General features: G+C 42.2%; 3 long non-coding RNA genes across 6 annotated transcripts; 2 read left to right on the top strand and 1 right to left on the bottom strand.

The window, feature by feature from the left end:
• Nucleotides 1-34,408: 34,408 nt before the first annotated feature.
• LOC147106093 (uncharacterized) lies at nt 34,409-111,722 on the top strand. 4 transcript variants are annotated; one of them, XR_015081335.1, is made up of 5 exons: nt 35,655-42,856; nt 43,244-43,306; nt 43,985-44,118; nt 47,416-47,516; nt 98,534-110,580. It is a non-coding gene; the product is annotated as an uncharacterized LOC147106093 (long non-coding RNA). The 4 variants fall into 4 exon arrangements; XR_015081337.1 differs by lacking the exons at nt 35,655-42,856; nt 43,244-43,306; nt 43,985-44,118 and adding exons at nt 34,409-34,699; nt 35,576-35,642; XR_015081336.1 differs by lacking the exons at nt 43,985-44,118; nt 98,534-110,580 and adding an exon at nt 110,589-111,722.
• On the bottom strand, nt 85,205-130,876 carry LOC147106091 (uncharacterized). The gene is made up of 3 exons (XR_015081339.1): nt 130,480-130,876; nt 127,136-127,363; nt 85,205-88,504 (listed from the first exon to the last, which is right to left on the bottom strand). It is a non-coding gene; the product is annotated as an uncharacterized LOC147106091 (long non-coding RNA).
• On the top strand, nt 111,733-130,401 carry LOC147106092 (uncharacterized). The gene is made up of 2 exons (XR_015081338.1): nt 111,733-118,289; nt 130,012-130,401. It is a non-coding gene; the product is annotated as an uncharacterized LOC147106092 (long non-coding RNA).
• Nucleotides 130,877-144,179: the final 13,303 nt, after the last annotated feature.

Below are 144,179 nucleotides of genomic sequence, written 5' to 3'. Positions count from 1 at the left end.
GTTGGGTGGCTTCTGCTTGTGCTGCAATGTGCTATCAGGCACTGCATCAGCACAAGTGTGCTCCTGGAGTTACCCATCACTTCCATGCTGGAAAGGATGGGCTTCAAGCTCTGCGCAAAGCCCTGTGCAAGGTTGGTGCCGGACTCCTCCATGCTCCTTGACATTGCACTCAGGCTTTCTGGCAGGCCTGCCAATGCACCAAGCATTTCATTGTGCATACCCATCAGCCTTCTTCTGTAGGCCACCCCTCTGAGTCCCGTGCAGCAGTACTTGTGTGTGACCTCACCCTCCGGGGAGCTAGCACCTGCGCTATTCATTCCTCCTGCCTTGGTTGCAGGCCACTCATGCCCGGTGTCTCACCACATGCAGATCTCGCGTCTAACGTATCCTCTAAAGTACGCGGAGTGTCAGTATCTGAGCTGGTGGTTGCGACTGTGGAATCGAGTGACGGTGGGTATTCTGCAAGACTTCCTCCTTCCTCTTGCACTTCCTGCTCCTCCACCACTGCCTGGCCAGGTTGCAGTTTTTGACTATCTGAAAGGAGAAGGGCACAAGGGTAGGGTTGCGGTGAGGGGAGCAGTGAGGGTGGGGGAAAAGCAGGAGGTGCACGCTTACACCACCTGTAAATCAGAAGAGATTGTGGGATGAAGGGGAAGTGGGATGTGTGAATGAGGATTAGGTATGAGGATACTGTCATCTTGTATTGTTTCAGTCCTGCCGCTGGCCACGGGCTCAGCGATGGCCACTCCAATTATCTCCAGCATCGTCTCCTCCATGGGGGTCAGTTTATGTAGGTGCGCCTGTCCCCCGCCGGGTAGGACCTGCTGCCTCCAGTTATTAACCACCTTGTCCTGCAAGAGAGAGAGAAGTGTGTCAGTGAGTGATGTGCCTGTCATGGTTGAATAGCTGGCAGTGTGTGCCAGCTGTGAGATGTGGGTGTGAGGCTTGCAGCAGTGGTAAGTGTGTGAGGGTGAGGTGAAGGTATGAGTTGTGATTGATAGAGATTGTTGGTAGGTGAGTGAAGGGGGTGTGGTGGATTGAGCAGTGTCTGAGGCTAGTCGTTCAGTTGTAAGGATACGGTATTTGAAGATGAATTAACTAACCTTGACCATTCGTGTGAGGCCATTAAACTTCTTGCGGCACTGCATCCAGGTCCTTGGGGCTACACTGCTGGCATTGGCCACGATGGCTATCTGCTCCCATTTTCTGAATTTGTCTGGAGGACCTCCTGCCCCACTGTGGAAACAGTACCTCCCTCCAACTGTCCACATCCTGCACCAAGGCCTCCAGTGCTGCATCCGAGAACCTTGGAGCATGCTCTCTCCCCTGTTCTACTATTAATACTTCTTCCTGCTCACACTTTGTTCCCCAACCAGTTGAATCACCTGCTGCAGCCAGAATGCACCTCCCCTTTGAGGCGCAGGCTGGTTTTAAGAAGTGTAGGCTAGCTTTAATTGGTGCTAGCCTCACATGAACTTGGGCCCTCTGCTAAACGTACAGCCACTCAGCTGCGTGTTCAGCGCTGGGCTGCACGCCGCAACCATTCTAATTAGCAGGCAGCACATAGTTGGCGTGCTGCCTGCATTACTTCGAACGGGCGCTGGTAAATCCCGCATCACGATCCCCTCGCCCATTTTGGGGGGGCAATCGCATTTTTAGCCCTACATGCCTCAGTGAGGATTCTTCAATCTGATTGGTTGAAGAGACAAGCTGTTGCCTAATCTGTTCACACAGGTCCCAGATTCCCTGTAGAGGGCATCACGCTGTATCAGTCTCCCAATGACAGTAAGTTGCCGCTCAAAAGGCCACAAAAAGTCTGTGGGCAGCTGTAAGCTAATGAACAGCAAGCTCCGTTCATTCGCCGCTGACCACAAAGTCCAGGCCATTAATGGGTTTCATTAATATCATCAGTTGAAGAAGTTAAATCAGTGATGTAAGTTAATGTAACAGATATTGTTTGCCTTTATTTGTGTTGATTGGTTGGATGATAGGCGGTTTCTTAATGTATCAGATTTTTACCTTTACTATTGGGGATTGTCATTACAGATGGAGGATCTTGCTGTCGTGGTTTTTGTATTGATTTCTTTGTGGGTTCAATGATGAGACATTTATGAAAGAAAATGTCTTTTAATCTAAAGCTTGTTCCACAAGTTAACAGCCTTACAGCAGACACCATTGCTAGAAATCCATCTAAAACGAAACTGAAACTAAACTGCTTGTCTCTGTCACATGCCCTCTGCTGGTCAGGCATAAGTAATCAATCAGGCAACTATGCTGGTAAGGCATCATAATCAAACAGGCAAATACCATCACTATTTGCTGATATCATTACATCTCCCTTTCTTAAAACAAAAGTATTTTACTTTTAACTAACAACATGTTTTCTTTGTATTAATCTGCATTTTAACTGTAACACTTAATGAACTTACATTATCATTATCAAGGTTTTTTAACCTTGTTTTGTGTGTTCACATGAAATATGTAAATACCTAGAACTTGAAGAAAGAATAAGATAACATTACTTCCTTCTATAACAAGAGTCCTTAAATTTGCTCAATGAGTCTCTCAGGAGGCTTCATGTGTCTTGAGGATTTTCTGATTGATTGTCCTTGAATCTGAGTTGTTGCCTCAGATGATGGTTTCTCAGCTGTGTGATCAGGTTGTTCAACAGTATCAGTCTTTTGACCTGTTGTGTGATCAGGTTGTTCAACAGTATCAGTCTTTTGACCTGCTGTGGCTGGTCCCATGAGAAGATCTCGACGATTTCTTCGCAGAACAGCACCCTCATCTGTCTGAATGGTGTATGATCTTGGTTGAACTTCACTCAGGACAGTTCCCTTCTGAGTCCATATGTTTGTTTTGTCTTTGAACCTTACTTGGTCACCAGTGTGGAGTTCAGGTAGGTTTTGTGTTCCTCTGTCATAGTAGTACTTTTGCTTTTCTTTCTGTTGTTCTTTGAACTTCCTCACTTTCTCCCCCTCTTTTGTTTTCAGGAGGTTCTCTGGGATGGGTAGGTTTGACCTTAGCAGACGTCCCATAAGGAGTTGGGCTGGTGACTTACCACACTCGAGCGGCGTTGTGCGGTATACAAGCATGCTCTGGTAGAAGTCAGTTCCACTGTCATTTGCCTTGTACATCAGTCTTTTCACTGTCTGGACCGATTTTTCCACTAGTCCATTGGACTGTGGATAGTGACGACTTGATGTTGTGTGGACAAAGTCCCACTCTTTGGCAAAGTGTCGGAAACTTGCATTGTAAAACTGGGGTCCGTTGTCTGTGAAGACCTCGCTTGCCACGCCATGTCTGGAGAATATGGCTTTCATACATGTTATCACAGCATCTGCAGTGGTGGTGTACAGTCTACACACCTCTGGATACAGGGAGTAATAGTCTGTGACTACAAGATAGTCCTTCCCTTGACATACGAATAGGTCAGCGCCTGCCTTCTGGTAAGGTCTGCCTGGCGCTGGGTGTGGTTTTAGTGGTTCTACCGGATTGCTTGCTCGATATTTCAAGCATATTGTGCAGTTTGACACCTCATTTGTCACATCTTGGTTGATTCGTGGCCAGTACATCACCTCTCGTGCTCTTTTCTTACACTTTTCGATTCCCAGATGTCCTCCATGGATCCTTTTTAGCATCTCTTTTCTCAGACTCTTTGGGATAACTATTTTACTTCCTTTGTAGATGATGTCTTTGACCACTGATAGTTCCGCCCTGCAGTTCCAGTACTCTGCCATGTCAGGTGAGCAGTCTTGCTTCATGTTGGGCCATCTATCCAAGATGCTTTTCCTCAGTCGTCTCATTGTTTCATCTTTGTTTGTCTCAGTCTTTATGAGCTCCATTTTTGCATCTGCTATGGGCAGTGCACTTGTGATCATGTCCACGTAGGCGTTCACTTTTTCATCCATTTTGGTGTTTGCGGGCTCACTTGGGTCAACAGCTCTGGACAACGTGTCTGCTGTATACATCAGCTTACCCGGGGTGTACGCAACATTCAGTGTATAGCGTTGCAGCCTGATCACCATTCTTTGTATTCTAAGCGGACAGCTATTTAGTGGCTTTTGGAACAATGCAATCAAGGGCTTATGGTCAGTCTCTACACTGATTGCTTGTCCTGCCACAAACTGGTGAAATCTTTCACAGGCGTATGTGATGCTGAGCAGCTCCTTTTCTATTTGAGCATATCGCGTCTCCGCGTCTGTCATTGAGCGCGATGCATATGCAATAGGTTGCCAGTAGTCATATTTTTGCAGAAGAACGGCACCGAGCCCACTCTGTGATGCATCTGATGATATTTTAATGGGTCTCGCTGGGTCATAAAACCTCAGAACTGGTTCCTCTGTCAACAGTTTCTTTAGATCGCTCCATGACTTCTCATGCTCATGATTCCATTCCCATTCTATGTTCTTTTCAGTTAGTCGTCTCAGTGGCGCCATCTTTTCTGAGAGGTTGGATATGAATTTACCCATGTCGTTTATCATTCCATTAAACCTCTGCACGTCCTTTTTGCATTGTGGCTTTGGCATATTCTCAATGGCAGACACCTTTCTGGGATCTGGTCTGATGCCCTCACTGCTAAGGATATCTCCCACAAATGTCAGTTCTGTCACCCCGAGCTGGCATTTCTCTCTATTCAACTTCAGGTTTGTTTTCCTTGTTGCTTCCAGCACTTTTTTCAGTCTCTCGTCATGCTCAGTTCTCGTGGTTCCCCATACTATGATGTCATCCATCGATGTATCAACTCCCTCCAGGTGCTCATAGATCATATGGATAGTTTTGTGATACACTTCAGGAGCTGAGGCAATGCCAAATGGTAACCTTAGGAATCTGTATCTGCCAAATGGACTGTTGAACGTGCACAGTCTTGAACTTGCCTCGTCCAATTTCATCTGCCAAAATCCTGATGATGCATCTAACTTGCTGAAATACTTTGCATTTGCAAACTGTGACATGATTTCCTCACGTGTAGGAAGCTTGAAGTGCTCTCTCTTTATTGCTCTGTTTAGATCTCTTGGATCCAGGCAAATTCCGAGCTTTCCATTCTTTTTGTCCACAACGACGAGGGAACTCACCCACTCAGTTGGCTCATCTATCTTCTGAATCACGTTCAGGCTTTCCATCCTGTCCAACTCTGCCTTCAGTTGCTTTTGAAGAGCAAACGGAACTTTTCTGCATGGATGTATGACCGTTGGCATACTTTTATCTACTCTGATCGTGTGTTCTCCTGGAAGGCAGCCTGGACCCTGAAATAGGTTGTTGTACTCTTTCATGAGTTCATCATAGACTGTCTCTCCTTCGCTTTCCACAACGAGGACTCTCTTTACCAGGTTCAGTCTCTCATAGGCTTTTAAACCTAGTATGGCCTGCACATCCTTTGGCACCACGATTAATGCTAGCGTGTGCTCTCTGTCCTTGTGTGTCACTTTGACAATGCATCTTCCTTTCACTGGTATATTAGTACCTGAGTATCCTGTCACTTTCACTTTTATTCCATGTATCTTTGGTCTGGGTCTAATTTTCTTAAAATCAGTCTCTGATATCACATTAACTTGTGCTCCAGTATCCAATTTAAATGGAATGTGTATGTCATTCACTTTTAGTGTCAACATCCAGTCTCTTTTTTTTCGTTTTTGTTTTCAGACACAACATCCACATTGAACTCCTCTATCTCTCTTTCATCTACTGCATGGACCTTGCTTTGTTGCGCTTGGTTCTTGCAGCAACGGGCATAATGGTTGTTTTTGTTGCAACTATTGCATGTTTTACCATATGCTGGACACTTTTTTGGTGGATGCTGTGTACCGCATCGACTACATGACTTTCGATTGCCCCTTTCATTTTTGTTCGCTGGCCACGCCTCTTTTTTCACATTGGCGCTCTTTTTGTTAAACGGTTTGTGTCCGTTCTTTCTCACTGCATCCATGTTGCAGCTACTGTCACTGTACAGCTCCTTTGCCTGCGACTTCACAGTCTCTGTAGCCCTACACAGTGCTATGGCTTTTCCCAGGTCTAGATCTTGCTCTCTTAGCAGTCTTTCCCTTAGACCATTATCTGGAATACCACACACCAGTCTGTCTTTTATCAGCAAGTCTGTCAATCCCCCAAATTCACATGTTTTGCTTTGGTTTCTCAGTTCAGTCACATACTGATCAATAGTCTCTCCCGTTTTCTGTACACATGTGAAAAATCTGTGCCTCTCAAACATCACGTTACGTTTAGGTATGCAGTAGGCCTCAAACTGTTCCATTATTTTATCTAGCTTCATTTTGTCTCCATCAGCAGCAAATGTGAAGTTATTATACACCTCCAGCGCTTCATCACCCACGACATGTAAGAACACTGACGATTTCATTTTATCACTTTTCTCGTCAGCTCCGATTGCTGATAAATACAACTCCAAACGTTGTTTGAACCTTCTCCAATTTTCAGCCACATTATCTGTCAACTGAAGCTTCGCCGGTGGGTGTAAACCTTCCATTTTTCACTTCGTTAGCTATTCTCCAATGGTAAGTAACAATGTTCTCTTTTGGCTTGCTAATATGTGGAGAGCTGATTTAACTTCAGATTTTTCCTCTTCATCTCTTTCAATCCCACTTCTGACACCATGTATTGATTTCGTTGTGGGTTCAATGACGAGACATTTATGAAAGAGAATGTCTTTTAATCTAAAGCTTGTTCCACAAGTTAACAGCCTTACAGGAGACACCATGCTAGAAATCCATCTAAAATGAAACTGAAACTAAACTGCTTGTCTCTGTCACATGCCCTCTGCTGGCCAGGCATAAGTAATCAATCAGGCAACTATGCTGGTAAGGCATCATAATCAAACAGGCAAATACCATCACTATTTGCTGATATCATTACAGTTTTTAGGATAAGTTTCAGTATCAGTAAGTTCCAAACTGTGACTTGAACTTCCATTGCTGGTCTTTTTATCGGTTATCATTTTGGCGATGAAGCTTAGGGAACTAAAGAGATTGAAGGAGAATAGAAAAGTATCACAGAGGGAAGTAGATTGATTTCAAATTTAGAGATTTTTTTAAAACTCCAATCTTTGAAGCAAAGTATTTTGCCTGGCTTTGCATTCCTATGGAAAACAAGCATTTTCGTTCATGGTGGATACTAACTCAGCAGATATCAATGATGAGTTATTTCATTGAACGATTGATCTGAAAGTATAGGGAAGTGAAGGATAATTTCTGACTAGTACTGACTGAGTGTTGGCAAACTGTTATGCAGTGAAGAATCTTCTTTGATTGGAAAAAAAATGGTAGTCCTGACAGCATTAGGGAGAGATCAGATGAACAAAATTTATTGTTATTCAAAAGAACTACTGTAAGTAAAAACAACATTTTAACACCAATAGTCCAGGCATCAAATCCATAAAGATTTAATGATTTTCTTATTTCAGAAAGTGTGTTTTTTTTTCTGCAGAGTCCCTGAAGCTTCATGTACACAGATTTTTGGATACGTCCATATAACTCATCAGCCCTCCCCAATTTACACTGAGCATCAGGAACTCCATGGAAAAAATGTACTTCATGAAAAACAGTCCTAATATGATATATGGTTCCTTTTTTGCATAGTTTTTAAATAACTTAGAAGTATGCAGAACCTCTAAAGCGTTGACCTGCAACGTACACAATGATTTCTCAATCTCAGCCATGCCACAACGAGTGATGCCAACAGAAGCTGGGTGCTTCCTGACAAAGGGAAAGGAAATCATACGGTGAACCTTGTGCACCTCAGCAGGTAAGAAGCGTGGCGTTAAGAGACAATCTGAACTCCCGCATGTGTGAATCACTCTGGAACTGCTGATGGAGAAAAAAAAACTTTAAAAAAACCTAACTGGTTTAAAATTATTGCATCTGAGTTGATCTCCTCCTGCCTTGTTGTTTTATGCTTTTTAATTGGGAAAAAAAGTTTCATACTTAGTTGCTAGTAATTTTAATTTGCTCCCCACATCAGGCATGCTGGCCTTAAAACATGCTTGTATGCTGAAACTAAAAGAGGTGAGAATGTGGGATATATTACAGTACAAAGGGATTTAGTGTAGGGCTTGGGATGAAGCTGCACAATGTGGATTTTAAGTGAGAGATGGGGGGATGGAAGAGTGAGGTGCTGAAAGGAGGCAAAGATGCCAGCTGAGTCAGGGGAGAGGCAGGGATGGGATTTGACGGTAAGAGTTACCCCACCGCCATGGTGGTCTGGGCGGAGGAGGTAATGGAATGTGTGGCCAGACAGGGAGGCTTTGGTGAGGAAATGCTTGTCTGTGTATAGGTAACAGATTAATGCTGTAACAGGTGTGTGTGTGTGTGTGTGTGTTTATTTTGTGTGTAAGTGTGTGTGCAAGTTACAGCACAGAAGCAGGGTTTTTGGACCAAAACTCTGAACTGTTTTTTCCTCCACATAAGCCACCTGGTCTAATCCCATTCCCTACCTCTCTTCCCATATTGCTCCCTTTTAAACAACGACTAAATGAACCTTTAAAAGAATATATGGACTCTCCATCAACAACCGTTTGTAGCAGAGAGTTCCACATTCTAACCACCTGTGTAACCTTCCCATTAATTATTTTTATGAATATTTTAAATTTGTGCCCTCTTGTTACCATATCGCCAATTAGTGGAAACTGTTATGTTTTACCTTATCAGAACCCTTCACAATCTCAATCAGAATACCCCCTAACCTTCTCAGTTCTAGTAAGAAAAGCCCTAACTTCTCAAGTCTTTCTTCATAGCTGCAACTTTTCATCCCTAGTAACATCCCAATGACTCTGTACTATATCTGTTGTTGTGTACTTACAAACTACACCCAATTCTCCAAATGTAGCCTAACTAACGTCTTGTACAAATTCAGCAGTTACTCCTTACATTTGCATTTCATGCCTCTAGATACAGAATCAATAATTCTGCTTGACTTTATTCAGATTTTTTTTTATATTCGTTCATGGGATGTGGGCGTCACTAGCAAGGCCAACATTTATTGCCCATCCCTAGTTGTCCTTGAGAAGGTGATCATAAAGTAAATAAGTGTAGCCCCAAAACAAGCCATTGTGGAACATGACTCATCATGTCTTGCTAATCCCAGAAATTTCACCCCTTTCCTTTGCTTTATGCTTTCCGGCCATCCATCTATCATGTGCCCACATTGCCTTCAATTCCATGTGCTATTATCTTGCCATAGTCTCTTATGTGGTACATTAACAAATGCTTTTTGAAAATCCATATGAACCATGCCCACCGCATTTCCTTTATCTCTGTTATTTCTTCAAGGAATTCTATAAGATTGGTCAAATATGACCTGCCTTTTAGAAATCCTTGCTGATCTGCCCTAAATAATTCCTGTTTTTCCATGTCTTAGTGATTTCATCCCATATTCTATACGCAAGTAGTTTACCATGTGTCACAAAGAATTTTGGAACATTATATTCAGAATCTCAGCTATTTCTTCTCTAGCTTAACTCAGAATCCTCAAATGTAAATGATCAGGCCTCAGTGATCTGTCTACCTTAAAATTGATGAACTCGTTTAGTACCATCTCACCTTGAGCAATAACCTCCAAATGTTCTATGCTCATCTTTGGTGCTTTTACAATATCCGCCATCCCTGTGAAACCTGAGGCAAAGTACTTATTTAGTATTTCTGCTATTCCCTCACTTTCCACCACAAGCTTGCCTCATTCATTTCTTAATGGCCCTACCCCTAAACAGTTTCCCAGGACATCAAAATTCCAAAACTGCTTAGTTTCCTCAATCTTTCCTTCCTCCTACAATCTTAAGATCTTTAAAACCAAATATGGTGTCATTTATTCAATTACTTCCTAAATTACCTCATTCTCTCTTACTTTTTTCAATCTTGGTGTGTCCTGCACTATGAGCCTTGGACCTCCACCTTGCTTTCTCAATAAAGGAATAAATAACCTGAGGAATGACTACTTGTGGAAGGCTCAGAAGGCCTACTGTCATAGAATAATATGAATCACCATCTTCAGTAGAGAAGGGAAGAAAATTAGGAGGAAAAGTTTACTTCAGGATAAATAGGACAGGCCAGAATGACTGCTTTTCTGACCAGAACTGACACAGGAAGAATTTATATACACCAATTGTACAAAATAATACTCCTAGCTCACATCTGACCTTGGGTGTGAAGTAGGGTTTTCCCCTACCTGGAATTAGACCAAACATTGCTGTTTTTAAATGTGGTATCCACAAACCTCCAAAATGTAAATCAGACCCCAAAAATTAGATTTTTAATACCAGGTCTATTTTTGCTATTTACTTTTATGTCATATGTTGGAGGCATTTGATTTTCAGGTTGTGACTGTGTTTTATCTCTCCCCTAACCTCTCTGCAACCTTCAATAGAGTCAGGCACACCATCCTCCTCCAACATCTTTCCTCCATTGTTCAGCTCCCTCGGACTGCCCTAGCTTGCTTCCACTCATGCGTTACTGATAATAGCTAGAGCATCTCTAGCAATAGCTTCTTTTCCCACCATTGCACCATTTCAGAGTTCCTGAAGGATTCATCCTTGTACCCATTCTCTTCCTCATCTACATGCTGCCCTTTGGCAGCATTATCAACAGACATGGGGTCAGCTTCCACATGAGTGCTGATGACACCCAGCTCTCCTTCTCCACCAGCTCTCTCCATGCTGACAGACAGCTTGCTCGACATCCATTCTTGAATGAGCATTAACTTCAGCAACTAAACATTCACCTGGCGGGGGAGCAGAACTCCGAGGGCTTGTGATTTCAGTTGGAGCTGTTGGACTATGGCCTGGTGTTGTGTGGCTTCTCGCATTTGTCCACCCCAGTCCAACCGGTACCGGCATCTCCACATCACGAGTGTGGAGGTACAAAGGGTTTGTGGGGTGGGTATAGAGCTGCAACAGATTGCAAACCTAGAGTGGAGCACGTTGATGGAGGAATTTATAGACGAGGGGTAGGATTTTGAAATGAATGTGTTGGGGTGTGTAGGACCAAGTGATGGGCGAGCTGGGCTTAATGTAGGACTGGATAAGTGCGGAAAGAATTGGACATATGGACTGGACCAATGCAAGAGCAGTCTCCATGGAGCAAAATCCTGGAACTCCCTCCCTAGCAGCACTGTGGGGGTGCCTTCACCGCGCGGACTGCGGCGGTTCGGGGGGGGCGGCTCGCCACCACCTTCTCGGGGGCAGTTGGGGCTGGACAATAAATGCTGGCCTTGCCAGCGACGCCCACATTCCATATACGAATAATAAAAAAAATATTCTCAGGAAAAGGGGCCGGCCTTTTTTGACTGAAATGAGGAGGAATTTCTTCACTCAGAGGGTTGTGAATCTTTGGAATTTTCTGCCCCAAAGTGCCATGGATGCTCAGTCGTTGAGTATATTCAAGGCTGAGATAGGTAGATTTTTGGACTCCAAGAATGAGAGGTGATCTCATTGAAACATATAATATTTTTAGAGGGCTTGACAGGGTAGATGCTGAGAGGCTGTTTCTGCTGGCTGGAGAGTCTAGAACTAGGGGTCAGAGGACAAGGGGTGGGCCATTTAGGACTGAGATGAGGAGAAATTTCTTCACTCAGAGGGTTGTGAATCTTTGGAATTCTCTACCCCAGAGGGGTATGTTCAAGTATATTCAAGACTGAGATTCTTAGATTTTTGGGCATTAAGGGAATTAAGGGCTATGGGGATCGAGCGGGAAAGTGGAGTTGAGGTCGAAGATCAGCCATGATCTTATTGAATGGCAGAGCAGGCACGAAGGGCCGTATGGCCTACTCCTGCTCCTAATTGTTAAACATTAGGAAGATGGAAGCCATTGTCTTTGGCCCCTGCCTTCAACCCCTTCCCAGACCACCTCTCAGGCTGACAGACTGTTTGACTCTGAGCTGAGTTTCCTACCCCATATCCTTTCTATTGCAAGGACCACATACTTCCACTTCTGTAACATTGCCCTCCTCCACCCCTACCTTGGCCCACCTGCCTTTGAAACCCTTATCCATGTCTTTGCCACCTCCAGACTTGATAACTCCAATCCTTTCCTTGCCACCCTTCCATCCTCCACCCTCTATAAATTTCACCTCATCCAAAACTATTCTGCCCATATTTTACCCTGCAGAAAATTCTACTCACACCTTCACCCCTGACTTCGCTGATCTACATTGGCTGTATTCTCCCAATGCATGAAACTTGAAATTGTCATCCTTGTGTTTAAATCCCTCCATAGCCTCACCTCTCCCAATCTCTCTAAAGTGCTGCAATCTCCCCTCAAACTCTCCAGTCCTCTTGTTCATCCCCCTCCCATTGCTCTACCATTGGCAGTCATGCCTTTAGTTGTCTAGTTCCCACATTTTGCAATTCCCTCGCTAAACTTTTCTGTCCCTCCTTAAAACTCAACTCTTCAACCAAGTTTTTGATCACCACTCCAACTTTTCCCTTGTTTGGCTCAGGATTCATTTGTCTCATACATCTTTGAAGTTGCTCGGAGAAGCTTTCTGCATTAAAGGCATGATATAAATGCAAGGTGTTGCTGGGATTTCAATGAAATTGACATCATCAAATTCAAGCTATGATCCCTGCCCTGACCTTGGGAAAAGAAGGCAACCTTTGTGTGAGAAGGAATATTTACATCAGGCTGACATGAGCAGGCCCGATGCATATCTCCTGCATAGGCTTAACATGGAAGCAGAGGAGGGAAAGTGGTAATTTCATTTTTAATTTAGTGAACTAACTTGGATCAGTACTGGCAATAAACTTGAGGAGAGGAGAAGATCACACACAGTTTGGATCATCTGAGCTGGTTGGTGCTATATGAAGAGAGTGTGGGAGTGTGTCACATATACTCTACTTATCCACAATCTGAGTTTTCTTTCTGGTTTTTCACCTTGTTTATGCTGGACCTGTGAATGCGATTCTTTTAGTTCTCTACTGTTCCCATGCACAGTGTGCACAGAAGTCTCTTTCCTTATTGTTTTGAATATTTGCTTGTATTTATATTTAAATATATCAGTGTTTGTAATTTATTAATCCACTGTTAAGCAATCCTCCTACGAGTTGAAACATTTGCAGAAAGTGCTGTTTCACTTCCTGAGTTCTCCAGCATGTGATGCAGGTAACTGAACAACAATTTTGCTCTGTTTTTAACTTCATCTTCCTTGTTCTGGTTTTATGGGCCTAAAATGCTGACTATTTCTTTTGAAAAAGTCTGTGCCGTGTGATGCAGTGAATTAGTGTTAGCAGGCCAGGAGCAGTTGATTTGAATACCCTTCAGTGTTTTGTCTAAGCAAGTCAGCTTTATTTGCATTTGTTCCAGTCACAAAGGTTTATAGGTCAGAGGAGGCTGACTAAAAAAAAGTGCCAATGAACTTTTTATGTGGTTGTTAGGAGCCTAAACATTCAGGTTTTCTCACAGCAATGAATATATGACCGCAGTAGCTTTATTCATGTAGCTGAGTGCCAGCTGTGGCTAAGATGGAGGATGTAGCATCATGCCAGAATGATTTTTCACACTGCCGAGCCTTACAGTAGCAGTGTTATAGAGATTGGCTCAAAATAGCATTTTACTATCTGAGCAAGTGCCGTATCCAAGGACAACAGAGCAGAAAGTTCTTTAAATGGAATCTCTACTCACTGTAGTATTATCACATATGACTATTTAAGTGCAGTTTAATTTTGTGGTGTTTTATTTGTTTTTTTTAATTATTTGATTTGTCAAAATCCTTTGTACAATTTTTTTTTGCTGATTCACAAACTGGGATTGTGACATACGCTCGACTAAGGCTAAAAGATTGTAGTCATTTAAAAGACAGTTAGAGGCTGTGATGGAAGACTGTGGGTTATTTTAGGCGGGTGACCTAGGATGAGCCCTCCTGCCCTGTACTTATGATTTTGTGGATAATTCTATAAATCTCGTGTTGATCCTCAAGTTTGTGGGTTTGATTGTGCTGCTTTTTAATTGTGTTTGAAGGCTTATTTTATTTTCCTGTACTTAAAAGGGGGCATTTTACAAACTTCAGAGTGGCACAGGCTGCTGGCACTCCTACGCATTGCTGTACACACCTTTCCACTCACTATTCCTGTTCAGATTAGTTTCTCGTCTCATTCATGCCTTTGTGAAAAAACACTGGGTAGAGGCCAGAGGGAAGGAAAATCAAATTGAGTCAATGTAGAATGCTCTCATGGATCTCTTGACATTGGGATGTTCACACTGTCCTCATGGCAAGGAAAGATTAAAAGAGTTGTGAAGTTTTTTTGTGGACAGGCACCGTTTCTGGAATGGAAACTCCAAAGTGCTGGCTCTTGTAGGTAACCTCATTAATCTGGCTCTCGCAGCATTGACCTTTTCCTGTTTTTCTTTGGAAAAAAATGTAACTAATTTTTGGGGGGATTATTATACAGTACCTGCACTCAGTGATTCGATGATCTCATTCCATAACAGATGCCCTTGGGTGTAGTGTTGTCAGATCTCTTAAACATTCTCGCAAGGCAGTTTTGTCCAAATTAATGTTGTCATTTTGCAGTGCTAATTGGCTGCATTTTTAAGCTGAATGCTGTCACTAAAATAAATAATGCTTGGCTATTTGGACAGTGGCAGCTCAGACCTCTGTCACCTTATGGTGAAAGTACAACCAATGAACAATCAAACGCTGGCTATTTATAGCTATCTGGATTCACAGACCATTTAAAAAAAAATCCTCCTTCATTTTCAGGGTTGGAAATGTACTTACACTGTCTCTCCAGAACTTAAGTGCAATCTGCCTAAGTTTTAAAGGAAGTTCCAGAAAATCTTGTTTAACAAAAAGAAAGCTACTCCAGCAATCTATTTATTCTTTAACCTGTTTGTGTGGCAGTTGTTGAATTAATCAGTGAATGTCTTAAGTTGCTGCTACTTGGAGAAGGTAAGGGAACAAGCAGCTTTCACAACTGTTCTTAATCATGCGGTGCTTGAGAATTTACGTTTGGAAATGGAAAGCCATCTGCAATTATTAATGAGCCTCTGGGCAGTCCTGTGGCATTTCAGAGGAGCTGCATCAGCCGGCAGAAAGCAGTATGGCATCTTTCTTTGCTGATAAGTGTGAAATTATACACACAAAGGACACTCCATATCTAAATGTGAACAGAATGAGAAAGGGGGAGAGGAAGGAAAGCAAGGTTTGGTTGCAGGCTGCGCTCACATGGCTGTTTTGGCTTCTTACAGCTTTATAGATATCATAATAATGTTTACAATCCAGTTTGGGAGGTTGGAAGATCAAGGGTCCTCCCTGAACTAAGACAACCTTAGTTTGCAGGCCTATTTACTGTAAGACTAGTGCCTGATGATAGCATAAGATAGATATTCATGACCTTGACTGACTCTGGCTTTGCGACAGTGGGTTTGGAGAGCTGCCAGTTTCTCACTCGATAAGAACGAGAAGGAGGCTAGAGAAGGAGCAAACCTCCTAAGTCTTGCAGGTTTTTTTTTAACCAAGTGCCTGCTGCAGTAGGCAGAGGTTATAAAAACAACATGATACTGGCAATTTAGAGTAACCTTGTGGAATTAAGATGGGGATGATGATAAACAGGTTTTTAAATGAATTTTTTTTCAGGAGAAAGAAGGTTGTTCGTTTAGCATGTGGCACGCTGCCAGTTTGGCGCTGTTTTTAATGAGACAGAGATAGTAGGAGGGACCAGACAGGGCGTGGCGAATGACAGTTGGAGAAAGGTCTGTGAATTGCTGTCCTCAGCTGTCTGTTCCACAAGAAAAGAGAGAGGGGGAGGGAAAAAAACACACCACTTCCTCCTGAGAATACTCGAACTATCGCAGAATTCTGAGTGCTTTGGCTTTCATGCCAGCGATGCACTGGCAGCTGTGTCTAGCATGAAATAAAGTGTCACAATCCTCAGTGGCACGCAGCAGATACACTGCACTAATGATTAATGTCTGTATAGTCTTCGCTGTAAGAAGCTTTCATTCCTTTGATAAGCACATTGTACTACTTCTAGCATTATATAAAGTGCATTTAAGCAGGCATATAAATCTCATATCAATTAAAAAATAATCTTTATAAGTTCTCCGCTCCAGACTACATCTATAGGACTCGTTGCTGCATGATGATGTTTAGCATTGTAAAAGGAATTTGCATTCCTTTCTTTTTTAAAAGTGCCAGGAAAAAAGTCCAATAAGGCAGTGAGACATAGTTTGGATGCACAATGTGCCTGAAACACAGCGAACTGTAGTAGCAGTTTGGAGTACAGAGACTGGATGAAAATAGCTGTCAGATACACAATTAGAAATTGTGGCAGATGTGAGGTGAGATTTTCTGCCTGCTAGATGATTGCAGGATTTATTTTTTAAATTGATCTCTGCTTGCAGATGTTATGTTTTGAAATCTTTTAGAACAAACTTTGGACTCGTGTTAACTGCACGCATTGTTAGTTTTCACAGTTCTGGCAACCTGTACATTTCTCAGTTGTGCTGTTTAATGGATTTTTAACTCTTTGCTGTGATCCCTATTACTGGAGAGGGAAAATAAAATGAAAAAAGTGTAGATCCTGTTGTGATTTTGTGATTAATAATTTTGCTGATATGGAGTGCATCCCTCTTAGAACAAGCTCTTTAATACCCATCCTTCCTTCTCAAGTTCACCCCAAACTCTTAAAGAAACAGAAAAAATATAAGGGGTAGTATTACAAATCATTAAAGCTTCCTTACTCCATTGTGATCAGTGGTCTTAAAAAGAAAACCACTTGGTGCTTGGAACTCATTTAAATGTTTGGGTGCACGTTAGCAAACACTTGCTTATAGGCACTTTTACATTTACAAACTGCTGCCGGCAGCAAACGCACAGTTGTCTCACTGTCCACTGCAATTAATAATCATCAGGCGTGGTCCACTTCTGTCCGACGTCTGATGGAGAATAGCGCCAGGTAGAAATGTAAGCTGGGAGGCTGGAGGCAGGAGGCGAGTGAAGTGCTGCTCTCCTGAAACCAGTGCTACAGTGTAAAAACGGCTTAACATTAATCTCTCCGAATCAAACCTCATCCCTTATTTCTGTATGTTTCTCTGATTTGACCTGGACTTGAGCTGGAGCAAATGAAAACTACAGAATCTGACATATTTGAGATGTCACTTGCAGGAAAACGCTTGCGGATTGTAAAGTGAGCCAGCTACTCAAAGGGAAACGGGATCACATGGAGGCAGGTTTGTTTTGTAGCTTTTCCTCTTAAAATCTCTTCAAGGCGAGCAATAGTAAGGTTTCCTGATAAAAGTCCTTAGGAGTATACGATTGAGGTAAGATTTGTGGAATCTAACTGGAGCAAAAAGATCTTTGAGGGACCAACACAGCGTAACTTGACCTGAATTAATTAGATCACAAATAATTTTAACATTAGTAAGATCATGATTCTGAGTATGCATTGTGACATTGTCATTTAAAAAAAAATATGTATTGCACTTATTAGTAGTGAAGAAATTTGTTTTATACACAAATTGTAATTTTTTTCAATTAGTAATTCAAGCACTTTCTGGTGTAAATACTCAAACAGATATTAACAATTTATAAATTTTCACCCCTCATCACATTCCTTCGTCAAATTGTTGATGTTTGTTATGTGGTTATTCAACTTGAAGCTCCTTTTGTGAGTTTTGCAGCATGTGACTGCAGCTCCTTCCATGCAGGGTGCATGTCGAACTTCAGGCCTCTTTAGTTCTTGTCATTTCTGAGAGTGCATTGTAACATATCAGGGATGAACAGATTTTATTTGTACCCTAAGCAAAAACAGCAAATGGAGAAACATGAGATATTTGCGCTGTCTATTCTTAGGGAAAATCCCTCCCTTTACCTTTTGACTACACAGAATAACTGGAAAACAGTTGTTAGTTTGAGTTCTGGAATTATTGTTTCCAGAATGAAAGGGCTCCATTGAAAAGTTAATTAAAATTCATCATTGGTACAAAGAATTCTGCTGCAAAATAGAAATAAAAACATCATTGTAAAGACAATGCAGCAAAATGGGAAGCTTTGTTTGTTTAAAGTGGAAATTTAAAACATTGGGATATTTTACTAAAAAAAATGCATAATTTCCCTCAAAGTGGAACTCTCCATCTTTTACATAAAGACTTCGGAAAGAATTACATTATATTTTCTGAATATTGTTTGTAATATTTATTAATGTTGAGAGATGTATTTTAAATGAATAATCTTGGTTTTCCACATGATTTCCTGAATTAAACATTATTTAAAATGTCAAAAGCTATTATGTTTATAGATTTAAAAACATGACTCATGATAATTTATGCAAGGATAAAAGAAATTCTAATTAAAAATAATTAAAAGAACGCCTTTGCAGCCATTGTTTCACTGTTTACGTTAGTTAGCACTGTAAAATATTAGTATCCTCTCCAAAACTGCTTCAGAATTGGGGGCAAATAGATTCTGTTAAAATATCAATAGTTTTAAGTAACAACTGCCCAAATTTAATATGGAGCCAAAATTTTCATCTACACTAAAAGCAGTTAAATAATTTGTGTTGCTAAAGCAGCTTTAGCTAATATTTTACTAACGTTGCATATTTTTCTTGAACGCATACCTTTAAATTACAAGGAAGTTGCTGATTAAATCTGCAGTGAAATTCATTGAGAATGGGCAGATGACCATTGATAGGGAAGGTTATTTGGGAGGAACTAAAACTGCATGGTATTGTTGAGAGGGGTTGAAGTTTTGTTTATTGCTAGATTTGAGTTCTTTACTGGGCTCTGCTGTTTACACAGATTATTTTGTTTTACTGTGTCACCATGTTCTGCGTTGTTTGAATTGTGGTTTGTGTTGGTATTTAGCTGATAACTCTGTCAAACTATGCAGGGAGATCAAGCTGGATAACCCTTGGAACACCACAGGAGATTTCAGTTCCTAAATCAAAACAGTAGCAAGATTTTATTTTATTTTGTACGCTCGTTTATTTTACATGAAAGCTAAGAATTAAGTCCTTGTTTGCTTCTGTATATTTCCATAAATCTACTTTGAAACAGTTAAAAAGTCCGTTTTTAAATTTCCTGTAAGAGAGTGAATAGCTGTAATCCGACTTGAGTTTAAGACAACTGACTACATGTTACAGCAAAGGAGTAACAACACATGGAAAACTTGCATCCCACTGCAATTTGCTTACAGGGTTATAACTTCTACCCTAATGGATTTGACTCCCTTTGAAAGCTGCAAGAGTTTTTGAATAACACACATTTTAATTAATGACATGCTATTTGCCATACATATTAATCGATTACCAGAAAAAAATATATAAATATACTGCAGCTTTATTCAGGAAAGATTATGCTCAAACAGCTGGAAAGCAGCCTTTGTGAATTTGAAATTCATCTTCACTGTCCACACAGGTTTTTTTAAAATGTGGTCTGTGTCAAAAAATGTGGTATAAGTAATACCTAAGGCCTAATGAAGCTTTTAGGATATTTACCCATAGCACTTTCAATTTATTTTTAAAATAACAACTTAAAAAATGCACAGGTCACCTGAACATACCAATACTTTGCCTGGTTAGCTTAACTGTCTGGAGCCCTGTCAGGTGCACCAGTGTTGGGGACCAATGATATATGTCAATAAAATTGATATAATATTGAAGAGAAATACAGTGAATAATTCAGTGATAGTCTGGTCATGAAATTGCCAAAATTTAAGGAATTTTTAATTGATTTTTTGAGCAGGCCATATAAGTCTTGAAATACAGTTAACTAAATTTATTCTGTGGGAGCCTCTTGTATTAAATTGTGTCAGATACAAAACACAGTGACAATCACCCAAATCTTTACTGAGAAGCCATATCTTTCCGATCTATATACACAAAAATGGCTTGTTCAAAGTCTCTGCCAGATGCATATGCCCAGGCTTACAGAAGGACTACTCCACAGCCTTTGTACACGAATACTCAATTTATTGATTACTTGACATTCCGTTTTGTTCCAGCTAATCAAAGGTATCGTCAGATATACTCAGCAAAATAATATCAATTACTTAGTAAGATCAAAGTGCCATTCTAGTGGGTTGCCCAACCTGAGCAATTCTTGATGACTTGAGGCTGTTGTAGAAGTGCACAGAACTTTTTTGTTTTTACAGTAGTGGGGTGTTTAACCAGTTAATTACAGTAAATCAGAAAATGTTAGCACAAAGATATTTTGTGCAACCTGAGGCTGCCAACACTTTCACACAAAATTTAATTTGCTGAGAAACGTTTGAGGTACATGCATTCATTTAAATTTGTGGTAAATTTAAATGCATGAATAAAGTAAAAAATATTTGGCAGCAAAGGTTTCCTAATTTACAGTGCCTGCCAAGTCTCCAGAAATAAAACAATGTTTGTGTCAGTGACCCTGATGTAGGACGTGTACACTGGAAGAGCCCATCTCAACAGATTCACTTTGAGGATGATATTTAGGTTGAGTGTTAATACGGAGAACTCAAAGTTACTTTTTCTATTACTTTTACTACTTGTTGGTAATGATATCAGACTCTTGTTGTATCCTGGTTAGCTTTGGTTGAATCGCCCATTTAGCTCAATGGAACATGTTGCTGAGTTGCCAACACAAATGGTTGCATTTTTCAGGAGTTCCTGAAATAGGTGCTGTACATTATTCCACCTATCTGAGATAGTTAAAAATTGTTATAGTGGCCAAAGAATCTTGTGGTAATCAACTACAATTAACTTAACATCATAAATCGGTAAATCCTTGATGTGAGCATCATCATGCAACACATTGAGAGCCACTAAAATAGAGATTCCAAACTGAACAAAACTTCCACATATAATCAATTGATTTCATAACTGTGATTTTCTCTCATGGTCTGGTGATGATTATTAACACATTGAACTATACTGTCATTCTTTATGGTGTCATCCAAACCCCTCAATCAGATTACTGTTGGACAAACTTTGTGAATCATTCCATTTGATTGCAGCCTGTAACTCACTCTGAGATATCCATTATTCTATACATAGGCCATCCAAACACTTTTTGGATTAATGCCTTGTAATCATTCCCATATTCATAAATTGCTTAACAGTGTTCACATCTTAGTTTGTTGATATTTGAAATGCAATTAAGGTAGATTCTCAGATGCATCTACAATTATGATAATGATTCAGAAAACAAAGCTTTATCTAGCATTGAACAAGAGTTTTATGATGATCTTAATGGTCGAACATCCAAATGGTATCTCGTATCAAAGATGTGATGATATGTATTAATATTTCAATGTGAATCCCTGTTAAGCTAATGCATCATATTTCAGCTATTCAGATGTTGTAGAGATAGTTCATAACTAAACAGGAATCATCTCTACTGAAAGACAAACAACTTGCCTATGTTATTCTTACAGAGTGCCAGAATATAAAGAAATTATAGGTCAGGTAGTGTTACTTCACTTTTTGGTAAATTATCAGAATCCCTAATATAGGAAGAAATTATTAAGCACTTGGAGAAACATGAGTGAATCAAAGCCATTCAGCAAGGATTACTAAAAGACAGGTTATGCTTGACCAACATTATAGAATTTTTTGAAGAAGTATTAGATGATGGAATTGCATTTTAAACAGCATTTGACAAGATATCACAATACCGTTGTAACATTAGGAACAGGAGTAGGCCATTCAGCCCCTTTTGGGCCTGCACCAATATTCAGTTAGATCATGGCTGATCTAGAAACATAGGAATTCAGAAATTGACCACAGTAGACTGGGTGGAACTATTAATGGATAAAACTACAGACAATTAGTGGGTGGTGTTGGTAGAATACCTGAACATACCCCTAAAGGGCAAGAGCTCTACTGTGCAATTAAACAACCTTGGTCAACAAAGCCAGTAGAAACATGGCAAAGATAAAGGCACATAGAATTAATGGGAATGTGGGCAGATGGATGGAGAAATGGTTGGAGGGTGTTTTTTCGCTAGAGCTGAAAAGGTTAAGAGGTGATTTGATTGAAGATTGTAAAGTGTTATGATCATTACGAAAAAAAGAATTAAAGGTGAGATTAGAAAAAAGAGGGTGGTTAGAATTCTCTGCCACAAACTGTTTTTGTAGCATAATCCATAAATTCTTTGAAAAGGGAATTAGTCATTTGAAAAATAGGAATATTAAATGCTATGAGGAGTGAGCTGAAGTAGGATTAGATTATGTGGCTCAAGTAGAGAAAAATACTAGCAGAGACTTTAAGGGCCAAATGACCTGTTTGTTTGCTGTAACATTCTGATTGTATACTGAAAATGTCTTTTAAAATCCCATTGATACAATGACTCATATAGATTTTGAATTTGATTTTGATTACCAATAATCTCCTTTGCACCTGATTAAAGTCCAATTTTCCAGGAGAAAAAGGGCTCTTCTTTTATCTCTCTCCACCCCTCCCACCAACTCTTTTTGCAGTGCATGTGAATTATTTTGCTGTGTACCAGCTCTTTTCACTTCCAACAGAAGCCTCATAGTTAGGTGTGTACCAATAAGGAGAACTGATCATCAGTGTGGATTTTTCAATAATCTGTGAGTCTAATAACATGCTCAATGTATCAAAATTATCAGAATTTATCCAACTTATCATCAGTATCTATAATAGGTCATTGTAACTGGGATTCAGGAGATTGTAAATGGGATCCTTTCCTTTGTTGAAGAAAGACTCGCATTTATATAGCACCTTATCATGTCTCTCTGAAACAGCCCAAAGCACTTCACATACAATGAGTTGCTTTGAAGAGCAGCTATTGTTGTTATGCTGGTGAATGTGGCAGCCACTTTGCACACAGCAGTGTTCATCAAAAAAACCAGGCAAGCTCCCTGCTGTCCTTCAGATAGTGCCATGGGGTCTTCAACATCCATCTTAAATTGGCATGGACCTGTTGTCAAGTGTATACTTTGGTGTCAGTGAGTGTGTGACTCAATAGAATGGAGACTAAAGGAAGTATAAGTGTGGTGCAAATCCTGATCTGGGGAGTCTTTCATTAGTCTCCATCTAAAGAAAGATTCCCCAGATAAGGATTTGCAACACACTTATACTTCCTTTAGTCTCCATTCTACTGAGTGCACCTACTTGGCCTTCTCCTGCTTCATCTGCTGAGTCTCATCCCTGTATTTGGAAGGTCTGCTCCTCAAAAGTGGAGAGATGATTCAGCTCTGCCAGTTCTCCTCCCGCTCTCATCTTCTCCCTCTTGTTATGCACTCTCCTTAAGATATGCACTCTTCCCCACAAAAGCAAAGGCACGCATTGAATAATTGACATTGGTGGCATCACATAAAGCAAAATCCCATGTGTCAGGATATCATGCAGGTGTTGTACGTGGAAGGGGTTTTGGCAGCACGTTCTACCATTGAGGCTCCCACTGATGGAGGTGGTGCTGGGAAAGGGAGGTGAAAAGTAATGTATAGTGCAATCTAATAGGCCATCATAGGAAGCTGGACAATGCTGTAAAAGTGTACGGGTTGGGGGGAACATTTTATAGCAGTAATAGTAGATGCACAGCACAGCTATGAGCTAACAGTGCAGCCTTTACCTTGCCATGCCTAGTGAGATCATTGAACATTTTCCAACCCTGAATCGAGATACTCTGCGCAGTGTTGGTGGTATTGACATTATCTGACCCACCTTTTGGTTAACCCAATGACCACGAGGGTTTGCTGCAACAAGATAATGAATTGCTCACAGGTATTTCCCAGGGCAGCTAGAAGGATATTAGCACCCAAATTTTCTTTAAGCTGCTGCAGGCCTTGAAGAAGAATTGACACCACTAACGGGTGAGCATCGAATAGGAGATGTCCAACACATCTGGGGCTCACCCATGGCATGCAAATTTGCTGAACTCAAAATGCAGCTAGCTTCAGCAATGAGTAAACTGCCCACTGCCCAAATTAAGTTGGGGCCGATGAACTGAGATGAAAATTGGCCCAATTGTTTAAAAAAGTGAGATTTAATAAGAAGAATGTTGATTTCAAGAAAAAATGCATTTTAGTTTATGATGCAAATTTATCTGATTTAACCACAGCAATTTCTGGTTTTGTTTTATTGAGGTAAATGAGTCTCTATCTTTTAACTTCATTAGAACAGGGAAGGCTCCTCTTCCCCGGGCATAATGAGCAAGCATTTAATAATGTGCCGATGACTTGTGACAGTCTGCAGTCACCAGTCCTGTGATGCATGGGGAGTGGCAACCTGAGACGGATAATGCTTAATCCTCCTTAGTTAATGTATCAGCAAATCTTTACCTAGACAAAGCAAACAGTGCTGCTCCTGACAATGGAAAAGCTGCACTCCCAGTATAACACTATGACCTCTGGGCCATGGCCTTTGTTCCCAGTATAATGGGAAGTGCCCTCACAACGCTACCACAAAATGGAGCATCAATGTAGACACGTGCTGGCAGAGAATGTCCAGACTGTTGCGAGTTCCATTAGGAGACACATTGTAGCCAATAATATTTTCACACATCATTTCATATCTCAGTGAAGTCTTATGGATACTGTAAACTGTATCCATTGCTTTGTGAATGGATAGCATCCTTTAAAATTTATGTCCTAGTTCTGTATTGAATCCCTCCTTAAGCAGATATGCTTATTTTATGCTGTAATTTTAATACATATATAGCCACATTATAAGTGCAGTCTACATTATATTAGGCATAATTGTACATAAAACTTATTTTGAGGGTTGGTACTATAATATGAAATATGCATATAGCTTACAATTATACAGTGTGTGTACTCCTTACAGTGGGATTGCTAAAATACAGGTTGTAGTAGCACGAGTTGTATGTGCCACATAGAATATGTAAACTATGATATGAAATGTGTCTCTTACAGTATATAGACTATAATCTAAAATTTATGTCCCTTAGATTTTATATTTACGTACTTTATATCCCTTAAAGTATATAGATTATAAACCATTTGTGTCCCTTATAGTATGTAGATTATAGAATGTCCCTTGCAGAAGATGGATTATAAACTATGTCCCAGAAGGTATTTGGTTATAATGTGAAATGTGTTCATCCTTACAGTGTATGGATTAATATATAAAATGTCTATGTTCTTTACAATATATTAGATTATAATGTAAAATGTGAGTGTTCCTTGCAGTATATAAATTATGATTATATTATAGAAATATTTCCTGTGCAGAATATAGATTATAATGTAAAATGTGTCCCTCACAGAAGATAAATTAGAATTTTAATATTAAATGTGTTCCTGGCAGTATATAAAATGTATCCCTTACAGAAGAAGGATGACTAAATAGACTATTTCCCATTCAGTACATGGATTACAATGTGTGCATTCCTTACACTATATACATTATAGTATAAAATGTCTGTGTTCTTTGCAGTATATAGAGAATAATGTTCATTACAGTATATAAATTATGATTATATAAAATGCCTGTTTCTTACCATATATAGATTATATTTGTAATATAAAAAGTGTCCCTTGTGATATATAGATTATAATATAAAATGCTTGCGTCACTTACAGTATATAGATTATAATATAAAGTATGTTCTTTACAGAACATAAATTATAATTATAATATAAAATGTGCTCCTGACAGTATATAGGCTATAATAAAAGATATGTCCATTACAGAACATAGATTGTAATAAAAATTGTGGCCCTTACAGGAGATAGATTATCCTATAAAATGTGTATCCCTTACAGAGCGTAGATTATAAAATAAAATGAGTCTCGTGCAGAGCATAGCTTATAATGTAAAATGTGCTGCTTACAAGTATATAGATTATAAACTAAATTGTGAGTGCTGCTTGCAGAAAATAGATTATTACATAAAAATGTGTCTTATGCAGTACAGTATATAGTTATAATATAAAATGCATGCCCCTTACAATATCTGGATTATAATTATAATATAAAATATATCCCTTGCAGATTTTAATATGAAATGCATTCTTTATAGAACATAGATTATAATTATAATATAAATTGTAATCCTTACAGTATATAGATTGAAATATAGAATATTTCTTCCTTGTAGTACATAGATTATATAGAATGTGTCCCTTGCAGTACATAGATTATATAGAATGTGTCCCTTGCAGTATATAGATTGTTATAATATAGAACATCTGTGTCCCTTACCGTGTATTAATTATTATAATATAAACTGTATGTGTTCCTTACAGTATATAGATTATAATATAAAATATGTTCATAAGGCACATGTGATTTTCCCTCAAGTATATAGAATCAGTAATAAGACAGTCACTATTGTAGAGATGAAAGAATACTAAACTGTGGATGATTGTAAGTTGTGAGGCTGTAATTTACTCTAGAGGTTCAGGTAATGTATGATTTTATTATCTTAACTCTGAGATTAACATGCAACCTTCCACTTCACTAGATATATTTTGTAATATTTACTACTATCTCAATAAAATGAAGAGAATATTAATGAGAATGACCGTTAAAAACAACTAAATTGACACTGAAATCTGCAACAGGTTACTGTAATGTATTCACTACTGAATAATAGTCTTGTGATTCACACAAGTGTATTAAGGAAATTATTTACTAGTTCTAAAGCAGAATTGTGTTGTAATTAAGAGACCAGTATATATCATAATACAGTGACAATGTTGCCACCAGATGTACTTAGATCTTGATATTAATGTGCTCTCTATAAAATCTTACCCAAGCCACTCTGGTCTAATACTGTGTCAATATACTTTTTATGTGATACTCTGAATTTATTACCTGAATTTACTCTTTCCCTCCCAACACCAATACTTTTCCCAATGTTGTGTAACTCAAAATTCTCTCTCCAGACACAACCCAAATCTGAAAGGACAAATTCAATAACCGTACTGCTGGTTGCTTTTCACAGTTCAAGTGGACATTTTATGAAACTTTCACACGCCCACCATGAAGCTTTACTGAAATCTTAGCGACAGCACGGCTGTGCAAAAATGAACCGATCTGACATTTAATCCTTTCAGAGGTTTATATTGAAATCTGTAACAAAACAAAAAGTGCTTTGTCCCACTTTTTAAAATATCTGTAATTGTGTTATTCACTGCCCCCGCACCCACATATCTCCTCCTCCTAACAGATTCTTTTCTTGGATCTTTATTTACATGTTTCATCTGTTTCATGCCATTCTTTCTTCTTAATCTGCTCACTGGAACATTTGAAATCGACCTGAAATAGCCAGTAGGAAAGGGATACACTGACTTTGAATCATCCAGTCTTAACAGTAGTAATGGTGTCAGGAATTAATTTTACTGCACATTATAGGTGAATATCACAGCTTGTTCAGATTAGATTTCAGCAGTACACATGTTCTGAGGTATGGTCCTAATTTTGATCTGTTGCAGTTGTGGGGATAATGAGTTGGTTTAGATGCAGGTGAAATGTTTGCTGTCCACCTGCTCACTATATTATGTAGTGATACATTTTTACTTCAGAGAGTTTGTTGTTGATAGCATAATAAAAAAAACATAAATATGTTGTTAAAAGGGCAATGTCTTAATGAAAAGATGTCTTGTTTGAGAAAAGTCAAAGATGTAGAGCCAGATTGTTGTGTGTAATTTTTGTCACAATGCCACAATGTAATGAAGTGATAGTGTGTTTCAATATGATTTATTTCACCATATTCACCATAACTGAAAAAAGCTTTCCCCCCCAAAAAAAGCACTTGTTCTATATCAATTTAGTAAAATTGGGAAGATTCGTAACATTCTCCAAAGTATAAATGAAAGGGAGGAAAACGGAAGGCCAAGATTTCAATCATTTGCAGTAATGGTCCCTTCCCTAATGAAATTTGTACACTTCTGTATTTCCTAACATCAGACCATATACTATTTCTGTTTACCTCAACCAACATCACCAAAAACAGATTTAACTGATTGTTCACCTCATTGCTGTTTATGCGATTTTGCAATGCACAAAATGCCTGCCCCATTTGCTTACAAAACAGTCACTGCAGTTCAAAGTAATTCATTAAATGTAAAGCATTTTGCTGAAAAATGTAACAAGGCACTGTATTATATATACTTTTTCTTCTGACATCTCACCACGCATCAATTGTTTTGCATTACACCTCAGCTGCTCATTTGGTAGCTCACTCAGTATGATCCAGAGCTGGATTTATTTTTATTTAATTATTTCCTCCTATAAATTTGCAGTAGGAATTCTGGACCAAAATTTTACTTGTAACGATCACATTTGCTTTGTTTTTGATTCAGCAATATTCTGAAATAAAGGGGGTATCATCTTCATTTTAATTTTAAAAGTAAGTTTTGGCCTGTCTTTTGTTTTTTCTATTTACTTATACCATCATAATCTTGTTGGAAAAGGTCATTGCTTGTGACAATATTGTGGGCAAAATGGCCTTTGACTTTTCTCAAACAAAACAAAAAACAAGGTTTGTTATGAAGGCAGTGTCCCCTATATTTCTTACAGTTTATTGTTCATGATTGAAAATGTATGACAAGGGAAACAAATGAACTAAAAACACAGTTTTGTAGATTTGTAGGAAAGATGAGGGAAAATATGTTTTGAAATCTGAAATGGTCTTTCAGTATGCAAAGGGTTAACAAACAACCATAAATATATATATATATACTTAAAATCTGAATAAGAGACTATTTACAAAGAAATGTATTGGCTTTGAGATTGTATCTGCATTTGTGACTTTGCCACTCGAGCATTAACTAGCCCAAAACTAACCGAGAACTAAAGGCATCTTTTGTAATGCCACATCTTCCAGGCCAGAAATAATGAAGGTTAGAAAGAAAGAGAAAAATGTTGAACCTAAATTTTGAAGAAATGGAACAGGTGTTTATTAATATATGACTTAAGAGTTGTACAACTAGATTTCATTTACAAAAATGCTAAATATCTGAAGCTGGTTGTAACATTTTGATATAATAAATAATGTAATGTTTTAAAAATTCAGGAAAAAAATGAAAGAAGTTTTGTGTTTAGTTCTATTTCAGCCTGACTAAATGTATTTTGGTGGTAAATTTTCTGTAGACTTGCTGTTTGCAGTAGCCTTTAGCATCTTGCTATAAAAAGAACCTTCTTCTTGGTGTGTGGCAGTGGGCAAATGTTTCAAAGGGGCATTTTCATACATAAATGTTACCACAAACGGACTAGACATGAGTAACATGAGTTACATTTTACAGCCACAAATGTTACTTCTTAGAATATTCAGAAGTAAAAATCTGCTGACAAATCCCACTCCAATTCAAAAATTAATTTCTGATCTTATTTAAATAATAGATACAGGAATAAACACTCCATATTTAAACTGTACCTGGCTGTTTAAAATACAGTTCTCTCTCTTGAAATGTTGGTCCTTTCTTTTGAAAAACTCTTCAGTGGAAAGTCAGCAGGATGTAAGCCCTGATCTGTACAGTCCATTTATGGCTCAGTGATTACCCTGCTCCACAAAAAGGTTTACTCACTTCTAAGCAAGAAAAAGAAGCTGGAATTCCAGTTTGGATATTAGTTGAGCTGAGAGCGTCGTTATCATGGACCTAGGGAAGAAGACCTCATTGACAATTCATCTTATTGAGGCTTGAGCAACTTTACTTCAGCACCAGACCTTCCATCAGAACCTAAAGGTAATTTGTTGGAGTGTGAACTGCAAATACTTGTGTGTGTGCACTTTGGCAAGTTTCTTCATAGATGAGAGTCTGGGATATAATTGCTGCCCTGAAACGATCTGGCAGCCAGAAAGCGTTGGTGCACCTAACTTCAGTTGGTTATGTTGCGCTGATCCATCAATCAGTGCTAACTACAGCAGTCATTTACTCACAGTACAAAGGTGATGGCTTGAAATACAGGATTTGAACAGACTTTACCATTTCTGACAAAATAAAATTAAGAAAAATTATATTAATTGAAGGATTTACAACTGAATACATTTTTAAAATAAAAGTTAATATAAAGACTAAGGAGAACTAAAAAAAATACTTGTTCTTACTGTTGTTGGAAACATCCGGGATTCACTCTGCGGTTACACTGTTTACTGGGGTAGCATGTACTTATGAGTAATTATTTTGTGTGAATCTAGTGACCTCCTTAAGATTCTATTCAAATCATATTTTCACAAAAGATAAAACGGAAGTGTGTGTAATTTTCTCTGTAGCAATATTGGTCCCAAGAAAGCAGGGGTACATGAGCACCTCTTACAGGTCACAACTTAGAGAAAAATCATGAGATTGGTTAACCCTGAGAACACTGAAATTGTCCTGGTAAACTTCAAGATCTATTTGTACTTTCTAATATCCGAGAAAAGGAGATACTTTTGTGCTTGTTGCATATTGTGAATTGATTTTAAACGATCCATAAAAAACAGAGCTTTTATGAAGTGTTTGCAGCAACTCTCTACCAAACCAAAAATGTGGCATTATTTACTTAAAGGGTTAAGTTACTTCCAGTTATTGTTTTTAAAGTGCCCCGTGTGGTTCTGTGCATTATACAAAATCACATTTTATCAACCGCCAAGTATAGGGGCTCCTATCAGTTTATGCTTTGGGTATAAAAGTGGTGTAGAGAAGTCCTAAAGAGATGGCGAAAATGTGTAATTTTCTCAAATTGTTCGTATTTGCTAATTGGTGCTGTGTTGGTTGTCATGACCAAATGGTTTCTTAATGTCAATACTTGGAGAGCGAAACTTGTATATACTTGCAGGATTTGATCTGATCCCAAAAACTTTTTATTAAAGAAATACTTTTGAGGATCTCACTAGCCCCCTCTGAAAGAAAAGGAAATACTATACATGCTCTAATATATATTTTAAAAGATTCTCTGCTGTCAGTTAAATGAAAGGGTGAAGAGATTTTTTTAATCGATTGGTAATTTTCCATGTGGCTGCTTTCTGCAATCTAGCATTGAGCTTTTTAGAATTAATTTAAATTTTTTTCAGAATTATTTTTGTTCATTTTGAGAAAGTGTTTATAAGGGGTTTCATTTGAAGTACTGTTATCAGTCAGATGTGTCTATCATCCTTCTTTTCCTGTAATAATCTCGGTGGTTAGTCTGACAGTGTCCGAAGTAGCAAATTTCATGTTAAAGAATGAGAATTAAAACAGTTTCCCAAAAGACGAACACTCAAAACATATTACAGTAAAATAGTTTTAAAAATGACTCTCTTTCTAAAGGAACTGGGAAAGAATGTGTGCTTCAAAAAATAGAATATATATATGTACAGTAAATATTAAAATGTTCTTCAAATGTCAGGCATTTTAATCAGAGTTAAGGAAAATCTATACATTGAAGATATGCCCCTATTTACAATAAACAGCAAACAGATCAAGCTAAACTGATGATAGGGAAACAAAGCAGGTGAATGCTTCAGATTGTAATTATTATAAAATTGATTCATTTGCAATCACCCAAAATAAACAGGAACAAAGAAAGGAGGAATTCTCAAATTGGATACCTAAAGTGGTATTTATTGCAGAACATCTGTACAATTTTAGCAAAACCACAGCCTGTTATTTACACCATTAAATAGATTTTGAGTAGAATTCAGAAAAATAAGTGAATGTCCTACTTCTTGACATTGATATCCTGTTCCTAGGAATGAGGATATAAAGCTGAAGGCAGTTATAGGGTAGTACTAGCATAAAAACACTGTGGTTTCAGCAGAATAATAAATATGCAGTTTCTGGATATATGATATTTATTTTTAAACACAAAAATGGGCACATTTCTTTCAAGTCTGATTATTGTCAGTTTTCAAAACAGGAAATAGTTGCATAATTTTCTGTAAATTTTTAAGACATTTTCCAGTCAGTTCCAATGCACTTTTCAATATGAATTTATGTGTATCTCATTTTTTAAAATTATGATTTATATGTCAGTAGCCCTATATATTTTAATATATGCACTTGAAATGATTGATTAGGTATATTTAAAAAAAATTTTTGCAAATTTACAAATGTAGAAATATTGCGTTATCTCAAGGATTAAAAAAAAATCAGCAGTAATTATATGAAAAGAAACCAAAAGCAATTTTTAAAAATTGCAACATATTTGGACTAATCCAGATTTATGCACAAGAAGTACTCTGACCTAGGATGGTTACTACAAATGGCAAATAAAGTGCTATTTAAAAAAAAGAAAATTTATAGATAAACGGTCATTTAAAATCAGGAGAAAAGTATGACTTTATATCATATGAAATTAAATATGCAACGTCTTTTTTTTGCTAAAAGCAGGGCAGCTACATTGTTATAAAAATGTGGTTTTTAAATTTAGTAATATTTTTTGGAAGTTGTTATTATCATGTAGCATATAATAGCAAAGCTGAGACACTGCTCTCTTCAATCTGTGGAAGAATAAACCATTTGAAGTTTGAATTTCCAAGCACTTTGAGATTTGACGTGAATAATTCCAATCTTTGCATTTTTGGCATAGTCTGTTCGAAGGCTTTCAGACTATTTTGAAGCTCTGATCTGTGATTTCATTACTGTAAGCTAGCAGGCTAGAGCAGGAGAAGAATGTGTCCCTTTCAATACAGAGTTTGAACAAACATGCGCCCGTCTTCAGGTACTGCTCTCAGAGCCAGTAAGCTGCTGAGTCTTTTTGCTGTTCACCCAGAAATTCCTTCAGTGAAACTAATTAAAAATTATGTTTTTGTGCAAAAGTTTCTTTTTGGTTAAAGTTCATAGAATTATTTTACTAATCACTATCAATTAGAGCGGGAGGGGCAAATTTTTTTTTTAAATTTACATCAGGAAGTTTTCTATTGGTCAGAAGAAATGGCGAGATGTGACGCAAAGGATACTTGGCCAAGTAGAAACGCTGATCTGTGCCAAAGCAGACGTATCAAGAAATGTTGTTGCTAAGAGAGCTTGTGGAGGCCTTTTTTTTGTGTTTTGTTTTGTTATTGGCATAGACTAGTGAGAACACAGGCAATTTCCATTTTAGCAGTGGGGCTTTGATGGCCCATCTTCAATGGAACACGCAATGGTCAGAATAAAAAGACAGGTTAGTCATAAAAAGAAATTCAGCAAGAAGTGGCTGAGGTTCTTTTTTCTTTCTTTAGGAGGCCGAGAGTGAGTGCCACAGTCTCCTGTGCAGATATGCAGGAGAGAAAGCCAGCAAACGTAACTGCGCTATCAGAGGTAGTGTTCAGAAATAAACCCCACCTTTTTTTAGATTCACAAGTCGACGAGCTGAACTTTTGACTTCCTTTGGTTGCAACATGCTCAACAATAGAGCTGTCTATGTAAACTGTTTTTCTTTTTCTAAATTCGTCAAAGCAGGGAGAGAGGAACATTTTTAAAAAGTTCGCCTTGGTCTTTCAGCAGCAGCAGGGGAAGGGTGGTGGGGTGAGGAATATGTACTGTGAACTTATGCTAGCAGCTTCTGGAACTTGAGCCAAAAGGGGCAGGAAGTTGTTTTACAATAGAGTTACAGTAATCTGCCATATGTTGATCATAAAATTATTATTTAAAAAGAAAAAAAATACCACTTTCAGTTTATGGTGTCCAGCTAAAGAACTGATTTGAATTTGCTTGTGAAGCTCAGCTCAGTCCCTTGAACGCTCCCAACAAATGCACTTAAAGCTGCAACGTGACTTTTGGCACGATTCCTCAAGTTTGCTTGAGGTTACTGTTGGGGGGGGGGAGGGGATGGGCGGGGAGGGAAGCACGCTGCACAAGCAAAGTTTAAAAGCATACAGCAAAGAAAGAGAAACTTTTGCTGAAATCTTTCAGAAAATGGGTTTCAAAGTGCGCCGTTCAGTTGAGTCTAGGGGCATTTTGTGTGCAGTATTTAGAGCCAGGTTTGCTTTCTGTACGTTTTAAATCTAACAGCAATCATGGCAGCTGTTTTTCTTCCAGCACAGCAGTTGCTGTCTCGCCCAAATGCTTATCAGCCTTTGACTCCATGCCAAGATAGTTGTAAGGGTCGAACAGTTTTAACTTGGTTGAGCAGCTGGTTAAGAGCAGGGACATGAGAACAAAATTATTCAATTACTTGTGGATTTACTTTTCTATATTGATTCTCAAAGCTAAGTAACAATTTGATTTCCTTTGATATATAATCTTAGAAGACTTTCTTTTTCCAAATTGTGCTTTTTTTAAATAATACATTATCTCTTACCAGTGCTGAGGATAAAGCTGTAGAAGGTAAAAGGTTAATTAACAAGGCTGTACTATGAACGGTGTGTGTTTTAAACAGTGGGGAAATCAGTCTCATGCTGCATGTCTTAATTCATTACCTGGCTCAAAAGAGTATGTGTGTTTGGGGGAGGGGGGCTGCAAGGAAACAGAGAGTGCGCTGGCGCAGTGCGGTCCAGCTCAGCCAGAGGATCGGTGGTGTCAGTCGCTGCACAATTCATGGCCGTGTGATGAAAGTAGCTAGCTCTCACACACGGGGCGGGCGGGAGGGGGGAGGCGGGGGGGGGGTGGTGGAAGAGCATGCCTCTATTTCATCATCAGCTCAGGCCTCTCGGTACTGCTCTGTCCTCCTTGATAGACAGTTGCAGTCACTCGTGAGAGGGCGACTGAGCTATGCTTATGCTGCTTCTGTTCCTGTTGCAAGGGCCTCCCCCTCAGACAGCCTTTGCCAGACCAGAAGATTTCTCCACACGACAAACTGGATTTTTGTTTTTTGTTTCTCTATTGTGACTGGTTGGCAGAAGATGAGGCTCACATTTTTTGTTTGAATGATTTTTTTTTTCCTTTTTGGCTTTCTCTGAAGTAATGTGATGGTTAGTGCAGCTGTGGTGTTTTTTTTAAATGAATAAATTTTTCCTGATTTGAGCACTGAATTTTTCTCGGTGTGCCTACCTAATCCTGCACGGGTTAGGGTGGTGCTTGCTTCAAAATATGAATGTACTCTGATCTGCCACTCAAAAAAAAACAGCTCGGTCTTGTGATTGTACTGCGCATCTGCGTGTGAAAGGACGGCGTTAGATGTGGATGTGCCGAGGGCTGTGTGGAAGTAGCTGCACTTCTGGGTCCTCATTTTTTTCATATACTGATTGGGAGGGAACAGGGTGTGCAGCGGAGCGCTGTCTGGGACAGGTGCCAACTCCAGACAAAAGACATAAAATAGGCTGTGAAAGAAAATGTTCAGATCAGTACGAAAAGGATTATTGATGATATTGTGGAATGAAAGTAATAAATAATTTGAGTTAAGCCACGTTAGTTTCACTTTCAATTTAGAACTAAGAAGAAAAAAACAAGGGAGAGCTGATTTAAAAAAATACTTTCTCCTCACTGCAGGCATTTGGGCTGCGAAGGGGGGTCGTTTCTTCCCGTTGAATAATTCATAGGCTTGGTTGTGAGGCTGGACCAGCAATGTTATTAGCATGCATCAGACATGCTGTTTGTCTGTTTGCTAACATTCTTCATTCAAAGACTTGTTAACTACCAGACGAGTTTAACACACTGATTTTCAGCTACCCTTCGGCCTCCCATTGTCACCAGCGTTGGCAACTGAAGGGGGGGGGGGGGGCACGGATGGCAGGGAAAGCCTGCAGATGAAAACTGGAAGTGGTTGCTAGGTAGGGACCGCCTTCCATTACTCAGGCCTGTGAGTACTTGTAAAAATGGAGCTGACTGTTTTCTTGTCTGCTTTACAGGACGACAAGATACAAGGTGAATGCTTTCCCGTGTCTACCCCTGCCGACTTCTCACACTTTTTTGGGGGTAAGCCTCTCTCTCTCTCTCTCTCTCTCTCTCTTTCTGCGTCTCTCGTCCATTGCTCTTTGAATGACGTACTGTAATGATGGACTGTATTTTCAGCTTCTCGGACTAATATGCTTATAGCCAACGAAGTTTTAATTTGCAAACCGTGTCTATGAAAATCGCTGCTGTCTCACTTTCTGAAGATGGCAGCGACTGCCGTAATTTCCATCTTTCTCTGTGTTTGGTTTCCTGCTTATTACCAACATTTTCCAAACACAGTTGACTTTCTATTTTTTTCCTCTATTTTGCTTTTTAAAAAATATTGTTTAGTACTGTGAAGTTTCAGTTGATGAGCGAGGGTTTACTTCCTGACTCTTTTATTTCAGAGTGCACATGTTCTAGGACTGGTGCCAGTCCTTCTTCCTGGGTTATAATGCAGTGTCTCTGTTGGTTACCACCCTTTACTGGCGCAGGGATATGGGGCAGCTTAAAAGAGCTGAGAAAATAAGAGATTCAGTTTGTTTTTTGCGTTTGCTTTGGAGATTGTTTTCAACTTCCGATAAATAATATGGACTACAACGTTTTCCTTTGGTACTGAGTGAGTTTTAAATATCTGGGGTTAAAAGAGGGAGGGGGAATCAGGGTTCTTTCTTTATTTCCCTAAAAGTATTTTTCAGTAAGTCCCCTCATGTGCTGTGATGTTTCCACAAATTTATCATCGCCATATGCCAGTAACCCGTATTAGATTGCTGCCTATCACTCTCTATTTGACCTTTTCTTGCAGTTATTTTTTTGGTTTTGTTTAGGTGGTAAAGTTGGTCTATTTCTGTGCTTTGTTTGAATGGATTGTATTGAATGAGCTTTTAGAGAATGCCTGGTGTTGTGTCGTCCGGTTTTGGCGCGTACACTGTATAAAGGAATTCTGCCGTTTGCATTTTTTTTAGGGAATTGGGGAAATCTGCAAGCAACTTATTAACTTTTTTATTTCGTCATTTTCTTTCTGCTTTTCTGCTGTTGAACGTATTTGGAAAACACCAACTTTTAGAAATAGTTATCTTGGAGAAAAGCATAAAATTACTGAAATATGACGGAGTAGTAAAACAACCTTGTGTTTGTTTGAATCGTTTAGGTTTTTTCCTCCTCTTTTTATTAACCCTGTACTAGTCGAATCTCCTGATGGTAAAGCTTGCGGTACGGCTCCTGGATCTGCTGTTCCAAGGTGCTGTTTACATTTAACTTTTTTTCCTGTAGCTATTGGATAATGTTTTTTGAAAAAAAATTGAAAAATATATTTAAATACTGTAAAATTTCCTCAGTTACATATGTTGGTTTCAGAACACTTCATACTGAATTTTTTTTTTAATGATCTCGATACACAAAAGGATGATTGAGATCATCTGAGACACGTTGTCAGTCTAACCCATCTCATAGTGTGTGCCAGTTAGCTGATTACATAATATTTAATTTAAATCTTTAATGTCTTAAAATCTGTTGGTGGTGATTCTTTCTTACAAAGCAAAAATAATGATCTAAACCTTCCGAGTTGGAGCTGCATTGAGTTGGTCAGATCAGCCATGCCTTGCGGTTGGTTTCGCTCCCTCGTATTGACTTCCCCGTAGTCATCCATTGTTTCCATGCGTCGGGGCATTTCTTAGAATGGTGCATGGCCCTGTTTATGGTTATTTCCAATTGACTTTATATGATGCAAGGATTGTTTCTGTGCTTTATTCCAATTGAAGATCTGAATGCTTCCAGTCGGAATAAAAACTATTCTCAGTTAAGTGATTATTGCCGCATGGGGTTTGATCCTTAATATTCAGCATTTAAGAAAGAGAGAACACAGTTTGGGTGTTGGTGCTTATTTAACCATTGCCATCGTCTGTTCTCTAAACAGATGTTGTCTTTCTCAGATGTCAGTATTTTGTAGAGTGCAGCAGTAAACATGGCAGCTCCCACATTATAAATGTACCTTTTACACCAAGATCTCTCCTGCTGAATGAAAGATAGCACAAGACGAGTAAAATCAATAAAAAAAATTGCTGTTGATATTTTAAGTGTCTGTATAAAAGATTAGTGTTTGCATGTTTCTTTTAAAGTTGAATGTAATTGCATCCATGTCAGCTAGGCTCAAAGAACGTCCTTTCTACGTGTGCATGTGTCTACCCGTCTGTCTCTCTGTGTCTATCGTACTTGTTTTGTTTTACATTCATTTATTTAATTACACTACATTAAACCATTGTATATTTTCATTAAAAAATTACTTTGCATGCTGATGTCAGGTTTACTAAGAGCACATATTCATTACTGCTAATAGAAAACTCCTGATGGTCAGCAAATTAAACTAATCCACTCAAAATAGACTCATATATGTGACAGAAAGCCATGTTATCCTGGCTCAGGAAACTCAAATACTCTGATGTTAAAGTATTTTGTTTCCCAAATATATTTTGTCCTATTTTATCATTTTTAGCAAATAATTATTTAGTTAAGTAAATAGTCATGGACATTATCTCATTTGAATATAAAATGTAGATTTCTTTAGCAGCCTACTTCCCTATCCGTTTAAATGCTGCATTTATCTCACCGTATTCTGCTTGTTCTCAAAACTCAAGTTTCCAATTTCGCCTGATCCAATTTACTACTTTTTAATTATCTTTTTCTGCCACTTATTTTCTGTGGCTATGTACTCATTCAAAATGCAAGTTGGTATTAAAACTGCACGCAGGGCACGAGCTGTTTACACTATATTTTAGAAATGAAGAGACTGACCCGACAAACCAGAATGTGGAGAAGTCTCACAGTGAAACCTATGCCGCACGTTTCAGATAATTTGTTTCAAACAGCAATGGTCTGCTGTCACAGGGCGTCAGTGACCGTACCCCACCAAACCATTGACTCGGAAAAGAAAAGAAGCAACAACATGATTTGTATTTCTAGGAACAATTGTTACAGGATTAACATCAGGTGATTAATTTTTTTCATAAAACATGTTGTTCGAGCTTAGTGCGCGCAGTTAAGACACTTCATTCTTAACAGGAGGAATAAAAATGCCATGGTTCTTGTTGCTAAGCTATTCCAGTACAGTCAGATCTCCCATTTTGGTCCATTGTCTTAAATTGGAATAGGAGGCAGAGAAAATATGTCGCAGTAGCACGTAAGGTGTCTTGCCGTGGCAACATAACTTAAGAGATTTTTTCCTCATCCCATAACGGGATAGCACCATCCTATTAATGTAAGAGAAATGTAAAATTCTAAAAGAAGAGAATGACGGATTGAAAGTCGGAGCTGAGAAGATTTGAGTAGAAATATCAGTTCCATTTAAATAAATGTAACTAAAACACTACATTTTCCCATTTTATAGCGTGTTAATAACTGTTGTGTTGCAATGCAGACCTCACCTTGTTCAACTGGTGGAGATCAATAGTGATGGTGCGCTATGTGTTATGGATTAATATTCAAAGAAAGAAGCAGACTATCAGCAGGAGAATCTGTTTGGCGGAGGGGTTGTAGTTGGGAAGTTTGGTTTTAAGACTTTAATTTTAATTACTACAGTGATGGTGAGGGGGAGGGTTGAATAATTTTCAATTGATGCCAGCATTCATTTTGTAAAATTAAGAAATGCAACATTTCAGTGAAGTGCAGGAGATAAACCAGCCATTGCCAGATTGATGTTGCATTCAACAAATGAAACAAAATGGAAATTAGATGATTATAACTAATTCAATAACCCTTTAAAGGTTGATATTAAATGGAACTTAAAGTAAAACAATTATCTAAATATTTTCTCGCATTTTTTTCAATTAAAATATTTAAAATCAGTCATGATTCTGATCCTTGGCCAAGGATCAACGATTGACAATTTGACAGCCTGTAGTGATATGAACAGGCTGGACCATCCCGTTGTACTGACCAAGAAGGATTGTGTAATGCACACGGTCAGAGACAGGATAGGGAAAGAGGACACAAACTGTGCAATCTGTCAGACAAACACGTGATATACAAGCTAGTCAAAGAGCCGCATTATTACCGGAATTTGGGATTGAATGCGCTACAAAGATGTCATTTGTTTTTGTGAGGAGGCGGGGGTGAGTAGCTGATTTGTTTTTGTTAAAGATGCAATTCATAGTTAGTTAGATGCCCAAACTCTCAAACAGGGCTGAAATGTAACGGACAAATGCTTGCGTTTTCCTTGCCAGTGCCTGCTGTATAATTCTGCTGTACTTGTGCAACAGTATCTAATTTTAGTATGTTCATTTGTAAATCTATATGAAGGAAATTAAATCAGACATTCTGAAAGTCTATTTTTCTCAGTTTTATTAATCCAGAAATAGACAGAATGCCTTAAATTGTAAGCCAACATTTGAATCTCAAATCAGGATACACAGTAAGAATGTGAGGGAAAAAGTAGATTTTGTTTCTGGGACACTTGGAAACCTTTGTTAATGTGAGCGGGCAACAGAATTTTTTTATATGGATAAATTTTTTGTGTATATAATTCCTCGATACACCGATTATTGTAACTTATTTTTTCAAAATGTGCTATTTCAAATAAAGAAAGTCAGCCATTAACGTAGAGGCTGAAATTTACAACTAATTATAATTTTCTGGATTTGCCTATTTAGAGCAGTGGACGTAAAAGAGACAAGTCATGTGTGTGTACATGGATATATATATAGAAAAAAAGAATTTGCATTTACATAGTACGTCATCACATCCTCAAAGTGTTGCACATCCAATTAATTTCATTTCAGGTGCAGTCACTTTTGTAATTTTGGTAAATGCAGCAGCCAATTTGCACACAATAAGGTCTCACAAACAGCAAACTGGATAAATTACTACTTAATATGTTTTTAGCGATGTTGGTTGAGGGAAAAATGTTGTCGAGGACAGCAGCTGAACACCCTGCTGTTCTTTGAATTGTGGCATGGATCTTATAACGTCCACCTGAACAGACAGACAGGGCCTCAGTTTAACCTCTCATCTGAAAGATGGAACTTTTGACAGCACTCCCTGATGACTACATTGAGCTGTTAGTCTAGATTATGTCCTCAAGTCTTGGAGTGGGGCTTGAACCCACAAAATGCTGACTCAGAATTGATGTGCGACCAACAGAGCCATGCTGAGAAATAAATATAAAGAAAAAGAAAGAGCATTTCTGAATATAACATTTTTTCTATATAGCTACATTATTTATCTCTTCACATCTTGTTAATTCAAAGTTGCTGTGTTCAATTTGTCAAATTCAAATCATGCTAACAAAAAGGTAGATTTTAACTTTCATCACTGGGCGGAAAACAGGCAGTAGTAGATTGGCCGTCTGTTATGGACTCTGCTAGAAAGGCAAATTGGGCAGGGTACATTACAGGCGGCCAATCCACTACCATCCGCCGATGAAAGTAAAAATTTATCTCTCTTTGTCTGAAGTGTTTAAGAGGCACTGTCTTTACCTTGGAGAGGCCAAATCAGCCACATGCTTTATTTTTCAAGACATCATATTGAAGAAGTGTGATAATATCTTTGCAAAATGGTGGCAGGGTTTTGGTGCATATTGCCGAAAGATGTCACAGTTTATTTGTCAGCCATTTTCCAATAAAGATAGTGCACCTTCCATTACTTGAGGCAAATAAGGAGGGCAAGGGTCTAAAAATATATTTTTTAGGGGGGAAGTTGGAATTGATTGGTGGTTAAAATCAATTTTTATTTTTCAGACCAAAATTTAGTTATTTTGGTTCCCTGAAAATATATATTTTTAAATATCAACAAAAAGTTATAGATTCAAAGTACCCAAAGGGAAGTTTCAAGGGCTTTCCTTTGGAAGCTGTTAATTGTATTTACAGCTTTTGAAAATCTACACGGTAGCTATTAGTTAGTTTGAGCACTCATTTTGCAACGTGTCTCTCAGCTAACGTTGAGGTATGTACTGAAACCTTGCTGAGTGGATGCTACCTCAGTTAAAGGAGCAACTTAATCTCAATGTATAAACATTATGGGGTAGAAATTCTGCAGATCTTCCACCATAACTTCAGTGGAAACCCCAGAAAAATGGCTCTTTCTCTGAAAGTTAAAATTATGGCAGGAGATCGGAAGAAGCCCCGTAGAAATTCCAAGTTTATAATTTTGTCATTTTAAAACCACATATGACAATAAGTCTGCATTTTCAGTCAATTTCTTCTCAGTAATTTGTTTGTTTCTGTGAGACAATAGTAATTTACATTTTCCTAAGTTTGGCATTTCTTAATGCAGACTCCTCTGTGTTGTGATTCAGGTTCTAATAAAGTTTTAACTTTTTGGTTAGTTCAATGTATAATTGAAATCATAATGTGGGGGTAATTTTAATACACCCTGTCTGGTAGGAAACTAACAGGATCGGATCAGTTGTCTCTTTACAGTCAATAGAAAGCAATGTCGGACGGGGTGTAAAACGTGCAGCCGATTTGATCCCATCAGTCTCCCGCCGGTTGATTTAGGTTAAAATTACCCGCTGTGTGTCTGCTGGTATTCCTCTTAACCCATCACTTTGACCTGGCTTCAGTCTCCCTTCCTGGCTTGGCATACATTTTCCTTGTGCCTATTTGTGAAGTGCCTTCAGATGTTTCTTTACACTAAAGACACTGAATAAATGCAAGTTATTGTTGATGCTCAATCAATAATTTTAAAAATGGCATTTTTACTGTGGTGCTGCAACAAGTGGCTATGCCATGTTGCATGAGATTTATATAGGAAACCACTGAGATTTATAATTTGAACTGATAGTAAATAAATTCATATACATAAGCACTTTAAAAAAAAGTATTTATTTCTATTAATGGAACATTACTTGTTAATGCTCATCTTATTATTTTTGCCCAAAATTAAGTTTTCTGTTTATTGTACAAATAGCATTCAATGTTTTACACCATCGCTACATCATTTTATACTTAAATAAAATAGTTTTGCAGTCCTATAAGGTTTAGGAATTTCACTACAGATGTAAAATACTAAACGACATTTTCTTTTTAAAAGAAAGAGTAATTTCAGATATTCTGATAAATTGCATGAGTTTTTTAAATTTAAATAAAATAGAAGAAAACAAATTCTGAAAGATCTTACAGAATATTTTTCAGTTTGCTGTTGTAATTTTAACTCTTCTGGCCTCCTCCTGCATCCCCCATCCCTACCCTAGAAAAATACAAAAGGAATAAAGATACCTGAGAGGGAAATACAAAGCTTAATGCAACCTCGGGAGAATTTGAATGGTGAGTTTATAATGCTAACTGCGCCCAAGACTGGGTCATAGTTTTGTGTTACACAGGGTATATTTTTATTTATATAATAATAGAACGTTGTTATTATAAAGTGCAAGTATACTCTAATGCACCATGTTATACATTGTACACTATACTAAACATTGTATATAGATTTCTATCATTGAATATTGTAGTGTGACTTGTATTAACATTATACAGTGCGTTTAGATTATCCTGGATGCTGTATTTATTGTATTTACATAGTGTACTTATAGAGTGCATAATGTATTACAATTACACTGCATAATATAAATGCTTGTACTCTCAGACGATAAATAGACTTTAAACTGCTTATTATTAGTATTTTTCATTTTTTTTCCTCCTGTTCTTCTGAAGATAATTCTTACTGGGGTACAGTTCCATGAACGTTGGCTGTCCTTCTGTTCCCAACCATAAGAGGTACAGATGACCATTTCCGACTTGTTATTTAGGTTTTGTAAACGGAGCTCATATTGTCCCTCGCTGTCGTTTGTTTTTGTGGTGCAGCTTCATTTCTTGTGACAGGAAGGTTTTGAAGCCAGATAATATGATGCTAGGCCATGGCTACTATGATGGTGACAGTCGAGAGGAGGGAGTGTTGCACTGAATAATAATGTGTGATTTACAATTATAACACTACATTATACATTAATGGTTGGGAATGTGCAGACAACCTCCAATAGAAACCTCCCTAGTGACTTTTGGAAGCTTACGGTATCACCAGGATCCTTCAGTTGTATTACTAGACTGGCGCTGTATGCGTAGCCATTTGTTGTTTCCCAGATTTAGGGCACCTGCTATGTATTGCAATTTTAATATAAGATGGGTGAGCCTGATTACTGTTTTGTTTGGTGCGCTGTGGTTGAGTGCCATGCTGTTTTCGAGTTAATCCAGGCCTATCAGCATGAACCTTATCTGTGAGATCTAGATTTCCCTCCCTAAGGATCGTGATTTAACACCTGCGTGTGCGTAAAATTCCAAGCACTTCTCTTGGCTTCTCTTGTTAAAGGCATATTGTTTTAAGAGGGGGCTTTCACTATTGCTTTGGATACTGTAATAGCACCATATTGATGCTCTTCTCGTGCTTTGATTCTCCAGTGAGGGAAAGCAAGGTAAACACTTGCAATTCCCACAGCCAGAGGAGTGATAAAGAAAGAGATAGATACAGAAAAAGGGAGAGCAAGGGAATGAGAGAAAAGAGGAATATACTGAGATCATTTTGCTGTCCTCATGTGAGTGGTGCAGCTTGCCATTTTAAGTCATGTTTATACTTTTTCCATAAGGCAATAACTCAGGCTTGAAAACTTCACACCCAAAATTTGTAGAGTGGTGACACCCCTAGTTGAACAGTTAAAGAAAGAAAGACTTGCATTTATATAGCGCCTTTCACGTCCACCGGATGACTCAAAGCGCTTTACAGTCAATGAAGTACTTTTGGAGTGTAGTTACTGTTGTAATGTGGGAAACGGGGCAGCCAATTTGCACAGAGCAAGCTCCCACAATCAGCAATGTGACAATGACCAGATAATCTGTTTTTGTTATGTTGATTGAGGGATAAATATTGGCCAGGACACCGGGGATAACTCCCCTGCTCTTCTTCAAAGTTAGTTAGTGCATAGCCTTAAAACTGTTCTTTTTAAGAACTAGTAGTCAGGTCAACTTTTAAGTGTCTTTTTGGCAGCAAATGTAAATTTTTTATTTTAATTATTATTACTGCCTGAATATAAAATACATTTCTTGCATTTTTTCACAACTGCACTTCAAAAATAAAAGCTGTTATGAACATTCCTTTTGGCCTACTGTGGTGGGTCAGGCCAGCCTCTTTGAAGTATGCTATATTCACGTGACGGGATGGAGGGCAGTACAGAGCTGTTGATGGAAGGACTCGAAGGCCATCTATTGATTCCTGCAAGAATATAGTTTAAAATCATTGCCAAGACAGCTAGTGTCCTCTATGTTTTACATTGGAGCTCACTGGGTTACTCACCAGACAACATATATTATACTAAATTCAGCGCCAGGAAACTGATCCACTATGTTTAATTAAGCTGGAAAGAACAATTATATCTACTTTCTAGAGAACATAGGGAAATAAAAATCAAGAAATACGTGTTTTAGAGTTTTTCTTTATCAATAAAAAGAGATTGATGTAGTTAACTTCCCGAGGACCAGCAAATTAGCTTGGACCACTGGGTAACACCTTTGCTCTCCCTTCACACTATCCAATAGTCATAATAGACAATAATGCTAACTTTACAACAGCAAAAGAACCTTACCACTTCTATAAAAACCCTGACAGTGTTAATGGAAATGAAGAATACTGTGTTAACAGCACATTGTTGAATGGACTGAAAATGCCACGTTGTACATTTGGTGGGAGTGAGCAGAGGAAGCACAGGAGTGGTCTGCTTTGCACAGCTTTGCTCCCTGTCCTTAATACTTTAACTATTTGGCTGGATGATAGCAGAGGAAACACACAGCGAGACATCCATAACTTGAGATTATTGCAAGAAAATGGATTCACACATTTAATAATTGTGCTCAGCTTATTTCAAATCAACTTTTGCTCACCAAGAAAAACTGAGCTCCTATTTAAGTAGATCATTTAATTTTTTTTTTCAATTAGCCTGAATATTTGTTCGATATCACTTCTGTGATTATAGCGTTTGTGTTCGATAGGTCTGCCCGATTTCCATGGTGGGGGGGAGGGAGAGAGTAGCCACGGACCGTTGAGAAAGGTCTTATAGTTTTTGGTCTTCGAAAAGGAGCATCTTCTGGAAACAGAGCATTTGCATCTAGAAGTGCTGCATCATTGCTGCTTTACTCGGTCTTTATCACAGCTCTCGTTTATTGTGTTTTGTGACTACAGCAGGTAATTTCATTGGGTAAAGCTGTTATGTAAGGTTAAACGTGAAATAGCACTTTTAACAGCAGCAGAGTTTGTAAAAATGTGTTTCAGGCTATCTGGAACAAGCAAAACAGGACAACAATTAAAAAGATGTTAATTAGCTTGAAATTGAGGATGAGCACAAAATAGTAAAAATTTGGAATGAATATTTCTTTCAAGTGTTCAGCAAGGGAAGACGTGAGCAACCTGCCCTCCTCAAAGATATCCCAAATACAACCAATGGGGAAAACGTTCAACTTTGGCAGGGACATATAATTGGCATTAGCGAATCGGCTGCCTGTTATTCACTCCGCCCGATTTTCCTTTCCATTGATATCGACAGAAAGGAAAATTGGGTGGGGTATGTAATGAGCAACCAATCCGCTACCACCCATTTTACGACCCCGCTGAAGTTGAAGATTTTGACCAATGACTTAATTATATATGAGACAGAAGTCCTTGATAGGTGCTTAAAACAAAGAAATCCCTAAATTTATGGATGGTATTTATCAGAGTGCTGAGAGAAACTAGAAAGGAGATCTGTGAGGCACGGACAATCATTATAAGGGGCGCAGTGGACATTGGAATTCGGTATTAGTAGAATGGAAACAGGCTAATGTGATGCCCATATTCATAAAGGGTGACAAAACAGACAGAGGAAAATATAGCCCCATTAGTCTTTTTCATGTAAAAGTATGGAATCAGTTATCAGGAGTAAACTTGAGAATGATCTCTACAACAGTAACCTAGCTAACAGAGGTGACCGTAGAATCAGCAGGGGAAGGTCCTGTCGGATCAACCTTCTCAACAACTTTGAGGAAGTGACAACCTAAGTGGACTGTGGAAAGTCCCAAGGCATGGTGCACCTTGTCTTCCAAAAGGCTTTTGATAATGCTCCACATGAAAGGCTATTAATTAAACTCAAAGCTATGGGGATTTAGGGTAAACCCTGGGAATGGATAAGAAACTGGCTGAAGTGAAGGAAACAGCAAATACTCATTAGAGAAGTTATGTCAAAGTGGGGGGAAGTACAGATTGGTGTATCACAGGACTCAGTGTTGCGACTATTACATTTCTAATTTGCAAAATTGACCTAGATTCAAAAAAATATATAAAGTGGTCAGATTTGCAGATGATACCAAACTAGGAGGGGCAGTGGAACTGGAGGAGGCAGCTCAGAAATTACAGAATGAGTTTAACAAGATCTGAAAGTGGGCAGAACAATAGCAGATGAAATTTAATGTAGACAAGTGTTGCGTGCTACAGATGTGAAGAAAATGGATGATACATGTACTTCCTAGTAATGTTGAAATAGCTAAGGATGAAGCTGAAAGAGACTTAGGAGTCTTAGAGTCGACTCTAAATATGTCCAAGCAATGGAGGGTAGTAATCAACAAAACCAATAGGATGTTGAACTACATAGCCAAAACAGTAGAATACAAGTCAGAGGAGTTAATGATCAAACGTTTTAGGGCTCTAGTCAGATCACACCTTGAATACTGCACCCAGTTGTGGTCATGAAGAAACAAGAGAGAAATTCAACTACTTGACTTGCACCAAATGAACAGACTGTTACTGGTTACTTGGTGATGTCTTCTATACATTGGTGAGATTTCAAAACTTTCTTTTGTTTTTTTTTAAGGTCAAAGAAAAATGAGTATTCAAAGTACAGAAGATCTCAAGTATTAGAAGATCATTGAAAGATGAGTCTGGACACCTGTTGATGGACAGCTGCCACCCCAGGTAATGAGTCATACTTGTCATCTAGATACACTATATCTTAGGGAGACCTTATGTAGGGGTGCACAGTGCCAAAGATTCTTTTACCATGGACCTCTCAATGGCTTTAAACAGAAACTAAAGTGATCAAACTTACTGATGAATATTTTCAATGTTTTACATCAACAACATGAAAACTTGAATTCAGTCTATTGAAATCATCAAAAAACATTTCTCAAATTTTTAAAAATGTAATAAAATGAAAGAAAGTGCAGACCTGTTCACATTGTCTGGTGTTTGATGATTGGCGCAAAATGTTAAGACAGTTTATTGCTGCTGCTTGTACATTAAGATTATAACTCCCTTTCCTCCCTCCCTCTCTGATTTAAATGCTTTGCTCCCAGTCGGCAGACTAATGAAAAAATGTAGAGATCATGTGAACACGATCATTTTTTGCATAACTAACACTGGGTTGTGGCAATTTGAGTAAATGATTAATGCCAAGAAGTGCCCAGTGATTGGTCAGTAGACTTGCCGTCAAGATAGCCAGAGTGACCAGAGTACACACTCTCGTGAATTGATGTTCAGACCCTGTTCTGCCCAGTCAGTTCAGTGATATTATTGTGATAACAAAGCATGAACTGTTCTGTATTTTGGCCTTTATTTTAGCAGCAGGGAATTTTCCATATTGTTTGGGGTGAAAAAATCTGTTGTGAAGTCAATTGCTAGCTTGCACCATAGTTTTGTTCAATGGTTTGATGCACACAGATTCTGTAATGTATCAGAGGGCTAACCACAGTCCACTGTACCTGGAAATGTCACAGCACGTCAGTCTGCTTTAAAAAAAATCAATAATATAATTTAGAAATTGGAAAATGTTATGGAAGGAATATTATCTTTGGATATTGTGAGACCAACAAAAATACATTTGAAACAAATGTACTTTCACTTTAACCTTTGAATGTATACTGAGAATAGGGCCATTATTAGGGTATTTAATTTTTTAAAAATCTTTTCAATTTTAGGAACCCGACCTGCTCTATCACACTAGGATGTTCACTGGCCATTATTAAGATGGCAGCACAGTGATTTTACCAGAAGGTTCTAGCTCTTTATAAAAAACAATAATATACTGTATGTATATTTAGGATCCCTGGCCTAGAAATTCAGTTGGTTGCGCCAGCAGTTAGCGCCTAAAGAAAAGTGAATGTCGGCCGCTATGCGTGTTGCGCCCAGGCGCAGCGCAGTTTGCGCCTCGCCCCAAATTAAGTTGGCCGTTAGCGCCGGCGCAAAGTTTAGCGCCCGCCCGGATGCGTGCGCAGAAAATGACGTCACATCCTCGTGCAACGCCCTTTGGCCGCCCCGATTCCAAACTTCAGTCGGACCGCCCCATTGTGCGGCTGGTGGCCGGAGCGTTTGAAAAAGGGAACGCAACACAGCCAGCGCGGGCCCCGGGGGGCGCAAATTAAAGGGGACGTACCCTCCAGTATAAAGGCCAGCCATTTTGCAGCAAACACTCTTGTGCAACGCATTTCTGGACACACAACAAGGAGGATAGCTAACTGGTTTCAAGCAGCAACAGCTCAGGTATTTTTGGACTCAGGCCAGAGCGCTGCAAGTGGCCTTTTGGAAATTTGACTGCCAGGATTTGATGGGGGTTGCATGGGGTGCCAACGCGGAGCTGCAGCGCCATGTCCGTAGGGCTCGCAGACGCATTGTGAGAGGGGCAGCCCTGGCTAGAGGCAGAGGGGGCAACAGGCGTCGGCCACGTAGGCCTTACCCAGTCAGGCTATACCGCCAGCAGCGCTCCTACCTCAACATGACTGGTGCGCGATGTGTTAGAAGGCTCCGATTCCGAAAGGAGGTGGTTGCAGAGATCTGCCACCTGCTTCGCAGAGATCTGCGTCCAAAGCTCAGGTGCAGGACGTCTCTGTCGGTGGAAGTGAAGGTGACTGTGGCATTGAACTTCTATGCCACCGGCTCCTTCCAATCCGCTGCTGGGGACATAGCTAACATCTCCCAGTACGGCGCGCATCGCTGCATCCGCCAGGTGACCGAAGCACTGTTCAGAAGGAGACGCCAATTCATCTCCTTCCCCATGGCCCTGGAGAGCCAGCATCAGCGCGTATTGGGATTTGCAAGACTCGCGGCCTTCCCCTTGGTGCAGGGCGCCATTGACTGTACGCATGTGGCTTTGCGGGCCCCTCTGGAGCATGGCGAGCAGTATTGCAACAGGAAGGGCTACCATTCTCTGAATGTGCAGCTGGTGTGTGACCACAAGCAGCGCATCATGGCTGTCAATGCCAGCTTTCCAGGCAGCAGCCACGATGCATTTATCCTGCGGCAGAGTACTGTGCATGACATGTTCGAGGCACAACCTCCCCCAAGAGGATGGCTACTCGGGGACAAAGGCTATCCTTTGTGTACCTGGCTCATGACCCCGCTCCGCGTGCCCAGGACCGCTGCTGAAGAGGCATACAACGAGAGCCATCAAACCACCCGCAACATCATCGAGCAAACTATTGGGGTCCTCAAGCAGCGGTTCCGCTGCCTTGATCGCTCCGGAGGATCTCTGCAGTATTCGCCGGACCGGGTCTCCCAATTTGTGGTAGTTTGCTGCATGCTACATAACCTGGCTATCCGCAGGACTCAGGCACTGCCACCTGATGTTGGACCACCACCTCAGGAGGAGGAGCAGGAGGAGCAGGAGTACGTTCCCAGGAGGGAGCGACCAGGGCCAAGGGCCGTGCGACGCCACCTTATTACACGTTACTTCTAAGCCCCCTGTCAGGGAATGCCTTGTGGCCATGAGGGAAGATGAATGCAGCCGCTCCGCAAGCCCTCAGCCGGCGAAGCCAACAAACACTAACAAGAACAACCATGGAGACTCTATGAATAAAGATAATTATTTATTACACAAAAATGAAAACCCCTTCCCACATGAATCCCCAAAAACAATCAACGGGCCCCACAAAAAGCCCAACAAACGACTCACTCCCACAAACTGGGGAGGAGTAACTCCACATTTGTACAAACCTGGCCTCAACCTCGGCCTTAACGCAAAAAATAAGCCCACGAACCAAACAACCATGGGCAAAAGAAAGATGGCCACCGCCATATAAAACGAAAGCTGGCCACACCCTCTACTGAGTGGCCCGCGAGGGCGAGACCTTGTCCAGCCTTTTGCCTGCCCTGCCCGGTCTGCTGCTCCTTCGCAAGCTCTGCCCAGTGGCTGCTGCGAGGCTGGGGGAAGGCGCCTGAGGCTCAGATGTCCTTCCGCCAGATGCCCTTGGGGGGCAGCCTACACGGCCTTTGGGCCTCGAGGGGCCGGCTGCTGAGTGGCGCACCTGAGCCTGGCCATCATCAGCTCCAGCCGCTTGCCCTTGACGCCCCAGTGGGGGAGTGGCGGCAACGGATGGCGCAATGTGGGCAAGCTGGCGTCTGGGATGCGCTGGCTGGTGCTGTGGCACGCTGGCACTCGGCCGGGTCCGCACTGCAGGATCCGCACCAATCAGCCGAGGGGCGGCTCGCTGGGATGCTGCAGCGCGGCGGGTGCCCTGGCGATGCCTGCCTGAGACAGCGCGTGTGGCAGCAGTGAGTGCCCCTGTTGTCCTGGTGTGCGCCCGCATCACACCCACCAGGGACTTGACGGCATCAGTGAGCATGCGGCCACTCGCGGCAGTTGATGCCCCGAACTCGCGCACACTGGTCGCCAGCGACTCGATGGCCTCAGGCATGCGCCCCACCACGCGCATGAGCTCCGTGTGGCGCCGGTCCGAATCCTCGGCCATCTTGTCCAGCTTCCGCGCCTCCTCCGAGGTGAAGGTGTCCGGACTGGAGTTGGGACTCTCCCGCTGGGGAGCAGGGGACCGAACTAGGGGAACCTTGCCACGTTGGTGGCGGCGAGTGTCCCGATCAACTGCACTCCCCTCTGATCCTTCCCCCCTTTTGGGGGAAGGCCGCGGCCCACGCGCAGGACTCCTGGGTGGCTGGACGCCACTGGTCCCAGCAGCTGCAATCCCCTGCGACAGTTGGTCCAGGCACTCATCCAGTGAGGACGTGTCAATCATTTCGTCCTCTCCTGCGGGACCTGAGTGTTCCCCTGATGGTCCGGCTTGCTCTTGCTCCTCCTCCTCCTCCTCCTCCTCCTGCTCGGAGGGGCTGTCACTGGCAGCTTCAGGGACCTGGTCGTCACCAGCTGAAAGCAGGAATGCACAAGAGTAGCTTCAGAGTGAGGAGACGGCGTCAGCGAGGGAGTCAGGACTGGTGGCATTCAGCGCATTGGTGGGACAGTGGCAAAGGAGGTAGCTCGGATGCGCAAGTGCGACGCGAGAGGGCCAAAAGGCGAGGTCCTTACCATTGCCGGGCAGTGGAGGGTCGGCTACTCCGCACGCTGTGGGCACGATCAGCCGGGCTCCCATGAGCCCACTCACGCGCTCCTCCAGGGGAGTGAGCTTCTGCAGCTTGGCGCGGCCTCCCCTGGTCCTGGCACGGGCCTGGCGATTATTGGCAAGTTTAGCCTGCAAGAGAAAGGACGGGCTGTAAGTACGGAGTGTAGCCCTGATGTAGTGTGCACTGCCTCCCATGGTGGAATAGCTTGGCCAGAGTGTAGCCCTGATGTACTGTGCACTGCCTCCCATGGTGGAATAGCTTGGCCAGAGTGTAGAGTGCAGAATGGGCAATTGATGCTCATGACTGTCCCAAAGCTGCTGGCTGAGGGCTGGCCATTAGGCCTTTCAGCTCCCTTTGCCCATCATGTCAGGTGTACATGCAAGAATGAGGAGGAGACTGGAAAGGGTACTCACCCTGACAATCCTGGTCAGGTCGTTGTATTTTTTCCGACATTGGGTGTGGGTCCTGGGGGCATCGCCGGTGACCGTCACCCTGTTGGCGATCTGCTTCCAGGCTCTGGTGTATTCTTGGTGGGTCGGATTCCTCCCAGTCTGTGGGAACAAGATCCTGCGCCTCTTCTCCAGAGCTGTCACCATTATTCCCAGATCACGCTCTGAGAAGCGCAGGGCACGCTCACGGGCCTTCTCTGGCGTTGCCATGACTCCCTGGGGCTGAGCAGCAGTGTTGAGGCCTATTTGCAAAGCTGCAGTGTGCAGGGCGTGGCAGCAGACCAAATCGTCCCTTCCCCCTTTAAGAGCTGGTCGGCGCCACGGGGTCTGCTGTCAATCAAAAAACGACCGCACCCGCGTTGCGCCCCGCCTCGGCGCTATCCCTCTGCACCGCCGGCTTAGCGCCTAAAGATAGTAGTGGAACGCCTCTTTTAGCGCTCCAGCAACCTCTTAGGGCGAAGCGACTGAATTTCCGGCAAGGGGGCGCAACTTTGGGGCGGGCGCTAACTTCGGGCGGGCGCTAACGTTAGCGCCCCAAAACTGGCTATACTGAAATTCTAGGCCCCTATGTTTAATGACCCTGAACATTCAGTTCATTTAATCATTGATAGGACAAATACTTTGTTATCATGCAAATCTGTTCAGAAAGCAATGCTTTTGATGACTCTGGGACTTTTTAAGCAAAATTGTGGTACTAAGGCAGGAAACTGCTACATGTGGTAAGTGCAGAAATCTGTGGGATTTGTCACAGCATGTTACTTTGCGCCATATTGTTTGCCCTAATCATTTGATAGATAGAGCTATGACTATCCTGGGGTAATCAAGTCACCTATCACATTTCACAAAATCTGAGTAGTTTGTCCCGTTGAGGTTCTAGCCAGGATGCCAGATCAATCGGAGGGGCTGATACAATGCAACAGTGAAATCAAGGGGTTTGAGGGCAAGGCTCAAGTCATGCACAAACATTATCTGAATCTCTCAATTACATTACAGCCTTTAAATTATTTTCCTGTCTATTGTTTATAAAATAAACTGGAGTTTTTAAAATGTTGTCAAGTTTGGCAATGCTACTGTTTCTGGGTGTGGTCATGTGCTTTGAGCGTGTGGGGTAAGGAAGTTGTGGTTATTGATCATGTTAGCAATCACCAACCTTTCAGTTAACCAAGGTGTCAGCTTTGGCTCATTGGTAGCACCCTTGCTTCTGACCCAGAAGGTTGTGGGTTCAAGCCCCACTCTAGACTTCAGCACCTAATCTCAGCTGACACTCCAGTGCAGTATTGAGGGAATGCTGAATTGTCTGAAGTGCCATATTTTGGATGAGACGTTAAACCCAAATCACCTCTGCCTTCTCAGGTGGATGTAAAATATCGCATGGAACGATTTGAAGAAGTGCAGGGAAGTTCATCTGGTGTCCTGGTCAACATTTATCCCTCAACCAACATCACTGAGACAGTTTAATTTGTTATTTATCTCATGGCTGGTTGTGGGACCTTGCTGTGTGCAAGTTGGCTCTGTGTTTTCCCTACATTACAATAGTGACTACACTTCAAAAGTACTTCATTGGCTGTGAAACTCTATGCGACATCCTGAGGTTGTGAAAGGTGCTATAAAAATGCAAGTCCTTTCTTTTATTTTGTTCATGTCCTTACATCAGTAGATAAAAATACCTGGCTCATCATCAATGATGTTAAAGAAAAAGTCATATCGAGAGACATTTTTTAGTTCCCCTGATGGGTCAGTTAATACATGCACTGTCCGTGTGGCACTGAACTATACAGATTTGCTGATCCTTGCTTAGTGGGAGAAGGGCTCCTACAATTTGCCTCAGTTCTCCAGGGCTAATGAGAGAAAAATCAGCCAGAATTCCTGTTCCCGATTGCTGTGTAGTCACTTTAGGTGAGGACTAGAATACCCCCACAATTGAATAGTCAGCCGATCCTCATTGTCTAGTTCACACCAATGTTCCTTATAAGCTGCGCTGCCACGTGGCTGTGCAGATGTCTGGAGCATTCGCGCAGGCTGCTTGCCGGCCTTACAATAGGAAAAATCGCGCATGTGCGGGAATTTGAATTTGGCAGCAAAGCCCAATAAAGGGGCCACGCACCCAAAAAAAATTAAAGGGAACATTAGTTCACACAACAACAACAACAAACACCTGTATTTATATAGCGGCTTTAACACAGTAAAACGTCCCAAGCTGCTTCACAAGAGTATTATAACACAAAATTTGATGCCGAGCCACTTAAGGAGAAATTAGGGCAGATAACCAAAAGCTTGGTCAAAGAGCTAGGTTTTAAGGAGTGTCTTAAAGGAGAAAAGAGAGTTGGGAGGCGGCGAGGTTTAGACAGGGAATTCCAGAGCTTTGCACCTAGGCAGCTGAAGGCACGGCCACTGATGGTTGAGCGATTATAATCAGGGATGCTCAAGAGGGCAGAATTTGAGGAACGCAGATATCTCGGGGGGGGGTTGTGGGGCTGCAGGATATTACAGAGATAGGGAGGAGCGAGGCCATGGAGGGATTTGAAAACAAGGATGAGAATCAAGGCGTTGCTTAACTGGGAGCCAATGGAGGTCAGCGAGCACAGGGGTGATGGGTGTACGGGACTTGGTACAAGTTAGGACACGGGCAGCCGAGTTTTGGATGACCTCAAGTTTGCGTAGGGTAGATTGTGGGAGGCCAGCCAAGAGTGCGGTGGAATAGTCAAGTTCAGAGGTAACAAGGGCATCGATGAGGGTTTCAGCAGCAGATGAGCTGAGGCAGGTGCAGAGATGGGCAAATGAGCTGAGGCAGGGGTGGAGACGGGCAGTGTTACGGAGGCGTAGAATAAGTAGTTTAGATGGATAGTGGAGGGTGACTGACAGCTATGGAGCTGTACTCCAAAATGAGTCAGTTCCTTCAGAAGAAGGGGGGACAAAATGGAAAGGAAAGGCACTGAGGAGAGTGAACAGCTTTCATCATGACAAAATCACTTTTAAGAAATGCAATTTAAAATTTTGTGCCACAGTTATGAAATGCATTGGCCACCTTGTAATGTTCTTCAGATGAGAAAAAAGGATTTCAAACATTTTCTTTTAATATCACTGTCTCTTTAGCAAATATTTCTGATAATTTTTGAATTGCTACCTTTTGACTTTTCTTGTTGCCCTTTTTGGGGGTTACCATATTAAGATGAGAGTTGAGCTGAGCTGAGCAGAGCATAATGTGATGTTCACAGAAAGGTGTCGAGGAGCTTCACAACAGCAGGGAAATAATTTGTAGTTAATTATCAGGAAATCATATGTCCATTATACATAATGTAGAGAGCAATGGATACCTATGATGGATTACGGGGCAGTAATTAAATCAAGGGGTTCAGATAATGTCATAAACCACACAAATCAGATTATTATTGGTGACAGAACCTTGAGATCATAGACTTAAACATATATAATATAAATACAGTTCATTTGTAAAGTGTGTTTCATTTCTAGCTCTCCAATTTTTATTGTACATAACTAAGGATCAAAAGGTTCTATCAGTAAGGGCAGTGACTGGTAATACAATCCATGTGGCTGATACATGATGACATTTACATTATAAGGATCAATGATTGTGATCTTATTACTGTGAATTTATTAGGAAATAAGTTGCAGTTGAGTGCCATCATGGTACTATACACGTTAGCAGTGGTTACTATTGGGGTTCAAATATTACAAGCCTTTTATTACCATTACCTCACCAGCAAAATGGAATTTTGAGTTCTTAGCTGGTTGTTGAAAAGGCCATTAAACAAACAATAATCATTTTTCTGTAGTATAGATTTGGTTCTTGAGCTTCGAGGGGGAAAATCAGCCGGGGTTCCTGATCCCGATAGCTATCAAGGACCTCTGCTGCAAAGTGGCCACGTCAATGTAGGGTGAGCTCAGAGTTAGGCTTAGCTGTGATGACCCCTATGGTTTATTACACTGTTGTGTTCCTCCAATTCTGGCCTCTTGTGCATCCCTGATTTCCTTCCCCCTCTATTTGTTGCTGTGCATTCAGTTGTCTAGGCCCTAAGCTCTGGAATTCCCTCCTCAAACTTCTCTGCCTCTCGACCTCTCTCTCCTCCTTTAAGATGCCCCTCAAAACCTACCTCTTTGACCAAGCTTTTGGTCACCTGTCCTAATATTTCCTTATGTGGCTTGGTGTGAAATTTTATCTGATAACGCTCTTGTGAAGCACCTTGGGACATTTTACTATGTTAAAGGCGCTATATAAATACAAGTTGTTGTTATCTTTACACAGGAAAAATGTTTCCAAACCATTTTAAAATTTATTTACAAATTGTAATGACATACATCACATGAGAAATTGCCATGACTTCATCTTCATGTGAAAACACATGGCTCCTTCCCTACCAAAACCAAGTCTGCCATACTGCAGTACAGTAAACTCTTGTTTAAATGGCACTTTAATCATCCGGAATACTTTAATAACCGGCAAAATAGATATATTTCAATACAAAACAACACCTCAATAACCGGTAATCTTGCCGATTCTACCATACATTTAACGGAACATTCTGTAGGTGAGTACCCAATTATACAGTACATTTCTTGATTTTTTATTTTTGTTTGTGTTAAAAATTGCCTTGGTAGGTATACCTCTCTTTTATCCAGAATTTTTCATCAACAGGCACCATCCTGGTCCCATAGGTGCCGGATAAGAAAGAGTTTACTGCATATGGTATAAAATTATACCACATAGGTGAATAAAATTCAAAATATTGATCCAATAGCAAAGGATTTATATCAAATCCTGCTTTGTGGTGTTGAATCTATTAACATTTGTCCAGAACAGAGGAAGTTAGCAGTCTAATATGTGATATGACTTCTCAAAACAAAATTAATTCAACTTCTGTTTTAGGTTAGACACCTTAAATAAAATCGTTTCTTTAAAACGAAATGTATCAACTATTTAACTTTATGAAATCAAATGGCTTGAATGATCCACTATCACCATCTTTAGGAGAGGTCATCACCAGTCTGATAACTTCCCCTCCTCCTTTTGCATTCTTTCATTCCATTATTACACTTTTCTGTGAAAACAAACCAAAGCACTCTGCACTACTCCTTCATCATCCCTCAGATTTTCTTTTTCATATCTAATTGGCCCTAACCTTTCCTTTGTATTATTAGATAAGAAAGGTCCAGAATGTGAAACTGGCTCGTATTTCCTCTTTCATTCTCACCAGTTTTAATTAGTTTAAACTAGAGTCTCACAGGGTTTTTTTTGCTGAGGTGTTTTGGTTGTTACATCCCATGGCATAGCTGCTCCCCAGCTGAGAAAACAGACACTCAGCCCTCTATCAATGCCAATCTGTAACTGGTCTCCAAGAGCAATCGAGAAATTCCTCATGATGTTTCACTCTTCTCCACCTTGCCCCCATACAGCACCTTCCAACAATAGCACAACTGAATTAGCATGTGAAGACACAAGGATGCTTACACACTGTGGCACCAGTTTTAGATAGCATGTTGTAAGATACGTATTTCTGCTGAAAATGTTCATGTGTAATCTGTGGAACTGCAGGAGTGTTTTTCTGTAGTTTTGCTAACCCCAGTATAATCTATTCACTTAAAATCAAGACCAAAAAAGAAAACCTGGGGAAAAACATTTAATATGCTAGTTCAGGGCAAAAGCAGAGTAGAATTATTAACCAAAAATAATCCATATCTTTTCCAAATTCATAGAATGGTCTTTAAAATGCCCCAGTGAAACTGATTTGTTACATTTCAATACATCGGTTGCAATCCATCATTGTTTACGGTGTGTCTTTGCACAATTTCACTTTTATAACTTGTTTTCATTTTATTATTTTTTTCATATTATTAATTGTGTGACAATTTTCAGTGTCAGTGCCAGTTACTAATTTCAGAAAGAGGTCTTTCTGACATAACGTGCCCCAATATGAGAAAAAAATAGGCTAGTGAAGGAGATCTGAGGCAAATGGAACAATGAGTATTGGAAGAGTATGCAACTATCTGTTTAAAATCATTGGAACTGGAGTCCAAAATATAGAGCTACTGCTGACGTACAGAAATAACAAGGACAAAACTAGCAACACATCACACTTCATTTTTTCATTTGTTAAACAAATGAAATGAGAACAGGTTGTTGATGTCAATAATAAGAGGGGTAGAAAAAAACTACGTTGGCTCTAAAGTCAACCTCTAATTGTTCAAACCAGGCTAAAAATTCTAGATGAACTGGTGCTGCAGGGCAAAAAGTGGGACAGGAAAAGAATAATTTTGTGAGTTTAAATATTTGCCACAGAAAAAGATGGTTGGTTGGGAGTGAAGATCAAAATCAAAGCAATCAGCTGATGAATGAAATTTGAGCCAAATTCAATTTTTCCAGGTTCCCTGTTCTTCCTATTTTTGCCGGGTTTCTGGGTACGCTGACGTTCAGGTCTGGGACCTTCCACATATGCTGCTGCCAGTGCTACTGGGAGGTTCTTGTACTATATTGTGGTGAGGATAACAGCGTAGGAGTGGCCAAAACCCGTGACTTCAGCCCCAATGCACCAAGGGTAACTTAGAATGAATGAAAAGAGGAGTACCTGTTGCTAGCATCAGCTGGTACTGCTGGAAGTGCTTTACTTTGGAGCTCCAATCCTGGGGAAGCTTGAGCTACAGTAGGGATTTGGGATTGTTTCTTTTTTAGTTGCACCTGGACAGAGCTGACCTTGCCTCTGAGAGATCATCGGGGTATATTCTCCCAATTATATTAAAAGATTCTGATTAACAATTATGAGATTCTCTTGTTTTCTATTTTAATGGAGGAGGAGGTGCAGTACAAAATGGGAGGAAAGGAGAGTAAGGCTCCATTTGGGGAGGATGCACCTTACAAGATATTACTTCCCCCTCCCCCCCCCCCCCGAAAAAATGTTTGCCGGCCACACGGATCTTAAGATCTCAGTGAGGAACTCGTGTGAGAAGAGTGTGCTTCACCAAAGAGGCTGAAGGATAGCTATGCCAGCTTCTGCTTAAAGATCTGCAGCCAAGATCATCTGCACACAGGTCTGTCTGTGGCTGCATAAGATGCCCCCCCACACAATTTCTGTACCACTGGCTAATTTCAAACAGCCACAGGGGTCCTGTGTAATATCACTCAGGATGCTGTCTCCCTTTGTCACTATTGCCATTACTCCACTTACTCTGCTTCAAAGCAATTATAATTCTTTCAATGCATTACACATCCCTGAACTTTTTATTTATTGTGATTCAGGGATGCCATGGCGATTATCTAGATGTTTACTCAATAACATGCTACCTGCACTGTCCCACCAATCTCGTCATCTCCTATGGCGAGAGCAGAGTGCCTCCCTAGCAGCTCCAAGGCCTACTTCTCATAGGAGGTTAGCTCTCTAATGTCCAGTATTCCCCTTTCGGTCCCCTGCCTTTCTCGGGCATTGTAAGCAAGTTTCTCCCATAATAATATTGTGGGAATTAGGTGAAGGGTAGCACTGGAGGACTGTCTCCCAGGTGGCATCATACAGCAGCTGTAATAGATTTGTTAGTATCACCCTGTTAAAATGAAAGAAGGCGTTTTAAGATTCTGAATGCAACTAATTCCTGTTAGGGGAGTTGGTGATGCATATTGTACAATACAGGGTTAGATACCCTGAACCACAGAGCATAGCGAAGGTTGACTTCTGCAACTATTAATATTAGAGAGTGAACAGTGCCCATGGTAGCCAGGAAGGGAAAGGGATGGTGGCCGGTGTGTTACTTTGCCTGCCTTCACCAATTTTCTGGCACTGATCTGCAGTTCTGGGGTTGCCGTTGCGATCTCTCTCCACAAAGCACCCAAAGCATTTTTTCAGATTCCCTTCCATGGACACCGAGCAGTTTTTCTCCCCTTTGCTGCATTTCATCCAGGAGTGTCTATAGGTCGGCTTCATTAACATTTTGGGCTTCTCTTCTCCGCCTCTTCCAATGCGCTGTTCTTTTCTACCTACTTCTCCACTCGAAGATATTCTTTAAAAGTGTCACTAAATTTCACATGAACCATGTATTACAGCTACCTCCCAATCAAAGTCTTGCAAAAGGTCCTTTACCTACCTGCTGTTGCAATCTTCAGCCAATCCTGACTATTTAAAGGCTGCATCTGAAAGTTTCACCCTTCTCCCCTCCCAGCAGAGTGCTCCTGCGTCACATGGTAGTTGCGCTCAGACAACACCTATGAAGATGTAAATGAACTGAGCCCATGTTCTACAGCAAATGGTCCCATGGATTTTTGGGACCTTTATGTTTATTTGTAAAAAATGTATTTATTTTTTATAACATATATGCATAATAAATATTTATACAAATATGTAATGCTATGATGTGAATTGATTTTTAGGATTAATTTGAATTATATTCTTATCAAGGTGGGGTATATTAATTCTGAGGGATGGAAAAATTTTCACTTAAATTATGGCACCTTCAGATTGTGGTAATGCATGCCTGTGTATGTTTTCTACACTACCTGTAATAGTTCTGTGGTGCTTGCTTTACTCAACACCACACACAGCAGCCTGGGCAGTGACTAAACCCTTCCAGGGAGAGAGTTATTTGGAGAAAAGTAACTGATCAGCAGCAATCACTGAACCAGATTATGTGGTATTGGTTTACCACACAAGTAGGACTGGACCTCTGTGTAGAATGAAAGAATAACTAAGAGATCAGTGCTGTCTGGCATTCTCCACATCCAGTGAGCCTCTCTTTACTCTGTTCCAACAACAGCCTTCCTTGAGGCCCCTGACTTCCAATTTAATTCCAATTTGTGTCTAATCATAGGTAGTTTTGTGCTGTAGGCCCACATACATTACCAGCTAAGTTTTGATTGCCCCAAGCTCTTTTCATTTTGGACTTTTACATCCAGCAGAGAGAAACAAGTCAGTCTGGGGTGGATCTAAACTCAGACACTAGAGGTGAAGGGAAAGTATTCAAACAGTGTTCTGAAACATTTTTGCTATATGAAAATTTATCCCTTTATTCCTTGCTTAAATACTGCACGTGCATGCTAGATATTGTTTAGGTTTATAAATAAGTGATAGCAAAGGTTTAGATTTAAAATCAGGTATACCAATACAGTATAAGTTACACCTCTGTTTAAAGCCCACATTAATTATGGACACGCTTCGTATTGTGCCTGATTGCTGCAAGTAGATTCGACTGTGATGGAATTACAGTGAATAACCTGAAACTTAATTGTTCGTGTAAACTTTCTCTTTGTTAACTTGTTTGTACACATACACATTCTTTAGTTTAGTTTCTTCAAATAGCAAATCAGTGGTCCATTGAACTCTGCTTGTATATTTTTGAAAACAAACTGTGACTGATTGCATGGACATTCTCTGCATTGTGTGTTTCTCAAAATTGTCACAATGCTGAATGGAGGTTCAGCATTGTGACAATGGGGGGGGGGGGTTGCGGTGCGGGGGGTGGTGGTGGGGGAAGCAGGATAACTCCCTTTGCTCTTTTGAAAAAGTGCCATAGGATTTTTTTACTTGCACTTGAACAGACAGACACTCAGTGCCTCAATTTAACATCTCATCCAAAAGACTGCACCTCTGATAATGCAGCAGTCCCTCATTTCTGCACTCTAATAAAAGCCTAGATTATGTGCTCAAGTCCTGGAGTGGTGTTTGAACCAACAACCACAAAAAATGTTGGCAGGTGAATTTTTGTAGGTCTCTATTTTTTTGAAAATTTGCTGTAATAGGCCTTTGGAAAATTAACATTTGTAGGTTATTCCGTCAATGTGGTTGGTTGTGTAGAGTTGGTTAAAGATTGAGCACTCAATTAGTGCAGTTGTCCCACAAATTAAGAACATAAGAAATAGGAGCAGGAGTCGGCCACACGGCCCCTCAAGCCTGCTCTGCCATTCAATAAGATCATGGTTGATCTATTACCTCAACTTCACCTTCCTGCCCGATCCCCGTATCCCTTGATTCCCTTAGAGTCCAAAAATCTATCGATCTCAGCCTTGAATATACAGTTGAGCATCCACAGCCCTCTGGGGTAGTGAATTCCAAAGATTCACAATCTTCTGACTGAAGAAATTTCTCCTCATCTCAGTCTTAAATGGCCGACCCCTCATCCTGAGACTGTGACCCCAAGTTCTAGAGACTCCGACCAAGGAAAACAACCTCAGCATCTATCCTGTTGAGCCCTCTCAGAATCTTATGTTTCAATGAGATCACTTTTCATTTTTCTAAACGCCAGAGAGTATAGGCCTAGTCTACTCAATCTCTCCCCATAGAACAACCCTCTCACCCCAAGAATCAATCTAGTGAATCTTCGTTGCACCGCCTCTAAGGTAAGTATATCCTTTCTTAGGTACGGAGACCAAAACTGTACACGGTACTCCAGGTCAATGTTCCCTTTAATTTTTTTTTTGGGTGCGCAGCCTCTTTAAGGGCCCATTCAAAATACCACGCATGCACAGTTTTTCCCATTTAAAAGCCGCTGAGTTGGCTGCGTGGGAGCTCCAGAGCCCTGCATGGCCCCGCAGGTTAAAGGGAACATTGCTCCAGGTGTGGTCTCACCAAAGCCCTGTACAATTACAGCAAGACTCCCTTACTCTTGTACTCCAACCCCCTTGCAATAAAGGCCAACGTAGCATTTGCCTTCCTAATTGCTTGCTGCACCTGCCTGTTAACTTTCGGTGTTTCCTCTACAAGGACACCCAGGCCCCTCTGAACACCAACATTTAATAGTTTCTCACCATTTAAAAAATATCCTGTTTTTCCGACCAAAGTGAATAACCTCACATTTCACCACATTCTACTCCACCTGCCACCTTATTGCCCACTCACTTAACCTGTCTATATCCCTTTGCAGGTTCGTGTCCTCCTCACAGCTTACTTTCCCACCTAGCTTTGTATCATCAGCAAACTTGGATACATTATACAGGAAATTCTTTTTTATCCGGCACCGACGGGACCGGCGTGGTGCCGGTTGATCAAAAAGTCCGGATTACAGAGAGGTATAGTAAAAGGTACGAGAGCCCCGTACACGGCCACAGATCCAGGCGTCCCTGTTGCATGGCAACAGGTGCAGGAACCCCGGTTACATGGCCACAGATCCAGGAACCCTGGTTACACGGCCACTAATATGAAGTAAAACTTACCTGAACCTACTCCTGAATTTTGCCAGTTAAGAGAGATTTCCGGTTATTTAGGTGCCGGTAAAAAGAGAGTTTCCTGTACTTGGTCCCTTCATCTAGGCCACTAATATGGATTGTAAATACTGTAGCTGAGACCCAAGCACTGATCCTCGTGGCACCCCACTAGTTATAGCCTGCCAACCTAAAAAAGACATGTTTATTCCTACTCTCTGATTTCTGCCCTTTAACCAATCCTCTATCCATGCTAATATATTCCCCCCAATCAGTGTTCCATGTAAGCTGTGCGGTCGTGCAGCAATCTGTGAAGGCACCGCGCAGGCCGCTCACGAGCTGTCCCATTTGAAGATATTGCATGTGCACGGCCGCTGCAAATTTAAAGGTACCGCGTATTTAAATAAACAGGCCGCGCACCCACGGTAATATTTAGAGGGAGCATTGCCCCCAACCCCATGAGCTCTTATCTTGTGTAACAAATTAGTACGTGAGTGCTGCATTCTGAACTGCCCTGATCTGCAAATTGTAATGCATGCCTGTGCTTGTTTTCTACCCTACCTGTAATGGCTCTGTATTGCTTGTTTACTCAACATCACACAAATCATCCTGGGTGATGATTAAGACCCCTTCAGGGAGAGAGTTATTTGGACAACAGCAATCACCCAACAAGGTTATTCATCAGGTAGGATTGAACTTCTGTGTAGAATGAAGGCATGATGAAGAGTCCAGTGCTGCCTGCCATTTCGCACACACCGTTCCCACTTTCCTTTCTTCATCCTTTGCTATGCATTTCTAAATTAGAGCAATTTTGAGAATTATTCGAGTGTTCAGTTATGCCAGTATCCAGTGACATGAAAAAGCATTTTCATTATAATGCTTATTTAGAAGTGTTCACGCTACCAACAGCAGCTTATGTGGAGAGTGGGTGTCAATAGTTACGTTAAGAACTGCTAGAACAATGATGTAGACAACTGAAAGTATGTAAGTCACTTGATGAGCCAGCTCTGGAAGTGGTGTCAGCATCTGATGAAATCTTGTACAATTTAGCATAGCCTTTTCATGAAAGTTTGTACCTAATATTAACTCGTCATTTGGTGTACGAGTATTTGAAGGACTAGTTTTGTAAATTGAAGCCCCTCCCTCACCCAGTGTTGTACAATTCTCCTCCTCCAGACAGAGGTTCCTTGCTGTGGAGGGTCCACCCGCAATGCCAGTTGTTTCTATGGCTACATATTTGGTGGTCTCTTTAGTGATATACAGGTATTTATGAATTTGGCAGACCTTTTAACTTGAAAAGAACTTGGCTGTAACACCTATGACCCTTGTACATGTACCCTTTCATACTTGAAACATAAGTATTGTTAACATGACCGTCTATATTTAGATGGGCCTTGACTCAAGACACAGATTAGAGCCCATGAAAAGACTGAGTTGATCTAGCCAAGTATCTTTTCTCTGTCTTTGTTAAGGTTTGGAGATGCATGATTATTTGTTGGTTGATCCTACTGACTCTAGTGGTTTAGCTACACAACCTGATGGTTGTATTGAGCCAGCACATGGACGTGGTGTTCACTGCCAACTCTTTAGTTATTTGTACCAGTCAGTTGACTGGAACCTGTTCCATCAGACCCCAGAGATTGATTACATCCTAGTCTAAGAGAATGGATCCTGCCAGGGTGGGGAAGGGATGAATTCTCTGAATCCTAGGAGATTGATGAGGAAAGTGAAGCACCCTTTTCTTATCCCATTTGCTGGGGATTCTTTCTCTTGGAATGCCATCTTCCAGTAGCATGTCCCCTCATGGCTAGCTTAGTGATTTTCTTTGATGCTTCATCTGAGGTCATTCCTGTGGGCCTTTCCAGTCTTAACTCTGCCAGGTGAGGTCATAGTATCTCTATGATAACCTTAAGACAGCCATCATCAGAAAAGTTAATTTTCATATTTGATCATATCTAAGTCATGCCTTTGGCTGTCTCTTCTTTCTCTCCAGTTTCTTTCTTGCCAATTTGCTTAAAATCTTCACATGTACTGCAGCCCACACCTTTAAGCATGCACAGTGCAATTTCTACTGATGACTAAATCCAGTCTTCTCAGCAAAAGCTGCAGTAGCAGCGTAGTTTCTAAAACACAGCTCACATTTGCAGATAATTTGTGGAAAATTGCTAATTTTTTTGTGATTCAGAGATGCTTCGTAAATGACTTTAATGTGGAGGTGAATGGTATGTCACCTTCTAAGTAAAACTTACTTGGGTTCTTGATGGCCTGAAAATGTTGCATTTCTTTAAAGCTTTTTCATTTGTTTTTCCATCCATGCTGATCTGTGATTGATCTACATAAGGTGCACTTGTAAAGATTCAGATTGGATCTGTCAGGATTTTCAGTTGAAGTTGCTAGACGTGGTATTCAATTAAATGCTGCTTCCTGGCAACCATCAGCTGCCAGACCTTTTTTATAGCCAGGGTAGGCAACTGACCATTTGCCACCAGAGTAGCCCCTGCTCCTAGCTATTACATCTGCATACAAGGATGAGGTCAGTTTGGGCAGATGGGGTTGCTTGAAGTCGTTAACAAATCTCTGAATAATGCAAAATTCTTAGGATGCTACTACACTTCTCCAGAGATTTGGAATATTGTGCATGTTCTCCTTAGGAATATGGCAAACATACAGTGTGCAGTTATTAGGATTCCTTACTGTACCAGTTTCGATAGCATTGTGGGTGGATGAACTCTCAAGTATCCAGACTAGCTTCTTCAGCAGGTCAGGTAACTGAACCAAAAGGTGTATTTTATTTGTGGAAGAAGAGCTGCTTGGTTCAGTTCACTTATTGTTGACTGGTGAGGTCAAATGTTTAGTTCGTATAAGATCAGTTTATGATGAAGATTGTCTCCGATCCAAATAAGGCATCTTAATCAATACATTTAATTACTAAATGCATTTGTATGTGGGGGACTAAGTGGTGCACTGGATTAGCACATGTGCTTTTACCTTCTGGACCTCAGTTCACCAACCCAGACTGATGAGTTGAAATCCATTTTATGTGGAATAAATTTGCGGCATTCTCAACTCAGTTACTGTAGGCATGGGCACACAAACAATACTAAATATATATATATATATTGTCAAAAATTGTCAAACTTGTTCAGAGAGGACATAAGGATTGCTGGTGTGGGAAGTGAGGATACTCAGGTAGCAGGGGGTACTATTCTAAGAGTGGTGATATAGCTTGTTGTTGGGCTAGAATAAAAATTTATGTGTGGTTTCTGTTAGTATTGATATGTGACTTCTGAACTGAGGTTGCAGTTCCTTTTATTTGCACTGAGAAAGCTGTTTGGGCTGGAAATTTATCAGATATAAACAGGTGGCCACTCATACCAGTGACTGTTTACACAAGCCTCACTCTCAGGGCTGGATTTTACCAACCTCGGCGGGTCTGTGGCGGGTGCCGACCCCGCAGCTGTCCAGATCCTGGGCTCCAACATGATTTTACATTAATAGGGCTTGTTAAGCCCATCCTGCGAGGTTCCCGGCCAATTAAAAGGAAGCCAGTCTGATGACGTCATTTGATGGCGTGTCAACAGCCGGTTTCCTTAAAGGGACCATGTCCACATTCATTTTGACAGTTGTGCTGTCAGTGTTCTACAACATTAAGATGCTGCAAACACTGATAAGCACTGCACAAAGGTGCACGGCTGCACCCAGGCTCTCCCATGACTCCTTCCATATGCTTATGGAGGGAGTCACAGCATGCAGGGAGGTTCTCTTCCCTTCCAATGGGCAGAAGAGGCCTCCCCAGGAGACCAACGCAGCCTGGTTGCACATTGTACAGGAGGGCACAAGCAGGGACGTCGTTAGGAGGACCAGGCTGCAGTGGTGCAAACCTTTCAATGATCTCAGTAGATCAGGAAACGTTACTGCCAAGCCATACTCAACCTCATCCTGCTGTGCCACTCATCACATCCCCATCACACTGCCTTCCCTACCCTACTCCTGCACATCTTTACTCACACCAGCTTACATTGCACCTCCACCCATCCCTCTCTATCTACATTATCACTTCCCCATCTCACTTGCCACCCCTCACACTCACCCTCATCCTTTTCCAATCATACCAACAACACACAAGGGTAGCCACTTGGGTGTTTTATGCAATGTTCATGTAAAGTCTCTGTTAATGTGTTATCAAACATTGAAATCTTTATTTTCATCACTTTGCCTTCTTGGACAGATTTGTGTGCACCTTTGGAAGTGTCTTAGTGAGTTCCAGTGAATGGTGAGACATAACATCCCCCCACCTCTTCCAAAGGTGATGAGTGTAAAAGGAATGGCTTGGACATTGTAGGGATGCTTTATGGTGCTGCTGTGGGGTGGTGCCAAACTGGCGCATCATGTGGCAGCCAGGGTGTACAGTGTCAAGTGAAGTAAATCTGGCCATGGTGAGGCAATTCCTGGCCTCCCGGGCAGCAATGTGCTCAGGTGCTGATGCCCTGTGTCCTGTGCAGCATTAAGTGATTGCGGAGAAGGTTGGTGTTGTTGTTGGTGCTGCTGGTGTGCCTGGTGATGATGGTGTTGGGGCTGATAGTGGTGGAATTCTGAGGACCAAGGTGAGATTTTTTCAAGGGCACCGATGCTGCTGGAATAGATATCAGCTGAAGTTGAGATGACAGAAGTGCTCTGTCAATGGTGAGAGAGCTTGCTGCAAGGAGGTGACACTGGATAGAGAGTTTACTCCAAACACTTCCAAACTGAATACAGCTCAAAAGTGTCTTCCAAGTCCTGAAGGCTCAAGCTTCTGACATTGGAAAGTGAACAGCTGTGAAATGGTAGCTTTTATACCACTTTTGCAGCTGTCACCTATTCACAGCAATGGAGAATCATAGAGAACCCGACACACTTACCTGACGTGATCCCTGAGCAACGAGAACCTCATGAAAAAGCTGGAAAAATGGCTAGTAGGTGGTAAAATGCTGTTCAACTACCTTTAAAGGCCCTCTTAACTATCTCAATTGGTTTACTCGCCGCTGGCAAAGCGCAGGCAGGCCTGGCACTTGGGAAACTTACACAGAGGTGGGTTCAGAGCGGGATCCCAACCCACTGTGAATCTTTTAGATTTTCACAGCGGACCCGCCTCTGAACCCGCCCTCTGAGCGCTGGCAAAATTCCGGCCTCAGTGTGTAAATATAGCCACAGAAAAACAACTGGTGTCGATAGTGTTACAAAGGTACTTAAAGTGTACACCATGTTCTCAAACTAACATGGTATCACTTTGACACACCTTTGTTAATTGACTTCTAATAGTAACAGCCATGTTTAATGTGGTTACCTCCGGTGATTGCTGCTGCTGCTACTATTCTGTTCTTTACGGGTGTAATTAATAGTCAACCTACGGCAACAAAATCAAAAGAGATGAACTAATGCGACCAGGTTGAACTGGTCTGTTCTCAACTCAGTGAACTTCTGTGCAATATTGGACTATGCCTCATCTGTTCCACTCAATTGTAGCACCATTTCTGACATAGAATCATAGAATGGTTACATCACAGAAGCGCTCTGTCAATGGTGAGAGAGCTTGCTGCAAGGAGGTGACACTGGATAGAGAGTTTACTCCAAACACTTCCAAACTGAATACAGCTCAAAAGTGTCTTCCAAGTCCTGAAGGCTCAAGCTTCTGACATTGGAAAGTGAACAGCTGTGAAATGGTAGCTTTTATACCACTTTTGCAGCTGTCACCTATTCACAGCAATGGAGAATCATAGAGAACCCGACACACTTACCTGACATGATCCCTGAGCAACGAGAACCTCATGAAAAAGCTGGAGCACTTCAGCTACTCCCACTCCCCCGCCCTTTCCCTGTAGCCCTGCAAATTTTTTCCTTCAGGTACTTATCCAATTCTCTTTTGAAAGCGTCTGCCTCCACCACCCTCTCAGGCAGTGCATTCCAGATCCTAACCACTCGCTGTGTAAAAAAGTTTTCCCTCATGTCGCCTTTAGTTCTTTTGCCAATCACCTTGAATCTATGTCCTCTGGTTCTTGACCCTTCCGCCAACGGGAACAGTTTCTCTCTATCTACTCTGTCTAGACCCATCATGATTTTGATAATCTCTATCAAATCTCCTCTCAACCTTCTCTGCTTTAAGGAAAACAACCCCAGCTTCTCTAGTCTCTCCACGTAACTGAAGTCCCTCATCCCTGGAATCATTCTCATAAATCTTTTCTGCACCCTCTCTAAGGCCTTCACATCCTTCCTAAAGTGCGGTGCCCAGAATTGGACACAATACTCCAGTTGAGGCTGAACTAGTGTTTTATAAAAGTTCATAACTTCCTTGCTTTTGTACTCTATACCTCTATTTATGAAGCCCAGGATCCCTTATGCTTTTTTAACCGCTTTTTCAACCTACCCTGCCACCTTCAATGATTTGTGCACATATACCCCAGGTCTCTCTGTTTATGCACCCCTTTTAGAATTGTACCCTTTAGTTTATATTGCCTCTCCTCGTTCTTCCTACCAAAATGTATCACTTCGCTCTGCGTTAAATTTAATCTGCCATGTGTCCACCCATTTCACCAGCCTGTCTATATCTTCTTGAAGTCTATCACTATCCTCCTCACTGTTCATGTTGTATATCCCTCTAGAATGTGAACTTATTATTGTCTAGCATTTGTTCCATTCCATCACTAATTTTGCAGTAAAACTTCTGATGTACTTTTAATTGCAATGAAAAGATACATATTGTGAAAATGTGTTTGTTTTCCTCTTGAACACAGCAGTGGGATTTTCACAGCCGAAATTGAAACTATAACCCAGTGACCTAAGAGTTTTATTTATTCCGAAGACATTTTGAATTGAGAATTGTTCCATATTCTTCTGTAATTTTGGTGTCTAATCGATATTGTAAATTGTCACATGCACTTTTGGCCATATTTCTAACTTTAGAAGACTCAGTGCACTGAGCAACTATTGGAGACTATATTCTCAACTGCAAAGTCATAGGGGGCGATTTTGCCAATGGGGACGTGATGGAGGCGGGACTGCTGCTTGTCGGGTTTTAGTCCTGCCTTCATCAACGTCCGGCCAACCCACGCTATTTTCCCTTGATTGACCTTGTTAAGCCCGCCCAGTGGGCATAGCAGGCCAATTAAGGGAAAGCCGATTACTGGTGATGTCAGCGAGTGATGTTTCATCTGTCAAGAGCTTTTGACAGATGAATTGTCATCGTTTGAAAGCTCTGTGAAGCTGTCAAACACTGACAATCTGTCTTCTAAGTTGAGTCCTGGGACACAGGCTCAATTAGAGATTTGTCCTGAGCAGAAAGCAGAAGGCTGATGCATTTGAGAATGCGGCGACCATTCTGCTTTCTCTGCCAGTGAGATGAGGGACTCCCGAGACCTGAAGGGATGAAGCCTGGGGGAAGAAGCAAAGATAAGTAAAGCTTCTAAAACAATTTAGACTCACCTCACACACTTACCTCTGCTCACATGCACCCATCACTCACCTGCACACCGGACATCTCGGCCCCTCCGACCCCCACAGACTGATGGCTCGCCTCGCTGACCCTGGTGAGGTTCGGAGCCGTTGGGAAGCCTACACTTTAGGTGGCAAAATAGGGATTATCCAAAAAACTACCTGTTAACAGGCAGTTAATTGGCACTAATCCCCTTCCCGCCTCGAGGAGGCAGCTCCCAGTGCGGGTCGGGTACCTGCCTCCTGGGAAGATGGCACGGAGGCGGGTTGGGGGCAGGATAGGTACCCACCCCCAGATTCTGCCATTTTCCCGGCAGTCCTGCCTCCATACCCGCCTCCCCAGGGCTGGCAAAATTGCCCCCATAGTTTCTATTGCAATTCTTGTAATATAAAAGAACTTTTCAAATGTGTGATAAACTGGTACTAATTTCCAGGGAAGCTATGAATTTGCACATTCTAATGCTTAAATAGTGTTAGGACCACAGAAAATATTTCTAGATTATTATTTATTCCTTTTTGTTAACTTTGTGTTCTCACCTCAGCACATTGAAAGCACATCTTTCAATTTCCTCCTGTGATCCAGAACTGCTTAGCACACACCTGGATGTTCTAGAGCAAGGATGTTTGAGCTTTTGTCCCCGTGAGCCACGTAAATGTGTTATGTGGTGCCTTGCAATAGAGGGGCCTCATGTAAAATTTAACTCCATGCTCCCATTAATTTGCATATATCTCAGTTGCCAACCTATCGCATCTTGGCATTCTGATTTAGGATTTATCCAGCAATGAGACTACCACATTAACAGCTGTTCTTTCCAAACCTTTAGACCCAGAAAATTCAAACAGGATGAACCAGCAACTAAAATATATAAACGCAAGTAGGACTGAGTTGCTTGGGAGTTGAGGGTCATATTGTTAGGGCTCAGGGACTGCATATTGGACACCTCTGTTCTAAAGCTTGGGAGCAAATCAAAAGAAGACACTTTCAATGCTGGGGAGCTAAATGCCCCGTGTTCCTTTGTGAAATTGGACAGGAAATTTGTAGCAAACTGGATTTTTCAGGTCAATAAATTATGCATATTTTCAAAGTTGCCCCCAAATGGCATTTGACACTTGGAAAGTTCACTTGCTCACGTGTATCGGAGGAGAGTAAGAAAACGACTGGCACTGGTGGAAGTTCACAACAAGTTCATAATGTTAATTTGAAAACAAATCATAAAATTGAAGGAAAATTATATTGGTATAAAAACCAGAACATCAAATGGTTAACATTTGTCGCATAAACAAACTTTAATTGCATCCCCATCCTTAGTTTTTCAAGAAGAGCAAATCCTCGCCTTCTTCCCCGGCCCCAAGCATCATTTCCGAGATGTGGAACTCACTGTGTGCACATTTACAGCTCGTATTGCTTTGTTGCATAGCACATTGGGGCATCATATTGCCTAACATAGCTGATTTGAAAAAACTCTCATACATTACTTTTCTTTGGAAATGATGACATCAAATCCACAAGTCACATAGCCATAAATTATCATCAGAAGGTTGATGTGACTGTAAACAGGTATACACAGGAGATATAGATGTTGTACAGCACAAAATCTAAATATTGTCAAAACAAAACATGTGTAAATAATATTTAGTATATGTTATTTTGTAACCAGGAATCTCTCTTCTATTCACCCTTTCACGGGCTGTAAAAGGCAAAAACACACCTTTTCCCAAGTCTGCTACAAATCTTTTCTTAGACAATGGAGGACATGATGAAAGAAAGTGTTGGGTGTGGGTGAGGGGAGATAATTGTGGAGCTTAGAGAAGATGCTAGGGGATTACACAGAGGCTCTGGAAGAGCGAAGGAACTATTTTTGTAGCATCTGCTCTTCAAAAGGAAAACTGGCCCTGGGAAGATAAAGTCATGGCGAGGTCAGAAATTCCTGAGATCCATGAGCTCTGTGACAAACTTATAATGATGAAGTCATAGCCACACATGAGAGGACCATATATTATGTTACTGTAACCCCTGGAGTGCTGGAATCCAAAAATACACACATCATCCTTCTGATACCTTGGGAAGAAAAACAAATAATTGTTTTTGGAAGAGTGGATATTATAAAGTAAAGGTTGAATGATGTATAGAAGCAAAAACGTTTGTAAAAATCTTTGATTTTTGAAGGAGCGTTAATTATAAACTAAATTTGTCAACTTTGCAATAGGTAAAGGACCATGTTAACAAATCTCTCGCTACCCTGGAAGAATATCGCCATTCACTTAACTTGGGTACAGTGTCTTTTTTATTCTAGTAGCAAAGCTACTAATATCACCAAGAGTAATTTCTAGGCATGTGCTATTGTTTGGAGAAGGTTAAAACAGTTAACCATCACTTGTTAAACCAGGTTACTGGAGCAGAAACTCTGTTGCCTGTTGTTTCTCCAGTACAATCTCTACAAGCTTCTTTTTTGTTTTTCTGCCAATTGTCTCCCCTCCTGGGTACAGTTCCATTGGTGCTGAACAGCATCCAGACATTTGCCAACCACCACCCTGTAGTAAGTAGTGTTGTTTTTTTTCCCCATGCCTTTCTCTTCCATGCCTTCTTCCCTACTTCCTCCATCTCCCCCTCTGTAACCCCTCTCATGTTCTACCCTTCTCTTACAAAGCACCTCCACTCCGGGCTCCAGTTTATGGCTTCTCCTCTGCCCTAGAAGCCAGCAGCGTACTAAAGTCCTGCACCTGTGACATTGGTGACACTCTTTCTCTTGTTCTTCTGCCAGCGTCAGGCCTGACCACCACTTAAGTATGCACAGCAGACTCTGCCAGCCTAATGGTAGTGCATCAGGGCCAAATTGCAATGCAAAAACACATTGTTTAGCTGATCCAGACTGGAAGGAATGCTTTCTGCATCAGTGTCAGTCTGTATCTCACACATCTACTGAATCTGTGGGCATCCTAGCAATGTAAGAACTCTATACAGGTCATGAGACACTGGTTGGCCACCCTTGACAAAAAGTAATGTTACTCACTGATGCCTCAAAATTCCTGGGTTTTTTTTAAATGAGAGAAATTTCTTTTTTTGGTTGAAATATTGAAGCATTAACTAAATCAACGGAATATGTGATTTCTGAGAAACTGATTTTGCTAGCGGTAATGCAAAAACCCAGTACCAATCACAATCAGCAATAATGATCATTTAACATTTTTTAAACAGCTGAAGAGACATTTAACTGGTAAATATATCAAAGTTTGTTCATCCAACTGTAGAATGACAATAGAGACAAATATCCCAATTTATCCCCAAGGTAATATAAGTGTACAATGGCAGTCCTGACTTTCCTGCTTAAGAATGGTTTGAAGTATGTTCACTTTTGACATTGATAGCAATTTCTACATTGTACATAGTCTGCTGAATCTGTTTTGATGCCTTATTTAATTTAAATTTTCTAAGTTGCATAATTTATTTTGTAATGCAATATTAAACCTCCACATGCATTTTATATAATTAGTGATGGATACTAGGATACTAACACACAGCTCAAATTAATGGAAAAATTATTTTAAACTCCCAAAGTTTGATACAGTATCCTTAGAAAAATTTGGATTTGGTGTTAAATTGCTTGCTAAATAGATGCTCTTTTCTGGTGACTTTACCTCCATTGCGATAAACTTCCACCACTTGTCCCTTTGCCATAATGTGGACATCAAACTTCAAAATATTGACCATCTTCAAACTGTCAAGAACTGTGACTGAAGTAATTTATGTGAAAGGGGTTGTTGCTCAGATTGGATACTACATCCATTGTATGTACAAATTCATGAATGATATAACAACTGTTGAACTAAGTACAGAATCAACTGTGGATGATCCCATATTGGAGTTACATTGGAGTTACATAGAACTTACAGCACAGAAACAGGCCATTCACCACTTCCCACCTTCTGCCAGTCTTAGTAACTACCTTTAACCCCTACTCTCTATTTTCTGTTTTGCAGCCAGCTAGCTATCCATTCTGCTGCTTGTCATTTAATTCATTTAACCCTATCTGCAGATCCTTCTATTCCTTTTACCCTCACGTACTTATCTAGCTTCCCTTTAAAGGCATCTATGCTATTTGCCTCAACTACTCCTTGTGGTAGCAAGTTCGACATTCTAACCATTCTCTGGGTAAAGAATTTTCTCCTGAATTCTTTACTGAATTTATTAGTGACTATCTTATATTTATGGCCCCTAGTTTTGGACTCCCGCACAAGTGGAAACATCTTCTCTACGTCTACCCTATCAAACTCCTTCATAATTTTAAAGACCTCTATAAAGTCATCCCTCAGCCTTCTCTTTTCTAGAGAAAAGAGTCCCAACCTATTCAATCTTTCCTGATAGTTATAACCTCTCAGTTCCGGTATCATCCATGTAAATCTTTTTTGCACTTTCTCCAGTGCCTTTATATCCTTTCTGTAATATGATGACCAGAACTGTACACAGAACTCCAAGTGTGGTCTAATCAAGGTCTATACAAGTTTAACATAACTTCCCCGCTTTGAAATTCTATTCCTCTAGAAATGAGACCCAGTTTGTTTGCATTTTTTATGGTCTTGTTAACTTGAGTTGCTACTTTTAATGATTTGTGAATGTGTACTCCTCGATCCCTTTGCACCGCTACTCCATTTAGACTCTTATTTTCCAAGGAGTATGTGGCCTCCTTATTCCCCCTACCAAAATGCACCTCCTTGCATTTATCTATATTAAAATTAATTTGCAACTTACATGCCCATTCTCCAAGTTTCTTAACGTTGTCTTGTATTCTGTCGCAGTCTTCCTGAGTATTAACTATACCCCCTAATTTGGTGTTATCCGCAAATTTTAAAATTGTACTTCCGATTCCTGAGTCCAAGTCATTTATGTAAACGGCAAACATAAGTGGTCCCAGCACCAATCCCTGTGGAACACCACTTCCCACCTTCTGCCAGTCTTAGTAACTACCTTTAACCCCTACTCTCTATTTTCTGTTTTGCAGCCAGCTAGCTATCCATTCTGCTGCTTGTCATGACCTTATTCATGAGTCTACTATGTGGTACCTTCTCGAAGGCCTTTTGAAAATCCAAGTATATTACATCTAATACATTACCTTTGTCTACTCTTTCTGTTACTTCTTCAAAGAATTCAATAAGGTTGGTCAAGCGTGACTTTCCATTTTGAAATCTGTGTTGACTATTTTTACTTGCTGAATATCCTGGAATGGTGCCCCCTCATTGTGATCAGTCTTTAATTATATATTATTCTATATATTTTGCAATGGCAATGTATTTTTTGAAAGTCAGGTACAACTCAGGGACAGTAGAAATGTAGAAGAATGAAATCTCACTTCACAAATACTACTGATTTCTTTTCTTTAAATTGTGATAGGAAATTATCACCTGTAATTGACATCCTATATTGAATCACCACATTTAGTGTTAAAACATTGTCAGCACTACAGCTTCTACCACTTGCCTTTGGCTCCCTACGCTGTATTAGAATGAAGAGAAGCAGTTTTTAGTTTTATCAGGGCAGATATTTCAATGAGTGATAGTTCAGGAAATATTTTTAATTCTTTTATGAAAGTAGTGACTTGACTGCAGTGGAATTCATTTGTGAAAACATGACAGAACTGAAGAGGCAAGCAAAAATGCAATTGGTGCTGAATTTGTCACTTTTTCTCTATATAAAAAAGTAATAGTTGCCATGTATGGATGTGGCACTGTTTATTCTTAATATTTAAATAAGAATGTCATCATCAAACAAACATCAGAAAATGTGATCAGGAAAAATTCAACAACTGAAGGTGAAAATGTGAGTGGTACTTCAGTTTCTGGTGTCAATGCACCTATAACTGGTACAATTAACATGTTTTTGTGTATATACCTACCATATAAAACAAAATCAATTTTTGAATTTAAATGTAACATGCTTCCAGACTCACAAATCGAATAAGTTGCATTCATCTTTAGAATTTGAAGATTTAAGAAAGAGATTTGAAACCAGGGACTCAGCAAAGCAAGTTAAAACAATAGAGCAAGTGACACAGAAGACATAGGTTAGAAGCTGATGAATTAATTTAATATGCCATAGATATTTATTTTTTGGTCATCTAAGTGACTGACATATGGGGAACCTCATCATGTTTAATAATCTCCAATTCTTCACATACTTATAGGAGTTCAGTTTGCTTAACGTGAAGTGCACACTCTCTCCCATAGGAACAAATCCCACTTATCTTTTATTAGGGAAATTAGGGATAGCATAAGATCCAAGGAGAGGACATATAAATTGGCCAGAAAAAGCAGTAAACCTGAGGATTGGGAGCAGTTTAGGATTCAACAAAGGAGGACAAAGGGATTAATTAAGAAGGGGAAAATAGAATATGAGAGTAAGCTTGCAGGAAAACATAAAAACTGACTGTATAAGCTTTTATAGATATTGTGAAGAGAAAAAGATTGGTGAAGTCAAGCGTAGGTTCCTTGCAGTCAGAATCAGGGGAATTTATAATGGGGAACAAAGAAATGACGAACCAATTAAATACATATTTTGGTTCTGTCTTCACAAAGGAGGACACAAATAACCTCCCAGAGATGTCGGGGAACATAGGGTCTGATGAAAGGGAGGAACTGAAAGAAATCAGTATTTGTAGGGAAATGGTGTTAGGGAAATTGACGGGATTGAAGGCCGATAAATCCCCAGGGCCTGATAATCTACATCCTAGGGTACTTAAGGAAGTGGCCCTAGAAATAGTAGATGCATTGCTGATCATCTTCCAACATTCGATGGAATCTGGAACAGTACCCATGGATTGGAGGGTAGCTAATGTTACGCCACTATTCAAAAAAGGTGGTAGAGAGAAAACGGGGATTAACAGACCGGTAAGCCTGACATTGGTAGTGGGGAAAATGCTAGAGTCCATTATAAAAGATGTAATAGCAGAGCACTTGGAAAACAGTGACAGGATCGGACAAAGTCAAGATGGATTTACAAAAGGTAAATCGTGCTTGACTAATCTACTGGAATTTTTTGAGGATGTAACTGGTAAAATAGATAAGGGAGAACCAGTGGATGTGGTGTATTTGGACTTTCAGAAGGCTTTCGATAAGGTCCTGCATAAGAGATTAGTGTGTAAAGTTAAGGCACATGGGATTGGGGGCAAGGTATTGACTTGGATAGAGAACTGGTTGGCAGACAGAAAGCAAAGAGTTGGAATAAACGGGTCTTTTTCCGAGTGGCAGGCAGTGACTAGTGGGGTACCGCAGGGATCAGTCCTTGGACCCCAGCTATTCACAATGGCCTAGAAATTCAGTTAGGGGCGCCCAGCTCGCCTGGGCGTTGGAATAACCGCTGCGCGCGGAGCCACTTGCGCCAGCGGGAAATTCAGTTTCAGTGCCCCAAGTGGAAGCCGGCCGCTAAACAAGGGTTTCGGCGCCCCGCTTGGGGCGCTGAAACTGAATATCGGCGTGCAAAGTGCCGCAGCGCCACCCGCTGCGGCACGGCAGCCTGCGGTACTGCAGGCCTTCCTCTCACTCTTAAGGGGGAGGTGCCTGCAACAGCGCGATCCCCGCTCGCGAGTGCCGGCAAATGAGCCCGGCACCAAGGAGAAGTGCCGGGCTCTCTGGAAACAGCCGGCAATGCCGCGGGGGGGGGGGGTGTAGGAGGCCGGGGACGGAGGTGCGGGCAGGCGGCCGCCGAAAAAGCGGCCGGCCGCACCTCCACCTTAACTCGCCCCACTACCGGCACAGGTAGGCCCCGTGTACCGGTCGCTGTTTGCGGCTGGCGCGGGGGAGGCGGCAGCAACCAAATATAGCCAGCGGGGCGATAGCGGGGCGCTGCGCACACCGATGACATCATCGGTGGCAGCGCAGCGCTACTGGCTAATGCCGCCATTAGCGCCCCGCTAAACATCGCGGTAGGTTTGCACAGTGGCGCAAAAGCCCTCTTTGGGCGCAAACTGGTGGCGCAGGCCACTGAATTTCTAGGCCAATATATATTAATGATCTAGACGAGGGAACTAGATGTAATATCTCCAAATTTGCAGATGACACAAAGCTGGGTGGGCGTGTGTGCTGTGAGGAGGATGCCGAGAAACTCCAGGATGATTTGGACAGGTTGGGTGATTGGGCAGAAGCATGGCAGATGCAATATAACGTGGATAAATGTGAGGTTATCCACTTTGGTGACAAAAACAGGAAGGCAGATTATTACCTGAACAGCAATAGATTGGGAGAAGGGGAAGTGCAACGAGACCTGGGTGTCCTTGTGCACCAGTCGCTGAAGGTAAGCATGCAGGTGCAGCAGGTGGTTAAGAAGGCAAATGGTATGTTGGTCTTCCTAGCGAGAGGGTTTGAGTACAGGAACAAGGATGTCTTGCTGCAGTTGTACAGGGCCTTGGTGAGACCACATCTTGAGTATTGTGTGCAGTTTTGGTCGCCTTATCTGAGGAAGGATGTTCTTGCCATGGAAGGAGTTCAGCGAAGATTCACCAGGCTGATACCTGGGATGGCAGGAATGACGTATGAGGAGTGATTGGGTCGATTGGGCTTATACTCGCTGGAGTTTAGAAGAATGAGAGGGGATCTCATTGAAACTTATAAAATTCTGACAGGACTGGACAGACTAGATGCAGGAAGGATGTTCCCGATGGTCGGGGAGTCCAGAACCAGGGGTCACAGTCTAAGGATAAGGGGTAAGCCATTTAGGACAGAAATGAGGAGGAATTTCTTCACCCAGAGAGTGGTGAACCTGTGGAATTCTCTACCACAGAAGGCAGTAGAGGCCAATTCATTAAATATATTTAAGAAGGAGTTGGAAATATTTCTTAAGGCTAAAGGGATCAAGGGGTATGGGGAGAAAGCAGGGACCGGGTACTGAATTTGGATGATCAGCCATGATCGCATTGAATGGCGGAACAGGCTCGAGGGGCCGAATGGCCTACTCCTGCTCCTATCTTCTATGTTTCTATCTAAGTCCACAGAATTTAAGGTGCAGACTGGCATAGCCAATGCTTTGGACCCCCCACATTTATTTAGGGATATTGATGAAATTTAATCAGCCAAACTCTGCAGCTTACTTGAGCAGATCACTGGTAAACATCTCCGTTTGTCCACTTTATCCATTAGAGCTTTTACCTGTAGGGTACCTGAAACCAAATGGGAAGAATCCCAGCCCCCAGTGACATGTCTACCCCTTCAGCCTCCATTAGAGAGACAGGCTGGCTGGCTCACTGATTATCAACAGTGCCATGGAGGGTCAACTTGGTTCCAGACTTCCATCTGGAGGCATGTCACCTTGAGCCACCTCAACCCCAAATGAATAGAGACAGGGCATGCCCTAGATTCAACTTGCAACATAAATCTTTTTGTCTTTAGTGCTTGTTAAGTCTGTGTGTTATAGTGATAATTACTACACAGACTACAAGAGTAAATTCAACAGGTCTTTACTGGTTGGAGGTCGGGACTATACTGAATACAATATTACTACACAGTGCTTATATACTGGTGTGGTCACCACCGGTATTACGTATACAGCAGCCAGAGAAAGTAGTACATCTCTTAAGGTGGAACAGGCTTAAGTTCTCTTAAGGTGGAACAGGTTACATACACCACAATCCTCCCTTTTTAGCTTAACAGTCATATCCCCATTTAACATAACATAATAACATATATACATATATAACTTCAGGTATAACAGTTCAAAGGTTCAGTCTCTCAGGAGGCTTTCTGATGCGGCTTGGATAACGCCTCTCAGTAGTCTCTGATTCTTGTTGTTGAGGTGCCTCCTCTATTTGGTTTCCAATGTATTGGGTGTCATCATCATCATCAAGTACATTCCCTGCCGAGGTAGATGCTTCAGGTTCATTAACGTCTTCCACAGTTGTCTCTGTCACAACCATGGGTTCGACCCTTGCTCTCGACTCTACCAGTTGATCCGCATGACGCCTTATCACATTATGACCAATATCTACTGTGTACATCAGAGGTCCTTGTCTGGCCCGAATTGTTCCGGACTGCCATTTTTCGTTTCCATAGCCCCTTGCCAACACTGGTTGTCCTACGTCGAAAGTTCGAGTGGTCTTGTTGTTAATATGCCGAAACTGTTTGTTTTCCACTTCCCTCCGCACATTTGGTTTTAACAAGTCCAACTTGGACCGCAACCTCCTGTTATAAAACATCATGGCAGGACTTTGGTTAGTCACTGCATGATCGGCGTTTTGATATGACATCAGGAACTTGTCGACCTTGTGTTGCAGCGGAATCTGATCATCGTTCATGGCCTTAATTGCCTTTTTGAATGTCTGGACAAATCTTTCAGCCAACCCATTTGTCGCCGGATGATATGGGGCAGAGGTATAATGTTTTACTCCATTCTTCTTTAAGAATTGTCGGAATTCTTCCGATACAAACTGTGGTCCGTTGTCCGAACAGATCTGTTCTGGCAATCCGTTCCTTGCGAATATTGTTCTTAACACCGCAATTGTCTTTTCTGAAGTAGTGGTATTCATCTTGATGACTTCTGGCCATTTGGAATGTGCGTCCACCGCGATTAGGAACATGGAGTCCATGAATGGACCAGCAAAGTCAATGTGTACGCGTTGCCATGGGGCTGAAGGCCATTCCCATGGGTGTAGCGGTGCTATCGGAGGTGCATTTTGCACTTTTTGGCACCCAGCGCAGCTTTTCGTTAACTCCTCAATCTGTTGGTCAATACCCGGCCACCATACATAAGCCCTAGCAAGACTTTTCATTTTAACTCCCCCCAGATGACCTTCATGCAGTTCGTTTAAAACTCTTTCCCTTAACTTGGGAGGAATAATCACTCTTGTCCCGTACATCAAGGTACCATGGCAGACGGACAGCTGGTCTCGCCTTGCCGAAAATGCCGGTAACAGAGGATCACCCCGTGTTGGCCATCCTTTCACTGTCACCTCGTAGACTCTGGACAGTGTCGGGTCGTTCCTGGTTTCTCTTTCAATACTTGCATTGGTGACTGGTAAACACTCGATGATGGTCGAATGAAATAACTCAACAGGGTCAACTTTCGTCATCTCTTCTTCTTCAGGTAGTGGCAGGCGCGACAGCCCATCAGCATTGCCATGCTGTTTCGTACCTTTGAATTCTATTTGATATTGATGTGCCCCTAGGAAAAGAGACCATCTCTGGAGATGCTGCGCTGTCATCACCGAAACACCCTTCTTAGGGTTAAAAATGGATACCAACGGTTGATGGTCTGTCAGAAGTGTGAATTTTTGGCCCTGCAGGTAATGATTAAACTTCTTCACTCCCCATACAAGGCTAAGAGCCTCCCTATCGATCTGCGCATAGTTGCGCTCAGCGGAGGTCAATGATCTGGATGCAAACGCGACTGGCCTTTCCGTGCCATTTGGCAACTTGTGTGAGAGTACTGCCCCAATACCATATGGGGAAGCATCACAAGCCAACCGAATAGGCAGTGTCGGGTTGAAGTGAGCCAACACTTCCTCTGAGGTGATCAATTCTTTGCTTTTGCGAAATGCCTTCTTACAGTTTTTGCCCCATTCCCATGGTACCCCTTTCTGTAAAAGAGCGTTTAACGGGTGCAGTGGATAGATTTGGCAGAAATTTATGGTAATAGTTAATTAATCCTAGAAACGACCTCAACTGAGAGACATTCTCCGGAGCGGGAGCCTTTACAACTGCCTCTATCTTGTCAGGAGACTTATGAAGCCCCTCCCGGTCAATGACATGGCCACAGTATGAGATCCGCTTCTGGAAGAACTCACATTTCTGCCGATTTACTCTAAGTCCATACTCTTTCAGTCTGTTGAGCACCAGTTCCAAGTTTGCGAGATGTTGTTCATCACCATCACCTGTGATCAGAATATCGTCCAGGTAACATTGTGTGCCTGGAATTCCCTGTAATACCTGCTCCATGGCCCTCTGCCAAATTGCTGGAGCCGATGCCACTCCAAAAACCAGCCTATTGTACCGGTACAACCCTCGATGCGTGTTGATCGTGAGGTATTGGCGTGACTCTTCCTCAACCTCCATCTGCAAGTACGCCTGCGCCAGGTCTATCTTGGTGAAGTGTTTCCCGCCAGACAATGAAGCGAAAATATCCTCAATCCGTGGAAGCGGATACTGCACCGTGTGAAGCACCGGATTAACGGTGATTTTGAAATCTCCACAGATGCGAACCTTCCCTGGATCTCCTGGCTTGTTGCTCGCAGGACGTTTCATAACGGGAACAATGGGCGTAGCCCACTCACTCCAATCTACCTTAGACAGTACACCTGAACGTTCTAGCGCTTCCAGTTCCGCTTCAACAGTAGGTCGTATTGCATAGGGTACCGGTCTGGCTTTAAAAAATTTTGGTTGTGCATGTTCATCAATCTTGATGTTTGCCGTAATTCCTCTCAGTGTTCCCAGTCCCTGCTGGAACACCTCTTTAGCATCATCCAATATTCTGGACAATCGTTTAGGTTTGACATCTGTTTCCCCGGAATCTACCGTTAGTGCCTTCAAGGAGTGCCAGTCCATATTCATTTTCCTAATCCACTCCCGTCCTAGTAGTGGTGGACCTCCTTCAGGTAGCACATATAAGTCCATTACTTGGCTTTCTTCGCCCTTGTGGACCACTTCTACCTCTATTTTTCCGATGGGGTACACTCTTTGCCCCGTGTATGTTTTCAATATAATCTCCGTATCCTGTAGGGGAATATGTTGGAATAACCTTCTGTAATCTTTCTTATTCATGACCGTCAATGCCGATCCAGTGTCCAATTCCATTTTTACTTGGACTCCTGCTATCTGAAGAGTGACCCAAATTGTCTGGAGATCTGCATCCTTACCAACGTTGTGTACTCTTAAGCTATCCAGTTCATTACTGCTAGCGTCTGAATCTGACTTCTGTTCGGTCAAACTGTTCTTTGTCACCTTGTGTACCTTTGCGTATTTTCCTTGCGGTGACTTTTTGTTGCTGGTCTTCTTTCCTGACCGGCATACTTTAGCTATGTGGCCAAGCCTGCCACACGTTCTGCATTCTTGGTTTTTAAACCAACACTGGTTCTGATCGTGCGTTGTCTTTCCACAATGATAACATTTGACAGAACTCAAACCCAATTTGTTTGTACCGAGTTCCGGTGACCGTAGCTGCATTACTGCCGTGCCTCTCGCTGCGGCTTCGTGTGCTGCTGCCATAGTGACCGCCTTCTCAAGCGTCAGCTCATTCTCCTCGAGCAGTCGCTTTTGTGTATCCTGTTTAAATAAACCACACACAAATTTATCTCGTAGTGCCTCTGTCAGTCCCGTTCCAAACTGACAATATTTTGCTAGCTTACGTAATTCCATCAAATATTCAGCATTGCTTTCATTCTGCAGCTGCCTTCTGTCGTAAAATTTAAATTGTTCCGCTAGCATCAGCGGCGTGGGGTTTAGATGATTTTTCAGGACAGTAACAATCTCATCGAACGTCTTATCCGCCGGTTCATCTGGTGATAACAGGTGTTTCAATTGCCCGTATGTCTTCGCACCCATTAAATTTAATAATGTTAGTGCTTTATCTGCATCAGGAATTTTATTTGCCGTACAATAATTTTGTATGCGTTCTACATACATGGCCCAATCTTCGATGTCACTATCAAAGGTCTTAATGTTCCCATGTTTAGGCATCGTTGCAATTTATTGTATTTTTATGTTATCCAAGATGGCGGCTTCCCGCTCTTTGTCATCGTCCTCCGCCCACAAAATGGCGGTTTTCCTGCACTTGGCGGTCTTCAACCATCCCCCGACGCTGTCTCCGCTTCACCGCGGCTCTCGCGCCTTCAGTTTCCCCAGACGCTGCGCCTTTTAGCCCGAATGCGGCCCTTATCTCCGGTCGCGATCGATGTCCCCGCGCTGCGCCTCTCACTCGAAAGCGGCCCGGCCCTTATCTCCGGTCGCGATCGATCTCACCGCCCTTATTCCTCCGTCTTCCCAGCCCCGTCTGTACAGCCAACGCGGTTGACTTTCTGTCGCGTCGCTGCCCGGCTTACCCACCACCGAGGTAGAAGAAGAAAGCTGACAGTCGCTGATGGAGGCTTCGAGGTCAGGATGTCTTCTGCACTCCGGTTTCTCGATGCCTGCCGCTCGACGTGTCTTCCAGTAGGGTGATGAGGGTGGAAACCTCTCTTCGACGTCCTGTCTGTGGACGAAGCCGCCGTGGAAATAACTGCCGCAGGGTAAGAATCGGACTCGTCGCCACTGTTAAGTCTGTGTGTTATAGTGATAATTACTACACAGACTACAAGAGTAAATTCAACAGGTCTTTACTGGTTGGAGGTCGGGACTATACTGAATACAATATTACTACACAGTGCTTATATACCGGTGTGGTCACCACCGGTATTACGTATACAGCAGCCAGAGAAAGTAGTACATCTCTTAAGGTGGAACAGGCTTAAGTTCTCTTAAGGTGGAACAGGTTACATACACCACAGTGCTTGCACCCCCAATCAAAAATGTCTAAACCTCATACTGTTAGCCAGTTACTTCAGATGTGAAGAGCCATCAATTTGTTAATTAATCAACTTTATTAAAAACATTCCTTTGTTTTACTTTTATCCCTATTCCCTCAGGATATACACTTGCCAATTTTTTGGCCAATAGAATTGGCCTTTGCCTGCAGTAATGCTGCTGAACCTTTCCCTTTATTAAACTCATTAATACTAGGTCTGGCCAGGGGTAAATTTTCTGTCTTTCCTGCTCCTGACACAGCTTTGCACACTAGGAGTGCACATCGAGAATCTGGATGCTGCTTCCATGATTTACCGCCCATAATTGATGGGAAATTATGCAGTGTACTCCTGAGTTCCCAATACATGCTCCTGTCATGGAAAGCTCTGTGAAAATGCACCATCTGGAGTAAAATTCTCAACTTTTCAGTAGCTATGCAGCTGTGGGATTCTGCACAAATTCCTCACTAATGACTGAAACATGGCCTCACACACAAAAGTATTTTTCTTACTGAATTTCTGCTAAAATTTGTTAATTGATGTTCCTACACCTAAAAATTCAGTGCATCACTAAACATGAAAGATTAGTCCATTACTGCTTTCTACCAACATTCATCCACTTTTTACTCACATCTGATCGATATCTTGCAAGCCTCCTACATATATTAAGTACACTCAAAATAGATTTGCGTTTCCTTTCCCCATTTGTATGTATTGAGGTCATATTTATTTGTTGTACCTTGCATTATATCACTGACTATTCCTATGCTATTTCTGGGGCAAGCCTAGCACTAAGCTTGAGTTGCCTGCTCTTGTTGCTTTTATGATAGTTGTTATGTCTGTTGGATTGATGTGTATTTATTTTGTCTCTTCACTTCGTATTTTGTTGCAAAATCGTTGAATAATAATGATTCAAAAACAAAGAAGTGAAGGGCACTTAGTGGAGATGATGTTGAAATGACATCTCTCTTCTCAAATACCTTTGCCTTTTTAGGTTCTGATCTGCAACCAAGACACTTTCAAAGCAAGAGTTTTCACAAAATGGCTGTTTTGTCTGCACAGCCATTTTGTGGCTCTGCTGAGGCTGCCAGGTAATGCTAACAGAGACAGCAGCAGGGCACAAACAGGCAGCTTACAGTCCCTGGATAGAACCCAGATCCTGTAGTTGAGGAGCTGACCTTGGGCGGAGGCCATCAACTGTTCTTTTGCAGCAGCACAAATGCGTTGGCAGGTGCGTTAGTTCCATAGTCTCTAACAATTAATAATCTGAATACGCTTTGCAGAAGGTCATATAACCAAGTCCTTGGCATCAGGCTAGCAAATTATTTTCACATTTACTATTTTAAAAATTCTTTTAGTGCCCCCCCCCACCCCGCTGATTTTTCTTTAAAAATGAATAAACGTTTCATGGGTACAATCTTTTCTTGCACTGCAGTTGCTCCCATGATAAAGATCCAGCCAAATGAAAATATTACTTGGCATCAGCGGCTGCCAGCCAGCAGGAATGGGGCAGAAGGGTTGCACCATCTGACAGTCACACAGATGTCTCAGTGGCGATATATAGTGTTCTAGTAGATCCTTGTTTATGCAACAGAAATCATTTCCGTGTAACTGAAAAATGTAATTTCATTTGCCATTTTAATCAGACAATTTAAAGGGGAGATGCCTTCATAAGGAAGTGTTTGGCAACCCAAATCATTCTTTATTTAAGAAGATGGCATTATTTTTGCACTGTGGTGTCACCTGCAGAGGTAATGATGCAATACCATGTGACTTGCATCAGTGTGCCATGTATTTATGAATAAACCAAAAGGTTTTTGGAACACTTCTTCATGAAGCTGGTGTGCCTTTAACACACCTGAACACTCCTATGCAAATGGCTGCATTCAGTACAAAATAAACAATGCCAAATTTTCTAAAATAGATCATTTTTTGAACACAATCTCCAGAAAATTATTTGTGTTCTATGTTTCTATGATAGATAAACATTAGTATCAGAACTGAAATGGCGTGGATTATCTATACATGAATCTGTATAAAACCTTAGTACGTAATAACACAGTTTGGAGTACTTTGTGCAGTTTTGGGCTCCATGCTATAGAAAGGATGTTGAGGCAAAAGAAAGGGTACAGTACAGATTCACTAGAATACTGCCTGGTATGAGGAAATACAAATAAGAAATAGAGCCTCTACCTCCTAGGACATTTTGTGCAATACTGCTGAGCTGCCTCCACATCACCTGTGGGCTCTGCCAGCATCTGAAAACGGTTGGACAGTTCAAGTTTGAAATCGTATTTTACTAATGGTGATTTGAACTTCTCGATATCAAACTGTTTGTTGGCTGAGCCTCTGGGAAGATCAGAATTTTTCTTCAATTTCAGACAGTGATCCAAGTTGCCATATTCAGTGCTTCTGGGGACCCAAACCTTAGCAACTACACGCCGAGTGTTTTTAATAATGTAGTCTATTTTATTTTTGGTAGCTCCATCATTGCTGTACCATGTGTGTCTGTGGATGTCTTTCCCATGGGCTGCAAACATGTCAACAGGCCACTCACCAGTGTCATTTCATAGTCCGCGGCCATATGCTGCAATGGTCTTAGCCAAGTTTGATCTGTTGGCTCCTACTTCAGCATTAAAGTCTGTCAGTAGGAAGAGTAGGTCCCACTGGGGTATTAATATGATGGCTGCCTGGAGACATCTATAGAACTCGTCATTTATCATCAGAATCTGACACATTTGTCAGGGCATATGCTACTATTACTGATAAATACCCATATTGATGAATAAAATGAGCTGTTAGAAGGCATTAATTTATTGGTTTCCAACTGATGAGCACTTTGGTTCTCTGGTAATCCAGAGCAAGCGATACACCTTGGAGATGTTGTCCATCATGCCTGTCGGAGTGAACATATGCATATCCACTCACTTCTGTGGAGCTCTGCCCAGTTCACCTAGCCTCCAAGTCTTACTATCCTGACTTTGAGACATGTCAGTTCCCATGACAGAAGGATCACTGAACTTGTAGGGAAAAGCTTCTGAGTATTCCATGTGCCTATCTGTATCTGGCTCGTGCATCGTACATCCAGTCCATGGGGTCGTGCATCTGTAGTAATACAAATTCAAAAGTCATATTGTAATATAAAAATGCAAAAAGTGTACCATAATAATCGGATCTCATCTACAAATGCAAAGCTGTATTGTGACATCTCGTGTAAAAATATAAAAGCCGTATTCTCATAGTTTAACATTTCATGTAAAATACAAAAAGCAAGGTTAAGATATTACATTGTCCTGTATAAGAATATACAAAAGCTGTGTTGTAAAAGACATCAGGGGAATACTTTGGGCAAAAGAACCTTCATCTGTTTAGGAAATTATGACTTGCTTCTTGATGGCCATTAACTATGAACCACATGACATGCTGAACCGTGGAAAATGTGCCTTCCAGTATCAGCTGGCTCCAGCTACAAGAAATCACAACTTTGCTTAAATCAAACTGAGTCAAGGACTTTTTTTAGAAACCGTTTTGCGCATAAATTGCCTGGGAGGATCTAAGTGCTTTTCGTAGTCTTTTTAATTTTCTGTCACTTATTATGGCTTCATAGTGGCTGTCAGTTTCTCGGTGTTCTTATGTTTGGATAAGACAGCTGTACTGTCAGTTCAATTACAAGTCCGATGTTGAGTGATTTACCCAAAGGACTGACTTGCACTTTATCTTACTGATGAGGTGCATTGCATCTCAATGTATAAGTCACACCAGTGCATGTGATTTCATGTTCTCTTGTTTCGGTCAGGTTTGGGGAGATTGGCGTCTATGAGCCAGCGCTCAGCATTTAACTACTAAATCTGGCTCCGTTGGCCTCAGCGGCAGGCTTGTATACCTGTGAAAAACCAGGTCTAAGATTCTGCTGCTGAAATGAGGGAGCAATGGGAGCAGTTTTGCAAACGCTGGTTTCCCAGAACCTGATCCAGACAAGCAACTGTCCCCCACCCAATCATCGTCACAAATAGAAAAGTGACATCCACTGTAATTACATGAGCTTTTGAACTTTGTGTCTGTAAACTGGAGCACTGAACTATAATGACACTCCATTATAGTGGTCTGTGGTGAGTGCAGCACACATAACTGTGTGAAATCTTTATTATGCGTCTTAATCCACACTTTACAAGTTGTATGGTTAACCAAGCTTTGAAGAAATTATATTAAGGCTTAGTGATTTTTAACCACAAAGCAGTCTTCCATGAATATAATTTTCTTTTTGCAAAAGTCATAGTCTGAGTCTGAGCATAAACTTCTTGAGATCCTAGGTACAGGATCAAGTTCTTTTTAGGCTTTTTTTTTTAACAGATTTTATTTATCGTGGAAACTTTAAATTTTTTTAATGTGACTCATTTTTGAGCCATAAAATGCATCCAAAGATACAGAAAATACAGTGCAAGTCTCAGTGAGGAGAAATACATGAAATCACTTTTTAAAAATCGCTATAAAACAGCAGAAATATGATTTTGAGTAATGCTGTACCTAAAATTTTGGGCATAAATTTACAGCCTGATCAAAACTGCCATAGATACAGGAAACATTGTTATCTGGTATTTTGGTATGTCAATGACAGCAGAGGGTTTTGATGGAGGTTTCACTGAATCAGCATAAAAGATCATGGAAACTTGGGCGTCACATAAAAACCGCTGTAAGTCACTTAAACACAAATTTCCTCGATCTTTTGTGTTGAAAATTGGCATTATGCCATACTTATGCAGTTATTTTGGTGCATTTTGAGGAAATTCCAGGCCGTAATATCTGGGTGGGGTGGGGGAGTACTGAGTGGCGTGCTCCAGAGCTCAGTATTGGGACTACTATTATTTTTAATTGGCATCAATGACTTGGATTCAGAAACTCAATGTAAATTGATCAAATTTACAGATGATATTAAATTAGGAGGTGCATTTGAAGGAGGCAGGCTCAAAATTACAGAATGAGTTAAACAAAATATAACTGGGCCGAACAAGTTTCAGAAATTTAATGCAGACAAGTTTAAAGTATTGCACATAGATAGGAAATATGGGATATGTACATAATCCACAAATGGTGTTGAAGTAACTATGGATGAAGTTGAAAGAGACCTAGGAGTCTTAGTAGACTCAACATTCAATATGTCAAATCAGTATAGAGAAGCAATCAATAAAGCCAATAGAATGTTTAACAAATGAGACATTCAAGCGTTGGAAGCAGTGCAAAGACAACCCATGAGGTTGATCCCTAAAGGTCTGAGTTATGAGGAAGTACTGGAGAGCCTTGGCCTTTTCAGCTTGGAAAGGAGGTGTCGAAGAGGTAATCTTATGTAAGGTAGTAAATGGTATGAAAAGGATTAATCCAGAATATTACTGTTAAATAAAACTGTGGGAGTAGGATGAAGGGATACAATGCAAACTAGTAATTGTAACTTTAGGACTGATATTTAGAGGTGGTTATTCTGCAGAGTGATCAACACTTGGAATAGAGTTCTGGGCAGTGGTGAATGAAAAACCCTGGAATCATTTAACAAACAACTAGATGCAGCAACGGGCATGTGGGGTTGTTTTTGATGGCTGAATTAAGATGGGCTGAATAGTCTTCCTCATCTGTAAGTATCTTGTGTAAGATTAGGTTTTGATTTGGGAATGAAGCCCCATAGTCGTGTTTATTCATTCTTGGTAAATCCACCTAATAATGCCAAGTGATGGTTAATAGTTTTGGCTCATTTCTTTATTCTTGTTTATCTGTATAATCTTTAATGTGCATTGATGTAGGAAGTTTTGGGCTTGCAAGCCATAAATTTCCTTTTCACCTCTGCCCTTTAAGGCTTTAAAACAAATTATTATATGCTTTTTGTACACATCCCGATGGAGAATCTTGCCACCAGGGAATGGAATACTTTTCCATTTCCAGCACCCAGTGTTAGTGTCAAGCACCCAGAGGTCAGGTACATTACAGCCAGATGCAAAATAATGCTTTCTCTCTGCTCTGCACGATAACATGCTTTAACCCTAATCTCCAAAGAAATCCCTTATTGCACAGGTGTGGTTTTACCCATTTCCCACATCAGCGATCCTAATCCCTACTTAATGAGGTGTATGGTCGACCACATCATCAAGACCTGACTTTAAGTTGTAGTGGTTTGTGACCACAAAAACAATTTTCTGTGAACATAATTTGTGTTTAAATTACTATTTTTATAAAACCTTTATGGCTATCTTTACCGTGAGATCGTTATTAGGTGCTGTGGGCCTCCATCCATTAGTAGCTGGTAAAGTGCAAAAATTGTGATACTTGCATTTCTGATAATCCTAACAATAAACCTTTTAATTCTTTTTCATCTTCATTTCATGATTCATTTTCTGCTTTTCTTACACTTCTGCCAGTGCTGCTTAGAGCAGTTGCTTGGAGGCCACAAGAGCAATGTGGCTTGACTTAACCTTCCCACTTCCTTCTCTCTGGAAATATGTCTGCACCTCATTAGGGTTACAATTGGGTGTCATTGCCTATTTGGGTAGTTTCTCAGTTTCTGGCAAAGCTTTCTTCTGATTGCATAATTGCATCATTACACATTCCTTGATTAATTTACCCATTTCTTAATTATCTTCTAAATCAATTTACCAGATGGCAATGGCCCTCAGAACAACAGGAAAGAACTCCAGTGAGTAAAGCAGAATCATGAATCCTGGTTCATGTAGAAACTCACTTACTTTTGGGTATATTATTTATCGTATACTCCCTTGGGTTCATAACATTCAGTAGTTACACCATGACACACATCATCTGGGAATATCTTGTATATAATCCAATCAATTAGCAGTTTTGTTTTTTATTCATTGTGTGCCTTATTTTCTGCTTCTATAAAGTCTACCTCATAGCACCACAGAAGTTTATTGCACAGAAGGAGACCATTGGTGCATTGTGTCTATGCTGACTCTAGACCAGAGCAATCCAAACCTAATCCCACTGTCTCATTATCTTCCTCTGCTTCAAATATTTATCCAGTTTTCCTTTAAAAGATGCAATGGTCTTAACCATTCCCTGTGGCAAACCGCTGCATGCTGCAACAACCATCTGTTTAAAGAAACTTCTCCTAACTTCTCTCCTCACTCTCTTGGTGGCAATTTTAAATTGATGACCTCTCAACACTGATTCTTCAAACAGAAGAAATAATCTTTCCCTATTCACTCTATCAAGATCTTCATAACTGTGAAAAACTCTATTAAATTCCCTCAGCCGTCTTTACTCTAGTGGAAATAGTCCTAGTATCCTCCTCACTACTGGCATTCCCATCCCTGGCACCATCCTAATTAATCCAGGTTGTATGCTCTCTCTGTAGGCACCCACAGTTACACACAGTAATCTAACTGTGGTCTAAACAACATTTGTATAAATTCATCATTATTTCTTTAGGTTTGTACTCTATACCCCTATTTATAATACCCAAAATTCTGTTGACCATTTATGGCTTTATCTACCTGCAATCACACTTTTGGGGAATTATGTATTTACATAGAAACATAGAAGATAGGAGCAGGAGTAGGCCATTCGGCCCCTCGAGCCTGCTCTGCCATTCAATGAGATCATGGCTGATCATCCAAATTCAGTACCCTGTCCCTGCTTTCTCCCCGTATCCCTTGATCCCTTTAGCCTTAAGAAATATATCCAACTCTTTCTTGAATATATTTAATGAACTGGCCTCCACCGCCCTCTGTGGCAGAGAATTCCACAGGTTCACCACTCTCTGGGTGAAGAAATTCCTCCTCATTTCTGTCCTAAATGGCTTACCCCTTATCCTTAGACTATGACCCCTGGTTCTGGACTCCCCGGCCATCAGAAACATCCTTCCTGCATCTAGTCTGCCCAGGCCTGACAGAATTTTATAGGTTTCGATGAGATCCCCTCTCAATCTTCTAAACGCCAGTGAGTATAAGCCCAATCGACACAATCTCTCCTCATACGTCATTCCTGCCATCCCAGGTATCAGCCTGGTAAATCTTCGCTGAACTCCTTCCATGGCAAGAACGTCCTTCCTCAGGTAAGGCGACCAAAACTGCACACAATACTCAAGATGTGGTCTCACCAAGGCCCTGTACAACTGTAGCAAGACATCCTTGTTCCTGTACTCGAACCTTCTTGCTACGAAGGCCAACATACCATTTGCCTTCTTAACCGCCTGCTGCACCTGCATGCTTACCTTCAGCGACTGGTGCACAAGAACACCCAGGTCTCTTTGCACTTCCCCTTCTCCCAATCTATTGCCATTCAAATAATAATCTGCCTTCCTGTTTTTGCCACCAAAGTGGATAACCTCACATTTATCCACATTGTAGTGCATTTGCCATGTTTCTGCCCAATCACCCAACCTGTCCAAATCATACTGGAGTTTCACGACATCCTCCTCACAGCATACCCTCCCACCCAGCTTTGTGTCATCTGCAAATTTGGAGATATTACATCCAATTCCCTCGTCCAGATCATTAATATATATTGTGAACAGCTGGGGTCCTAGGACCGATCCTTGCGGTACCCCACTAGTCACTCCCTGCCACTCGGAAAACGACCCGTTTATTCCAACTCTTTGCTTTCTGTCCACCAACCAGTTCTCTATCCAAGTCAATACCTTGCCCCCAATCCCATGTGCCTTAATTTTGCACGCTAATCTCTTATGTGGGACCTTATCGAAAGCCTTCTGAAAGTCCAAATACACCACATCCACTGGTTCTCCCTTATCTATTTTACCAGTTACATCCTCAAAAAATTCCAGTAGATTAGTCAAGCATGATTTACCTTTTGTAAATCTATGTTGACTTTGTCCGATCCTGTCACTGCTTTCCAAGTGCTCTGCTATTACATCTTTTATAATGGACTCTAGCATTTTCCCCACTACCGATGTCAGGCTTACCGGTCTATAATTCCCCGCTTTTTCTCTACCACCTTTTTTGAATAGTGGGGTAACATTAGCTACCCTCCAATCCATGGGTACTGTTCCAGAGTCTATCGAGTTCTGGAAGATGACCAGCAATGCATCTACTATTTCTAGGGCCACTTCCTTAAGTACCCTGGGATGTAGATTATCAGGCCCTGGGGATTTATCGGCCTTCAGTCCCATCAATTTTCCTAACACCATTTCCCTACAAATGCTGATTTCTTTCAGTTCCACCCTTTCATCAGACTCTATGTTCCCCGGCAGCTCTGGGAGGTTATTTGTGTCCTCCTTTGTGAAGACAGAACCAAAATATGTATTTAGTTGGTCTGCCATTTCTTTGTTCCCCATTATAAATTCCCCTGATTCTGACTGCAAGGGACCTACGCTTGACTTCACCAATCTTTTTCTCTTCACATATCTATAAAAGCTTTTACAGTCAGTTTTTATGTTGCCTGCAAGCTTACTCTCATATTCTATTTTCCCTTTCTTAATTAATCCCTTTGTCCTCCTTTGTTGAATCCTAAACTGCTCCCAATCCTCAGGATTATTGCTTTTTCTGGCCAATTTATATGTCCTCTCTTTGGATCTTATGCTATCCCTAATTTCCCTTGTTAGCCTTTAGTTAAGCGCTTAGTTTTCTTTCTTTATTCACACCCATCAGTACCTTTTCATTAACTGTATACTCGCATTTCTTATTTTTTTCTCCCATAATTTATTCCTACACACTTACCTACATTAAATAGTATTTGCCACCTGTCTGCTCATTCCACAAAGTTGTCTATATTTTTTTGAAGTCTTTTACAGTTCTCCCTGTTTACTAAGCTTGCTATTCGTGTATATATTTTATACAGATTTGGGTAGGCTCTTACCTCGCTCACACACCTGCAAGGAAAAAAAGTTAAAGCTTTTCACCTAAAAGGCAATTCTTCTCTCACTTCTAACCTGAATCCTCTATCCTTCTCTGCTGAATTATTGCTTCTCTGAATTCTCTCTTTCCTCCTAAACTCAAAATACATCCTTCTACAAGACTTTCTGTAAAAGCCCCTATTCTAACCCATCTTTACAAATACCTCACATCTATGGAACTCCTTTTTTCTCTCAATCTTTCTTACCCGGTACAATCTTCACGTTTTTAAAACCCAGACTTGAAGTCACCTAATCTCTATTTCCTGATTGACCTAATCTCTGCCATACTCTTTTTCAGCCTTGGGGTGGTCCTGCACTACGGCCCTTGTTCCTGAATCTGGGTATCTTAAAAGCTTCATTCACATAACTTTGCTTAACTAAGTGTTAATGTTGATGATTAACATATTCTTTAGGGTAATGCTTTCCATCTTTCAGCCAATGTTTTGTTCATTAAATTAATGGGAAACAATGAGAGCTACACTCCTTACAACATGAATTGTGCTGAGGCACAGTGAAACAGTGAAGCACAGTCAAGTAGTTAAAAGCATGAGGCTGAATTCTGTTGATTGGGAACCACTGTTGTCATATTTGGAGATTCAAGCCAATCTCTATCACTAATTACATATCAATGTAAATAGATTATTTACATTTCTTTTATCTGTAATGTAAAAATGTTATGTATGCACACACTTCTTGTCCATCATACTTCAGATGTGACGCATTGATGCAAATTTCCTCACCAAATAATTAAATTCTGATTGATTGGAGGCTTTATTTATTTAACAATTAGACTTTGTGGCCTTAAAGGCGCATAGATCCACCGTGGCAGCAGAATAATATATTGGAATAGATTGTAAATTTCAGCACTGGGTGGAAAACTGGTGGTAGCAGATCAATCACCCGTAAAACACTCTGCGAGATCTTCCTTTCCATGCAGGTTTCCAGAACCATCACTCCTGGCTCAGCAGACTGAATCTAGGAGACTACAGCTCCCAGCAGACTGAATCTAGGAGACTACAGCTCCCAGCAGACTGAATCTAGGAGACTATAGCTCCCAGCAGACTGAATCTAGGAGACTACAGCTCCCAGCAGACTGAATCTAGGAGACTACAGCTCCCAGCAGACTGAAGCTAGAAGACTACAGCTCCCAGCAGACTGAATCTAGAAGACTACAGCTCCCAGCAGACTGAATCTAGAAGACTACAGCTCCCAGCAGACTGAATCTAGGAGACTACAGCTCCCAGCAGACTGAATCTAGGAGACTACAGCTCCCAGCAGACTGAATCTAGAAGACTACAGCTCCCAGCAGACTGAATCTAGAAGACTACAGCTCCCAGCAGACTGAATCTAGAAGACTACAGCTCCCAGCAGACTGAATCTAGGAGACTACAGCTCCCAGCAGACTGAATCTAGGAGACTACAGCTCCCAGCAGACTGAATCTAGAAGACTACAGCTCCCAGCAGACTGAATCTAGAAGACTACAGCTCCCAGCAGACTGAATCTAGAAGACTACAGCTCCCGGCAGACTGAATCTAGGAGACTACAGCTTCCAGCAAACTGAGTGTAGAGACTATAGCTCCCAGCAGACTGAATCTAGGAGACTACAGCTTCCAGCAAACTGAGTGTAGAGACTATAGCTCCCAGCAGACTGAATCTAGGAGACTACAGCTTCCAGCAAACTGAGTGTAGAGACTATAGCTCCCAGCAGACTGAATCTAGGAGACTACAGCTCCCAGCAGACTGAATCTAGAAGACTACATCTCCCAGCAGACTGGATCTAGGAGACTACAGCTACCAGCAGACTCAATCTAGGAGACAACAGCTCCTAGCGTGTATCTGAGCATGCAACTTTCAGAAATTCTTATGATTGAAAGTGAGACTGGCCATTCAAAGAATATGCCAGTGCATGTTGTAAGCCCTATCCTGTCCGATTGAAAATTAATGAAAACTACTTTTAGGATAGTGAAAGTAATTGTAATTTGTATTGTTATGTATAAAATCCCCCAAAACAAGATTACGCATAAATTTTCCTGAAAAATAACTTAGGTCACTGTAGTTTCCTTCAAGGGTTGTTTATAGCATGTTATATGTGTGAAAATGAAACTTTAAACTGATGAATTTGTGACTCTTTCCCATCTGACTCATCTGGTCTGCAGCTCAGTGAACTAACTCTTTGTACTAAGTGCAGCATCTTGAAGTGTTCTTGTGTTTTATTGAAGTCTCTGGATATGAAGTGTTTTGGTATAGAAGCACGAATCACAGTGAAGGGTTAAAGTAGTCCTAGTATTTGTCTAACAAGAACTTCATCAGGGACATGTCCAATAGGCTAGAAATAGAAAGTTTTGTTTATTCTCTTAAGTTATTGTAAAAACTGTTAGCGTTAGAATAATTACTGGAATTCCATTTGTTTTAATTTTATGCATTGCTGAGGTAAAATGTTCACTTTGCCAAGTTAAAAAGGTTCACTGCATTAGTTTTGGCGATGTTGGTTTTATTACAGCAGAAGCTAGTGTGTGGCAGTTGCACGCTGCATTGTAATCATTGATATCAATTTGCACTGTAATTACTGGTGCTGTGTGATATAGTTGCTAATGTAACTGTGCTCCACCCATCAACATGTGTTGTGGCTCTTGACTTATGGTATCAGAGTTGCAGATGTTAAACATTTGGCTCTGAAAGAGTTAAGAAGTATGCAGACATTTCAATACTACGTAGTTTTCTAAGTACAAATGACCAACTAAAATCCTTGACAATTTATGGGCAGAAACCTTAAACTGAGATAAAATGGATAGAGTCTTAACAGCTGAAACTTATCAGATCATTTTTATGATTTCTTCATCTACAAACCTCATGAATATTTTAATGTGTGCGCTTAAATGTGGTGAACATTCGCCATCTGGTGGGTGATTACTGTATAGACCAGTTCTGGAAAACTCAGCTAGTTTTACTGTAGTGTTGTAAAACTGCTGCAAGTAACACACATGGATTGCTGCCTTTTTCGACAGATTGGCCATTGCACTTTAAGTTGCAGGAAAACCTGAAATTGGTTGTGTGACTGTGCCTGTGTCCAGCTGGTTCTTCACAGCAATCTGTCATTATGAGTTTTTGAAATAATTAAAAGACTGTGACAAAAGAAGCTGTAATGGGACACCTCAGGTAATAACCATTTTCCCCGTATTAATGCGCTAATTTTATTTTCTTATCAACTTGTTTAACATAGTAATTTGTACTTTTACAGGTTCAGAGCATTAAATGACTTACTATTTATTCCATTCTACTTTAGGTTACTCCAGTCCAGTTACCATTTCTCATTGAAAGGGAAGAGAAGGAGGGATTGGAGACCCCTGCCTTTGTTGCCTACCCCTGGGTGGTGCAGGAGTGATGGCCTCTCAGATTTTCACCCCTTCCTGTGGAAATGTTACCTTATCTCTGTTTGCAGCATGGGCAAGATCTAGAAACACCTAATACTCTATGGCATAGGAGCCTCTGACTCTATTCACAGCATCTTTTGTACAGAATTGTCCTTTTTTCTAATACTTGCACTATTGAGCATGGCTGTTTAGTTCAATGCTACAACTGTAGTTCTTAAAAAAGTAATTGTAATAAAAATAAAAAAGCAGAGAGTAGTTGAAATCCTAGAAATCTATTATGGGTGCTGGAATAACATTTTCAGTCAGTTATAATTGGCTGCATGCTATGCATTCAACAAACATTTTTTTCCAAGCTTCACATGGTTTTACTGCAGCAGCACATACTTTATTACTGCCACTTAGTGAGCGAGCAGGTGGTTGTGGGTGAGGAAGAGCAGGAACCTACTGGCAGAGGTCCAGTTTGCATTCTTCCTCCACTACAGAGGACAGGGATTCACTGGGCCAGCATTTAAAAACAGGATGCTATCTGAGCATTAATGTTTCATGCTGTCCCAAGCACCCTACAAAGTCTGGTGATGACTATGAAAGAGTCCGCTGCCGGCCCCTATACAGTCATACTCTTCAGATTATGAAGCAGTCCGTGCCCACATGCAGCAAGACCTGGACAACATTCAGCCTTGGGCGGTTAAGTGGCAAGTAACATTTGCGCCACACAAAGAGCATCTCCAATAAGAGAAAGTCTAATCACCTCCCCTTGACATTCAACGGCATTACCATCGTTGAATCCCCCACCATCAACATCCTGGGGGGTCACCATTGACCAGAAACTTAACTGGACCAGCCACATCAATACTGTGACTACAAGAGCAGGTCAGAGGCTGGGTATTCTGCGGCGAGTGTCTCACCTCCTGACTCCCCAAAACCTTTCCACCATACAAGGCACAAGTCAGGAGTGTGATGGAATACTCTCCACTTGCCTGGATGAGTGCAGCTCCAACAACACTCAAGAAGCTCGACACCATCTAAGACAAAGCAACCCACTTGATTGGGACCCCATCCACCACCTTAAACTCCCTCCACCACCTGCGTACCGTGTCTGCAGTGTATACCATCTACAAGGTGCACTGCAGCAACTCACCAAGGCTTCTTCGACAGCACCTCCCAAACCCATGACCTCTACTACCTAGAAGGACAAGGGTAGCAGGCTCATGGGAACACCATCACCTTCAAGTTCCCTCCAAGTCACACACCATCCTGACTTGGAAATATATCGCAGTTCCTTCATCGGCGCTGGGTCTAAATATGGAACGCCCTCCCTAACAGCACTGTGGGAGTACCTTTGCCACACGGACTGCAAAGGTTCAAGAAGGTGGCTCACCACCACCTTCTCAAGCAATTAGGGCTGGGCAATAAATGCTGGCCTTGCCAGCGACGCCCACATCCCATGAATGAATAATAACAAAAAAATACATGGCCACTGAGATCCAGCATGGAGCATGTGGCAACTTCAGAGTCATCTGCAGTGAAGTATCCACAGGACCCAGGCCCAGTCAGAGTATCTCTTATGAATGCCCAGACTGCTGTTGGAGAGGACTTGGGCTCCAGTCTTGTCTGGCTTCAAATGATAAATGGAGAAACCAATTATACAGAGCTTCACTGTCTTCATAACTGCCCAAAAATCTGGCCTCTCACTTACCAGTGGAGATGCTGAGGGATCGCCTGCGGCAGAGACATGGCTGGAGTATCCACAGATGAGGCCATATAGACAGCCCCTCAAATGACAGAAGATGTGCCAGAAAGTGGGCAGGACCAATCAATCACTGTAGCATCAGACATGGCAGCACTGGTTGTAGGAAAGTTTCATGATCCAGGACAAGGAGGTACAGGGCCATCTCATTCCCAAGAGCTTCCTATTTGACACTCAGATGCCAGATACCTCATTGACTCCTGCCACTGGGGAATCACCCAGCAGGCACACAATACATGGATGTAGAGCATACGCATCAAGGGAAAACATAGAGAAAATACTGTAGCTACATACACTCATCACTTGCAGAGAATTACATTTGGCTGCAATTTATTTCAGCTGTGTCCCTTTCTGCTGAGTGTGTAGAATAAGGTATTCGGCAGATGAAGGATTGGCAGTCGGTAATTGTGTTAGTGCAGAGACTAATGTTGTTGAAGGTGATTTGAGCCATTACATTTTGCAGATGTGGAGAGAACTGTTATTATGTTGGACAGATGTGACATTTTAGCTGAAGGAGTCCTCTTTGAGAGCCTGCCCTTCGATTGATTTCACTAAGCAAAGTGGCCTTTAACATTTAACCACCAGCGCCACCCCATTTTGGCTCAATGTTTGAAAAGCACAAATGACCAGAAATACATCATATGACACATGCCTATTATGTTTCTGATCTGCTGGAATACTTTGGGGAGGTAACAAAATTAACAATTAAGGGCTATCTCATGAATATAATTTACTTGTCTTTTCAGAAGGTATTTGATAAAGTTCCACGCATCAAGCCTTTAAAAAAATGAAAACGGATGGAATAAATGGCAAATGATCTAGCTTGATTGAACATGGGCTGGGCAATAGAAAGCAGAGGTGATGAGAAATGGAAAAGGTTTTGTCTGTATAGACACTGATTAATGGAGTTCTCTAGGGGTCTGTTTGGTTCCCTGCTGTTATACTCTTTATAAACATTGGGCCAGATTTTGCTGTCAGAATAACAGTGAAGTTAATTGCTCTGGCCGTTATTTATGCGTAAATGGTACAGCAACTGCAGGCTAGGGGCAGATGCGTGGTGAAATGCCAATATCCTAAAGTTGCTGTCCGAGTTGTGCCCCTCCGCCATTAGCTTCAAGAAAATGGCATGTCTGCTTCAGCATTGACATGCATTGAATGGCGTACAGTTGCTGTATATGTATGGTAGATACGAAATAAACCCGCTGCAGATATTTAGGGCTAGTAATTACAAGTGTAAGTACCCTTCTAACGATGTGATAAGTGTTAATGACTGACAACCTCTCTGGAACGAAAATAAACTATTATAAGTTTGAAGTCTCATTCCTTCAGGTTGTGAATTGTTCTAGGAGATTTTAAAAATGTCATTTTATTTTTTGTGTTACTTTTCCTGTCTTTTTTTCTCTCTCTCTTAATCCAATCTTTCTTTCCCTCTCTTTTAATTCTCTTTCTGTACCTGATTTGACTTTGAATTCATGCTCTTTAATTCACCCTTTTTCTCAGTCTATCCGCTGTTTATTTCCTAATCCGTTAATCACATTGGTTAAGGAGATATCCTGTTGTTTGCCCTGCTCACTCAGGTCCCAGAAGCCCTGTTTCCCTTGCTGTGTCTTTATCAGCTCACTTTCAGCAACATAGTGGACAACATTTTTTGGAACTGAAGGTTGCAGGGGCAAGTCTAACTCATGGCAGACACTGTTAGATGCCCTGTTACAGTCAAATCTGGCCCAATATATATGCAGGGCAGTACTGGTACTAACATTTGCTGATGAATCTAAAAGGTTTATTTTTAGCACACTGGTTAACTCATTTACATTAAATTACTATCTGCACAATATTAATACAGTCATTAAACTGTTAAGTTAAAGCTGCAAGTGATGTAGCAGGTGACTAATGTAAGATTGATAGAATTCGTATGAATTTCTACAATTTAAGAATTGGCTGATGGATGTTAATGTTGATAAATGAAATGAATAGTGTGGATATACGCAGGCCATTTAAATTAAATTGTGACTGCAGAAGCAGAGAAGTACAACATTAACAAGTCAGTTGAGACGAGACACCAGGAGAATCCCCCAATATATGATATACACAGATACATGGAATAAACTAGTAGCAAAAACAATGTTGATTAACTCCTTCAAAAAAGAATTACACACAATTTTCTAACCATTTAAAATGAATGGGAGGTGCATGCCCAAATTTTCAGTGACTTGCCAGCAGGCGTAGTTCTCCATCATTAACACAAAATGAGAAAATTACTCTCTATTGTGTCAATAGAATACATACTGGGGACAGGAGCTTTACTGAAATAAATCACTTATGTTGCAACTTTATGTTTTTCATTTCTTAAACAACCGATCCTTAGGGTTGATTACAAAACTGCAATTCGAACAAAGGATTAGATAGATTATATAGAATAATAGATACTTGGAAATGAGTTGCAGGCTAAATGCTAATCAAGGATGAAGATGTTTTATATTTACAAATGTGTGCTCCTTGTACAGAGCCTTTTCCACTGGCAGTGCATAATGGAAATTTGTATGGTCTCTCATGATTTTCTTTCCATTAATGTTAATGCATAAAAAATCTTGGGGCAATTTTATGAGACTATTTTCCTAACAGCGAGCATCACCCACCAGGTGACATTTCAGAAGTTCAATTGCATCTAAACTATGACCAAAGCTCAAGTGTTTTTTTTTAGCAATCATCTGAACTCCTTCAACTACATAATTTTCACAAAACACACAAGTGCTACTTCCTTCTAAGCATCTGTTATTTGAAACTTAATCTTAATGTAATTTTATCTTCCAAAGTAAAAGAAAAATGAAATGCAGAGATTTTTTTGGAGCGCCCATGAGTGTGGTTTGGATATTTAAATATTCAACTTTGATGACACATTATTGCAGAACAGTCCAGATGTTCTTGACTTTCATCTACACCAGTGACTTAAGCCTTAAGCAATACTACCATTAATAATGTATACAGATAATCTAACACATCATTGAACATCAAGTACAACAAAGAGTCTGCCTGCCATGCTGCACTTAATCCCTTGTTCTACTCAAGCCTGATAAATGATTAAAGATAGATTATACGATTTTGAAATTCAAGCATTACCTTAACTCTTCAATTTGCTCCAACAGAGCAAATATTTTTTTTAAAAATATATTAATTTGTATATTTCTGTACTTCAGTCTTAATACAATAGAATATGGACATTTCTCATACCTGCCATTGTTATTTTTCCCACACTTAGTTCATAAAGTCTTTGATATAATTTCATAACCAAAATTTGCAGGATACAGTTCTGACTCTGAGTTACCCCTCTGGAAATAATTAAGCTTTTGTTCACCAAATGAAAAAGGCAATGCTGACACAGTATGATCTAGCAGGTGCATGCCTGACTTCTATTTGTAGGAGTCCACTCTGACTCCTAAGCTCTTACAAAGATGCTAACTTGTCCAATGTCACTCTAGAGGTTTGCAAGTTCTGCACCAGTCCACTATTAGCAACAGTTTGTGCCTCCTCCACCCTGATCTTACAGTTAATTGTGAAGCTGAATTGATGTGGATGAATTTGGGTCTCACGGTGCCTTGTCTCCAGACTGAAATGTGAGGTGTGACAACTTGGACCTGTTTAGAATGTTACACCAGGTTAAGGTTGCCATCTTTTTTCAAGTCCAAAGAAGGCTAGGGGTTGTTGGGTCATGGCTTGGGTGGGAATGTTTACTCTTGGCTGATCATGAACATTTATTGAAAACTTTAAAAACTGAAGCAGTTTTATTGAGACAGAGAAATAAGTTTTTAAAAAAGGCTTCTCTTTTAAAAAAAAGACTTTGGGGTCCGATTTACATTTTAGAAATTTCCAGACAATTCAGTTGTGAAAAGTGATAATTTAAAGCCTATTATAAAGAATATTTTTCTCTATTAATTTATCGCAACTTTTCGAAGGTTCATGTGTATAAGAACATTTAAGGGAATATTTTACTTTTTAATGCATTTGTCAAACATCTATGGCTGGCACAGAGCAGGTATAAAATCCCTTAAGTACCTGTCCTGCACTAGGATCACTCAGTCTATACTGGGATCCATTTCCTGGCAAGCAAAGTCTCTAAGGCTGCAAAAAATATGGAAATTCATTGCCCATGATTTCCTGAAGTTTGCTCAGGAAATGTGTAGACAGCAATCTAAGGCCAAAAAAATGGTTTCAATGAAAGGTCCTTCCTGGCTTTTGATTTTAAAGCTGTGTTGTGCTTATTTAGGAATATTTCATAGACAATTGCATTTTTTACTTCTTGAGGTTTTTTTTAAGATTTATTTTTTTTAAACTTATTTTGGCTTGTGTTTTCACATCATCGTATTTCAGGGAGCATAAAATTCATTTTAAGTGCAATAAAGTCTTAATAGGGTCATTCCTTTTGGAATACTGCCTGTTTTTAGGGTGCTCGAGGACAAGGAGAGGGGTTTCAGAGGAATGATCAAAGGGAGGTACACCTACAATAGCAAAATACTGCGGATGTTGGAAATCTGAAATAACAGAAAATGCTGGAAACACTCAGCAGGTCAGGCAGCATCGAGGAGAGAGAAACAGTTAACATTTCGGGTCGAGGATACTTTGTCAGAATTGGAAAAGGTTAGAGGGAGATTTTTAAGCAAGTGCAGGGACAGGGAGGAGGGGAAGAAAGAACAAAGGGAGGGACTGTGATAGGCTGGAAGGCAGAACAGATTGACTGACAAAAGGGATGATGATGCAAGGCAAAAAGAGAAGGTAATGGGACAAGTTAAGAAACAAAAGATGACTCTAGATGAGGTGTAAATGGCGATGGCAGAATCATCAACAGCTACCATATGAGAAAAAATGGGGAAAAAAATATTGGGGACGAGATTATAGTCTGAAATTGTTGAACTCAATGTTGAGTCCAGAAGGCTGTAAAGTGCCTAATCGAAAGATGAGGTGCTGTTCTTCGAGCTTACGTTAAGCTTTGTTGGAGCAGTGTAAGAGGCCGAGGACCGAGAGATCAGAGTGGGAGTGGAGCGGAGAATTAAAGAGGTACACCTACCCTGGCGGATCTGTCATCACCCAAGTGTGTTGGTCTTTGGACCCCGCCAGAGCTACTTGAGCATGTCAGAGATGTGCCTTCACCAGGGAGGCCTTTCTCTCGGTCAGGATTATCCCTGATATGTCAAGTATTTTGTACAAGCAGAAAAGTAATTTTGAGATGCTGTAAATTGAGGGAGCACCTGCAAAATAACAGACATGTGCCCAATCTGCAAGCCAACCTGGGTGTCAGTAAGTGATTATGTATCAGATTATGTTAGTGATATGAGATGTGAACTTCTTGGAAGATATGAGTGTGGCAAGACTTTCAATTGTACTTCGGATTTTGATGGTATGCAAGATATGTAATGAAAGAGCTGTAAGGTTGTGTGGAGGCTTGGAATAGGTGATCAGTAAATGTGGAACAGGTTGGTAGGTAATACTTTATGGCATAGAATCTTGAGCCATCTATCCAATGTGTGATACTGTTGGGTATTTCTCATTTTCCTTAAAGTGTGTTGTCTTTTCCTGCACCTATTTGCAGATCCTGCAGGTAATGTACACAGTATTTGGCCTGGCCATTACCTCCTGCCAGCCATGATGTACTGCTATCCTTTAGGAAAGGCACCCTGAAATACAAAACAGGGCAGATTTGCCTCCACCCACAACATGCAGCAGCATATGTACTTTTCTAGCTGTGGAACAGGGAGTCATGTCCTGTACTGGTCCATTAGTTCCCACATACTCAGTTTCATGCCTCCACTATTGGTCTCCTGTCATTTCATCTTTGTTTGGTGCTACCTTTCCCTCCCTCCACCTTCAACCTTACCAAAGCCTGGCAAAGGATTGAAATGCACTTTGAGCCTTTCCAAAAGTCCTAAGAATTTTTACCTACTTACCTTTAAGTTAAAGCATTTTGCATTCCATGCACAAGGCTGAAGCTGTGCAGGCAGCTATGAAAATGAACACACCTTCCCATAAAAATTATTGACGCAGTGAACTAACTGTGTTGTTGAATTGCTTTGTAAATATGAATAGATATCACTTAAATGCCCGTTAAACTGGGATTTTAAATTAAATACATTTTCCTCTTTTTTTGATGAACTACATGCACATTTTTCATTGTAATGTGTGACCTGCTAATAATATTGCAGGAACACAGTTTTAAAACTAGTATAGATGTTGAAAAGGTTGTTGTGCAACTATGGAGTGCACAATACATTTCTGTTGAATGGCACAATTACAATTGCAAAAGTGCTGATTTACCTACAAGGCCTTAAATCTACTCAGGCCTGCTGTTGGCATCCTATCTGATCTACTCAAGAATGGACCATAATAAAATAAGCCATTGTTATGTTATGGTATTTGAGAGCTAGCCAAATCCTTGATATAACGATGGGGATATTATAATTTAAGCAAGTGATTTAGTGCAGAGTGACACCACAACATGCAAAATTCTACACTTACCACTTACTTATTAAGGAATTCTTTGTTAAAGTATAAAATCTTCAGGAAAATACAGCAATCCTGCACTCCAGCAGAGAGGCCACATGCAAAGGCAGCATGTGTCAGAGGTAGGCCTGCAACATTGTAGCCCCGTCTCGCCAACCTGAATTGGGTTCCACTGCATAATACACAGATAATTCTAAAAATGCTATGGTTTCATTCGGAAATGCTTTTAATACAAAATTTAATTCACTGCCATGTGAAAACGAGTCTGTAATTTTCACCAAAAGTGCACCAGCTGTGTTCATCCATTTTTCTTAATTACAACTGTCAACACCACATGCTCATCTGTGAAGTCTGCTTACAAAGGCACACAATTCGCATGCTTCATTGTAAGAAGATATCTGCACCTTGTCAAAATACAGATTCTATGTAAAGTATCATACAGCATTGAGTAACATGGCAGTAACATATCCAGAGGCTATGATAAGCTTGCCCTTGCAATACATCAACACCATCGCAACTCTGAGATGTCTTACTATCTTGGAACACAGCCCAGAATATTATTCTGTATAATATGTAGAAATGCAACAATTTCTTATCATTTTCCCTACTGAATAAGAATGAATATCAGGATTGGGAAAAAGCAGACTCTCACATCTATACCACATGATTTGACAAGCAGCAATATTGGGACTTATTTAGCTGAATAATGCAAAGGAATTTTGTATTTATTATATAAAAACAACAGATGGTAAGGGATAGATTAGCAAGGGGCATGCAGTCCCTTGTCTGTGTTTTAAGGTTGGTACGTGGAAACCGTGGCTCTTGACAAGTAACTCCAACCAGTCAGTCATGCACATACCAGCTCCAAAAAGAAACACTTGTGATACATCTTTACAGTGCTTCTCCAACCATCTGTCTGTTATTTTAAATAACATCTGGACTTAAAATTAATGCTGGTCTGCTAGACACAGACCAGAAGATTTTTTTCTTGGACCATGGCCAGCAGTTGTGTGAATGGTATCATGGGTCTGGGATGGTGTTCCTAGTACCTGCACAATGGCAACTGGTGCTCACTGACGTGCAGGGACATTTCCTGCTTGTGCCCTTCTTTTGACAGAAGCAACCTCAGTGCTTTTTTTTTAACAATACAATTGTACAGGAGGGTGTTTATATTAATATTAGATTTGTCAAGTTGTTTGTAGTACAAATTTTGGTGTGGGATTAGAAAGAAGGGTTAAACCAGGAAATAATGTAGTCAGATTGCAGAAGGCCACAGTGGGAAGCCAGTGGCATGACTATTTGAGAGGGGTCTGATTCTTGCTTCAGGAGCAGTTCTATTTCTGTTGTGAGGAGAGTTTACACCAAAGAGATGATTATTATTTAACAGATATTTTATTTAAATGAAAAACTTTTGACATTTTCAAAATGATAGTTAAAAAGACTGCATTCTCCATTCATAGACTGAGTCACTTTCCCTAGAGACAAGCAGAAATTGTATTGAATTATGTGAATGAGATGCTACTTTAATAAGGTGATGCAGATTTTTGATACTGCACAAAGACATATTAAAAAGAATTAAATTTTTAAAATAATTTAAAGAAACAGCAATATATTTTTCCTCCATGAAAAGATATTTGGCAAACCTCATAACCAATTGGCCTGGAGTTTTCGCTAAGTTGCACTGTTCTTTTCAGTGCAATTAGCCCAAAATCGGCCAAACCAGCGCGAAAGATCGAGGAACCTTAAACGCAAATTACATCCAGCGCAGATTGAGTTGCCGCGATCTTCTGCATTAGTTTAAAATCATCGCACTAGAATCCGGCCCCACCCACAAATCTGACCACGCCCCCAAATTGAATGAATCACCTTTGAGAGTTTCTGCTAATTGCGCCCAGCATATGCAAATGAGTTTGAGCGAAAACTTGAGAGAAAAAAACTTCTTAAAACTAGCGCAATTTGTGTCAGATTGTCGATTGCAGCCAAAGTGGAAACTCTAGGTTCTTGTGTTGAAATGCATCATTGGGCCAGTACGGATGGGGTACTCACGCGTGGGCCCGTTGGAAGTGCCGGATTTCAGCATGCACAGCGCATGCGCGGGAAACCGGCATTTCCTCCAAGGGTTTCAGAGGTCCAACGCGTTGAACTTCCTTCTTTTTGACAGGTTTGCCCATGTGTAAGTGCCTGAACTTCTTACACATATAAAAAGGAGGCGTAAGGACTGGATTCTTGAAGGTAAGTGGTCTATTATTTAAAATTATTACATTTTTTCCACAGCTTCATTGTTTTTAAGGACTTTACAGTAAGGTAAGTTTATTTTTAGACCCGATTTATTAAAAAATTATTTTTTCCAAAAATTTTATTAATTGTTTAAAATAGTTTTTAAAAGTTATTTATAGTTTATTTAATTATTGGGATGTTTTTTAAAATTTTATTTAAAGTTAAACTAGTCTTTTGGGCGCCCGTACTTTTCATGAGTTTGACAGTTCTTACTGTCAAACTCATGAATGAAGTTTCCCCTCCCCTGATTGGCTGCACAGTGCTCACCTGATCCCAGCCGGCACATCACACTAACTACGCCGCTGGATCAGGCAAGCAAATCGCGCCGACATCTGAACCGGGCCAGTGACAGGAATTCCAAGCAGGCCCAGGCTTCAGATGTCGGCGCGCCAGGTGAGTGCACATCGGGGGCTTGCACGCGCGGCAAGCACCCGATCCTAATTTCTGGCCAATTGTGTTACTTGTAAGTGATATCACAATGGTATGGGTCCTCTGGCTCTTTTTCCTGTTTCAAACAGAAAAATCTTAACAGGCATTTTTGCATAGAGAGATTTTAACATATGATTACTGTACTTTGTTGGTTGTCCAGTTGTTTGTGATACAGAGGATACTTTTTCAGCTATCTGTTCAGCTCTCTATTGACCTCCAGCTCTTATTTGTCTGTGAGAGAGAAGGGAATTCTTTTAGTGACAAAAGGGCATATGGATTTCTGACCATAAGATTAATATTTTGTGAAGCATCATAGAACTCAGTACACTATGGCATATAGCTGTTAGACACAGGTTCCCACCATGTTTCCACCTGCCGAGTTCCCAATCTCAGGTAGTTCATGAGGGATAAGATGAATAGGAAGTAATGATGTCTGTAATGATGGAGACATATTGAAGAGAGAGTTGCTCTGCGCGAGTCTCACTCACTTGCTAGTTATCAAATCAGAAAATGCCTTGTCTGCCGTGAGGAATCAGATCACTGTGTTGCAATCTGGGTTGGAGATCAAGAACAGGCACAGGAGGGAAAACATCAAGTCCTCACTCTGTCTCCCTGCCCCCACCCCCCACCACCATTAAAGCAACCTCATTGTTTACCATTACCTTTTAGTTAAGGCAGTGTTGAATCCTTTCAGATCAAGAGGTATGAAGTAGTTTCAATACTGTTTCCAGCAAAGATAATGGTGAACAATGCCATAGCTTTTCAACCCTACCGAATACATGATGAACTAACTTAGCAGGTGGAACAGTACATGAACATTGCTGAATTAAGAGTCAGTGGTGGTGTGGCTGATATTTCAGCGCTGTGGTGCAGAATTATCATTGTATTTTATAGCACATACAATTTTTAATATAACAGACACGTATGTGCATTATTTTCCAACATTGTTTGAAATTATAATCTATGGCATTAAGTGTATATAAATTTACATTTTTTGAAAAGCAATTTTTTTCTTGTGCTTGTAGGAAAGAAGATGCTGCATTCTGCCAGCAAGAAGACAAGCAAACGTTTCAGCTGCAAAGGAGCAGCAGTTGGTGTCACAGGTTGGCCTTTTCGAAAACCAGCAAGTTATCGTTCCATTTCTGTCTTCTTTTTCTTGTGCAAGCCACCCATAGTCTGCATTATCCTGCATTTGGAAGTACACGAATAACTAGGCTAATTACTTCTCTAAGACCACCACCAGTGATGATTTGTGATTGCCAGAGGATAAATTTAAATGGAGACAGTTGGATGGTATCGGTACTACCCTCACAACCACCCACCCAAAAAGTCTCCACCTCCGTTTCTTCCCATCCTTTGTTGGTATGTTTTACCCTTTTCCTTTCGGCCTTCATGGACTGTGTGCCCCAGTCCATTACCATGTGCCCCAGTCCTTTACCAGCTGTGTGGCAGGTGACCCAGTCCCAAGATTCTTCCAGTGCTACTCTTGTATTGGCACTAGCAACTAGGTTATCCAGCATGATGTGGCCTCCTTTCACCGTTTCTCTGCATTCCTGTGTACTAGTACACATCCTCTATCTGTTGAGATGGGGAATATATCACATAGTGAATCAAGGAGTGAACCCACATCAAGCTATGCTGTGCATGGTAGTATATTTAAAGATGGGTGATGTGATCAATTTAAATTGAAATCAGAAATGTTCATGTTTTGCATCTGCTTGTCTGTTCATTAAGGAGGAGTGCCTGCTTAACCTTCCAGAGATATTTAGTACCCCCTTGACTGACATTTATGTTTAAAATGAGTGTGACAGAAAACAAATTCAGTTAAACATATGGGCCTAGGAATTAGGTTGGGGCGCCAAAGTAGCTCAAAAGTCGCCTGAGCGCAGGATTTAGCGCAGCGATCGGAGTAATACTGATTGCCAGAAATTCCGTTTCAGTGCCCCTCGAGGGACACGGGGCGAGGCTCGAGGCGCTCCGCGTCCCTCTTAGGGCACTGAAACTGATTATCGCAGCACTGTGGTACTGCAGGCCTTCCTCCCACTGTTAAGGGGGAGGTGCCTGCAACAGCGCGATCCCCGCTCGCGAGTGCCGGCAAATGAGCCCGGCACCAAAGAGAAGTGCTGGGCTCTCGGGAAACAGCTGGCAATGCGGCGGGGGGGGGGGGGGGTTAGGAGGCCGGGGACGGAGGTGCTGGCAGGCGGCCGCCGAAAAAGCGGCCGCCCCGCACCTCCACCTTAACTTGCGCCACTGCCGGCACAGTAAGGCCCCGTGAACCGGGCGCAGGTAGCGAACGGCGCAACTGCGGCGTTCGCTACCAAATATCGCGAACGGGGCGCTGCGCACACCGATGACATCATCGGTGGCGGCGCAGCGCAACAGGCTAACGCCACCATTAGCGCCCCTCCTGAATATCGCGGGAGGCGCAGCCAGTGGCGTTACAGCCACTGCCTGCCTCTTTAGGCGCTAACAGGTGGCGCTACTCACCCAATTTCTCTCCCGTGGAGCTGTGTTTAATTTTAGGAGTGAGAAACATCAAAATAGATCACTTTTATAAACCAAAGTGAGTCTTAACAGGTTTAAATATTTACAGCATTATTGTATAGAAGTGCAGGATGATAAATATTTCTGTAAAGTACTTTAATTTGGTAAAGCTGTCCATTTTTGATATCTGAGAGACAACGGCTCAGGTTTTGCTGTAATAATAACGGCGTGGTTAACAGCGCTCGCCCCTATTACAGGGTAAATCTGACAGCAACTTCTGGCATACGCAGTTAAACATGGAAATCATAAGTTGTAGATTAAAAACAATTTAAAATTAAGTAATTTTTTAAAAAGTTCTTCTGTTTTGCTCTCTTATCTTTCTCCTTTAATCCCGTCTGTATGTCCCGATCTTTATTTTGCTTCCTGTACAATGATTTAAATGTAATTTATATTTCCTGATTTTTACTTCCTGGTTTGCAGTGTTTTTCTCAGTGAGGATTCTTCAATCTGATTGGTTGAAGAGCCTCCCTGCTTGTTTTTCCTGCTCACAGACACCACAAATCTCCTGTAGAGGGTGCCACACTGAGTCAGATGCCCCATTAGTAGAACTCTCCGGTGACAAGCCTGCACAGAGTCTCTGGGCAACTGTACGCGAGATGAAGCCGACCCTGTGCCGCTGAGAGCAAAATCCAGGCCAATATGTTTTACTTCATCAGTTTTTAAAACCCTCTTATTATTATGTGCTGCAAAGCTGCACTACAATTCTCAGTTGCCATAGTAGTGGCAGTAACGATGAAAATTTTCAATAATGCAAAAGGTAATGTGTTAAAGGCTCACTGTCACGGTTCATGATCTTAACAGAATATCCTTGATTATGTTCATGTTGATATGACACATTCCCCAGATTATTATATATTATTTTTATATATTACTGTATATGTTATAGAAAAAAGTGTTTGTACACATTACTATGATTTGCTTTTGGTTAAGCTCTTGCAAACATCAAATGCTGTATTCTGATAAAGTGCTATTGTCGGCACTCTAATTGTGATAACACATATTGGTATAAATATGGTTGCAGTTTCCTCTTTATTGTGGTACTTATGGTACTAACACATACCTGCCCTTATCAATATGGCAACTGAGATTTTTCTCAGCTGTTTGCTTAACTAAATAGAGAAAAGTCTTTTCATGTGATTGCACTTTCAGTTCTCGGTTTCCTTTTTTGTTCCCTTCTATGCAGGTACATAAACAGAAGGAACACCATTTTCCGACTTGGTTGTTGCTGCAGAATATTACTGTCCTTTGGGGTGAGGTAGTAGGTTGTATAGTTTTAGGGTTACACCCTTCCGGTCAGATAACTATACAATCTACTGTCTTTCCTGAGGTGGCTGTCAAAACTACGATGGATCAGTTGAAAACCATACACATTATTTTAGTTATCTGGCTATATTTTGGATTCAAGGAATGATTTAAATTATCCTGTCAAATGAAGATCTTAGACCAAGAATAATTTGTATGATTTTAGTCAATGGTTCTTTTTTAGGTTGTAAAGCACTAGTTTGATAATGGATGTGGAAGATGTTCAGTTAAGAATGTAGCCATGTAATCTATGTGTGACAAAAACACCACAGAGGTGACTATTTCCTGGATTTGATCACTCTGGAGCACGGTATGTTTATCCCGTGATTGTCAACACTTCTACAGTTCTTTTCAAATGAATAAAATGTTGCATCAGCATTTAAATCCAGAATAATACCTGATCATGCCAAATAATATGGTTAGTAATGGTTGGTTGCTCAGTTTTTTGCTTCCGAATATGATCTCAAGGTCAGTAAAATTTTACACACTTACCTTTTTGTGGAGCCGAGAGAAGCAGGAGTGCTCTTCCTGGCTCCACAGCACTCCTGAAGGCTGCTGCTGGTCCAAGATCACCCCACTCTTGTTCCCCTCCCTCTCCCCAGAAATGGGCCTCAACAAATTTCCATCCCTTAATTTAGATCTACCTAAAAATTTCACAGAAAATCAGCTTATATGTTTAAGTATCTATGGTTTGATAGATATTATTTATTATGGTGTAAATGAAGCTACAGGCCCTGAAATTCCCTGGGGTTCCACTGGTCTCCCACTATAATTTCAGTGAGAGACCGGTTGAACCCCCATGGAAACAGGGTGGGGTGGGCGGACCCAGGGGCGTGGAATTGCTAAGCCAGGGGTTCCCACTCCTGACCTTGGCTAGGGACCCAGCATATCAGTGGAAGCTCATACACAGAGAGATGAAGCATACGGGCCTCCACAAGGTTGAGTGCGGCCCACGTCTAGCAAGGTGTCTGGCCTCCCGAAAAGGACATTTAAAAAAAATGACTTCCTGGATCTGCTCCCTTTCTCGGGGATGACTGTAGTCATGGCCAAGGTTGGGGCAGAGAGCCTGGGACACTGCTCCCATGGATGGGCAACTACCCCAGTTTTCCAGTGCATGGGGTAGGCAGGCAGGCACTAAAGAATTGCCCTATGTGGTACTTCTGCCCACTGGCCCCATGCTAATGAAGTGATCTCCCACTAACCCCACAAACACCAGTGAGGATAAGCATTGGTGGGTGTGATCCCGGGCACAATCACCAGTGGAATTTCAGAGCCAAATTGTTTAACTGAGCTCATATGCTGATGGGCCAGGTGTCAAATCTGCAAAATAACTGGGGCAAATACTATGGCGCTTTTGCTACAATAATTTTGAAAACTGTATAATGTGTAAAATACAATTTGTTTGTTCCTACTAGATTGATTCCTGGGATGAGAGGGTAGTCCTATGAAGAGAAGTTGAGTAGAATGGACCTATACTCTCTGGAGTTTAGAAGAATGAGAGGTGATCTCATTGAAACATATAAGATTGAGAGAGCTTGAGATGCTGAGAGGCAGTTTCCCCTGGCTGGAGTGTCTAGAACTAGGGGGCTTAGTCTCAGGATAACGGTCGGCCATTTGGGCCTGAGATAAGGAGACATTTCTTCACTCAGAGGGTTGTGAATCTTTGGAAATCTCTACCCCAGAGCAATGTTCCCTCTAATTTCTTTTTGGTGCACAGTCCCTTTAAATTTGTTGCGCAGCCGCGCATGCACGGTATCTTTTCCAGTGGCAGAGGCTAGTGAGCGGCCTGCATGGGTCCTCCCGATTGGTGCGCGGCCGCGCATCTTAGGGGGAACTTTGCCCCAGAGGGCTGTAGATGCTCAGTCGTTGAGTATATTCAAGGCTAAGATCAATAGATTTTTGGACTAGGGGAATCAAGGGATGTGGGGATTGGGCGGGACAGTGGAGTTCAGGTCGAAGATCAGCCAGGATCTTATTGAATGGCGGAGCAGGCTCTAGGGGCCGTATGAACTACTCCTGCTCCCATTTCTTATGTTCTTGCATTTGGCTTCAGGCATTGCTCATCAATCAGCCGTGACAATATCTCAATGTTCTGCCAGAGTGAGGTAGTAGGTTGTGTAGTTTCAGGGTAGTGATTTTGCCCCATCAGAAGATAACTATACAACCTACTGCCTTCCCTGAAGAGCAATATGACGGCCTGCAACCTTTCAGAAAATAAACTCATAAAATACGGTGCAAGCAACTATGAAGAAAAGCACAAGCAGCTTCTCTTTAAAACCAGTGGTAAGTTTCAAGAAATTTCAATGGTATTTGATAATAAATTGTTTTTTGTTATTCTAGAATATAGTAAGTTGATGCAGACAGGCAGTGATTGCTTATTTTGTTCATATGCCTGCTTGAGAGCAATCCTGTACTTACATCACCTTGGCAATTGGGTGCTACAGTGATTTATCCAGTGTGAAATGCCAACGACTAATAAACATGCAGACATGAATGAATTCTGAAGCAGGAACAAGCAATTAGAATGTACTGTAACCCAATCTAGAATTTATTCGATGGGGATTACTGGAGGATATTGCCATGCATTAACGTTATTACTTTTATGAGTGTACTATTTAATATAATATCTATCTCTTTCAAGTTCCTATGGAGTAAATCTGGTTATAAGTGAAATTCTTACAGTACAACTAGATGGTACTTTTCATTTATAGTACTTATTCTTTGTCATTTGTGTGTATTGCAGTAAGGGTGTAAGCAGCAGTTCCTGTGGCTCATTGCAATGTGTAAATTGGTGAATGAATAAGAACTCATCCAAATATCTATATAGTCGGGGTGTAACATTTCCTGTTGAATGTATACATTAAAACATTTTCAGCAGTAGCATAACACTGGAAGGGCCATTTACATATGCTTATCACTTAGAAATGTTTATATACTTGGTTGGGTTTTCTATTAATATGAATTTATATATTGAAATATTAAGAACCCAGGTGTGGTACAATAATTTAACTAAAAGATAGAGTTACAAGAAAATAGATTTCACACATTTTAGCTCAGCTTCTACTGGCTGATGGCATTCTGGCACATACCTAGTGCCATAATCAACTTATTGGGCAATATAGCTTCAAAAATCAATAGCACTGGCGTTCACAACACAGTTCTGCGAGACCAAAAATGCAAAGACCATTTCGCTGGCAAAGACTACCAACTACATCAACAGTATCAACCCATCAGAAGGAAGGGTAACTTAGTGACCCCACGGTTTCAGCTAAGGTGAAGCCATGACAGTGCCACATGGATGCATCATATGCATTAGTTTACCACAGAAAAGACAAAAAACAACAAATTTAACAGATGCCTGATTTTGTTTTACAGATGTTTATTTGATGCTAACATCTGAGAATTTTAAATTGATATGTTATGATAATTATCTTTCTGTAATCTCTGCAAAAATTGGGAATATTCACTATGCATGGTGCTGATACTGAATATTCATCAGAATTAAACTCACAATTGCATTTTTCCAGCTAGTTCACATTTAATTTCATGGAGAAGTTCTCCTAATCCTGTGTTTGCCAATGACAGTAAGTAGAATTCAATTGATGGTCTGTGTTGTCATATGATTCTTTAGGTCTGTCTTTCTATTGCAATTTTATATTTAATGTTAAATAAATACATATTGTTAAAAAAGCGTTTCTAGTCATTTTTTCACTATCTACAGTAGTTCATAAAATATAGAGAATGTGTTTGAAAAGTAAAAATTTCAGTGTCATTTGTCAAGTTAAATAAATAAAAGATGCTAATGATCAAATATTGACATCCTGAGCTACGTATGGTGAGGGTGGCATAAAATCCTCACTCGGTACAGTTTTTGAGTTTGTTTGATCTGAAGAGTTTAAAGTATTCAAACTGTAATATCTGGCCATATTGCCTTCAAATTTCAAAGACAACATACGTTACAAATTCATATCAGCCTTAGATACCTTCTCAGATTCAGAAACATCAGTTGTTCCCATTAGCGGACTGAATGTCTTACTTTTTATGGGAGTTGACTTACACTGCCCTATATCTACTTGTATGATAGCATAACCCAAGGATGCAACAACAGCATCCTCTTGTGTTCTGGATTGAAACATAGAAACATAGAAACTAGGAGCAGGAGTAGGCCATTCGGCCCTTTGAGCCTGCTCCGCCATTCAACGAGATCATGGCTGATCATCCAAACCCTAGCACCCGGTCCCTACACCGACAGCCATCCCACCCAAGCCCTATCCCCGTAACCCCACATATTTAATCCCCCCTAACACTAAGGGCCAATTTTTTATCATGGCCAATCAACCTAACCCGCACATCTTTGGACTGGATATTTGTGTTCAGATATTTGTGACTTTTACACAAATGTATCTTCAATCTTTCCAAAGGCAGAACTAGCAAACACTTGGTAAGATGTGGCCAGATACAATTCATTAAGCTGCTTAGAGTGTCAGTTGTAATCAAAACTCATTTATTCCACTCAGCTTCCCGTACATATAGAAAATAATGAACTTGTCATGCTATTTCATGTTGTTGATCTTACCTTGCTTTCTGTGAAACTACTAATTATTTTACTGTTTTTTGGCTTCTGAACAATTTTCTCTTTCATTCCTACTACTTTCTCAATCCTTCCGATAGGTTGAGCGGTTCTACTATCGCCTATCTTTCAAGTTGCAGCAGTTAAAAAGAACGGAGAACCAATCAGAGCCCCCGTGGATTAGCACAATCATAAGGAAGATCACATGGTTCTCAAAGAAAAAAATCTTTTAACTTTCACTGGACAATAGGCCTATTTGCATTCTGTCTTTCACATACATGACATCAAAGAATAAGAAAAACCATAATAGGTAATATTACTTAATGTTCACTTGATGTTGGTTGCATTTAATCAAGGGATACTGAACTACATAATAATGTATACAAGCAGCACATGTAGTCCTAGCTGGCCCTTTCACAAAGTCACAAGAATTTGGAATTCTATACAAAATAAATGGGATAGTGATTTAGAATGAACAATTCTATATGTTCCTTTACTTCAGTAAGTGTTCTCTTTTGTTGAGGCTAATGAGGGTGTCTTTGGCGAAGACCCCCAACCCCAGCTGGAAGGAGAGTATCAGTAATAAATAACATGATGGTCAGTTCAAACTCAAAACCATTGTCAGTGATTTCCTTTTAAGTTGTAACTTGGCTCAATAAAACAATTGATATCCTGCAGTGCTCACTGGTCACCAAAGGCTTCAAGCAAACCGGCAGACACTACGGCCTGGATATTAACAGGGGCGGTTTATGTAGACAGTGGGGTGGAGTTTCAGATGGGAAACTTCTATCTTCACAGCATGCATCTTTTGTACTTGACAGGTTTCCCGCCCGAAAGTCTGATCCTGGGGGTATTTCTATAAGTCGGGGGGGGGGGGTGGGGGGGCGGTGCTGTGTGGCCCATTCAGACTTCCGCGCATGCGCGGTTTTTCCATTTTCCAAGCAGCCTGCTAAACAGGGACATTGCTGTAAAGGCACTTACCTTCTCCCCGAAGCTCCTGGGAGTGGGTTGGCTGCCCGCCCCTTGTCCTGTCTCCGTTAAACCCGGAAGTGGATTTTAACATCTGACCCGACCCCAACCCACCCATTTTTGGGTGTTAAAATTTAGCCCTATGTGGCCATTCCTTATGGTCACCCAAGTGTGTACTAAAGATGTAAACATAGGTAAGTAGTCGAAGAAACCCTTCCCAGTGATCTTGCACATCCTGGACCTGTACATGGCAGATTTTGCCAAACCAACCAGGAGATCTGCCAACCTCCACACCCTGCACAACAGGTGTCCAAAAAATAGACAGTGTTGGGGGGAGAGGTGCAATCAAAAGTGAAGAGTCTCAAATAAATGTTTAATGTCACTATGCCATGCAGCAGTCTCCAGTGATGCTGGGAAGGAGATGATATGAGGAATACAGAACCTTCCATTACTTCAGTAAATTTCTATGCTTCATATCAGCTGAAGCAATTTAGACAATTGGTATCTTACAGTGGCCCTGAATTTGCGGTCAGAGGCTTCCCGTGGTCGGATGCCTCCAACCAGCAAAAAATCTACGAACTTACCTGATAGTCCCAGAGGTTCGGACACTTGCGATTCTGGGCCTCTGTGCGTAGACATGCGTAGAGGCCCACGTATCCCAGGAGCGCATGCGGTTCGTAACCGCCCCTGGGATCATGTGGGCCAGCCCAACCAATGAAAGAAAGGGATCCCCATTCATACTTGTGAGGATTCCGTATGAATGGGAATACCCCTAAAAATACACTAAATAAAAAAATCCATCACATATTTAAAATTAATCAAAATGGCATTTAATTAAATATTTAAAACAAAAACTTAAATTTTTGAAAAATAAATTTACATATTTTAAAGGGGCTAAAAATAAACTTACATTATGTATAAATTGAAAAAATTTAATTTTTCTGTTCTTTAAAAGTCTTACGCTGGTAAAAGCAGGCCGTACACCTGCTTTTACCAGGCGTAAGAATTTCACGGGCATTCGCTGAGCAGAAGTTCACCACGGAGGCCCTTTTCCCGGGGATGCGTGCGATCTGTCAAGAAGATTTTTAACAGATCGCAAGTTCTGGGTTTTAGCGCATGCGCTTCACATGCCTAAACCCGGAACTTGCGCGGCCCCTACAGACGTGTAGACACCTGCAGGGGACGCAAATTATTTCAATTAAGCAGATTTCGCCAGGCAGAGCATTGAAGATCGAGTGTGTTAGCAGTTGCTGGCTGAACTGTATTTGTTTTTAAAACTTGATAAAAGTTATTCCTTTTTTCATTCACTGCTAGATTACAAAGTATTCTTAACTAAGTTCAAATTTACTCCAGGTTGCCTTTGAAGAGCAATTTTAAAGAATAAAACAATAGATCAAAGAACGACAGAGTAGGTGTATAGATATTTCCCTTTATAACGAGGATTATATTGCCATTCAGAGGCCTAGTTTCCCTGTTTAAGTGTGCCACAGGCATCCAGTTCAGAATACTGCTGATGCAAGGTACCCAGATACTTCCAGAATGTAAGCAAGCATATCCATCCAAAGAGCTAAGCACTGTTTCAATCTAATACTAATCTTATTGATATCATTCTCCTTAGAAATTCTCTCCATAAGTTAATTGTCTATACCACTTAGTGATGTTGACCTTCAGAAATGTGTTTTCTCTATTTGCGCTCATCATGATAAGGATGCTCCTGCTGGGGATTGGAACACTTTACAACATCATGAAATACTCTTCACAGGAGTTCTGAACTGCAATCGGAATTCTACAATTGAAATGTCACAGTGTCTTGCTGGGAACAGAGAAATCTAATTAATTTGCCAAGTTAGGGGTTCTCAGCGGAATTTTAATGGGCGATCCAAGAAGCAGTGCAGTGTGCCTTGAGCCAACAGTCTGCGCAACACGCTTCTCACAGTGACACCACTCTACCCATCATGCATTGGGAAAAGAAAAGACAGCATCATGTTTGCAGTGGAAAAACACATTGGAGTAAATTCACCAATCATGTGCCCAAAGGGAGCTCAAGTTGGAATTAGGGCTAAAGTACTATCTGATTCTCTGATCTTTGCTCCTTTCAAGCATGGCTCCCTGCTATTTTCAAATCCCTCCATGGCCTCGCCCCTCCCTGTCTCTGTAACCTCCCCCAGCCCTCCAATTCTGGGCCCTGGCGCATCTCTGATTTTAATCACTCCACCACTGGCGGCTGTGTCTTTAGCTGCCTAGGCCCTAAGTTCTGGAATTCTCTCCCTAAACCTCTCCACCTCTCTCCTCCTTTAAGATGTTTCTTAAAATCTACCACTTTGATCAAGCTTTTGTTCACCTGTCCTAATTGTCTCCTTAGGTGGCTTGGTGTCAAATTTTGTTTGATAATCGCTCCTTTGGGACGTTTTACTACGTTAAAGATGTTATATAAATGCAAGTTGTTGTTGATTGATGACTTTACCCAGTTGTTTCTTGCCTGTGCACAGGTGGTGTAAAACATTTAACAGAGGGTTGTGTTTGTGGGCATGCAATTTGTATAAAAATAGCCTGTAGTTCCCCATAACATAGCAATTTTAGTACTGAAATGGTACTGTATTCTGCCAGTAGTTGTCACGTATTTTAAATGTTAAAGAAAAAATATTGTTTAACTTTAGACCTTGACATATTTTAATCATTCTATTAAAATGTTATTTGAGCCTATTGGATTTATGAACGTGGCTTAAAACTTAACCTTGATGTAAAGTTTCTGTGCTAGTTTTAGCAAAACAGTAGATGTGAATATAAAGTGGTGAAATAGTTCTTAATCGCATCTATGTTTTCATTAAAATTAGCAAAGATAGCAATTCATCCCTTGTTTCTGTAAATATTAACCAGTTTTAAAAAGCTCCTCATGCTTACTTCACATTTGGAATGAATCTAAGAAAATGCAGAATGTTTATTACTGTTCTGTCATTTCTGAAACTCCTGCCAAGCTGGAAGCCATCTGAGAAGTAATGAATACATTGCAGATCTTAAAAAAACACAGAACATTAGCAGAAAAATGTAATGTTCATGTTGACAAACAATACAGTTATTAAGCACAGACACAGTTTAAATCTACAAGGATTACCTTTTATGTATGTCTGCATTTTCATGCAAGTTCTGGAAAATGATTTCGGGATTATACATTTTGGGCTAGCTAAGCAATTTATAGTTTACTAACATATCTATGTATATAGTAAAGTATTTGTTATTTAACAGGAGGATGTAAGGAGGCTTCAAGGGGATATAGACAGGCTAAGTGAGTGGGCAAGAACATGGCAAATGGAATATAATGTGGAGAAATGTGAAGTTATCCACTTTGGTAGGAAAAATAGAAAAGCAGAGTATTTTTTAAATGGTGAGACATTGGGGAATGTTGGTGTTCAGAGGGACTTGGGTGTCCTTGTACACGAGTCACTGAAAATTAACATGCAGGTACAGCAAGCAATTAGGAAAGTAAATGGTATGTTGGCCTTTATTACAAGAGGATTTGAGTATAAGAGTAAAGACGTCTTACGGCAATTATATAGGGCTCTGGTGAGACCACACCTGGAGTATTGTGTACAGTTTTCATCTTACCTAAGGAAGGATATACTTGCCATAGAGGGAGTGCAACGAAGGTTCACCAGACTGATTCCTGGGATGGGGGGATTGTCCTATGAGGAGAGATTGAGTAGACTAGGTCTATATTCTCTAGAGTTTAGAAGAATGAGAGGTGATCTCATTGAAACATACAAAATTCTTACAGGGCTTGACAGGGTAGATGCAGGGAGGATGTTTCCCCTGGCTAGGGAGTCTAGAACCAGGGGTCACAGTCTCAGAATAAGGGGTCGGCCATTTAGAACTGAGATGAGGAGAAATTTCTTCACTCAGAGGGTGGTGAATCTTTGGAATTCTCTACCCCAGAGGGCTTTGGAGGCTCAGTCGTTGAGTATATTCAAGACAGAGATCGATAGATTTTTGGATATTAAGGGAATCAAGGGATTATGGGGATAGTACAGGAAAGTGGAGATGATCTTACTGAATGGGTGGAGCAGGCTCGAAGGGCCAAATGTCCTACTCCTGCTCCTATTTCTTATGTTCTTATCAGTTCACTCATTTCATTCTTTGTCATTTTTGGTGTATTTGTAGTTCTGACTTTCACAGGCCATCTGACAGTGGAACATTACTGTAAAGGGGAGTATTTTCAAAAGCAATAGACTTCTTCCTTTCTGTTATTTCATTGTGAACTTTTTCTAAAAGCACTGACCCAAGCTGTGGTTCAGTGCCATGGATGGCAGCAGCCTTCTTGATCAAGGTGCCATTCTCTGTGTGTGAGCGTAGAAAGTCAAGTACAGTTTTATGGATAACCAGATAGAATTGCATCATTTGATCACTAAACCGCTGATGAAAATCCACATTAAAATGAAATTTGACTTATTCACTAACTATAAATCTGTGGTACTAGAAATAGATTAGAGTACTCTGAAACATATGTTACTAGGACCATGAAACTATCATCTATGGAATACAACTATTCAGAGTTAAGTAATGTTATAATGGTAAGTTGACATTGTGAGATTTTCATAACGACTTTCAGGTAACATGGAAAAATTTCAGAGCTTTATTTGCTTGGAAATTTAATCTGTGATTGATCATTTCCCTCAGGAGACTAATTAAGACTGAATTCATGTTTATGAAAGGAAAGAAGTTGATGGCCTTTTTTTGTTCCACATTTCTTTTGCTCTTAAATCAGATTAAATCTGAATGTTTGGCATATTAATCTGAAACTAGTCCATGTTCGTTAGTTTACTGCTTATCCCTTCTGATGCAGTGCAATCTTGTCTCAGCCAGTAAACTGGGATGGACTGAAAACTGGTTTACAAGGTTCCTTCAATAGTGTTCAAAGACCTCCCTACAGGCTTATACTACCTTGTTGAAAGAAAAGAAAGAAAACTTTCATGTCCTCAGGATACCTCAAAGTGCTTCACAGCCAATTAATTAATTTTGATATGTAGTCCCTGTTGTTATACAGCCAAATGATAACAAGGTGCCACAAACAGCACTGAGACAAATGATCAGTTAATCTGGAGGGTTGAATGTTCAACAGGACACATGGAGAATTCCCTTCTCTTTTTCAAAAAAATGCCATAGGATCTTTTACGCCCACCTGAATGGACAGATGGACCCTTTGGTTAATGTTTCATCCCAAAGACGATGGGGGCATAATTGGGCTTGGTAACACCCATTTTTGGGGTGCTACGAGGCCTCTTTGAGTTCCAAAATGACACCCGCAGTGCGCGCGCACACTTCTTACTTCTTATGGGTTAGCACGCACCACTTAACATCCGCCGGAAGTATGCAGAGCAGGCAGATCAGATCAGATCATGACATCAGTCAGCGTGCAATGCTGATTTGACACCAGTGCTACCATTTTGGAGCTCTAGGCTCCAGCCGGCGCCCTTTCAACCTTGCACAGCTGAACACAATGTTAAGCAGCATGAAGGACCCCCCAACATGTGCTATTTAAAAGGGATCATCAACTACTTACAGGTTAGTTGCTGGTTTATTTCTTCTGGCTGTTTCTACAATTCTACACATTTTTGGTGCTTTCCATAGTTGTTTCAAATTTCAGGAGTCTACAGGAAGTGGTGTGGAAAATGCTGAAGGACTTTTTTTGCTGACCTCAAGGCTTCTGCACAAACCAGTTGCTCCCAGACATGGATGCACTAGTAGGCCTTCCTCTTGGAATCGAGAATGAGCAGAGGCCACGCAGAGCAGGACAAGCTGCTAAAGGAGGAATGAGGAGAAAGGGAGAAGGGCTCTCAGCAGGAGGCTAGGGTGTCCAGGGAGCAATTCTCCTACCTGAACCTCAGCGACAACCAATGTTTGAGATGTCTGCGCTTCACTAAGGAGGTGGTCACTGAAATCTGCCAACTGTTGCACCCACAACTCCAACCTCCGAGCAGGGCAAGGACCACATTGCCAGTGGCTGTGAAGGTGACTGTGGCTAGTAACTTTTGTGCATCTGGCTCCTTCCAGGCTGCTGCTGGAGATATTAACATCTCGCAGTTTGCAGTGCACTGCTGTATACTGGAGGTCACTGGGGCTCTCTATTCAAAGAGAGATAACTTTATTTTATTCCCTCTTGCCAGAAAGAAGCAGGCAGAGCGACCACGAAGGTTTGCAAGGATTGCAGGCCTCCCCATGGGGCAGGGTGTCATTGACTGCACACACATTGCTTTGCCTGCGCCTCATGTCAATTCTGCCATGTGCCTGAACCGAAAGGGCTGCCACTCCTTCAATATGCAGCTGGTGTGACACCACAGGCAGTGCATCATGCAGGTCAATGCTCGGTATCTCCTGGCAGCAGTCATGATGCGTTCATTCTGCGGCAGTCCGCTGTGCCAGCTGTATTTCAGCCATCATGGCAAACCAAAGGGTGGCTACTGGGTGGCAAGGGCTATCATGGCAGTTCGTAACCCACGCACACGTGCGCAGCATGCATACATGAGAGCCATGCTGCCTCAAGAAATCTGATAGAACAGACCATTGGCATCCTGAAGCAATGATTCTGCTGCCAGGACCGCTCTGGAGGAGCCCTGCAGTACTCGGCTGAGCGTGTCTCAAGATTTGTAGTGATAATGCTGCCTGCTGCACGACCTTGCCATCATGAGGGAACAGCCCTTGCTACCATGTATCAGGCGAGAAGCTGAGGAGCAGGAGGAAAAGAAAGAGAGGCTGCAACCTAGGCTACCCCTTTCTGCCCGGGCTGTACGTGAAGAACTAATTCAACTATGGTACCAGTAACCTCAACCGCACAGTCCCACATGCCTTACCGTCCCTCTGTCACTGACCATTGCACCGTCCTCTTGGCCACAATGCAAAAATAAAAGCCAACATAAAATACACATTTCAGACCAACTTTATAAATTAAATCATGCAATATTACATACAAAATTAAACTAATCACCTTGTGCATTCCCTTAGTGTCTGTTTTCCGTGTGCCTTTGCCTGCCTACTGCTCCTACGAAGTGCTACCCCAGTGGTTGCAGCATGACTGGTGGAAGGCTGCTGACTTTCAGTGCACGGGAGTGCAGATGGCCTTGGACGTCCTCAAGCAGCTCTGGGCATAGAAGGCCTGACTTCAGACTACATCATCATGGCATGGGTGGCAGCAGTCTGGGCTGGCTGGCTGACAGGCAACAGCAAGGGCACTGTGGTAGGGGTGGGAGCACAAATACTGTCATCCTGAAAGAGGACAGCAGGTTTATGCGGGTATGATAGCATCGTGGTTATGTTACTGGACTAGTAATCCAGAGGCCTGGACTAATAATCCAGAGGCATGAGTTCAAATCACCACCACGGTAGCTGGGGGAATTTAAATTCAGTTAATTAAATAAATCTAGTTGTAGTAATGAAACTACCAGATTGTTGTAAAACCCAACTGGTTCGCTAAAGCCCTTCAGGAAAGGAAACCTAGGTCTGGCCTATATGTGACTCCAGACCCACAGCAATGTGGTTGACTCTTAACTGTCCTCTGAAATGGCCTAGCAAGCCAATCAGTTGTACCAAACTGCTATGACAAAGTCAGCACTGTGGGAGTACCTTCACCACAAGGACTGCAGTGGTTCAAGAAGGTGGCTCACCACCACCTTCTCGGGGGCAATTAGGGATGGGCAATAAATGCCAGCCTTGCCAGCGACACCCACATCCCATGAACAAATAAATTAAAAAAAGGTTTGTGCTCCATGGAGCCACTGCCATTTCCCCGGGGCAGCACCTCAGCAATCCTAGTAATCTGTTGGGAGGACAGATTGCTGGATGGTTGTGACATCGTGCAAGCCCCTTTGAAGACTGGTATCCGGAGCCATGATGGCAACAGTCTGAGCTTCCACTGCAGCACTCAGACGATGGGTAGCTGCTGCTTGTGCTGCAATGGAAGCTGAAACATCGGCCATCAGATGCTGAATCATGGTTGGTTCCACAAGTGTTGATGGAGTTGGCCACCAGTTCCATGCTGGAAGGGATGGGCTCCATGCTCTGCACGAAGCCCTGTGCCAAGTTGGTGCCGGACTCCTTCATGACAGTGAACATAGGCTGCCTGGCAGGCTTCCCAATATAGCAAACATTTTGGTGTGTAAATCAGCTTTTTTCTGTAGCCTGACCCATCAAAGTCCTCACCTGAATCCTCTGCAGCAGGACCTGTGTGCGACCTCGTCCTCCAGCGAGGTGGCACCTGTGCTATCCTTGCCCTCTGCCCTGGCTGCAGTGCACTTGTGCCCGGGGTTTCACCCCGTGCAGATCCCACCTCTATGCAATCCTTTAAGCTGGTGGTTGCGAGTATGAAATCGAGTGACGGTGTGTCTTCATCATCACTGTCTTCTTGCTCTTCCTCCACTGCCTGGGCATCTGAAAGGAAAAAGGGATAAGGCTAAGGTTGCGGTGAGGGAAGAGGAGAAAGTAAGAAGTGCATGCTTACACCATCTGCAGCTTGTAAGTCAGAAGAGATAAATGGGTTTGATCTAATAGCCATTACAGAGACATGGTTGCAAGATGGCCAAGGTTGGAAACTAAATGTTCCAGGGTACTTGGCGTATCGAAAAGACAAGCAGAATGGAAAAGGAGGGGGAGTAGCCCTGATAATAAAGGATGACGTATGGACAGTAGCGAAAAAGGATCTCGGCTCGGAAGATCAGGAAGTAGAATCAGTATGGGTGGAGATAAGGAATAACCAAGAGGCAGAAAACACTGGTACGAGTAGTATGTAGGCCCCCTAACAGTAGCTGTACCATTGGACAGAATATTAATCAAGAAATAGTAGGAGCTTGCAACAAAGGTAATGCAATAATCTTGGGGGGACTTTAATCTTCATATAGACTGGACAAATCAAATTGGCAAAGGTAGTCTGGAGGACGAGTTCATGGAATGCATTCGGGACAGTCTCCTAGAACAATATGTCATGGAACCAACCAAGGAACAGGCTATATTAGATTTTGTATTGTGTAATGAGACAGGGTTAATTGGCAATCTCACAGTAAAGGATCCTCTGGGGCACAGTGATCATAATATGATAGAATTTCACGTTAATTTTGAGAGTGACTTGCCTAAGTCCAAAACTAGAGTCTTAATCTTAAATAAAGCCAATTACATAGGTATGAGGGGCGAGTTGGCTAAGGTAGATTGGAAAAATAGATTAAAAGGTATGGTGGTAGATAAGCAGTGGCTGGCATTTAAAGAAATATTTCATAATTCTCAACAAAAATACATTCCATTGAGAAACAAAAACTCCACGGGAAAAGTGATCCAACCGTGGCCAACTAAAGAAGTTAAGGATAGCATTAGATTGAAAGAAGAAGCTTATAATGTTGCAAAGTATAATAGTAAGCCTGAGGATTGGGAGAGTTTCAGAAACCAGCAAAGTTTGACCAAAAAATTGATAAAAAGGGAACAAATAGAAAGAGAAAACTAGCAAGAAATATAAAAGCAGATTGTAAGAGTTTCTACAAGTATGTAAAAAGGAAGAGAGTAGCAAAAGTAAATGTTGGTCCCTTAGAGGCTGAAGCAGGAGAAATTATTATGGGGAATAAAGAAATGGCAGAAACGTTAAACAAATATTTTATATCTGTCTTCACAGTAGAAGACACAAAAAGCATACCAAAAATGGTGGGGAACCAAGGGTCTAATGAGGGCGAGGAACTTAACATAATTAATATAAGTAGAGAAAAAGTACTGGAGAAACTAATGGGGCTAAAAGCCGACAAATCCCCTGGACCTAACGGCCTACATCCTAGGGTTCTAAAAGAGGTGGCTGAAGAGATAGTGGATGCATTGCTTTTGATCTTCCAAAATTCCCTAGATTCTAGAATGTCCCAGCGGATTGGAAAATCGCAAATGCAACACCACTATTCAAGGAAGGAGGGAGAGAAAAAACAGGGAACTACAGGCCAGTTAGCCTGACATCAGTCATCGGGAAAATGCTGGAATCCATTGTTAAGGAAGTGGTATCAGGGCACTTAGAAAATCATAACATGATTAGGCAGAGTCAACATGGTTTTATGAAAGGGAAATAGTGTTTGATAAATTTATTATGAGTTTTTTGAGGATGTAATTTTAAGGGTAGATAAAGGGGAACCAGTGGATGTAGCATATTTGGATTTCCAAAAGGCATTCGATAAGGAGCCACATAAAAGGTTATTACACAAGATTAGGGCTCACGTGGTTGGGGGTAATATAGTAGCATGGATAGAGGATTGGTTAATGGACAGAAAACAGAGAGTAGGGATAAATGGATCTTTTTCAGGTTGGCAGGCTGTAACTAGTGGGGTGCCGCAAGGATCAGTGTTGGGGCCTCAGTTATTTACAATCTATATTAATGACCGAGATGAAGGGACCGAGTGTAATGTATCCAAGTTTGTAGATGATACAAAGCTAGGTGGGACAGTAAGCTGTGAGAACACAGGGCTGGATTTTGCCAATGGGGAGTTTTTGGAGGCGGGACTCCCACTTGTCGGGTTTCAGTCCTGCCTCCATCAACTTCTGACCAACCCATGCTATTTTCCCTTGACTGACCTTGTTAAGCCCGCCCAGCGGGTTTAGCAGGCCAATTAAGGGAAAGCCGGTTACAGAGAACGTCAGTGTATGATGTTTGAATTGTCATTGTTTAACACCTCATCAAACCTCTTTCTTTTGCAGAAATTAGATAGTTGTGAAGTAAGATATTAAAATTGGGCATAACAGGGCAAGACAACCAGGATTCAATTGCAGCAGCAATGTACAAGGTGGAGATAATGGGTTAATCCCTACCCTGAGTTAAATGATATAGAGGTCTGTATATTGCATTTACCCAGCTAAGTTTTAAAACATGATTAGGTGACTTCAACTGCTGAGAGATTAAACTGCAGAGCAACTCGTGGGAAGATTAGGGAGGATGTCTGTTCGGCCAGGCGAGGCAGCACATATACAAGATAACATATCGAAGAATTTGTTTGTTGTAAATTACAACAGGGTTCCATTCTTCAAAGTATGGTGGGACTAATCAGAATGTGCTTGCTTTGCAGGGGTAACCCGAGACGAGGCCAAAAGTCTGTGCTTCGCACGCCTTAACTAGGACTGTTATCTTAAGAAAACATGTAACAAGCAAAACCACCTGGCTACGGGCAACCGGATGGTTGTAGAGCAATTAAGATGAGGCCCACAGTCACAGGAGGTGACGGGACCAATTGATAACTGAAATGTGGGATTTGTGGGCGGCAGGAAGAGGAAATGTCACGGTTTATAATTGCAATTTAGCTATAACTCTGTATATGCTGATAAGCTTTACCCCCGCCCCTAGGGCAGGGGTTTGATTTTTGTATAATTGTGAACATTGCTAGGGTATCGGTGGAGTCGGATTCAGACAGCGATCTGAAAGGTTCTCCCCAGGCCTGAATAAACCGTTGTGACTTCAATTAGTTGGTCTGTCTTTCTTACAACAAGCCGGTGACGTCGACCTTGTATATCACTTGGTACACACTTTGGGGGCTTACATCAGTTGTTGCATTGGAGAATGCAACGGCCATCTGTCATCTCTGCCGCGGAGGTGCGAGACTCTCCACATACTCACCGATTGAAGCCTGCAAGAAGAAACAAAGGTAAGTACACTTTTTCTAAGACTTTCCACTTACCTCAGATACTCACCTCTCCACACTTGCACCCATCACTTACCTCCACAGCACACTTTTGGACCCCTCCAACCCCCTCCTCGCCTCGGTGACCCTGGTGGGTTTCGGAGCCTTCGGGAAGCCTGCACGCGTGTGGGCAAAATGGGGATAATCCTATTTTCTGCCTGTTTACTACCTGTGAACAAGCAGTTAAGTGGCTGTAATCCCTTCCCGCCTCCAAGGAGATGGGACGCAATGTGGGACGGCTACCCGCCTCCTGGCAAGATGGCATGGAAGTGGGTTGGGCACCCGCCCCCAAATTCTGCCATTTTCCCAGCAGTCCTGCCTGCCCAGGGCTGGCAAAATCCAGCCCAAAGAGTCTGCAAAGGGATATACAGATAGACTAAGTGAGTGGGCAGTAAGGTGGCAGATGGAGTAGGGAAATGTGAGGTTGTTCACTTTAGTAGGAAGAGTAGAAAAACAGAATATTTTTTAAATGGTGAGAAACTTTCAAATGTTGGTGTTCAGAGAGATTTGGGTGTCCTCGTGCAAGAAACACAGAAAGCTAGCATGCAGGTACAGCAAGCAATAAGGAAGGCAAATGGCATGTTGGCCTTTATTGCAAGGGAGTTGGAGTATAAGAGTATAAGGACGTCTTGCTACAATTGTACAGGGCTTTGGTGAGACCACACCTGGAGTACTGTGCACAGTTCTGGTCTCCTTATCTAAGGAAGGATATACTTGCCTCGGAGACGGTGCAACGAAGATTCACTAGATTGATTCCTGGGATGAGAGGGCTGTCCTATGATGAGAGATTGTGTAGAATGGGCCTATACGCTCTGGAGTTTAGAAGAATGAGAGGTGATCTCATTGAAACATACAAGATTCTGAAGGGGATTGGCAGGGTAGATGCTGAGAGGTTGTTTCCCCTAGCTGGAGTGTCTAGAACTAGGGGGCATAGTCTCAGGATAAGGGGATGGCCATTTAAGACTGGTATGAGGAGGAATTTCTTCACTCAGAGGGTTGTGAATCTTTGGAATTCTCTACCCCAGAGGGTTGTGCATGCTGAGTCTTTGAGTATATTCAAGGCTGAGTTAGATAGACTTTTGGACTCTAGGGGAATCAAGGGATATGGATATTGGGTGGGGAAAGTGGAGTTGAGGTCGATGATCAGCCATGATCTTATTGAATGGCGGAGCAGGCTCGAGGGGCCTTATGGCCTACTCCTGCTCTTATTTCTTATGTTCTTAAGAGATTGTGGGATGAGGGAGAAATGGATTAGGTATGAGGATACAGTCATCTTCAATGGATTTAGCCCCACCAGTGGCCACGGCCTCAGCAATGGCTCTTCCCGTAATGGGCAGCACCATCTCCTCCATGGGGATTAGAACATGCAGGTGTGCTTCTCCTCCTCCAGTTGGTTCCTGCTGCCTCTGGCGGTGTGCCACCTTCTCCTGCAAGAGAGAGGGAAGGGTGTCGGCGAGTGTCGCGCAATATGTTTGGATGATGTGGCTGTCGTGGTTAAATAGCTGGCCGTGTGTGTGTGAGGCTTGCAACAGTGCTAAGTGGGTGAGGTGACGCATATGAATGTTAGGTTTGACTCCTGATTGATAGAGATTGTTAGTAGGTGAGTGATGGTGGTGTGGTGAATTGAGCAGTGGCTGACGCTAGTGGGGCAGTTGGTAGGATATGACATTTGAAGATGCATTCACTGACCTTGACCACTCGTGTGAGGTCATTAAACTACATCCAGGTCCTTGCGGCTAAACTGGTATTGACCTTCATGGCTATCTGTTCCCACTGCCTTTTCATCATGTGCTGGAGGGCCTCCTGCCCCCTGCGGATACAGGACATCTCTCCCCCTTCCATCTCCTCCACCAAGACTTCCAGTGCAGTGTCCGAAACCTTGGTGCACGCTTGCTCCCGTGGTCAGCCATTGTTGCACAGCACAGTATTCCCAATGATCTCAGCACCTCCAGCAGCCACAATACACCTTCCCTTCAAGAGGTGCAGGCTAGCTTTTAGTGTTAGGAAGTAATCATATTGGGCCGCCTGCTAATACGTGCAGCCAATGAACAGCGTGGTTAGCACTGACTGCACGCAGAAATTGTTATAATAAACAGGCAACACGCTGCCTGCATTGCACTGAACAGGCGTGGGGTAATCGCACATCGCGGTCTCTGCGCCCGTTTTCAGGGGCTATCCAATTTAACCCCAGGAACACAACACAACACTCACTCAGTACTGCCCTGAAATGTCCGCCTAGAGTTGAGTGGGGTTTGAACCCACAGCCTTTTGACTCAGGCAAAAGTACTACGAACTGAGTCAAGTTGACACTTGGAGAGGAGTACTATTGGGGAGGGGAAGAAAGGTTTTTTTTTCCTGTGTAAGAATTTTCACATACTTTTAAGAGCAGATTTTACATAATTGAGTTGCGAGGAACCCCAGTCGTGGAGTGGCCCTCTCTATTTTTTGTTTATGGGATCAGTGCCTTCCTGACGACCAAGAATCTTTTTAGTCTATTCTACTTTGTCCTTTAGAGGCAATCAAGCAGGGACTACTTGGTTAGGGATTGTACCTTGAATTTGCAGACCTGACCAGCTGGCCTGAACTGCTTTGTAATAGCTCTCAGTGAGGATTCACTGTACTGTGATGGACACCCAGAATTGTTTTCCCAGGTAAGATGCTAAGCAAAACCAGGCCTGGATCTGAAAACACAATGGCCTAGAAATTGGTTGATGCCGTGCCTGTTTTACAGGCAAAAGAAGGCACCAAAGCACCCAATAAGGCAGTGCTCGTATATTCTGCACCGTAAGTCTGCCGCCCGCCATATTGGCGAAGGTAGAAAAAGAGGCGACCAGTGCCCACGCCTAAAACTGATGTTAGGCCCTTTGCATTTGCAAATGGGGGAGTCACACCTGTTGAGTCTGTGTTTCCCAATGTAGTTATGCTGAATAACTGGACACAGAGTACAGAAATAATTAAACAGGTCTTTAGTAATTGAGGGTCAGGGCTGAACTGGAATACACTTTGCTCCACAGGGTTATATATATACCGGTGTGGTCACCACCGGTACTACAATGTACAGGAGCCATCAAAAAGTAGTCCATCCCTTAAGGTATCCTCTTAAGGTGGTACAGGTTACATACACTACAATTCCTCCCCTTTTAGCTTAACAGTGTACACCCCAATTTAAACATTACATGGATAACATATATACAACTTTCACACAAAACTGTTCAAAGATTCAGTCTCTGAGGAGGCCTCCTGATCCGGGCCGGATAACGCCTTTCAGGGGTCTCTGGTTCTCGTTGCTGGGGTGACTCATCCATTTGATCTCCTGTGGATTGAACATCATCATGTACGTTGGAGTCTGAGGTTGATGCTACAGGCTCAATAACTTCTTCAACTGGTGTCTCTGCCGTAGACATGGGGTCGACCCTTGTTCTCGATTCCACAAGTTGGTCAGCATGACATCGTATTACGTTCTCTCCAACGTCTACCGTGTACATCAAGGGTCCTTGTCGGGCACGAATTGTTCCGGATTGCCATTTATCATTCCTATAGTCCCTGGCCAACACTGGTTGTCCTATTTCGAAACTCTGAGTGGCCTTGTTATTTACGTGCTGGAATTGCTTGTTTTCGGCTTCCCTACGCACATTGGGTTTTAACAAATCCAACCGGGACCGCAACCTCCTGTTATAGAACATTATGGCAGGGCTTTGATTTGTCACTGCATGCGTGGCGTTTCGATATGCCATCAGGAAATTGTCCACCTTGTGTTGTAGTGGAATATGGTCTTTGCTCATGGCCTTTATCGCCTTTTTGAACGTTTGTACAAATCTCTCGGCCAACCCATTGGTAGCCGGATGATATGGGGCAGATGTATAGTGTTTCACCCCATTCTTTTTCATGAATTTCTGGAATTCTTCTGACACGAACTGTGGTCCGTTGTCTGAACATATTTGTTCCGGCAACCCATTTCTTGCAAATATGGTTCTTAGAACGGCGATCGTCTTTTCAGAGGTAGTGGTCGACATCTTAATCACTTCTGGCCATTTAGAATGTACGTCTACTGCTATCAAAAACATGGAATCCATGAATGGACCTGCAAAGTCGATATGCACACGTTGCCATGGGGTTGAAGGCCATTCCCACGGATGCAGCGGTGCAATTGGAGGTGCGTTTTGAACTTTTTGGCACCCTGAGCAGCTTTTAGTCAGATCCTCTATTTGTTTGTCGATACCTGGCCACCACACATAAGCCCTAGCAAGGCTTTTCATCTTGACTCCCCCCAGATGACCTTCATGCAATTCCTTCAGAACTCTCTCCCTTAATTTAGGAGGAATAATCACCCTTGTTCCATACATCAATGTTCCTTGACAGACGGACAGCTGTTCTCGTCTGGCTGAGAATGCTGGTAACAGTGGGTCGCCATGTGCTGGCCATCCCTGCACTGTCAAATCGTAGACCCGAGACAGTGTCGGGTCGTTTCTGGTCTCTCTCTCAATACCCGCATTGGTGACTGGTAAGCATTCTATGATGGTCAAGTGAAATATCTCGACAGGGTCAACTGCCGGTGCCTCTTCCGCTGTAGGTAGTGGCAGGCGCGACAGCCCATCAGCATTACCATGTTGCTTTGTACCTTTGAATTCGATATCATATTGATGTGCCCCTAGGAAAAGGGACCATCTCTGAAGCCTCTGTGCCGTCATAACCGGAACACCCTTCTTAGGGTTAAAAATGGAAACCAATGGCTGGTGATCTGTCAGCAGCGTAAACTTTTGGCCTTGCAGGTAATGGTTAAATTTCTTAACTCCCCACACGAGGCTGAGAGCCTCCCTATCTATCTGAGCATAGTTGCGCTCTGCGGAGGTCAATGATCTGGATGCGAACGCGACTGGCCTTTCCAAACCATTTGGAAACTTATGTGAGAGCACTGCTCCGATACCATATGGAGAAGCATCACAAGCTAAGCGAATAGGCAGCGTTGGGTTAAAGTGAGCCAACACTTCCTTAGAGGTGATCAGTGCCTTGCTTTTTTGAAAAGCCCGCTTACAATCATCGCTCCACTTCCATGGTATTCCCATTTGCAAAAGAGTGTTCAGCGGGTGTAACACCGTGGATAAATTTGGAAGAAACTTGTGGTAATAGTTAACCAACCCAAGGAACGACCTCAACTGGGATACATTTTCCAGAGCGGGAGCTTTCACAACAGCTTCGATCTTGTCAGGTGACTTATGGAGCCCCTCCTGGTCAATGACGTGGCCGCAGTACGAGATTCGCTTTTGAAAGAACTCACATTTCTGGCGATTAACTCTGAGCCCATATTCTTTCAATCTGGTGAGCACCTGCTCCAAATTCGCGAGGTGATCCTTATCATCATCTCCTGTAATCAGAATGTCGTCCAGGTAGCATTGTGTGCCTGGAATTCCCTGCAATACCTACTCCATGGCCCTTTGCCAAATCGCTGGAGCCGATGCCACTCCAAAAACCAGTCTATTATACCGATATAAGCCCTTATGTGTGTTGATCGTGAGATACTGGCGTGACGTTTCATCAACTTCCATCTGTAGGTACGCCTGCGCCAGGTCTATCTTGGTGAAGTGTTTCCCGCCAGACAGCGAAGCGAAGATATCTTCAATCCGCGGAATCGGATATTGTACCGTGTGAAGAACCGGATTAACAGTGATCTTGAAATCGCCACAGATGCGAACCTTCCCAGGTTCCCCCGGCTTGTTGCTCAACAAACGCTTCATGACAGGAACAATGGGTGTGGCCCATTCGCTCCAGTCCACCTTTGACAGTACTCCTGAACGTTCTAGCCCTTCCAGTTCTGCTTCCACAGCAGGTCGTATCGCATAAGGAACCGGTCTGGCTTTGAAAAATTTTGGGTTTGCATGTTCTTCAACCTTGATATTTGCCGTAATTCCTTTCAGTGTTCCCAGTCCCTGTTGGAACACCTCCTTAGCATCGTCCAATATTTTGGACAGTCGTTTAGGTTTGACGTCGTCCTCTTTACAGGAATCTATAGTTAGTGCTTGTATGGAATGCCAGACCACATTTATTCTCCGGATCCATTCCCGTCCCAGTAGTGGCGGACCTCCATCAGGTAACACATACAAGTCCATTTCCTGACTTTCTTTACCATTGTAGACCACATTTACTTTTATCTTTCCGATGGGGTATACTATTTGCCCCGTGTATGTTTTCAATACAATCTTCGTATCCCTCAGGGGAATGTGCGAGAATGACCTTTTGTAATCTTGCTTATTCATGACCGTCAATGCCGATCCAGTGTCCAATTCCATCTTCACTTGGACTCCTGCTATCCGAAGCATGACCCAGATAGTTTGGTGGTCTGCTGTGTTACCCACATTATGTATTTTTAGGCAACCCAGTTTCTTACTGCTGGAGTCTGAATCCGTCTTCTGTTCAACCGAACTGTTCTCTGTCACCTTGTGTACTTTTTTGTACTTCTCCTGCGGCGACTTTTTGCTGCTGGTCTTCTTTCCTGACCGGCATACTCTCGCTATGTGACCAAGTTTGCCACATTGCCTGCATTCTTTATCTTTGAACCAGCACTGGTTCTGGTCATGCGTTGTCCTTCCGCAACGATAGCACTTTACTGCGCCCAATGCCATTTCATTGGTGCTGAATTCCAATGGCCTTTGTTGTATCTCTGCAGCGCCTCGTGCTGCTGCCTCGTGCGATGCTGCAATGCTGAAAGCTTTGTCCAGCGTAAGATCCTTTTCCTCTAGCAGTCGCTTCTGGGTTCCTTCCCTTAGGAGTCCACACACAAACTTATCTCTCAGTGTGTCTGCTAGTCCTGTACCGAACTGACAGTACTTTGATAACTTGCGCAGGTCGATTAAGAATTCAGCGTTGCTTTCCCCTTTAAGTTGAATTCTTTTGTAGAATTTAAATCGTTCCGCTATCAGCAGCGGCGTGGGGTTTAAATGCTCTTGCAGGATAGTAACAATATCCGCGAAACTCTTCCCTACCGGTTTATCTGGTGTTACAAGGTTCCTTAATAACCCGTACGTCTTCGCACCCATCGAGTTTAATAGGGTTAGTGCTTTCTTATCCTCCGGTACCTCATTCGTTGTACAGTAAACTTCGACGCGTTCCACATAAGTGGCCCAATCTTCCACATCGCTATCAAAAGCAGTGATGTTACCCGTTTTTGGCATCCTTGTTGAGTTTCCTTTCCTTCGGATATGATTATTATTTTATTTTATTTATTTTTTCAAAATGGCGGCTTCCCCGCTTGGCGGCTTTTCCCGCGCTTGTCTTCTTCTCCCGCCGACTCAAAATGGCGATTACCGCGCTGTTGCCGTTCTCGCCTCCCAGCGGTCCTTTATTTTCCCCTACGCTGCTGCTCTTGTTCCCCGCCGCTCCCGCGGTCCTTGTGGACATAAATGCTTTTCTGGCTGCTGCGCGTCTCTGTCCCGATTGCAGTCCGGCCCCTGACACCGGCTGCGGTCGTGTTCTCCGCCCTTTTCGTCGTTTCCCTCCCCTTCTCTTACTGACAACTCGGCCGACTTCCCCCCCGTGCCGCTCGATCGGGCTTACCCGCCGCTGTCGTCGAAGGGATGTTCACTGATGTTTGACTTCGTGGCCAGAAACCAACCCGGGTTCCCGATTGCCTCCCGTGCTATGCAGTGCCCAGCAGGATGTTGAGGGTGGATGTCCTTGATCGACGCCCGTTTCAGAGGCGAAGCTTCCTTTGATGCAACTGCCGCTAGGTAAGATCAGACTCGTCGCCACTGTTGAGTCTGTGTTTCCCAATGTAGTTATGCTGAATAACTGGACACAGACTACAGAAATAATTAAACAGGTCTTTAGTAATTGAGGGTCAGGGCTGAACTGGAATACACTTTGCTCCACAGGGTTATATATATACCGGTGTGGTCACCACCGGTACTACAATGTACAGGAGCCATCAAAAAGTAGTCCATCCCTTAAGGTATCCTCTTAAGGTGGTACAGGTTACATACACTACAACACCCCCTTCCCACAATTGAGCTGCCTCAATACAGCCGGCAGAAGGTTCCTCGCACCTCAATTATGGAAAATCTTCTCTTTATAACCAAAATGTGAGCTGCATGTGGCCTAACCAGCTGTCATTAAAGGGACCGCTGGAGGCCACCACCAAAAAGGAAGCTTGTTGAAAAATGTGCTGCTCCCAGCTCCACTTGCGTGTCCACTGTGGCTCAGTGGTAGCACTCTCACCTCTAATTCAGAAGATTATCGATTCAAAACCCACTCCAGAGACTTGAGCACAAACTCTAGGCTGACACGCCAGTGCAGTACTGAGTGAGTGCTGCACGGTGGGAGGTGCCGTCTTTCGGATGAGACATTAAACATAGGCCCAGTGTCCCCTCTCAGGTGGACGTGAAAGATCCCATGGCACTATTTCGAAGAAGAGCAGGGGAGTTATCCTCAGTGTCCTAGCCAATACTTATCCTGCAACCAACATCACTAAAACAGATTGGCCTAGAAATTCAGTATAGCCACGTTTGGGGCGCTACAGCTGGGCGTTAGCTAAATTTAGCGCCCGGCGCAACTTAGCGCCACCTTCGCCGATATTCAGTTGCATCGCCCCAAGAGGTTGCAGCTGTGCTAAAGCAGGTGATGCACGACTATCATAAGGCGCTAAGCCGGCGTGCCGAGGCGCTAACACCGAGGGCGGGCGCAGCGCAGGTGCGGCGAGTTGTTGATTGAAGGCAGACACGCTGGCGCCAGTCAGCTCTTAAAGGGGGAGGGTGGACTTGTTTGGCTGCCACGCCCTGCACACTGCAGCCCTGAAGCAAGGCCTGACCATTGCTGAATCATCATTTCAACGCCCAGGACCATGCAAAAGGCTAGGGAGCGAGTGGAGCGCTTCAGCGAGGGTGCCCTGAGGCTACTGGTTGGCGCAGTAGAGCGCAGGCGACCTGTCCTCTTCCCTGACAGTGGGGGGAGGCCGCTTCCCAGCGAATACCGAAAAGCCTGGAGGGAGGTGGCAAACAGGGTGACCACCAACAGCATGGTTGCCAGGACTCCACTTCAATGCAGGAAAAAGTTCAACGACCTCACTCGGGTTGTCAGGATGAGTATCCTTTCCACTATCCTGTTCATCCCTGCATGTGCACCTCAGTTTCTGGCCAAAGGGACCTGAAAGCCCCAATGCCCAGCCCTCATCCAAGAGCTATGGGACTCTCATGAAAACCACTTGCACATTCAGCACTTTACACACTGTCAGGGCTATTCCACCATGGGAGGCAGTGCAGGCAAGATCAGGGCTTGACACTGTCAGGGCTATTCCACCATGGGAAGCAGTGCAGGCAAGATCAGGGCTTGACACTGTCAGGGCTATTCCACCATGGGAAGCGGTGCAGGCAAGATCAGGGCTTGACACTGTCAGGGCTATTCCACCATGGGAAGCAGTGCAGGCAAGATCAGGGCTTGACACTGTCAGGGCTATTCCATCATGGGAGGCAGTGCAGGCAAGATCAGGGCTTGACACTACTTAGAGGCCGTCCTTTCTCTTGCAGGGCAAGCTGGCCCACAATCGCAGGCAGCAGCGACGGACCGGGGGAGGCCGTCCTGACCTCAAAGAGCTCAGCGACCTGGAGCAGCGTATGGAGCGCATTATGGCAGGCCGGCTGATTGGCTCCGTCGCCAGTGGAGATGCCGACTCTGTTCTGGACAGCAATGGTAAGGTCATCACCTTTTTGACCTCTCTCTTTCCACTTGTGCCTCACACCAGCATCCTTTGCCACTATCGAACCAATGCAGTGCATAGCAGCACTCATGCCTCCCTTGCTGCCGCCCTGTCCTCACTCTAAAGCAACTCTTGTGCCTCCCTGCTTTCAGATGCTGAATCGCCAGGTGAGGAGGCGGGCCCTCAAGCTGCCACCGTCAGTGATTCTGATTTCGAGGAGGAGGAAGAGGAAGCCGGCCCATCAGTGCCACCCTCAGCCGAGGCAGCCCATGGCCATGATGGGGACACGTCTTCCCTGGAGGGGAGCAGGGGGGAAGGGTCTGAGGAGAGTGAAGCTCCGGGGCCCAGCGGGCTGCAGCAACGTGGGAGGGGTGGGGAAGCTCGGCGGCCTTCTCCCCGGAGGGTGAGTGCGGCCTCCAGTCCTGCTACGGTGAGCGCAGAGGAGGTGCGGCTCCTTGGTGAAATGGGCGCCCAGGCTGAGCGCAGGCTGCAGTGGCAAGGATGCCTGACTCCATAGAGTCACTGGCAAGGAGTGCTCAGGAATTCGGGGCAGCACAGGCCAGGAGTCTGCAGGAATTCGGGGCAGCACAGGCCAGGAGTCTGCAAGAATTCAGTGCAGCACAGGCAAGGAGTCTGCAGGACTTCACGGCAGCACAGGCGGCTTCCAGCCAAGTGCTCAGTGGTGCTGTGCATTCAGTGGCTGGTCTGATGCAGACACAGATCAGGACCACACGGGCACTAACTGCTGCCACCCTCGCTGGATCGGCCAGGCATCGCCGGGGCCCTCGCCGCGCCGCAGCAGCCCAGCAGTCTGTGCTTCAGCAGATTTCTGCGCTTGCTGCAGTGCTGGCCCGTGCGAGTGCCAGTGTATCAGCCGACCAGGGAGTGCCTGTGCTCTGTCAGGTTGGCAGCATTCCTGCAGCCAACACTGTCACTCCTCCACTGCAGCTGCCACCACCCATAGGACAGACTGCTGCCGCCCAAGCAGAGTTGGTGCAGTCAGCAGCCGGGCCCTCCAGGCCCAGAGCTAGTCCAGGCCGTCCCCCAAGGGCATCTGCCGTCTCACCATCTGACCCTCAGCAGCCTTCCCCCAGCCTTGCTGCAGCCACTGGGGTCCCATTGAGGAGGAGCTGCTGGGCGGGAAGGGGCCACTCGCGGAAGCGAGGCGGATCACCCTCGCAGGGGATAAAGTAGGTGTGGCCAAATGTTTTTTTTATATATGAAGGCCGAGAACGTTTTTTTTATATATGAAGGCCGAGACTGTTGTATTTGTTTTTTATGAAGGCCGAGACTGTTGTGTTTGTTTTTTATATGAAGGCCGAGGATCATGGTCATTTTTGTTTAACTGTTTTTTTCATTTTCTGAAGGTTGTGAGAGCCAGTTATGTCTCTGACTGTTTTTTGGGGGGTTTATCTGAATTAGTTTGTCATGTGGAAAGGGCACAGAGTTTGCCCAGTAAAAATTTTTCTTTAATCACATTGTCCATGTTTGCACTTTGAACTATTTGTTGCCTTGACCGGCTGAGGGCTTGCGGAGCGGCTACATTCATGTTCTTTCATTGGCACAAGCCATTCCGTGAGAGGGGGCCTAGAACCGAGTTGCAATAAGCCTCCGATGGACGGCCCTTGTACTTTGTGCCTCCCTCTCGTCTTGGTGCTCCTCCTCCTCCTCTGGTGGTCCTCCAATGTCTGCTGGCAGTGGCTGAGTCCTGAGGATAGCCAGGTTGTGCAGCATGCAGCACACTACAACGAAATGGGAGACTCGCTCAGGCGAGTACTGTAGGGCTCCTCTGGAACGATCCAGACAGCAGAACCGTTGCTTGAGCACGCCGATTGTGTGCTCAATGATGTTCCTGGTAGCTTGATGGCTGTCATTGTATCGCTCTTCAGCAGGGGTGCTGGGCGCACGGAGCGGGGTCATTAGCCAGGTGCACAAAGGATAGCCTTTGTCCCCGAGAAGCCATCCTCGTGGGTGAGCGTGGGCTTCGAAAATGTCTGCCACAGAAGTCTGGCGCAGGATGAAGGCATCGTGGCTACTGCCTGGAAAGCGGGCATTGACAGCTAGTATGAGCTGCCTGTGGTCACACACCAACTGGACGTTGAGCGAATGGTAGCCCTTCCGGTTGCGGTAATCCTCGGCATTCTGTAGAGGTGCCCGCAAAGCCACATGCGTGCAGTCAATGGCACCCTGGACCATGGGGAAGCCCGCTATTCCTCCAAATCCCATTGCACGCTCTTGCTGCTTGTCCAGGGTCATGGGGAAAGAGATGAACTGACGTCTCCTTCTGAAAAGGGCCTTGGTCACCTGGCGGATGCAGCAATGTACCGCGAACTGGGAGATGTTGGCAATGTCCCCAGTAGCGGATTGGAAGGAGCCAGTGGCATAGAAGTTGAGAGCCACCGTCACCTTCACTGCCACTGACAGAGATGTCCTGCTCCTCAGCTGTGGCTGCAGATCTCTGCGAAGCAGGTGGCAGATCTCAGTGACCACCTCCCTTCTGAATCGCAGCCTCCGAACACACTGCTCCTCAGACATGTTCACATATGAGAACTGCTGGCGATATACCCTGGGTGGGTAAGGCCTCCTGTGCCGACGCCTGTTGGCCCTTCTCCGTCTGGCCATGACTGGCACTCTCTCACGGCGTCTCTGAGCCCTTTGAATGCAATGCAGTAAGCTGTTGAGATACCGCAGCAAACGTGGGAGTCGAGACCAGAGTTGGTGGAACACAACTGCTTTAATTCACATCATGGCAAAGAGAGAGCTTGAAAAGCCCGCGCAACCACTTAAATACTCCCCAAACAGGAAGTGCTCCCGGCAGCCTGTCCCTGCGGGAAACAAGTTGCCGGAGGAAAGGGCCCCCGGCTGGGGGCGGCTGCTGCCGGCAGTGCGCCTGCGTAAACTGTCCGTGCCGCCGTGAGCGGATTATGTCCAATGGTGGCGTGTCGCCACAGAGCTCCCCCCAGAATCTGCTTAGGAGGAGTGGACGAGTCGTGACGGTGGTCTAATGGTTCTGCCGGAGCGGCTCTGAGTGGTCGCCGGTCTAGTTGGTGGGGCCGGGCAGTTCGCCGCCGGCTGTGCTGGCTTGCTGGCAGGACGGCCTCTAGTTGGAGGTCAGGCCACGGGGACCTGTTCCCCTGGTTCTGTGTGTGGTGGTTTGAGTCGGTCGATGGAGACTGTTTCGACCCTGTTGCCGAGTCGCAGCTTGAAGACCTTGTCCCCGGTTTGTAGTACCTCGTACGGTCCGTCGTACGGGGGTCGCAGGGGTCCGCGGTGCGCGTCGTGTCGCACGAAGACGAAGCGTGCCTGCTGTAAGTTTGGCGGGACGTGAGGTGCGAGTTCGCCGTGTCGGTTGACCGGAAGTGGGGCGAACTGTTGAGCGGAAGAGAAAGAGTTGAGCCGCTGCTGTTCGGCCGACCAAGGCGTGGTAGCCTCCGGGAGGAATTCGCCTGGTACGCGCAGCGGTTGTCCGTAGACTAACTCTGCTGCTGAGGACTGGAGGTCTTCCTTGACCGCGGTGCGTAGGCCTAGTAGCACCCACGGTAGGCGGTCAGTCCAGGTACTGTCCTGCAGGCCGGCGCGGAGTGAGGCCTTGAGTGACCTGTGGAAGCGTTCAGACAGCCCGTTGGCCTGCGGGTGGTACGCCGTGGTTCGGTGGAGCGTCACCCCGAGGTTGCGTGCTGTGGCCGTCCAGAGTTCGGAGGTGAACTGGGCGCCTCTGTCGGAGGTTATGTCGGCCGGTACGCCGAACCTCGCGACCCAGGTGTTAACGAACGTCCTGGCGATGTCGGCTGTGGTGGTGGAGGTCAGCGGCACTGCCTCAGGCCAGCGTGTGTAGCGGTCGACCATCGTGAGGAGATAAGTTTGGCCTTGCGATGGC

This window comes from Somniosus microcephalus, chromosome 16 (genome assembly GCF_052327205.1).
Source record: "Somniosus microcephalus isolate GS21.2 chromosome 16, FLI_Smic_1.0, whole genome shotgun sequence".
NCBI lineage: Eukaryota > Metazoa > Chordata > Chondrichthyes > Squaliformes > Somniosidae > Somniosus > Somniosus microcephalus.
This window is presented reverse-complemented; position numbering and strand designations above follow the sequence as displayed.